The following is a 143,557-nucleotide window of genomic DNA, read 5'->3' on the forward strand; positions in this document are numbered from 1 at the left end:
CTCACACAAAGCACCCCACTAGCACAGATCTACTTAAATACTTTAAGAATTTGAGTTTCTTTCCTCGCTGGAAGGTGAGGAACCATCAGGCAGAAGGGTGTTGTCAAAAATGCTCACCAGAATGGAAAAGAGAGACAAGAAGCACAGTATTGCTGTGTCCCAAAAATATTTTATCCCTAAAGAAAAAATATTCTGCTGATCTTTTATGAAGACCACTGAAGATACTAGGGGTGATACCCACTCAGAGTACTATCAGAGGAAGCCATGTGCTTCCCACGAACAATGCTGAAAATTTGTTTCAGACATTTACTATAATCTGGCTGAAGGGACACAGTTCTTATTAGTGTGGGAAGATAGGATCTTGCCCAAGATAAGGTTCTCAGGTGATTGCCTACAAGATTTGAAATCTCAGACTGATCCAGGCTAATCAGCACATCGCATTACAACCCTCTCAAGGAAATACTAGAGGAGCCCTAGCCAACTAGGTGAACAAGATCTTCTAAGGACATCGTGGGTTGTCTTTGCAAGTCTTACATCACAGCTTTTGTTCAGTGGAATTGCACCACAATAAAAGTTTTAAGAAAAGTCAGTAATAGCTGGGAGTTACTCCTTTATGGCTCTTTAAACCTCCTCTTCTGCAACAACCTGTGAGAGCAGCTGATCCAAGAGCAGTGCTGAGAATTTGATCTCTCTTGACACACAAACATACATCTCTGTGTTTCTTGCACCAAGGAGCAGAACTTGGTGCAGTCTGAGAACGTGCCCTAAAGTAAGACCAGCTCTGGCATTATAAGATGTCACAGGTATAGAGGCACCTCACGAACAGCTACCGTAGGCTGTGTGTACAGGAGGGGAGAGGTTTATTTTATCAGTGTACTGCACAGTTCCATTGACATGTGCAATGTCAATTAACCCTGATTAAATTATTGACTTCAGTGGAATTGTTCCACCATATCCGTGGAGGAAGGTCCTCTATTAGGGTATTTCCCTGGGTCTCACAGGACCCCAAAGTAGGGGGCCCTAAATGATTCTGCCTCTTGCTTCATGTTCCTAACTCGGTGGGCAGCTTCTGCCTTCAGTAGCATTCCATGCCGTTAAACAGGGACAGTACTGCTGAGTGGGTGCCAACTGGGGTGCCAGCTCCCCCTGTGTGCCCCACCAGGAGGGGACACGCAGGAGAGCCACCAGGCAGCCAGCCTGGACCTCACAGCAGACCCTGCTGACTTGCACTGACGTTGCAGTGTAATTACTGGCTTCCAGGTGCTGTCTGGCAAAACACAGTAGCAGAGAGGAAAAAATCAAAGGCAGGAATATTAAAGTCTCAGACAGACAAGATGGGGGGGGAAGCTTAAAAGCTCCTGGGAAGGGCCATGGTAAAGGATTCTGCTGAACCTGGTGCAAAGCAGAGCCTGAAGCACTATCTCAGGCAGCTCACTTTGGTCCTGTTTCCTTTTGATGATGGGAAGGAAGACGGATGTACCTCGAACATGTCATTACTCCTGTGATGTTCCCCCAAATGCAGGCTGGCTGTGCAGGAAAATGAAATGGCATCTTTGGTGTGAATGTCAGGGAAGTCATGAACTCACCTTTTCTCACTGGACATTTATTCCGGGGAGTGGCAAGATCTGATCTGGGTTCATTCAGTAATGTATTTGCATCCTCTTTTCCATGCCAGCTGCACAATAAAGGACTTTTCACCTGCTAACACATAGAGCAGGTCAAGGCAGCGCAATCATGAAGCACCTACAAGACACACCCAGGGCCGCGCAGCAGAAGGTTAGCTATCAACTAGGGCGATTGGCTGGGGCAGGACAGGAGGTAACGTGAGAGAGAAGCTGTTTGTAAGCACAGTACCAGGTATGAGGCAGGCTTCTTTTCATATCACACCTCATGCTGATTTGCAAAGCACTAAAAGCAAAATGAAGTGTGACTGACTCCTGAAGAAATCCGTATAAAGAAGGACATTTAGAGTTGATGGTTGGGGAGGGCTTGAGCATGTGCAGCTCTGGAAGTCACAGTTTTATGGTTAGTTGACTATAAATACCACCTTCTTTCTCTGCTTGGAACAGCAGAGGCTCAGCTTCCTTTCCAAGACCCACAGAGGTGTCACATTTTACAGATGGTAAGAAACAGAGGCTGCCAAAGTAGCATTTACAGCAAGGCCCTATACATTTGCTTTATAAGAAAGGGGATGACACCTTGTTTTAAAACATGTAAGATGTGGACTTGTAACAAATTCTGCTTAAAGTCAACACTGCATGAGTAGCAGCAGACTTCGGGTTTCTTCTCAAATGGTCAATGGTGTTGCATATAGCATGCATCTCTCTTCTTACAGGAAAGGACTTAACTTTAATTTCCTCATTTCTGGAAGGTGCAATGAGCAGTTTAGAAGTTTCATGATAAAACAGATGAGGGAGTGGGCTGGGAATTTGCAGCCCCAGTTTTTACACACAGCTCTGCTTGTGGGCATATATCAGCTATGTGGCTTTGTAGGCAAGGAGTGGAAGGCAAGATTCCCCCGGCTGGAGGAACAGAGGTGGCAGTTCCTAGAAAGCCAGCGCAGGGAGATTGGGAGCACACTGCATTTGGCCTGAAGCTGCACTGTAAAGTCATTCTGTTCGCTGTGGGGTGAGGTGGGGTCCACCCAGTGCATCAAGGTTCTGTGAAAGGAGAAAATGGTGTACGTATGACTCCTCCAGGACGCCACGTGTAATACCATCTTCCCCTGTTACATGAGTGCTCCTACATTTCATACTGAGAGTGATGAGCAGGACAAGAATCTAGACATGCTGAGAACTGCCTAGATCACCCCAAAGTGATCCTGGAGCTGCTCCAGTGGTGAGCAGCTGAACTCTGAATGCACTGGGCATCTCCCTCTCACCTGCTAGATAATTCCACAAACATGCTCTCAAGTGCCTACAGAGGTTTATGGAAGCCGTGGCAGGTGTAACACATCCCAGCTTGTGATGGTTTAGCTGCAGAAGGAGCTTAGAGTGATGGACAAACAGCCACAGACAAACAGCACATGGCACTTGGGCCTTCTGGAGCTAAGACCCAAACTATCCTACTTCAGCCCCTGATACAATTGCCACAGCTTATCCTCTCCCCCTGCCAACTCAGCCACCCCACAAACCCCTCCTAGTTTTCATGGGCTGAAGCCATTCAGGATTTCAGTGCAAAATGGGCACGCAGAATTCACAGTAGTTGCAGGAATCCAAACACTGGGTCCTGCTTTGTTTGAATGAACGTGGAGTTTTCACCAGCCCTTGGCCACGCAGAGCTGGTGGCACCCAGCAGAGTGGTTCTGCGCTGCCTTCGCAGGTGTCAGCACAGCACATGCTGTCCACCGCAGTATTTTTTCTTTGTAGAATGACTCCAATATTAACTTCTTCCTGATTTCCCCCAGAACAGTTGGATTCTGCTTTCTGTTTCCGTAAAATAATTGTTAGCACAGTAAGTAATTAAGTGGTTTAACCATCCTTTTCATTTCCCAGCCGGAGCTGCAGGGGTCTTTCGTTGCATTATTTAGAGTATTAAAAAGATATGGAAAGATAATGTATTCAGGACCTTTGAAAGCTTGCCAATTATAGCATCCAGTGACCCAAGCAATAATAGACAATGCCAGAGGATGTTGCAGGATTATGTAGTGTGTTGTAAACATATCCGAAGCATTGAATACAACATGTAAAAACCACCTTAAAGTCCAATCACCCTCAAATGCAAAAATGCCAGTGAGGCAATGGATTTTGCTGATGACGCTTGAAGACCACACCAAACCAAACAGAAACAGCAGGTCACAGGGGACCTCAGGTGCAGCCTGAACTAATGCGCACAAATACCCCAGCTAAACCACTTCATGGCATTGCCATCTAGTGACAAGCACCCAGCCTGCACCCGAGTGAACCTCAGAGCACCGCAGCACAAGCCACGTAAGATGGCACAAGGCCTGCTTGATTATCCTCCTCCCACGCTGGGCCAAGCAGAGGTTAAACACCCCGTTCGAGCTCACAGGTTGTGGATGTATCACAGCTGCTGTGTGTGAGTGCACAGCCCGTACAGGACTGGCACAGATTGGCATGCAAGGGAGAACTGTGTGCTGGGCTGCATGTTTTACGTGTGCTTAAAAGGAGACACAAGCATGTGCAGGGACAAACAAGCCTCTCGGGTGCTGCCACAGCCTCTGAGATGCTGGAGAGCTCTAGGACTGTCCCTGGATGGGCTGTTGTCTCCCAGGTCTTTGCAGAAGCCCAGGCCGCGCTGCTGCGGAGGGGAGATGCCCGCCGATGTGCGCAGCAGCCTGGCTTGGAGCAGCTCCCGCAAGCACAGAGCAATGTGCGTCTCAGCTGCGTGGCTCCGCTGGCTGGCACGGTGCTCCTGAATCGGGGAGAAATCCTTCCTCTCCTCCTACCACAGGATGAGATTTTTTAATAAATTCAGTGGCTGAAAATCCCCGCAGAAGTAGAAACCCTGTTCGTTTGGGTGTTTGGTTTTCTTTTTTCCCGGTACCGCGCTGTTTCTGCCACACCGAGCGAGGACACAGAGCGCTTCACGGGCGGGCAGAACTGCACCGCAGGGTCCTTCTTCCCGTTTCCCCGGCAGCCGGAGTGCCGCTCCCCGCTAGCCCGGCGGCAGCTCGCCCCGACCCGCTCCTCGCCCGAGCCCACTAGATGGTAGCAAAACGCTGCGCACCGGGCGGCACCGGCACCGCGGGCTGCCCACGCCCCGGGGGCTGCTGGCCCTTGCCCACCTCTGGGCAATTCAGTTCAGGCCTGCGTCCCTCCAAAACTGTACCGGCCTTAAGCCTTTAACCTGCGGGATCCTGGCCCCCTAGTAGGTGATCACAGCTGGTCCTTTACGCAGTGCTGGTGGCAATAGAGGGAGCTAGGCACGTTTCTTTAAACTGCTTTTTCCTGCCTTATTTGGGGGGGAGGATTCTGGTACCGGTCACACCCAAGACTTGTCGGCGTGTCTCAGTTTGTATCTCTAGGACACCTGAAAAACAGAAGGCGCAAATAGGCCTTTCATATTTCTCATTACTTGCAGGGTTTTGCAGAGCTCCAGCCGAGGGATGTGCTGTACACACACCTTTTCCAATGGGACACTGCTCTCCAGAAGCAGGACAGTTAGCCAAGTTCACCTAACTGTCCCAGCTAAGCCAGAAACAAATTAAATCTGAAGTGCTACTTCCCTAGATGCAATTACCATTACATAGAAAACAACCTAGTTTCATGTGGCATTCAAATTACCTACCAAACAGAATAACAAAGTGCCATGCCCAAGCTCTGGCAAGTTGAGAGCAAGGAGCCAGCCTAAAAACCACAAGCAAAACTCAGCAAAAGAGCTTCATACTGGAACACTCACAAAACAAAGCAAAAAACCAAGCCCCCTCCCAAATCCCCCTGAAACCCAGCACTGGAAACAGAGGGATTTGCCATCCCCTATAAGGAATTACCACAGGGCTAAACTCACCTGGGTGCAGAGCGGTGTGAAGTGCTTGAACCTGTGAACTCCTGTTTTCTTGGCCCAGCCCGGCTTACCTTAACGCCATGCGGACCCTCCAGCCTCGGCGGGGTGGGAAGGCACGCCAGTGGTTCCAGCCTGGTGGGGTTGGCCCCGCAGCCTGGACAACGCAGATGCGTTACAGAGCTCACCTCTAGAGTCCTGCTCTGCGTGGATTTGCGTGGGATTTTGCACAGATCCACATTTTCTCTCTGTTTAAGGGCTAACTTCCTTCCTGCTGTTTTCTACTCGGAGATGAATATGAGAGGGCCTTTATCAAAACACCCTCTAGACAACAGAACCACTCTGGCTGTCAGTTGAGGGTCCCTCCTGCTGCAGGGCGATCATCGAGTCGTTCAAGGCAAAGCGAGAAACAGGGCTGCAGAGTGCCTCAGTGCCCGGTTCCTCCCTCTAGTGGCTGCTCCCCACAGGAGAGGAGACTTCACGTCAGGAGCTGAAGAACTCATTCCCTGAAGACCCCTGAAGAGTTTAGGTTCAGAGTTTTCTGGTGGTACCTAAGCAGCACCTGGAGTGTGAGCCCCCGCTGCCCTGCAACACGCAGCCCACAGCTCCCAGGGTGGTACCATCCCCGCCAATTCCTGCTTTGCAAAGAGCTAAATGACTGCAGAAGTGATGGAGAAGAGGCTGCTGTACTTCAGGCTGGAAATCCTAACGCTGTGAATGCGTGGAAAAGCCCAGCATCTTCCTCTTCACAGCAATGTGTTTTCCTGGACAGACCAAATCTGCCCCTTCTCCTGACTCCTTTCTCCCCTTTGGCTGCAGCTCTCTCCATCGCAGTCCCGGCAGCCTTCACATCATTCAGCAGCTTGCCAAGCTGTCCTTTGCCAGCGTAGTGCGATTGCAGAAGCACCACTGATGGTCCCGTTGGTAAACAGCACACCCTGGGCGATGCGATGGGCCAGACTCGCTTGCGGTGTCAAACCGAATTGCTTCACAAAGGACCGACATGTCGCAATCTTTCTTTCAACTTCCCATCCGCTGCTGCTACATAATACCCACTCCAACTGTTCGTAATTAAAACATGACCAAAGATTTGACCGCTCTGAATGATAATCATCAGCAGCAACAACAAAAAAGGGAAGTGCACAGTTGTTTTCTTTTCAAAAGCTTTTAATAGGACACATTTGTTTTTGTCATTTGTAAAGATTTACACTCATTTTTTGTCTTTTTTCTTTTTTTAAAAAGGAACATTTTAACCCAATTTTCCCCATGAACACCACCTTTTGTTGCCCTGACTAAAAGACCTCATTTTGGCCTATATACCTGATACAGTATAACAATATATTAACTATTAAATACAAAGTTCTATAATATATACTAGGTTGTTACGGACATTGCAATGGTACTGTGCCTACTCTAGTCACCTTGTGTAATAGTGTACATGGGTTATTATAGCCAAAGGGGCAGAAAAGGGGAGACTGGGGCATAGCCTAATTTACAATGGTAACGCTTTTGTTTTCTTTTTGCTTTTTTTTTTCTCCTTGAACACACCTTGTGCTGAGTGCAATCCACAGAAGTCAAAAACAGTGTTTTCTTTGCCCTCCTCCAAAATATCTACAGTATAAATGGCCTGTAACCGAGCTACGAAAAATCAGTTCTATGTGCGAGGGGCTGCAAGAATGGAATTTACATTTTTCCAGACACGTCTGCAATCTCTTTCCCCGTGTGTCAGACTGGCAATAGCAGAATATCCTCCTCCCACCTGTATACAGTAAATCCACAGTAGTAAAGTGCTGGTGTGCTTGAATGAAGTGGATAGCCATGCGACCGTTTTACCATCGATAGGGGCTGAGTTTTGGGGGTAGGTGTTCTATATGGGTACAGTTCTCGAACAGTAATAGCACTGCAATATCGTAGAACTTGAGCTTAGCTGCTTACTTCTAAACGCGACCTGGATGCAGGCTCTGCAACTAGGCTCTACATGTTGTAATACAGTAGGTCTGGCTCCAGGTTTATGAAAAGAAACTTGTAGATAAGAGCTGCTTCTGTTCCCAAGATGCTACGCTGACTTTTAACAATTTCTCTATAGATTTCTACAAAAATATAAAAAATTCTATCAACATAACCATTCTACAGAATTCCTGTGGATTTTGTACATTTTGTTTAAAAAAAGTCAAATTCTATAAAACCCCCCCAAACGGTATTTAAAATTATCTTAAGATTATTGCACACACTGCAGTACATTTGTATTTGTTTTTCAAAAGGGCATCTAGAAAAAACTTATCCGCTTTAGAAAACAAACTATTTTACATGGATTTCTTTTCCTGAATGCATCATCATACAGTATTTTTTTATTGGCTAGTCTTTACTGAATATTCACGTATGATGTAAACTTTTTGTTACTTCCACAAACCTTGTCAGCGGGCAAAACCCCAAGTATTGAAAACAGAAGAGCCTTTAGGCTTTCTGTTACATTTGGAGTTGAGCGTTGGATTAACATCACATCACCATTTTGTGCCATGATTTCAAGCTAAAATGTTGCATGGTTTTTTTGTAAGGAAGGAACTGTATGAGTAGTATCATTCCAGCTATACAAACACGCTCCTAATCATTAAGGAACCAGGGCTGGCAATTTTAGCAGCCTAGCTATTTTCCCAAATTATTTAGTACATGTGAAAGGCAAAGCTGAGGCTCATTACGAGTGTAAAACCGAAAAGGGATTAAGAATGTTTCTCAGGCTTAATACACTGTAATTTTATTATTTCCTTAAATATGATCTGGGGGAAGAACTGATGAAAGGTTTGTTTGAAATCATTGCTTTAAACGGGGTTAACTCTGGATTTGGACTGGCATATCAAAGAGAGCGGTCTCCGTATAGGCCTGTGTTGGAGAGGGGAAAAATGTCCCAGGCAAGAATTAATCTAACTGCAGTAAATAGTACAGAATGTTAATCCTCCCACTTCAAATACACTGATTGGCTGACTTCCCACTGAAAGCCCTTACATTTCTATAGGACATGTAAATCAATAGGGATTGTTTATGGAGTAAATGTCCTCAAGTGAAAATAAAGGAGCTTAAGACCTCACATGGGCTGTTAGGTATGAACAGCATCTTCTTCTTGTATGTATACTTGAAGCTAATGCAGATATATGTAGTCATAATAGTCTAATCTCTGAATGGATAAAAGGCTGTACATCGACATGTTGTAATGATTTGAAAAGATCAGTAGTTCTCAAAAAGTTTCAAACTCCTGACTGACAGAATTAGCACAAATCCTTCTCTTGCTTGCGCTGGTTTAAAGACACGATCTAGCAAAGCCTTATCCATGTACACAGTTTTAAAACGGTGACTATTCACACACTTCAGACCATGCCTGCAGAGTCTTATTTAGCCTACATCTTAATGTGATTTCATGGAAATTGAGTGAAGTTAATGTCTGGTTTCCATCAGTCTTGTGAAGAGTGGGAGGTGTCAAACCGGGCCAGCCTCTCTTGATTTTCAGGCTGTGCTGTCCAGTTTTACAGATTGCTTTTTGCAGAGGCCGTTAGCACAGAAGTAAACAGTTAATTTCTGAGATGACTGACATTAAGGACATGTTATAAAGTAAGGACATGAATTCCATTTTTATCTACTTTTATCACGATGTTGCTGCTTAAGGCTTTCGATAGATTGGAAATAAAATTACAGTCAGGGTCATGTAAATTAACTCTAGCAGTGATAGCAAAAACCCTGACTTTCTAAACTGAAAATCAACAGTCATTTCAGTACCTACAGACTTTCTTACATGTTACAGACTTTCTTACATGTGTTCTGTAAAATAACTTGCCGTAGGCCTTGATTCTGTCGAACACATAAGCATACGATTTTAATTTTCAAGAATTACTTAAATACGATCAACCTCAAGGCAGTTTAAGCAAGAGCTTAACTTTAAACATGTGCTTAAGCCCACTGCTGTGTCATGCCTGCACTGAATTCACCCACTGCAAATCTTAAACATGGCCTTGCTCTCCTTTTTGCACGGGTGCAAGAAGGAGGAGCTCCACTGCAAACAGTGGGCTTCCAGAGGTGTAAAACTCAGCAAAAGAAACAGTCCGTCTCGGAGTCACTGGAAAAACATCTCAGAAGTGACCACAGGCTCTTCTTGCCTCAGTTTCCTAGGCACGTATGAAAATTATCCATTGACATGATTTCGTGAGTCACCAGTGGATGATCTACAATATCCTTTCATAATTCAGTATTGTGTACAGTTAAATGGCTCTACATTCACCAGCTTCAGACATCTATCAGCATGTTGTACCTTCCTGGGTTTGTGCACCTGCTTTTACTCTGGATGTCCATTTCATGCAAGATTGCAATATTATTTTGTTAAAAAACTGCCACTGTATTTCTATACTACCCAAACAATCTTTTTCCCAGAATATCATTGAGGTCCAAGGGGAAAAATAAATTACATTAAATAATCCTTATTTACTGCTGACTGTGGGATACATTTCCTCTGTAATGCACTAATTGGCTACATTTTGTGCTTTGCAAAACAAAATGAAATCCAAACAAAATAAAACAAAAAAAGAGAAGGGATTAAATATATATTTTTAGGTTAAAATATTCATAAAAACCAACTTTATCTCAGAAATATTCTGAGATACATAAAATAGAAGAAAATTAAACGAGTCTTTAGTCACAAAATGTACTACATCCCGCAATACTAGATTCAATTAATTTAATAAAATATAATATACATATAGATTCTGCACATTGTATTGCTTTTACCTAAGCAGAACATATGCTTAAGTAAGCGTGATATAGGTTAACCACTCTTTTAACCAGCTGGTTCTTTAATCTTTCTTTGGAAATTTTTAACCCAGTGCCGTTTTGGAATACAGAGTTTTTAATTTTTTTTTTTTTTTCTCTTACATGAAATGAAGAAAACATTTGGCACCAACAGAAAAGTAACTCAGGGGTCCATTTCTGTTTGATCAAAGGAAAAGCTAGGAAGTGTCAACAAGTCTTTCTTTGGGGTAGGAGATGTTGACATACTGTCTGGAAGCAATGAATCCCCTATATCCATCGAATCCTTGGACTCACAAGATGGAGCACGCCGTCTCAAGCAAATGTCTCCACTGGCAGGTGAGATGCTGTGAGGTCCTCTAGGTAGTAAACTCTGTCCATCGGGTGGATCTATAGATATACATGGAGGGCTCAGTTTTTTCTTCTGCCGTGTTCCTTGCAAGCCTTCTATTTCACTTACCACCTGACTTATGAAGCCAGAAGAGCTAGATGTGGAATGGTGCTGAGGGCTGTTTTCCATTGAACAGATTTCTATTGAATGTCTCCTTTGATCATCTAACCAAGAGGGCGGTTTTTTTAGAAGACCCTGGGTGTCTACACTGTGGTATTTCTTCAGGTCCTTCAATGTAACGTTGCCAGTATTGCCTATGTTCCTCTTAGGAGTGAGAGGCTGAGCCTCTGAACAGGCACTCGAGGCTGTACAAGTTTCTGAAGTGAAAGGCTCTGAGGAGCTGTTTATTTCAGATACTTCTTGGACCATTGAATCTCCAGGTGTCTCCTGATAGGAGTCTGCACAAGCACACGATGCTGGTGCCTGCTTTGAAATATTATACTGATTGTGGGAAAGCTGCTGCGTATGAACGCTTGCCCGGCTCCATGCAGCCAACTCTTGTGCTTCTGAGGGCGTCAGAGCCACTGGTGACTCCTCCTTGGGCACAGTGGGGACATTTGGGTCAGAGAGTTCACTCACCTCGGTGTGGAGATTCTCCTTGCTATCCAAAGAGTCGTTCCTTATAGCCATCTGTATCAGAGCGCAAAGGGATCGGGGAGGAGGGGAGTTGCCAGATGAGAGAGACAGACCAAACAAAGGTTAGTACAAGCAAGGCACAGCATTTACAGGGCACTCAACTCTGCTGAGATACCTCAGCACACACCCACTGACTCCTATAACAACCTGTGTTGTGGATGCTAGCAGTTCTCATGCTTCAGAGATCTGAGGGTTTGTCCCTGTGTGAGTGACAGCAGAATTTGGCCCTTCACTCTTCGTAAATGGTTGACCTTTAGCTTTCTCCTCTAAGGATGGAGAGCTGCAAAAACAGAATGCCCCCACCTAAACTTAGACATATTCTTCTTATGCAAAGGATGAGGGTCTACAGCAAAGCCCTTTATAATTTTAGCAGCACAGGTACAAGCGGGAGAGGGAAGATGTGCAAGTGAGCCTGTGTATCCCCTTCTCTAGCTCAGGTGATGCTGAGGGCATGGAGCAGGATCCCCAGAGCCAGCGACGCCAGAGCAACCACGCTCTGCGCCAGCATCAGGGTAACAGCCTGTCCCTGGCTTGGTCCCCAGGCTGGAGCCACAACTCTGCACCATCTTATGGCAGGGGAGCTGGAAAAGCTGGAGTCCAAAGATGGACTAATAATAATAATAACAATAATAATATGTAATTATTTCAGCTTATTCTGATACTTGAGTTCAGGCTTCCTAAGGCACATTTTGCCTTGGCTGTCTTGAGCCGTATGCAGCATTAGTGCCTGCTGGCAGAGAGAACCTATGGCATGTTTCGAAGGCTTTGTCTTTTCACTGCACTGCATCCCCTTGTCAAAAGGGTTTATAAATCAGCCACATTAACTGGCCCTTAAAGGCAGAGTCTCAGTTTGAGAAGACTCTTAAATGATCTTAAAGATTAAAAACTTCACAGAGAAATTTGGAGGAAATGCGTACAGCTGGTCTCAGTCCTTTAGAGAAGTGTAAGGAGATGAAATTCCTCATACTAAGGAATGCTTTTGTGACGAATCGCCCCAAAATGATCTTAGAATTTATATAAAAATTGTCCCACAAGGATCGTTTGAGCCAAATGATCTCTATTCAGGCAAAGCTGTCATCAGCTGCAGTATGCACATGTGTGCGTGCAGAAACACAAGAGTCTATTGCTACACCTGCACATTGGGCTCCCTTTGTCATCTGTGAGAGCTGAGAGAATATTTAATATGGCAAATGATTTTGTCCAATGCTGGTGAATCCTTTCTAGTTAAAAATTTACAGCATAATACTGGCAACTAACCAGTCAAGAGTGGAGCTAATTCTGGTCTCCTTAATGCCAACAGTTTTAGTGAGTGTTTGGGAGAAGAAACCATGTTCATATCCTGAGAAGAGCCACAGACCACAAAAAAGTAGAACACAGAAGCAAAAAGTAATTATTGTCATTACTTTTGCTTGTACACCAACCTGTGTTGCATACAACGACAGTATTAGTCACCACCAGCTCTTTCTTTCCTTATGATACAGGCATCTTTGGTAGTTGTTAGTAGTAACTGTTTGTACAAATGTTTTACTGGTTTGTTTCAAATTAAAAGGACCCTCTGCCATCCCATTGGGGTGTACAGCTGTAGTAGCCACACCTTGGATACACAGTACTGGAACCAGAAAATCAATATAGTTTTGATTTCAGGTAGAATTCCCCTGGGGAAAAGCTTTTGTGCAATGCACTGCCAAGGAGTGTATTCCTCAGCAGGGAATGTTCTCTCAAAGCATCCGATCCACTCTTCTTCATCTGTGAGTGCATTGCTAATTGTCAAACTTTCCGGAGTCTAAACCGCACGTTACTGTGGGGACTGTGTTCACTCTCCAGCACTCTGGAGGGAAAGGGAGCTTAAACACACAGGTTTTAATGATGGAGGAAAGTGCACGGACCAGGTATGTGGTGGACAAGATTTATCTATACACAAATTTAGGAAAGGAGAGGGGAGAAGGGGGAAGGGAAAGGAAAGAAAGAAAAGAAAGAAAAGAACACAAATCAGAATTACATGCAATATATGCAACAATAAGGAAAAATGGGTACTGCAAACCAAAATGCTTTGCTAGTTCGGGCTATTGTGATGCGCTAGTAACAAATTAGCGGTGGCAATAAAAGGACCCAAGCAGAGAGCACCTGAGCAAGCAGAAGTGCCGGGGATGTAAAGGGAATTTTGCCTCTTTAGGGACTAAGTTTCACAGTGTCTGGCCATCTAGATTGCAATTAACAGTAACAGCAATACTGCCCTGTTGCCAGGAACAACCTTACTGCTCCCATTAGCCACACTGGGAGCTCCTTCCTACTCAGGAGCATGGCCGAGGCAACACCTCACTAACCTTCGGAGGGATCTGTCCAGCCCGTGGACTGTATCTGCTCACTGTCCCAAAGCTTTTTTCTTCCTGAAATGTCACTCCAAGAGCATGCTCATGCCACTGCATGAGCAGAGAGGGGAGGGAGGGGAATAAATTAACTTAAACATATGAAAAGGCTTAGAAAAAGAAGCCTTCAAAGATAGGAACAAAATTAGGCTGAGGAAGATGGCTAACATGGTAATTTATTCTAGATAGATCAGTTCAAAAGGATGGGTCTGTTATTCATTAGAAAGCAAGAGAGAATGGTTATGAACTGGAATCATGACATCAATTAGTTTCCCCATTAGCAGTGATTGGGGTAGCTGGCCAGCCCTGTGCAAACGAATACATGCTAGGAATTTCTTATGTCAATTTAGTATTACAGACTAATGTAATTGTTAACCTTGGTACTTCACATTCATTTTTAGAGCTTAATGAATCAACTGTCTAATTTGTCAATGTTGATTAAAAGATGAAAGAAATTGGAATATTTTCATGCAGGAAAGAAATTGCTTTTGAAAAAATAGAACTGATTTATTTTGCGTATATAAAATCAGGCATGAAACTACTGAAGAAAGCAGAGTTTGGGAATCAGACATGCCTCTGGTCCTGGCCCAGCTGCACAATGAAATATGGTTTAAAATGTGAGAGTGAAGCACAAGTTTAAGTATTTTACCAAAAAAGATACATTTAAACTTATGCTTCCAATCAACCAGACTGGAGTAATTGATTAGATCCCTTAGATCTTCGGTTGAATCAGGATTTAAATCAATGCCAGGCAAAAACCAGAGATAAAACCAGTTGCAAAATAAAATGTGTTCTGTTTTGCATATACTCAAACTTTTCAAAAGCACACAGGAGATGCAAAAGGATCTTAATTTTCAATTCTCACTGTAAAAACAGTATGCTTTCCATGATGGCTTTGCATACGAGATATCCAGCTTCCTTTAAAGTAGGAAAGTTTTCCCCTTTCGAGAAACCAGAGGAGCCAGAGGAAGGGTGGCCTGGGATGGATTCTGCAGTCCCTGTGTCCTTTCAAGCACTGAGAAAATCACAGCAGTTAAGAATTAGTTCCTTAACCCCAACGAGCCCCTGGGGAGCATTTGGCTGCATTTATGAAGAAGACTGAAAAAAATAAAGTGCTAACAATGTGGAGAACATTTAGGCATGTTGCCAAAGGAGATGATACTCATCACGCACATTCTTTGGAGACTCCTGGATGGCTTTCAGATCAAAATCCATCAACCTTTTTGTTATTTCTGTAGGAGAATTACAGTTCTCCGGAGGTTTCTCTGTGAATCCCTCCTTGAATTTAAAGCATGGTTAACCTGGAAACACGACAATATATAACCTCAGCAGGTTCATGATCATAAGTCTGCTTACCTGTCTGCGGAGCAGCCTTTCAGCAGAAGGAGAGTGTACCTGCTGGGAAACCTGGGGTTTGCTCTCCCTCACCAAATGGTCGTGAGCTCTTATGTGGTGAAAATGGTCTTTTGGAATTTGTAGGAGAGAGCTGGTGTCTGCCGGCTGCGACTGCACCGATGCCTTTGAACCTTGCAAGAGGGAGAGGAGACAGAAATGTGACATGTTCATCTGGGGATTGTGTCCCAATCTCAATGACCTTTCAGAGAAAACTGATCTGTTGCACCTTGGACCAGACAGGCATGGCAAAACCACTGAATTCAACAACTGGCTCCATAATTGGGAAAAAACTCCCACCTACTAATAAATTATTCCAAAATTGTCTATTATTTCATTTTTCTTGGCATTTTCCCTGATACAACTGGGACTAGCTCCTGTTTAGAACAGAAGAATATGAACCAGAAGTTCATCTGGACTGGCAATTTCTACATCCCTGCTTTAGGGCCAATAACTTTGCAGGCAACCACACATCTTAGCACCGCAAGGATCTGACTTTGAAAGACTCTAGAAACGGATGTCTCCATACCTGAGCGTATGCGGAGACCGACTGCTGGGATCTCAAAACCAGCATGCACACTGGAAATGAAGCAAAAGGGAATGGCACCTGGCAGCTTTCAAGGCTAGTTTTACAAAGCATTCCAGGAGAAGGAAATACATACTCTCCAGCCTCTTTTTGACCCTTTGTGGTTGCTGGCTACTTCTTCTAAAAGGTTTGAAACTCTGCATGCTCCCCCCTCCCCAGGCTCAACATTTTTCAAAACAATTCATTTAACCTGGACTGCATCCCAGAGAATCTCATTTGTCCTGGAATCTTTCCCAGAACAACAGCCCCATTACGAAGGAGTATTCAAACAAATACCTCCTGCAAGTGCCAGTGCTTCTGACAACAAAACCTTTCTCAGCTTGAAATATTATGGCTTAGTTGTGGTGATTTATTAGAGGCGCCTGGCACCTTTTGCTATCTTCACAGCACTTTATAATATTACAAACTGTAAACAGGTAGGGGTGACTTCCCCCACCCTGAAAAGCAGTGACATTGTAGGTGGAACAGGACAATGATGCATATGCCAAGATTTGGGCACCTTACCCACCTCTGAGCACGTTGGCCCACTTAAGAGGATTGGAATTTCACCAGCAGGAGAAAAAACACAAAGGGTTTAATTGCTTAATGTGGTTATGAATAAGACATCAGGTTTATCTTTCCAAAATACTTCTCCTACATCTCGGTGGAACAGTTTTTCCTGGGGATTTACAAGGGTGCAATGCCTGTCCCCGCCCAAGCCAGGGCTGTCAGATGGGGCTATTCAGTTTTCCAAGCTGGAAGTGCAGTCTTGAAGAAAGAAGGAACTCAGAAATTACCCACTTTTTGGTCAAGTTGACGTAGTTTTTGTTCAAGACAGGACAAACGGATCCGAATTAAGGGTCAAAAATGCAGCACTGGAAACTCCCTCTGTAGCAAATGGGATTCTTTCGTATGGTCAGGAATTATAGCTCCAAGGAATTTCTTGGCTGTTAGAGCGAGCCATAAATTATGGCTCCACTGAAAGTAATGAGAGTTTTCCTATTGACTTCAGTAGGATTTGACCAGGATTTTAGCTGTGCCTTTTGCCTTATGCACAAAGAGGTTCTTCAAAGGATAGCTCTTGACCTTGAAAATTTTGTATTATGGCAGTGATTTCTCACAACTCCAGATTCATCTTCCTCCGTTGTGTCCGCATTTTTTTTCTGCTGTTCAACAGTCACTATTCATCCAAATTCTTATTACTATGCAAATTTCAACATCTTATTTCTAATCTGTTCAAATCTCCTACCATTCTGAACAGTGCTGAAATTATGTTCTGCTTAGAGGCTTTCAAATGACAATGCTTGTAGAAACTTCTCTGTCTTATCTGTGACAAATATCTAAAATGATGGCATGTACAGAAGAATTAAAGACAGCTACATTCACTTACCAGCAGAAGGTAACCCCTAGCAGACAGAGTAAATGAAAGCACATTGATAAGCACTGGGAGGTAGCTGCAAGTACAGGTACAGATGTGCAGGTAGAGAGCGAGCCCTTGGTATCTGCAATATGCTGTATCTAAGAATATCTCTGAATTTAGTTCTAAGGTGTATATCCCAACCCCGCGCACTGGGAAGGACAATTCTACACTCTCTTATTTTTCCATTCATCTCACACTGAGATCTCTCTCAATTCAGCACACTTATGTTCATTTTACAGGCATTTAGAGACACCATTTTCCCATCTTTCACAGATGTTCCCATATAGAGCTTCCAAAACCTGCTAGAATAGGTACTGCTGCAAAAAAACAGACATGAGGAAATACTTTTCTGCTGGCATTTTTGCTCTGGGGCCATAGCTAGCTCAGGTGAGATGGATGGAGCCCAGGCTGTACAGACTGTAACCTTCAGGGAACCAGGCAGGGGGACAATCAGCGTTGAGCCAGGCCAACTGCTCACTGTCACACTGCCAAAAAGTTCAGAGGAAAGGAGTTATCTTTAACAGCCTGGACTTTGTAAGTTGTGGAGGGTCTTTGCAAGTTGTGGAGGGTCTTTGCAAAGTCATTCCACAGGTCTGGACACCATCACCTCGCTGGAAACCAATGGCAATTTGTTGCCTCCTACAGAACAGCTTGGAAAATCCCAGCTATTGCCATATTGGAAAATCCTGCTCTTGTCCCAGCTGACAGATGTGTACCTGACTGGGACTTGTGATGTGCTGGATTCCTCTCGCCCAGGGAGGCAGGGCAGGGGCTGGAGTACGGTGGCTGGAACATGTAGCTGTCATTTGGCAAAGAGTGGGTGCGCCCCACCGAAGGCTTTCTCACGCTCAGCAAGTCCTTGCTGGGAGACAGGGTCAGCGTGTTGTCTTTGGAGCGGAGATCAGCCTACAGGGAAAAAAGCAGTGAGGAAGGAAGACATCACAGGGTGGGAAGAGGAGAAGTGCCCAGAAACGCTAGCGACAGCCATTGCAATCAGTATGGCACGATGGGCATGCACATCGTCAGTATGTACAAGTTGCACGAATGGATCTACCAGGAAGCTATACCCCTCATTTTGTATTGTCAATAAGTTGTCACACAGAATGAACCACAGAAACAGAGGAAGCAACACTGTAGTAATAAACCATGACTATTTCAGGGATAGGCAAAGAAGGCATCATGCCTCAAGGCCAGCAAAGGTCACATGCTTTGCATAACTTTGACCCTCTGCAATTAACAGTAAAGCTCTCTGTATGTGCCCTCATCAGCAAGTCACACTTCTGCAAAGGTGAGTAGTTTCCTCTTCTAACAATAAAAAAAAAAAACAACAACAAAAACAAATACAAAAACTAGTTTACAGAAAATATTCTGTATGCTGGCTCCCAGCACAATTTTATTGGTTTTTCTTCTCACATAATGAATAACTAAACCCATTTTATTGAAAGGGATATCTAAACCTACTGCCTTCAGGGTTAAAGCCATTCTCTAATTAGAAGGGATCTAATGCAAGTGAGGGTTATTGTATATATGTTGACTGTGGAGTTTTTACAGCCAAAGAGTCTCTTGGAATGGGCAGCACCAGAGGCAATACCAAATGAGGTGGATTCAGGTCTGATTTCATAAGGAAATATCTCCATCCCAGAAACGTTCTTGGGTTTTATTATGTTGGACAGTATTAGCAAAAATGGAAGCAAAGTCAACTTCCCTGGATATTTCTAATGAAATAATTATTTCATCTTTAAAAGGTGTCCATTTAAAAACACAGAAAAATAAGACGTGACACTGTAGTCTGATACAGTATATTGCTGATCATTTTTTGAAAACTTTAAGTCTTATTTTCCGACAAATCTTCCCTTGACTCACTGCATTACAGGTTTTCTGAAATCAACGCTGAGATTTTTTTCCCAATTTTATCCCTCAGTCATAAAACCAAAATTTCACTATGGCATTTCGTTTGCACAAGAAACATGATGAGGTTAAAAGGAATTTACAAAAAGGAAAAAAAAAAGGAGGAAAAAAGAAGAAAAGGGAAAAAAAGGAAGACCACTGTTGTAAATGTAATGAAGGAACCAGATCTGCACTGTCATGCAGCATTAGTTTCAGTCCTCAGGAACCTGCCGATTTGGATATAGCCTAGATAAGAGAGACTGCAGTCTCCTGATATAGCTCAGGGAAGGAGAGCAAAACCTGTGCTGGTAAAGCTGAGACTTTGGGGTTTGGGAACCTCTCTGTTCCTCCCCTCCCTGCCTCCCTCTTCCGAGCAGTTGTTTATGCTATTTAGCTTTCATATTATTTAGCTTAAAGCAAAAAAGATGGCCTGAAACCTGAGATTTCAAATTCAAAACCATTTGGATCTGAACACGAGAATTTGGATTTGACATCCTACCCAAACCCAACCTTTAATGAACCTTTAGGTTCATTGACAGGATCCAATACCACAGCGGGCTCGTTTCCACTTTCCAATCATCTCGGGGGAAATCTCGTGAGTGAACTTCATGAAAACCATTTAGAATGGCTGCAAAATGATCTTCTGAGTCCAGCTCACAAACAGAGCAGTGGGAGCACATGACTTTTTGGTTCACTGGTAGTTTTGAAAAACATGTTGTTTTGGCTTGACTGAAAATCAAATCTGAGTTTTCTGTGAACCAAAAAAAAATCCCAACCCAAATCTATTTTAAGTCAAACAAAACATTCTGAGATAGTTTTCAACTAAAGCTGTGTCTAAATGAAGTATAAAAATATTGCATTTAGAAAAGATTTCAGTGAAAGCTTGCAGTTTTTCAGGAGTCTGGGAAATTGTTTTGACCAAAACACTTTGTTGGTATCGACACAAATTCACAAAAGGCTTTGTTCAACCTGGTTTTGCCTTTTTTTTTTTTTTTTTAATTTGAGAAAAAACATCTCTCTTGGCTATACCCTTGAGACTTTGCTATGCTGTCAAACAGGTTTGTCTAATCTGATTCAAAACTAGAAGGGCTCACTCCTCAGTCCAGCTCTCCAGACTAATTTTGAAACAAAATGTCCCATACAAAATGTTAAACGTAGTTTACAAAATCTTTTGCGCGTGATGCCATGAAGCATGATGGGAAATATTGTCACGGTTTTTGTCACAGATGTTTCCCAAATAAATGCTAATTAGGATGACAATCAACTAGAATGGCAGAAAATTTATCAACAACACAAACATCCAAAGGCAGGTACATGAACAACAACAAAGAAAACAAGAATGACCCAAAAATGTTGGAAGAAGAGTTATGTCTGTTGTACAGCAGAAAAAAAGCACTTGACTGCTACACAGCTAAAAATGTCTAATGTTTCAAAGAGGAGATGGTTAAGGCAGGGTTCAAAATACTGGTTATTTCATTCAAAAAGACACAAAACAGTCCAAACTTTTTTTTTTTTTTCCCCAGCGGGATGACTGCTAGTAAGAATTCACAAAACAAGCAGCATCTCGGAGAGATCCCCATCTGATAGTTGTAAAATAAACAGTCTGGCACCAATCATGCAAAAAGCCTTGTGGTGCCTGTGTTCATAAAGACAAAAATCCATTACAAACCAAAGGGTTGCAGATGACCCCTCAGCAGAGGACACATGAGTCATTAGCTCATGGATGTCTCTTCCACGCAGCATCACTGATTTGTTTCAGATGGGGAGGAAATTTCAACCTTGACACTTTCCAAAGTGCTTTTTTACTCTTTATTTTACTTGTAGAAAACACATTGTTTTTACATAAGACGCCAAGGGAAAAATAGAAACAAATACTTGTTCCTCGCAAGGAGCCAAGTTCGTGGACAAGAGTGATAACAACCCAGGACCTAATGGCATTAAGGACGACGTCCTGTTCAGGGGAACGGTTGGTGCTATTTGGAAATGGGCTTGAACTGAAAATGCCATTAGGCAGGTGTAGAGAGGGGGAAGCAGTATTTCGAACCCTGTAAACATCAGACTATACAGCGACCAGTGTATGTACATTGCTTTCCAGAGCATTAAGTAAGTGTGTGTTAGTATCATCAGGAAAAGGGTCATCCGTCAGAGCTAAGGACCAGGACTTTTCAGAGAGAATATCTGACGCCAGAGACAGAGCCTCCATCTCAGCTAGAGGGATCTAAAGGGAGAGATGATTAAGCATAAGAAACCAGGACACAAATCTTTAAGAAAAGAAAAAAAAATTATCATAATCTAAATACTTCTAGACACTAAAGCAATATCCCTGCAGTGGGAGATGCTACATCATGCACATTGTTACTGGGGACAGAATGTTAAAGAAACGAAATATAACAAAGAAATGAAAAAAAAAGAGCGGGACATTCATACTTAAATGCTTACCAGTGAGCTGGGAGGGAGTTTAAAACATACACTAATGCTAGCATTGTATTTTGTTGTTCTCCTGTCTAGATGAAGAAGCAAAAGTAACATTACTGTCATACTAAAGATATTTATCCTCTTGGCTATGATCAAATACAAGAGGCTTCAAGATCTTCCGACTTCTCTGAAGTTGTTCCTACTCAATAACTATGCCGTTTTCTTGGCCTCTAAGCTAATCTGGCTGAGTCTGCAAAGATTCCCCAACACCAAAATCATTTTGCAGGTGGGGTATGGAACATGCCTTTCCCTGCGCTCCGGGGAGGGTACGGGGACCTCCCCCTCTCCAAGGGGGACTATAATGAACTTCCTAATGGCTAAACGGGGACAGGGAGAAACTTAAGGCTTGATTCAAAGTCTGGAAAGGTCAGCAAGTGCCTTCCTGGTGACTTCAGTGGGTTTTGGCCTGCTAAAGAGCCTCCAGTGCCTGGGTAAGCACCAATAACTGTCCTACTTAAAGAACTGCCTGTGTCTTCCAGCTCCCAAATGCCACCCCAGCCCTGGCCCCCAGCAGCCTCCTCCAGCTCTGAGCAAACCCGAGCTGGGAATAGGTGCTGCACTGCTGCACTGACGCTGTACGAACACATCCCCGCTGAAGGCATTCAAGTAATTGATAAAAATCTTTATCAAAATATCGATGAAGCTCGCTCCCTAGACACAAAGCTCTTTTTATAAGAAATGTGAAACGTCACTTCAGGTTTTGGAGAGAAAGGGGGAAAAGGGGACTGCAGTGTCTCCCCAGAGCAGCATCCCTGCTGCCAGGCTTGCCCTGAAGTGCAGGCTCAGCCCTCCCCAAATCCCCACCTCGGGTACGTGTCTGAGGCTGGTGCCCGTGGCAGTGGGAGAGTGGCACTGGGGACAGCATTTCATCGGGTAACCTACAGACCTGGCTCACGCTTGCAGGGGCCTCCTGGACTGGACAAGTCCCAGGTGCGTCCTTTTCGTTTCTCACTGTGCATTTTTTTTCCCTATCCTCTATGCTTGAAAAGTCTTTCAACAGCAATATATCTTCCAAGAGAAACCACAGAGGCCCAGATCTGTTGCACTTAAGTTGTCAGAGGGCTGGATTTTCTCACTCTTAGAAATGGCATCAGCGGGGTGAAATAAACCCAGTGATGAGTGAACCTTGAGAGGCTCAAAACTTCAGCTGAGATAAGGAAGAGGGTCGGGCTCCTCTCATCTAACCTTGGATTTGATAGCTCCTCTAACACAGTCATCCACTGGCAACGGATGAAAGACACGCTTTGGAGGAGCTCCTGATTTCATACGAGACTCCCCAGAAAAGCATCGCTGCAAAGGTTGCCAACACAAGGACAGTAACCCCTAATGAGACAGAGTCAAGCCACCGACTGGAGCCCGAGCACATGGGGAAAGGCTGTGCTAGAGCATGGTGGACACCAGCAGCTCCTGCCTGATGGAGTGGCTCTGCTGGGAGCTGCTATTAATCAGGTTGCTTTCAGCAAGTCCCAGCGCTGCTCTAAATTCCTGACTTGCCTGAGAACATGACAAATGGTGTGAACAGAAAAGCCAAAATGTAAACAAAACATCACCCCTCCCTTCAGCCTCCCCTCTCCAAAAATTGAGTTTGAAGCCGTCAAAACATTTTGTTGGAAACATTCAACTGATTCATACGGGTTTTAATTACAGGTGGAAAAAAATAAAATAGCTTAAATTTTAAAAGAAAAAACCATTGCAAACTGGAATGCTATATTTTTTCATTACAAAAATGTCAAAACAAAACCATTTTTTTGCTGCAGCAGCAGTTTCTGGTGAAAAATGTTGTGACAAAAAATTTCCAACCAGCTCTCGCTGAGTTTCATACTGACCCTCTGCCTTCCCCGCCAAAGCTACTGTCTCTGTTCCTCTGGTAATTCTTAGAGGCAACCACTTCCTACAGCTTAATAGACCTCAGTCTGGAAAGTGATACGCAGCAATCAGAGGGAGACATGTTATCCCGCTATATAAAGATCTGCAGTAGGATTTCATTTTACCTAAGCTTGTTCCTTTCCTCTAATGAACCACTGAGTAGGATAATTTAGAGTGTCAGTGAGCTCATAAATAAGCACACTGATTTAACAAGAAAACTTCTGCTATTTTTAGCCAGAAAGGGGAAAAAAAATAGATCAAGAAATATGGAATTTGCTCAATTCCAACTGCAGGAAAAAATAGGTATGCTTGAATTATTATTATGGTCACTGCTGCAATTTAGGGAAAATATTTGCTCTAAAGAATAACATGCTTGAGAAAGTAGGTATTTTATTCTAAGAAGTAAATGAACTAATTTTAAACAAGTATTACAGCCCTTCTTTGAGAAAGCACTGGAGCACACGATTACTTAAGTACACCATTAAGGGCTGCCTCACCTTCTAAATTCAGTTTAGATCAGAGAGGAGGATCTAGTTTACAATGACCCACTTGCAAGAAGCCTCTTTAGGAAAACCATTCGAAACTGGATTTTCATGCAGCGTAAGTAGGCACAAAATGTAGAGAGCATTTGATGATCCCCAGCAGCTCAGGCTCTGCTCTGGGAAAACCTCACACCATACTCCAGGCTCTGCAGACGTGTCCTGACATTGCTATGGGGCCCTGGTTAGGAGCAAGAAGCCAAATACAAGAACCCCACTGGAAGGTGGAGATAGGACTTTGTACGTTTTTCCCTACAACACTGGTGAACAGTAAATCCCAATGAAAACTTCTTACTGTGTTGAAGAGGGAAACTCAGAGCCTGTACTTTTCCTCTTGCATTGATACACAACATCATAAACCAAGGTATCAACTCCCACAGAAAAAGCCAAAATGACTTACGCTTCAAAATCCCTGTGACTACGTTACATAAAGTAAAGAACTTTAACTCTCTAGTAAAGGTCTCAGTCAAATCGAGTTTGGATGGAGACTTTGCAGGAAATTAGGAATATTAACCTGGTTCTCAGAGTTGTAATGTTCGGGAGCTGGGAGGGCATAATGATGGCACACAGAGCCTGACAGGTTGTCCATCAGCTTCAGCTCTCCTTCCAGAGATTCCTGGATCAGCAGTGATATGGTATCAAACAAGTGCCTTTCCTAGGAGGGGCGGTGTATAGCATGCAGAAAGGGAGAGCAAGCCAAAAGAGAAAGGAAAAAAGTGAGGGACAGAGACAGAGAGAAAAGAGGACAGTGTATAAAACCCAACAAACAAAAGGGGAAAAAAAACCAGAATAGAAGGGGGGATAAAAAAAGACAGAAACGTTCAGGGAGAATAGCAGTAACAGAAACAACGGGACAGGAGAGGTGAGGCAAGAGAGGAGAGAGAACAGTGCAGTAATATCACGGTGAGCAGTGACAGCTTTCTCAGACATTACTAGAGACGGGGCCGACGCCGGCTGCCTTGGGATCGTGGCTGCTCCCGCTCGGGGCCCTCCTCGGGGACAATTCTTGCTCTCAGCAAACACGACCGGTTACTCCTGGGATCAGAGCTGTATAATGGGGCCGGTCTAGCAGCATCTTGATACTTGGTGCTGTGAACTTCCACAGGACACTACTGCTGTAAGATTTCTATACACACTGTCCACATTTTTGAGCAAGGCCTAATATTTGACACCTAAATCCATATCCAGGGGTCACAAATTAAAATAACCTGACTTGAAGAGAAGCTGAGCATCCTGTCCATAAAAGCTGCAGACGCCCAGGATGGACACACGTCAGGTCACTAATTCACGTGCCGGACATGGGTTGAGGTGCCTCAGTTGTTCTGGTCGACTTCAAACCAGCTGGCCACGGCACAGACAACGGGAGGTTATACAGAGCAGGGTCTGGCTTTCACAGGCAGCATGGGAGCAATTTAAGGGTTGCACCTTTCACATAGGGAATGCCTACTACATACAATGAAATGAGGACCGTCGTTACAGTCAAACAGCACACAGTGCAAAAATCCTGGGGAATAGGCAAGCAAAAGAGCATGCTGACCACGTGTCCTTGCAGGGTCATGTCCTGGGAATTGTATTCCTCTGCTATCGTGCTCAAGCATCAGATTTTTCCTGAAGATTTTGGCTGGGAGAATAACTAGTCGGAATAAAATCTCCCGGAGGTTTTTGAGGCTTCTGTTTGAGTCAAAGAGCAAGAAGCACACACTGGAGATTATGACTAGAATAAGCCCTTTCCAAAGCCACCTTCAGAGAGGGCAGGTTTAAGAGACTGAAGAGCTGGGAGTATCCTTCCCACCGATTTGTCTTGCAATTTCTCTCTTTGCCAGTGTGAGGACTGATGCAGGACAACAGTGCTGAGGACAGTTTGCCAGTACTCTGCTTAACATGTACAACAACAGTTGGGACATGTTTCTTCCTAGAGGATGTAATGAGTCTGGATTTCCCCATATTGCCCTGAACTCCTTTCTCCTGTGCCAAAGAGCAGCTTTGGACTCCCTCTCAGACATCAGTGACTCCTAATGGCACCAGAAGTTTCCAGTAGCTTAAGAATTGAAGCAAAGCTTAAGCAGGGATTTACTTGTTTTCACCCTTGGACTAAAGATCATAAATGAGTTTTTCATGCATTAGAATACTCATTAGTCCACCCCAGGCAGAAGCCAAGATATGTTGTTGTGAAATCATGATGTAATAAAAGCTAGTGAGGTCTGTGTAGAGTTTAACCCAATTTGCAATCAGCTAAGACTAAAAAAAGGCTGGACCGTTTTCCTTGTATAATTCCAGTTCAGTTCCCCCCCAAAGGACCTGTCTGGATCTTGACCTCACCTCTCTCATTCCTCAAACTGAGTCTTCATCCAAAAACTGTGCTTTAGAGAGACTTGTTGCAGCTTGTAGCAGCTACCACATTACAGCCCTGCTCCGGCACTGCTCCTGCTGGTGGGAGTTTTGTCACCAGTTCTGGTGAGCTCAGGTTTGAGTCCCCTCCGGATTATTCTATTGTTAAAATAATTTTTTCTTACAAGCTTGATTGTGGGGATGGATTTTAAATTGAGGTTACATAAAACAAATTTAATACTTAAGCAAAGATTACCCAAGTTTTATTCCTCTTTTATGTTGTGGTTCATGGTCTGCATTAGAAAAACAAACACATTATGCTCATGATTTTGCTATCACAAAGGACATAGCCCAAACTCTGGATTAGAGCAAATTTGGAGCTAAGTCTGAAATGGGTGGCTTGGGCACATCTCCAGAACAAATTGCAAAGCTCTCTACCTCCGAACAGATGCGTCAAGGTGGTCTGGAGACCTGCCTAGGGTCCCTTCCCTGGAGCATCGGTTCCCACACCACGCAACAGCCAGCAGACAGAGAGGAATACAAGCCCTGGACGTACGGTGCACCCACTCCTTCAATACTGACTCGTGCATGTCTTCCCCTAGCAAATATGCAGGTCAAGCCCTCTTCACCCTCCAACTGAGATTCTCACCATAGGGTAAACTAATGAGAGCTGAGAATCCACCTTGATTTGCATGGGATTGGTACATCCTCTGGGGCTCTCGGGTCTCTCTCCACCGGCGCTGCCTGTCCACACAAAGATGTCCGAGGGGCTGTGTTGGCCGGGGGTGATTGTCTTCATTTCCATCTCCAGTTCTGCTTCGAGCTCTGCCTCCTCCTTAGCCTCCTTGTTGCTCTCCTCCAAGTGCTTCATGAGCACAGCGATCACCACGTTCACAAGGACAAACTGGGCCGTCAGCACGAAGGAGACGAAGTAGATGGGTGAAATGACGGTGTTGTAACAGGTGGACTCCTGGTCACAGTCTCGCAGCGTGTCCTGGAAACAGGAGGGAAATGATGGAGGGATGTGAAGAGATTCCAGCATGGACCTCGGTCTGCCATCTGGTCATCTGGCTGCAATGGGTTCTCCTTTCATGAAGAAAACTGAGAAGACTGGGCAGATTGGGCAAATTTCATGTATAGAATGGCAAAATACTTGCCAGTAAAACCTTACGTTTCTGTGTTAGTCACCACAAGCAGGGTCAGAGGAAATTGTCCTTGGGGTGTGCAACAACAGACACCGATACCCTGCTGCTCCTAAAGGAAAGGCTGTTTTACCAGGTTAGACACCAAATACACAAGAGTGTGGCAGATGGATCCAGGGCAAAGCAGGGTGCAGCTACAACCCATCAGCTATCCCACAGCAGCTGGGCTTGCCGACACTCTTTCCTCAAGTTCACACCCTGTCATTAAGACTTTGGCCACCTAACACTCACCATGGGCTACAAATGGACAGAGAAGCAATTCCTTTGGACTAGCTAGCACCCTGTGTATTCATAGATCAGATTTCTTCACAATAGCATGTCTTTATGGCTGTCCCCTAAGAGAGTCTCTCTCTCAGAACCCTGGGTTTTCCCAGAAAAAAACCCACAAAGTAACACCACCACCACCAATAATAGTAACTGGAGACTTTTATGGAAAAAAATAAAACTAATACATGTTACTGAGCTGAACTCATGTTTTACTTGAGAGATGAGTCCCTTTATTTTTTCCCCTTCTTTTTCAGTTGCTCTCTTAGGTTAAAGAAAGGGAATATATGGAGTATGCCAGGAGCCTGCAACCATAGGCACCACATTGTTGGGAGGAAGGAACACAATTAGAGACTTTGCCCAGTGCAGGAATGAAGAGCCCAGCTCACTGCAGGATGCAAGTGTCCTGGCTGAGCATCATTACCAGTCTAGAGCAGAGTGGATGGCTTCTAATTAAGCAATTATAGGCAATACCCATTTTCCATGGGTCTCTTACCTTCATTATCCCATTCCAGTTGTCTCCCGTGGATACTCGGAAGAGAGTCAGAAAGGCCATCCCAAAGTTTCTGAAGGTGGCGTGCCGTCCCAGCCCCTCGCAAGGGTGCGTGTCGTCGCACTCTGTGGGACAAAGCACAGCCGTGAGACCCCTGCTCGCGCACCGCTCCCACCCCTTCCACCGGCACGGGAAGACTCACCAAGGTCTCCAAACAGCTCCACTCCAAGAGCTGCAAATATGAAAAACAACAACATGAAGAGAAGACCCAGATTCCCCACCTGGAAAGAGAAAAAGAAATGGGGGGAAAAAAAACAAAAAAAGAACATTCATTGATTTTTTTGTTCCAGACCTGTTTCTTGCTGTATTCTTTAATCCAAAACTTAAATTGCTTCGGGGGAAAAATGACCTCAATGTGAGGACTGTATCTCAGACTGTGCTTCAGAAGGGAAATGTGATTCTCTAATGACAGTAAAGATAAAATGATTAGCATTCCTCTGCAATAGGAAATTAGCTCTGGGCCAGAGGAGATCTGGTTTGATATGGCAGCAGGTTACCTGCGGCAGCGCTTGCATCACGGTGTCCAACAGGGCTCTCATCCCTACAGCCATCTTCAGCAACTTCAACACTGCGGAAAACACGTTCAATATATGGTAACGGCAGCATTAGCATGGAGGCACAAAGTCAGTCCCTCTCCCAGGAGCCACAGATTATAGCAAGAGAAATATGAAATCATCTCAAGTGTTCTCCATTAGCTGCTATAGTCCCTGGCCTTTTTACGTTGCTGCTGGTTGCTTGATGCTATTAAAATCCCGTGAATAGCAGCATCACCTATCCTGAGACTTGAAGAAAGCGTTATCTTTCTGCCTGGCTTTTCCTTTCCCCACCTTATCTGTGTTGGACCCGTCTCCTTCTTCCTCTGGTTATCGTGAGCAGTTACTTTCCCGGCCCTGGGGCTACTTTCCCACTTCCGTAGGCTACCCACTTTCATACATGATTCACTGAGGAGCTGATTTACACATCTCTTCCAGAAGGTTGCATTTCCAATTGGAAACCACATGTATTTTTAATTCTGAAAGGGATCCAATGCACAGGAAAAACACTTTATTTTTTTCCCCCTTGAGGCACAGCAGCATTTCATTTCTCCTCCAGTTCCTTCTTTGCTTAGATGAGGGCTGCAATCAGAGCAATTATGCCTCAGAGCATAACATTGCCCTTCAGGAGGGCCTGGGAGTACTTTATTAAGGGCCTGAGAACGCACATTTTACATCATCATTTGGCCCTGAGACCTCCCTGTTCTGAAAAATCAGGCCCTGAAGAAGCTGCCTTCCCAACTCAGGTATGTGTCATTACGAGTCTGAGGGGACAGATGGATGCAGAGTGACGAGGCATGCTTTGTCACCAAGTGGTGAGATGTAAAGTCCCATGGGAAATTAAATTTATTGGATGCTTGTCTTTTAAAGCTAACGTACTCAAGCTTGTGTTCTCTAATCCCTGTCAGAGACGACTTTGATTTGACTGGGATATTTTTTCCAGGTACATCTCTGGGAGTTACAGCCACAGCTATTTCAGCTTTATTTCTAAGCTCTCGGCCTTCAAGTCCTCTTAAGATAGAAACACATGGTCAACTGACGCAGCTTTTTGGCTTCTCGCAAGTGTTTTCCCCCATTGTTCTTTTATTTGTTTACAGCCTGTTGATGCCAGAACTATGCACATTGTGATGGGGATGTGCCCCAGAACCGTTTCCCAATGCTTAAGTCTCTCCTGGAGGGGACCCTGGACCTCAAACACAAGCCAATTCTGCTTTATTCATCTCACCTCGAGCAATCCTGAGAACCCTCATGATTCGGATAATAGTGGGGTTAATTGGTAGCGAAGCGTTCACCTCGATCTCTTCCAAAGTGATGCCCATGATAGACAGCAGCACGATTGCCAGATCTAATTGGTTCCATCTGGAGACAACACAAAATGAAGTTTAACATCTACTAAGAAGCTGGCAAGGGGAGGTAGCTTGTTTCACACGAATTCCAGTCATTTCAATGGTTCTAGCACTCAAATGAATATGCAGCATTTTTCTGAGGGTATTATACAAAAGCAGTTATGTTATGAAATCATTATAACTAATGCATCTCATTAGAAAATCAGCCAATTCCAAAGATATTCTTGACTGAGGGGAAACAGAAACAAAAGCTGGGCAGTTTTCTACCCAGAGGCTGCAGACCTCAGGGGAGACGCTGCGGTATCTGTCTGGCCACTTCTAGACACGACACTCATGGACCTCAGCATGAGATCTGCCCTAGAAAGAACCGGACCCCATGTCCAGTCCTTGCAACAAAAAATCACAGTGGGCGAAGGAAAGACCCCAGGGATTCATGCCAGGTTGGAGAGAGGCATAATCCCAGCACGGAAACCCGAAATGTGGGGAGAGAGGTGGAACTATCCCCCGGCCACTGAAGGGCTCGTGTCAAGTCCTGCTCAGTGCCAGTGCTCTTGCTATTAACATTGAAGGAGGCAAAAATGGATGGAGAAAGATTCACCAAGGACATAAAATCTGTATTTGTGACATTAGAGAGCGAAAATCTAGAAAAAGAAGCAATTTAATCTGCTGCTCAGCATCTCTTTAAAAAGAGGTCCCTTTTCTCTTTCATTTCCACTCAGGACCAGATTCTCTCTCTTGGCATAAACTTTGTCACTTCACCAAGTCCTCTTGATTATATATGGACATGCAACTGGTGTGAGAAGAGAACCAGGCGCTCTGTGTGAGACTTGCTCCTATTTTGTCCACCCCCAAGGGCCAAAGTGGTGCAATCACACTCCTTGGCACGCACGATCCTTTCTCCAACTCACATCCCAAGCGTCCACCTACCTTGGTTTCAATCAGTCACACCAAAAAGCATTCACGCGTGTCAGACTGACATCACTGGGAAGAGCACCAGCGTCCAGGACACTGAATTTGGGCAGCTGTCTCCAGAAACCTGCTGCTGCCCCCGCGGTCAAGATGGAGCTTTTGTTACCTGTCTTGGAAGAAGCGACGAAACCCAAAGGCAATAAGCTTGAAAACAGACTCCAGGACAAAGATAACGGTGAAGATGTAATTGCAAATCTTCAGGGCTTCATCAAGAACCTGGGATGTGGACACAGGACCGGGGTTAGATGCTAGCTCTGCTGAGGGGCTTTGCTGCCTGCAAACCTGCCCTCCTCTTCTTTCGCCAGTTACTCATTTCCAAACTACAGACAAAAGGCTCCAACAGTAGGCTCTCTCCGATGACAAATGTCCCAGGGAAAAGTCCCAGTACTTCAGGGAGCGCGCAGACTGCATTTCTGCCTGGCCCCAACCCAGCTGATATAATTCACAGGAGGGGCTGATACAAACCCAAGGCACAACTTAAGCCCCACGGCAGGGAATACAGCCCCAGCTGGGATCGCTGGGGTGAGTGGTAAGAGCTGCTGCATTTGCAGGTGTCAGCAGCACAAAAACCGTCGTGCTCTCAGAAAGCAGAAAGCTGAATTTCATCCCACTTGCTCATTTGTGCAGTGCTGCAAGAGCCATGGGCTGGCCAGGACCGTGCAAGCGCCGGCCAAATGGCTTCTTTGTGACAGCCTGTCATTTACTCCTCACCTTGAGCTTTTGGCAAGGAGCAGGAGAGAGGGATGGCATGCCAGCAGGAGTGAGTGCCTCAGGTTCTCCTCTGCCCACCCTTCCCTCTGCAGGTGTCACAGCCTGGCCATTAACTACAGGTGCCTCCTGGCTGGGACAACTCCTGCACAGTCAGGCATTAAGCCATGTCAGAGATTATTTCCTCCCAAAAGTCCTGCTCGTGAAGGAGCGCTGTGGTAGCAGCATCCTGCATGGTCTCTTAAGTAATGTCCATCAAATGGGATGGTAATAACTGTGTCCAGAGCGCTCTTAGGGAACGTGGGAGATGGCAACAGAGTACTCTCAGACCAAAAATAAGACTTGCTGATCCCCAGGTGGGAGAAATCATAGTAGAGGGAATTTCAGCCACACACTTGGCCTTCATGCTACAGTTAGCTTCAAGCATCCATGGTCAAAAACCACCTCACCTGCCCAAGAAGTACAAGCCCAGCCACCAAAGGAAGCTGTGGCTCTGAACGAGCCTCCCTGTCATACTGCAGGGGACCTGGGCTCTGCCAGCAAACGAGCATATTTATTTGGCAAACGCAGATTTTGCGCAGTAGCTCTTTGCTTGAACCACCTCTACACACACCACAGCCCCTCCTCTCTGTGGGCAGCCGCAGCATCTCCGGCTGGGATCACATCCACAGGGCATCCCAGGGTATCCCACCACCAACCCCTTTCAGGACCAACATGCCAAGCAATCCAAGTTAGGTTGGATATGCTCTCTGGTACATTTAGCCTTTTAAATATCTGCAGGATCCCAGCCATCAGTTACCCAGACCAGAGTGATTTTGGGGCCCTGATTCAACAGCGCTCTCAAGCACGTGCATGGCTCTAACAGTGCTGTCATCTCAGCACAGCCCAAGCTTGGAGTTATTACCCAGATGCTGCATACCAGAGGCTTAGAGACAAAATGTTATTTTCCTAAAGAAAATTAAAAACAAAAACCTGCCCAATATTTTTATAATACAAGAGAAAACGTAGCTGCAAAACGACTGCGGTAAGACACACGCCCTAGGGCAATTCCAATACAGCCTCCTTAGCCAACAACTTTTTTCATCACCAAATGACTGAATCATGCAATGAGCCTTCCAGGGTATTTAAAGGTGACCTGAACAGAAAAAATAAATTGGGCTTATGCCCTTTCACTTTTTGGCTTCTTTACAATAGGCTGGAGGATATTTTTCCCCTTGCTTGCATGTCTTAGTTGTTTGGGGTTTTTTACATTAAGTATTCAAGTCCTGTCTAGTCTTAAAGAATATTTCCTCCTATTGTACGTTATATTTATTCATTCTGAAAGTGGCTAATAAAAATAAGTACAAGTTATATGGCAAAGGCAGCTATTTCCATTTCATTCTTACGCACAAGACATCCCAGGACAGGCTGTTTTTATTTTCAGAATATGACAAAGACCCAGGAACTTAGCACACTAATATATTAAAATGTATTTTAAGGACCAGCACAGAATCCAGCGTCTGTGAAAATTGGGCCCTATGGGACATTGGGGATTTAGGAGAAACTTTGCAAAAAGAGACATTTCACAAATTCTTCTATTCTTTTTCCTTTTCCTCCTTTTTTTTTGGTGGAAATCCTAAGTCAAATGGAAGATTTCAATGACAATCTCATCCAGAAAACCAAACAAACCTGCTCCCATCCTTCTTTTCAAAGCAGTCCATTTGCACTTAACTAGAAGGGAGAGGTGCAACGGGATCCAGGTACCAAAAGCCATGGTTTGAGCTGGAAGCCAGATGAAGGATGGGTACACTCCGCAGGGCAAAGGGCCAGGTCGGGCATGGTGAATGGGGGCCCCAAGGTCTAACAGAAAAACTGGCCTTAACTCTGCCCATCAGCACATCCCACCATGGCTAAGCACGTCCCCCTCTGCTTTTCCCCCTCTCTGTCCCAGTACCTTTGGCTGCTGGTAGTGCTCCATGGCCATGGTGATCACGTTGAGGCCGATCACTCCGGTGATGAACAAATCCAGGTAGTGGCTGGTGCACATCTGGTGGATCAGGAGGCGGAAGCGGGAGTAATCTGAATAGTAGGGCTTACACTGTGCTTCTGCAGCGGGGAGGAGGAGAGTGGAGAGGCACGTCAAGTCATTTCTCTGCGTCTCTCTGAAGTCAATGCACCCTCATTTTCCAACTCCAAAGATGATAAATTCTAGACCAATTACAGCAACATGCTGTCTTTTTTTTTTTCCTTTTTTCGTGCTGACATGTTACCATTTTTAATACACAGCGGGGCTCCCGTCATCTTACATCCATTAAACATCTTCAGTGGGACATGCGCTATACTCAGCCTTATGGCATCAGGGATGAGGTGAGCTGGGACTATGGTGCTGCTAAAGACCGTTTGCCCTGTAGGGAAATTTAAACTAAATTTAAATTAAAAGAACAATTTTTGTTTCTGCTGATCTTAAAAGATCTTAAAAATCCCCAAAGTATCCAAAATCCCACGTAATGGTCAGATGTTGGGGACAGATTTTACTAACAATGGCTTAAAAATACAGGCCATTGAGTTAGCTGTGGTCTCTGAAAGAGAAGTAATTCAGTCATATTATGTTCTTTGCAGCAAAATGTAGAGAGAACAAAATTCAACACTTCAGCTGCCAGAGCCCTGAAAAATGGTCCATAAAAACACCACGGAAAACTGATCAGTCAGCCTTAGCGATTAGAAAGTAACGATCCTCCATTTAGACAAGATTATCAAAGTACAGATTTCACTATTCAACTCATTCCCATGTTTGGCTGCCTCAGGGATGACGCATGCTCTTTAGACCCCGAATGTTCCTAGAGATAAACTCATTTACTCACCTAATCTCTAATGAGGAAATGCCAAGGCTGAGTATATAATTCAGTACAATTTTCAAGGAGGCATTATAATGCAGATTGAAGTGGAAAGGACTGTCTTGAATATGTCAGGGTATAATATTACTCTCATAATTAGATGATCAACTGGTTATGAAAATTATTGAGCTGTAAGAATTACATGGCTTGATATTTAGTGCTGCTGAGCAAATGTACAGTTTGATACATTATTCTGAGCAAAAAGTTTGGCAGAATGAAGCCACAAAGCACAGGTTTGGGTTGCCCTCGGGGAAAACTAATTTTAGAAGATTAAATTTTGCCTGGAAATAGAATTCACTTTGTCAATAGCCAATGACATTGCAATCAAACCCATAGATTTAATGGTTTCATGTGCTCCCTGCTTCATAACAGGATCCTGAAAAATCAGAGAAGTTTTGTTTTTTCCATAGAGACAGACCTTTCCCTTACAGCCCAGGGACCAGAGAGACAAATCACTCAGCAGTTTTATTCTGTAGGGGTTTGGAACGCCCAAAATTCTGCTTCAGTGTCATCAAATGAAAGGCAGTATTAATATTCACTTTCTGATCTGCAGTGTGCTTTAGGTGATCTGTACCTGAGTGCTAAAACACGATATTGATGAAAAGGTCTATAAAATGAATTTTCATGCTGAATCTATTGAGTGCTTACAAAAGAGCAGACGGGTAGCTGCTGACTCACTCATAAGACTTTGTCAGATATCTCAGAATCTGCATAAATCTCCATAAAGTCAAGATATCTCGATCACATTATGCTAAATTATGAGTAGCAAATTAACTAAAATGTTTGAATACAATTAGGTTAGGAATAGGACCTATTTTTATGAACCAACTTACCATCTCAGAAAGAAACACCATTGTAATGGGATCACTTACTTCTTCTACATTTACGTATAATTCACATTCAAAAAGAAAAATGTCAATGTTTCTGCCTTTTCTTGCAGTGGATTTACTTATGAATAATTACACTGGAATTCAAATTTTTCTTAGCTTTGATTGACGGGTAATTCCAAATCCTACAGAATAGCACCGACGCCATTAGAACAGAGAGAGGATTTAGAGAGAGGTTGTAAAATGTCTCCTGTGCGGGGCTCCTGCACCTGGATTAGCCAGTGCATGACCTTATAAGCAGGGTTGCTAATTGTTCATATATCCGCCAAGGCTCTCCCCCTCCGCATCCCCCTCTCCCAAATGCCAAAGCTCCTTTTCACCTTTCCCAGCACACGCCCCCCGGTTTCCACAGCCAAACGTCTCTGGATGCTGCTGTTGCAGATGCGCTTGCAGCCTTAGAAAATTACCATTAGTAAATGTTTCATCCTTCCCCGTTAACTTTGTTAAGAGGGGATTTGTCAACCCTGTTCATGAATCATGCCACCACTTGCCTCACCGGTCGCCACATGCCAGCCATGCCTATTAGTGCAATACCGATATTACCGTGAGATGAACCACACACAAGCTGGCATGCTGTCCGAGGACTATAGATAAATAGCTACTGTGTGTAGGTGGGCAGGGAACTTTCTGAACAGATAAACCATTTTCTTGCTATTGTATAAATACCATTTATTTAACCCAGCCTGTGCAGTTCTGCAGAGAAGTTGGGTGTTGCTCATGTATAATCATTCAAGTGCAAAGCCCGTGCCCCCTATCACACAGTATCATTCCTAATTATTGCAGTAAAGATCTAAACAATACCAACATCTTGGGAAATACAGACATCTGTTAAACTCCAGGTGGTGAACTTCACAACTAACACAACACCACATTACTGTACTGTTACAATACACTGTGTCAAGAACAACAAGAGCTCTGGGTTAGTCTCGGTTATTACTGGAAAGGTTAACTTGGCTTCCCGGCACACATGGCGTTAAAGAAAAGAGGAGGAGAGCAAACGAACAAAAGAAGAATTGGCAGAGCGAGAATGTGAGAAGATGGGGAAATACAGCAAAAGCCCGCTACGAGACATCAGGCTGGTAAACAGGGTGTAAATCAAGCTGCTCCACCATGGCTGGAGGCCAGGAGTGGGGGAGAGGGAGAAGTGGCTCAAATTTAGATATCGTTACACTGGAGAAAATCAGCTCAGACAGTGGAGCCTGAGCAATCTCCTCCTAACCCAGGTAGGAAGGAGATTTTGCAGCTGGTTGAGAGCTGGCTTGGGAGAGTCCCTCCTGCCCATTCATCCTGGGCAATGGTGGTCTAAGGGGACCGTGCCGGCAATGGGAGCGGGTGCCTGGCATGGGGGGCACTCAGTTTTAATTTATCATTTTTACGTCAACTCAAGTTGTTTCCCAAGCAGACATTCTGTACTCCTCTTGGCATCATCCCACGGGATTATAATTGATCCCCTTGACAAGGGCTGGGAGGCAGAGCAGGGCAGCCCCAGCCCATGTCCTGGGGTAGCCAAACTCATCGCCATCCTCTCCTGCGCGTTTGGAAAGGCAATGACCATTGCTGTTGCAGGATAAACATTTCCCATTCCTAAGCTTGCTCCAACTGCTCCCTTTGGCTTTGGCAATCACAGCCCAGGTTGGGGCATTAAGCACAGTGCCACTGTTCGTCTGACAGCTCTAGGACGTGACCTGCGAAATGGCACCAGTGACCAGCAAAGCAGCGCAGGAGGCACCCTTGTTTTTGCCAGGCAGTGCCACTGCCAGCTCCCAGAGGGTCCCAGGGCTCGGCCGGTCTCTGCCAGCGCCGCAGGAGATGGGACCAGGGACACTCTCTTCCTATTAACTGCATTTTCTTGGGGGGAATCGGGCTGGGCACGCGGCTCTGAAGTATCTCTGAATAGCGGCTGCCTCCGAATATAGCCCTGTCAAGAGAGAAATTGCCACTTTCCCCGAGGTGGCTTTTGAGCCGGAGGTGCGTGGGCATGGGAAATTGGAATTCACAAGAGTGGGACAATTCCATTACTGTCTCCTCCAGCTTCTTCCTTCTCCTATAATAAGGGAATTAACTACTTTGCAGGTCTGAGTATATCTGGAGGACAGCAGCAAACCAGTGAGCAATGAGCCTGTGACGCAGCTGGATTTACAAACTGTATCAAGAATATTATTAGGTTAAAAAGTAGTTTGCACTGAAGGAACTTTTTTTGTTTAAACACAGCATTTTACTTGGCTTTTATTGTACTGAATGGATTTATTAAAAAAAAAAAAAAAGCAAAATGGAAAATGAGAAATTATTTCCACTGAGAAGATTCTAGTTGTGATAGAATGTAGACTCGGGGAAAAAAAAAAAAAGAAAAAATAAAATTATAATATCTCACTAAACACCAGGCAGCAGCACACACACACAATAATCCACCTTATCTTCACAGAAAGAGAAAAGAAGTCCTCTGTAAGTGCAGAGATGTGTGGAAGCTTTGGGGTCACAACTCCAGATTTCTCATTGAACCACAGGAGGTTCATCTACAGCACCCAGGACTGATTCCCTAATATCCCCAACAGTCAGGTTCAGAAATAAAACCTTTCTATTCCCTCACGCCGGTGCCTGAAGAGCAGCATGGCACATTCACTACCACTGGATCCAAAGAAAAGACAACAAAAGGAAACACAAAGCACAGACCTGACAATTGCACATGTTTTAAAGGCAAACTCTAAGAGTCTTTCTGAGCCTGCGCGGGATAACGGAGGGGTTTGGAACAAGTTCAATGCCTTAAAAATAAAATAAAATAAGACAGCCTTGATGTAGCTCTGTAGGACCAGGAGAGGAGTCACAACCAAATAAAAAGAAGAAAAAATAAACAGACCCCCAAACCCAGTGACAACATCCCCCCTCGTGCTGCCCCTGTTTCGCAGGAGAGGACAGGAGGCCTACCAAGAAGAGCAAGAATGAGGGCAAAGAAATAAAAATACCAGGAATGGCAATGGGAAGGAGATTCAGGATTTATTAAAGCATGTTGTGATAACTTCCAACAAGGCCTTAGAAATATAAGGTAGGAACCTTGGTCTCCCTGAGTTATCCTCTGCAGTGAAAGCCTATAGTCCTCAACTTGCAATTTTTATTTAATCAAAACTCCCTGCAATATATGAGAGATGGATGGAGCCCTTCTCCCATTTCAAGCAGTGGAGCTTGTTCACAGGTGAGAGTTTTAATGGCACAATTTTCCTAAATATTATTTTTGTCAAAAATTACAGCTATATTTGTTTCTATGTTGGCATCTCTTTAATTATTCAGGCTAATATTCTTAAGTTATGAATTAAACAAAATGCTTGCCAGATCAAAGCTTCTCCTAAAAATAAAAAGAGCAAGGGACAGATTTGCAGCCCTGAGCACCATCCTGGCGAGGGGTACAGGAAAGGGAGACGTGAGTGAGCCCTGGTCGGGGTGGCCAGGTCAAATCCCCAGCGGTGTTCAGCCCAGCTGGTCCATCCCCACCAGGACCTGGAAAGGCTTTGAGGTGGCATCTTTATTTCTTTTAATTCACAAGATGCCTCATGGATCGAGCAACCCTCAGTCAATATGAAGAATTTACAAGCTGGGCAGCACAACGGCCAAACCCCACATCCATGTTGAGGGTTGGTGTGGGGTTGATCTCTCCATTAAAGCAGTGAGGCTCTGCACTATACTGAATTTTACCCTGCTGAAAAAATACTGTGCCTCCCTGAAGCACAGCATTTGTGGAGCAATGAGCAAGGACTGGAGAAATAATGAAATAACCTCCCTAAGCGAGACTGCCTGCCTTCCAGAGACACTCCTGCAAATTATTCAGAGACTCCTAAGCTGGTGGTTAGAAAGCTGGAGTAAACAATAAAGGTCCCATTTCACAGTCCAGTCATTATTCTCTAAGGAAAAAAAAAAAAAAAGGAGAAAAAAAAAGCCATGAAAAGTCTGACAGTGTCTTAATGAAAACCAGAAAAAAAAATACTGAAGAACATAACATGATCAAGGGGTAAATTAAGGGTTTGCAAGTGTCAGTCCTGAGCCAGGTCTGCAGACCTGCAGTTCAGAATGATATGCGTGTGCCATGAAGTAAGCAAACGAGCTTTGCACCACACACACGGTTTAGTGGGATGCCTCACAGCAGCGGTGGCCAGCCGTTAGTGACACAGCACTGCCATTCAAGTGGGATGAGACGTGCCGACTTCCCAGTACCTTGCACTGCACTGGCTGAGCTCTCCATTAATACATCATCCAGCATTAGATCTAAAAGAACGAAATGGCATTAATCACCCGGCAGGACACACGGCAAGACTTCCCTTCCCCTTCAGAGGTCCCTACGGCTCTCAGGCTCTCCATTGCCTCTACCGGGAATGCTTCCTTGCGGGATCCTCTCCTTGTGCCTCATGGAGGGTGGGGTCAGGTACGCGGGCTCATCGTGAAAAAGGAAGGGCTCTTGTGCTTCTCCCACATACACGGGTGGAAGCACAAGAGATCCCTGAGAACCCCCTTGCTTGATGATGACAGTGTAGAAGACACTTCTGAAGGACGGACTTTGTACGTGTCCTGCTGGGCCAGCGCACCTTACAGTGACCACTCCTGCATCTGCCTACATCTCACCGAGCTGGGATCTCGCTTTTCTGGTTTTCGGATGTCCAATTGGATAAATGCATTTGAAGAGTCTATGATCAAAAACGACTGTGCAACCAGTTAGATGTCTATGTCTGTCTATGTCTGACATCCATAGTTTGGTTTGGGCATCTGGGGACACTCAGGAAGCCCAGCTGAAAGGAACCCCCATGCAGTTTCTGGCATTATCAAAGCCCTAGTCATGGCATCATCTACAAGTTCCCACCATGCAGAATGAAACTAAGCAATGACATCTGTTGCCTTCGAGGGCAAAGCTGGACACAGTCAATTAAAACCAACGTTTCACTGAACGCGAATTGGGAAAACTGTTCTGAAGCGATTTGGAGGGCTTCATACTTTGCTCTTGAAAGGTTTTTATGGCGATTGAATACTCAGCAATATTTGATCCTCAGTAAAATAGCTGTTTATTGCTTCTTTAATTGGGCATTTCATAGGACTGAATGAATAACTACATCTCCAAGGATGGTTTGTGATTCTTTCCCGCTGGGAAATTGCCCAGACTTACGTCTTTTCTTCATCTAGTTCCTCTAGCATTATAAATAAGGTCATTAATAATAACTAAACATCTATTTTTCTTCTACAGAAATGTCTGCTTTCCAAAACTGCAACTTTAAATAGGGATCTTTCTATCCAGCCTTTAAAAACATTTTCTAACTCATGAGCCTGAAACTGTGTTTGTGAACTTGGACTGACCGAAAGAGCTTTCTAGGCATTTCCTTGATGTGAAAAACAACAACAAAAAAATTCTTTCCATCTGTATCCCACTTAACTGAGAACAGTCTAATGTGTCCTCCACCGCTCTTGAAGGAAGCCTCCATCTTTCCACTGACCATCGAGGAAGCCAGGCTCTCGGCATAAACCAAAGTTTGATGTCCAGAGGCTGGTGTGATACATCCTATTGGTTACAAAACCTGTGAAGCTCATGGGACTTAAAGATGTGACCAAAGGAGAGTGCTGGGTAAGTGCTGAACTGAGAGAGGTTGAGACACCGTTGTGGTACGTGGTTGCATGATTAAGCCTGTCACAGCTATTAAACACCTCTTAGACTATTAAAAAAAATAAAACAGACTTAATATTACCAGCTTTTGGAACAAGCGCCTTATCAGACAGCCTCTTAAACAGTACTGAAGTCTGTCAAAGACAGAGAAGAGATGTGAAAAGGGACACGGAGAGAGCAGCAGGTGGACTGACCAGGGAGGGAAAGCGTGAGGCCATGGACACGAAGGGCAACAGAGAAAGTTCAGTCAGAAGAGAGAGCATGCAAGAAGAGTACCTCCGACCTGTGGCCTCTGGCTGACTTATTTCTTACTTATTCAACCAAATTAAAAGAAAAAAAAGACTAAAAGACAAATGTCAGGTTGGAGACTTTTGGCAGAGTGGAGGTCTAGCCTCCTTTCACCTGTAAAGCCTTCTCTAGGCAGGGCTGCAAGCTTGCATATCCAGTTTGGAGTTTGGGTCAATTTGCATCAGTGCTATTTTATCTAGTTAGTTACTCTCCTCAACTGCTTTTTTTTTTTCTAATCTGTATTTCTCAAGCAAATGCATTGATATGTTTCTCTAAGGAGTTTTTAAGCATTACTAGAATGAGATGGCTCCATTATTTTATTACACTCTTGAATAGCAGTGGTGCTACTGTGCCAATAAATAAACCTGCTTGATAAATGGGACAGGTAACATCACTGTGGCATTACAAGGCTGTAATAAACCAAATAGTGAATCCAGTTATCAGCAACAGTGCTCATGACTCAGAAGATTTATGGTGCCATCCGGCACTGCTGATCTTTGCAGTTGTCACTATTTGTGTAACACTGAGCTCTGCTATCCAAGAAGCTCCAAGTCTGATTATTATTATATTTTAATTTAAATAATCTCCAATGGAAAAGTCATTGCAAATCATGCAGCCATTAAAAAGGCTTCCATGGCTCCTTGCTTAGCCTAAAACGACACTATTTCCTTCATGCAAATTTTATAGCTGGACATGCTTTTGGGAGAAGAATGATCACCAGGCGCGAGGCAGGGAGGGAAGGGAGGAGGGGATCATGTGGAAGGTCAAGCAGGACTCAGAAAGATGTGGAAAGACTACCGACCAGCCATCTGTTTCTCCTTACTCCTTCTCTTTTTCTCCAGCCGGCGAAGCCTCTTCTCCTCCCGCCTCTTGGCTTCTTCCTCCTCCTGGTGCTGCCGACACTTGTGGAAATTCTCCACCACCACCCCCACGAACATGTTGAGGACGAAGAAGGCCACAATCAGCAGGAAGGAGATGAAGTAGAGGAGCATCCACGGGTTGTAGTTCATGACTGGCTGCAAAGTGGAGGAAAGCAAATGTCAACTGAATCTCAAAAAAAAAAAGTGAGCAAATTGATACAGCTGCCCCCTCCACAAAACCCGTGGGTGCCTCTTTGAGGCATCTCAGCGTGCTCTGCTCTTCCTGAAAATTAGAGCACTCTAAGACATTTTCACTGAATGCGCCCAAAACACAAAGCACGTTGAGGACAGAAGAACCACCTCTGTTCTGCCAACAGCAGGACAGTAGCATCCTTTGCAGCTATTGTAAGTCCCCCACTGAAAACCTGTACCTACAGAAAGCACTTCTTTTCTCCTGAAATGTCCAAATTGCTTAAAAAGTCAAAACATTCTTCGATAGGTGCGGTTCTCCTAATGCTAGTTACACCAGTCATGTTGCAAAATCTGCAGGGAAAAGGCTAGGTCCAAATCCAGACTTTTCACTTGACTCCTTGTCACACCCCAGGACTTGGGTTAAACATCTCCCCCGATCCCAACCCCATAACCCCATTTGACTGTGGAAGCCAACAGTATTTTGCAAAACAAGAGCCAAGACGTGTGACCTTTGATAACTCATTTCTTACAGCTCTGCTAGAGCACGTACCTGCTGGTCAACTCCCACAGCATCTAAGCCATCGTACATGATATCCACCCACCCGTCCTTGGAGGCCAGAACAAAGAGAGACATCAGGGCCTAGAAATACATGGAAAAAAAGTTAGACATAGTTGCACTAAAGCTCTTTTACCTGTAACATGTTACTCCTTTTTGCCCTTTCCTGTCTGGGCATTATCATTACCTGTCTGATACTGGGACAGTTTGATGCCCAAGGTTTTTCCTGGCAGCAAAAACCAATCAATGTCAGTGCCCGGTTCAGCAATGAGCGCTAATTTGGAAACCACAAAGCCGAAGACAAAAGCAGCTTCATTTCCACCCTCCAGGTCTCTACTGCTCCTGACTAATTAGTCCTTACCATGCTGCTAAAATAAGGCTGTGTTGCAGAGATGGCTGAAAGTGTCCGGCTCTATTAGACAAGCCCTTCTGCAAGATATATTTGGTTTGTTATGTAGCAGTGAAGCAATTAAGTACTCCACGAAGCCACATGTGCTTGTTCTGTTCTGAAAAGAAGTGTATGCCTGCTTGGAAACACTACCTTTGGGATTTACAGAGACAGAATGCTGTGTATGTGAACTGAATATTTACTGTGACTGGTAGTGCCCTGTAAGAAAATCCCATGGGATAATAATGCACAGGTTTTAAGTCAAGGAAGTAAAGGAGCAAAGAAGCAGATTACCATTCCATTAATACCTGGCCGAGATTATCAAAATTATACTTGTGCCGGACCCATTTGTAGCTTGCTTCTGTACAATCCGATTTATTTGTGATGTTTCTGGTGTCCTCCCCCTGGCAGACAAAAAACTTGCCTTTGAAAAGCTGCAAAACACACAAAGAAGAGAGGAAAGCTAAGGGTTTGGTCCACAGGATTTCTCTGCAGGTGATGGGCATTTCTCCTGGGGTATTCTGCACAGCCCACGCTGACCAGAGAAGTTAAGGTAAATGGCCTCATTCATGCTGGTTATTAAGTGCGAGCAGCCTGTATAATATGCACCTAATGAGCCAATGCATGATTTCACATCATTTAGGACACCCACCTCGTGCATTAGATTGTCTGGTTCAGTGATCTGAGACTGGCCTAAAGGCCTTTGCTTCTGGGTCGCCAGCTCAAGTGTAACCCTGGCTAATAGCCTAGACCAGCTAATGGCTTCTTGCCACACGTGGAATGACTCCGGCAACTCCAGCCCAATTAACGATGCTGGTTTCAAGAGTCACCGACAAATTAAATGTAGCGGGGGCCCTCTGTCAGCAGAGGAAAGGTGGCACTAAGAAGGCACAGCGATGGACTAAGCTCTGCTCTTACTGGTCACAAGGGGACGTGTCAGAGAGGAGCCGAGCTGCTGTGAGTGATGTTGGGCTCTCGCTGAATCGAGACTGCTGTCAGTCCAGCTCCGGTCTCTGATCCGGGATGCTGTTCTCCAGCTGCCATTAGGCTCTGCAGTCCGTGCAGGGGTCTCTGAAATTATTCCTTGAGCAGAGCTTAAGGAGTCAAGCCCAACTGGTGCTGGGTACCTGATACCGAGCTTATTTCCTTTGGTGTAAGGCAGGAGAGACGCAGCTCCTGGGGAGTCAGCTCCTGATTTACACCTGCATGAGGAACATGAGCCTCCATGTGTTTAATTCTAGACCTGGTGCTTCCCGCACACAGAACAGAGAGTGGCAGGGGATGATTACTGCTTCAGACAGGATGATTGATGCTAGAAGGATGGATGGTATCAAAGCCCAGGAGACATCCAACAAACCTGGTTTTATTTGCTGACAGAAACTACTGACATTACTGTTTTGGGAGGAAATGGCAGCCTGCTCTCCAGGCTCCTTAAAACACCACCTGGGTATACAAAGAAAATCGCTGATGGGTTTTGATCTGTTGTTCTAGACAAATATCAGTAGAAATAATAGTGAACAAGATAAACCCACGCATTGCTCTATGGGTTTCCTTCAGAAGTCAACAGCAGAAAGATGTTCTCCAGGCATGCAAAATTAATCACCACTCAACGCAGTCATAAAACTTCTGGATGCAAGAAGAGAAGTATTCCCTGATCTTTCCACAGAGAAACACTATCCATGGGTAAGGGAGACTGGGGAGATATAGCCTTCACAGAGAAAAGTTTTAATTAAGCAGGAAGGTAAACAACTGTTTTTAATATATTGTCTATAAATATAACTTCTCCGGGAGCTGGACTGTAATGCCACTCAGATGGGAGCAGTAACACAGCTACTAACAGGGTTTGGAAATACAAAGCCCCATTTGCAAAAATGCTGATCCCTGCCAGTGCTTCAGATTTTAGCACTTCCAAAAGTAAAAGACCCGGTGATTCCTACTGTACTGGTTTTATCAATCCATTTCTTGTGCCTTATTAATGACTATTCACGTGTGGACAAGCTCTACAATAAAACCAGTCTCGCTAAGAGGAGACACTGTTGGAAACCTGGATGTCTGGATTTTATTAGCATTAAAAACCTCTAGTTTGGTCCCCAGTTTATATTTACACAGGAAAACCAACTGTAACTTTGAGAGATCATCTTTTTATAGAAAATAGCTATGGCCCTCATCTTACACCTAATTACCCATAAATATTAACTGAAAATTTTGCATCCTGAATACAGGATCAGTCTTGCTTGTATCTACCACTTAAGCACATCAATAGTCATGACAATTTAACGTAAGACTGCAAGTCACTAGGGAAAGCAATCACAATTAGCAGGGAGGAAATTCAAAGAGCATACTGCAAGTTTCGTTGTTTGGCATAAATTTTCCTGTGCCTTGAGTTTTATATTGTTTTACGGGATATGCTTAGTTTTATGAATCTGTTTAGTATAATGGATGAATGTTGTTGTACTGTAATGCTAAACCAATCTAGTTGCTGAGATGGTTATGGATGGCACGATTTTCTTCTCTGTTTATTTTCAATACTGTATTTATTATTTAAACAGTGTATTAGTATAAAATATTATATAAGACACCTTTCCAAAACAAAGCCAAACAGACCTGCTTTCCAAAGCTAGCTGTGACAGATCAGATAAACTTCAGAAAGAAATAAGTGTTATGTCAGAATATTTATATGAAACAATCTCTTCTTCTCAGGTAATGAGAAACCAATTGCATTGGAAACTCTGCCACTTTTCCCCCAGGTTCCTGCCTTCCTGGGACTGAGGATATTGCCAGCAGAGCTGGCAGGAAGCAGACTCAGAAATCTCTATTTCTGCAAGCTTTCAGTTATACAAACTGTCAGAATCTGAATGAATCTCCAGGTCAAGGTCTCTCTGGAGTTTACAAACCAACAATTTCAGCTTTGAGAGTTTCTATTTCCCCGTTGGTTTATATCTAGAAGAAAGGTGGAGGAGAGATGTCCCCATGTTATCTCCCAGACGGAACAGGAATGGGATTTAACAGTTTCCCTGAGCAGAGTTTTTATGGTGGTACATGTCATGCCTCAGGCCTGACCCTTCTGTGGTGTGGCTGGGGGAAGAAAGCGGAGAAATAGCTTGATTCATGTCCCGCTGCAGGCAGAGCAGAAGTCCTTGTGGTGGGGAAGGGATGAAGAAAGCCCATTCTGTGCCTTTGAGGGGGTCATCATGTTGGCTTTTGTATCACTGCATGCAACAGGGAAGCTTCAAGAAAGTTCAACACATCAAGTGACACATAGCCAAGACTGGGCAGTCAGGAATAAATGTGTCTTGAGAGCACTAGAAAGGCCATGCTGTGCTGCTGGGGTGGTGACCGAGAGCCGCATAAGCCCTTGGGTCTGAGTCATGTCAGGCTGTTAACTATGGTAGTTATGGATTCAAAACGAACACGTTTCCAGAGCTGGGCAGAAAACCTTGAGGGAGCCAGAGAGAGGCAAAACCAACCCCACTAAGTGACTCCAACCATTGCTCCTTCAGCTATGGCTAGGGATGCGTGCAGCTAGGCCACTGATTTAGGTTATAATTGTTAGTGAGTTTTTAATGGCTGACCAATAATGGGAAATCTGCTTCCTCCTTGCTAGGAGCAAGGAGCATTCCTCAAGAAGGCCAAACAGCCCATTGGTTTGGTTTCAGAAAGGCTTATAGCATGCCCATTGGTACAGATACCCAGACGTGGGGCCATCTGGGGCTTGTTATGCTTTTGGGCTAGGTGCTGAGGCTTACAGGGGACTCACCTGAACTCCCAGGATCCCAAAGATTATGAAAAAAGCACAGCAGATGACCACGATGTTCCCAATGGGCTTCAGGGATGACATGAGAGTCTCCACCACCAACTTCAGTCCTTGGGCTCGACTAATGACTCTGTGGGGGCAAGTAAGCACAAAAGCTATGTTAGTCCTGTTCTTGCCCAGTTCTGCCTCCTGACAAAATAGAAGATGTGGAGGAAACAGCATTAGAAAATTTTTTAGAATGGCAAATAACTCAAAAAGCATGATGGAAGAAGCAGTTCTGGAAGATTGACCTGTGACATCATGGAGGCGTTTGAGGGAAAGGGGTCTCTGCCTACACATATAGCTTTGCATAAAAGAAGAGGAGGAGGAGGAGACCACATATGAGGAGCCAGGCCAGAAAAGTCACTGGAGAAGGACCTAGGAAAGGAAGGTATATAGGCTAGCCCCATATTTTTCAAACTGGGAACGATAGTTTTAATCTAACCCACCACCTATTCTTGATCCGTTTGCTGATCAGCATCTTCTAGTTACCATTCACTAGAATATATTCAAGCCTTGGCATTTTCCTTTTCCTATCATTCGGTCCAAAGAGCTCTCTAGGTTTCCAGCCTTGATCACACCTTCCCTGGGATCCAGCCTCTTGTTTTGGGCCATCCACAAAAGCACACCTTTATGCCTGTAGCCTGTCCAGCACTGCAAAGAGAGGGCCTCCCAGTGTCCATTCCTGGGTAGTTTTAGGCAAGGCTCTTGATTTCCCTGTCTCAGTCTGTGAAACAGAGCAGCCACTCTTACACAGCTGCCTGCAGATCTGTGGCGATCATAGAATGGTTTGGGTTGGAAGGGACCTTTAAAGGTCATCTAGTTCAACCCCCCTGCAATGAGCAGGGACATGTTCAACTAGATCAGGTTACTCAAAGCCACATCCAGCCTGACCTTGAACATTTCCAGGGATGGGGCATCTACAACCTCCCTGGGCAACCTGTGTCAGTGTTTCACCACCCTCATCATAAAAAAAATCTGTACGTGTCCTTATAGTGCTGCCCCTCAGTACTATCACAGTCTCTGCTTTATACCCACTGTACAACCTCAGTGGTGTCATCCAGGTGAAACATCACCAGCAGGACCACAGGCATCTAACCTTATTTCTGTAGCTCCTCTCTGTCTGGTACCACACAGAATTTCATAACAGAGGATTACATCATACAGGCAAGATGAATGAGGTATTCAGGCTCACAGACCTGAAGGTGGAGAGCTGAGGGACTGAGAAAGGCATCTGAAGAGGTTGCATGCCTCCCTCCTCCTGATGCCAACTGGAATTAAGCATTTCACTAGCTCTGTAAATCAATTTGTACTGATGCCATAGAAACTGTGCTTTCCCAAGGCAGAAACAGCTGTCTGCTGCGTAAGTCGGAGGGAAGGAAGCGTCCATGTGCTGCTGGGTACCGGCGGGTGACTCTTTTGAACACTTGCCATTCAAAAGTGCCACAAACTTCCCCACCTTCTTGTTTCTGCCTGGTTCGCTCCTTTGCCATGGGAGTCCTCTCACCGCCTCTCCTGTTTCACCCCAAGTCTGGCTGCACCACCTGAAGCCAGCTGGAGCTTTGTTGCCTGGAGAGGATCCAAGTTCTCCTCCTCTCTCCCCCTCCCAGGATATGGTGCTCCCAGCAGAGGTCCCCATGCCCGACATGCATCGCCTTAGCTGGGACCCCAGCCAAGCCTGCACCAGCCCTCTCCTGCCTCAGAGCCAACAGGTTTAGCAAACTGCAGAGCTCAGTGCACAGGCACCAGGTCTTTCAAAAACTGTTGGCTTTAAACAGTATCCTGAAAAGCTAAAAATTATTTCTCTTTTTTCTGGTTAAATATTTACTTGAAATGTCAAGGGTAACTCATCAATTATAATTTAAAAAAAGAAACAGATGGTGGTATTTTTATCCACTCCCTTACCAGTGAAACACAAAAGGCAGATGCTGCTATTCCTCACACTGGGTGTCTCTTCCAGGTAGCTGCTGTGGCTCCCTATTTCAGACACCTTGGCTTTCCTGATGCTCAGATCTGGGTTATTTTAGGGAATGAGCTGGGGGGTGAGATGGCTCAGGGAGCAGAAGGTTACTCAAGGCTGAGATGCTCCAGGGGATGGTGTGGACCCCATGCAGCCGTGGCAGTGTGGAGACTGGTTGGTGTGGGCTGCCAAAACTTCACACGTGAATTAGCCCAGGCTGATGTCCTCACTGGGTCAGCTACACTGACCCAGTGTAGTACAAAATCATGTTGTACCTGCACCGATGCTGAGAGCCGAGCCAAGGCCAGCTAGCAGAGGAGGCTGGATGGCAGGTTAGTGTGCTCAACTCCATGAGCTGGTTACTCCAGCCTAACAGGCAGTGTCTGCAGGGCAAGGGCTCTTCCCACTCCATCTCAGTGCACAAAGCAAGCATTGGGCCGGACAGTCTAAGGCTGAATTGCTCTTCTAGATCCTCAGATGTCCTAAAGACCTCACCATACCTCACCTATTACCCTCACACAGTCCTGGGTGAAATACTACAACTGTCAAACTACAGATGGGGAACTGAAGCATGGGAGGACCGCAAGCCATGTTCTTAGAGGTATACAGGCACCTCATTTCCAATTATTTTGATGGAAATTAGGTACTTTGGTGCCTTTAGGGATCTTGAGTTAGGTATTCTGCCCACTGTCACACAGGATGGAACCGAAGTCAGGTCTTCTAAATTGAAGGCCTGTGGTCTACACTATGGGAGCATCCTTAAATTTTGGGGAACAAGGAAGAAATTTAGTCTCCAGAGTCTAAAGTTGATAATTTTCTCCAATGCTTATTAAGAAAGCCTATTCTAGAAATAATAAAGTGATTTCCCTTGTGAGATACTATTTGGTATCCAGCAGAGAGAGAAAATAGGAGGTTACTCGTCTGACTTCGCAAAGTCATGTGTGTTGAGAAAAAAAGGGCTGAAAAAGTGCAGCATTTGGCTGCTTTCAGAGTTTTGATCAGCCAGGGAATTCCTCAAATGTGAATGCATGAGGGTAAAAGCTGCCACCAGTTTAGCTCCATGCCAGTGCTGTTTCCAGCCCTACAGGGAGAGAAGACTTCGAAAAGATTTTGCAAAATAATAGTTCTTACTAATGAAAACCTTCAGACCTTGGAGCTGCCTCAAACTAAGGGCCTGATCCAATGCCAAGGCAAGTCTGTGCAAAGACTCCTGCTGCTCTCCTGAGAGTCTGATAACTCCCTAAGAAGTGCCGATGAAATCCTCAGCATTTCCAGATTATTAGTGTCAGCTCCAATATGTCAACATACAGCACCCCACGCCTCATCAATATTGCCCAAGGTCCTGCTGATACCAGGCTTGTAAACTCATATTATCTGACCCACCGCTCCTGCAATTTATTGCTGAAGGCTGCAGCTGATTTGGAGCCCTCCGGGCGTGCCAGAGCCATAGACTCACCGAGGTTGCACTCAGGACAATTCCAGTCTGCATTAGGCATATGACAAATGGGGAAATTGAAATGAGACTGTTTTTTTTTTTTCAGTGTGAAGAAACTAAATCCCTCGAGTTCCTCCTGGTTCTGCTGGTCTCAGCGTTCCCAATGCTGTTAAACCCCTGGTGTGAGACGCTCCAAACCCACTGCCAGCCTCACCCCAGCTGGATCACATTTACTAACGTTAAGCCTGCTGGTCTGATGAGAGCTCTCAGAAGAAGTAGCAGCACTTAGATGAAGTAGCAGATCAACATTAATGAAGACCTTCCTCCACAGATTAAAAAAAAATTAGCAAAGGTGATAATATGATAGATAGAAGAAAGTCTATGAATGACTATTTCATACTGCAATGGTATGAAAAGTGAATAATTTATCCATCTGCTTTGGAAGTCAAAGCCCAGGCTCTGTAGGGAGTAAAACAGCACTGAAGTCCATCCACATTAATTCTGAATACATTTTCAATTTTGATTTCTCTTATATCTTAAGCTACAACACTTGATCCCAACAACAGCAGGTTGAATGCATTAGGAAGGAATGTTATTGTATAAGCAATCCCTCTACTGGCTGAAACATCAGAGGGTCATGGAAACATCTTTAAACGTCACTCCTTTGTGAATATATTTTTGGAATTCTGGTCATAAAGCTGGGCTTGAATCCTCATGGATTCAATTTGGAGGCTGATAATCAATCATGCAATCAAAAGCCCGTGATTGGCACACAGGCCAGTTTGTTTAATGCCTGTGCAAAAGGCACAAGCGTGCGTGGTTTTGTGCACTGTGTAAAGCAATGGGGTTGTTTGCACAGGAGAAAATAAGAGACAGAATGAGGGAGGTCTTTTGCAAGAAGAACGCCTTCAGCCCATTAACCAGGAAAGCCAATGCAGAGATTACGAGGGCTGTCCCTGCCCTCGAGTTGAGTATGACACACAGAGCTGTGGCTTGGCTTCTCGCTGAAGGTGTCCTCCTTGCAGCCCTCCCTCCAAGTGGCCAGAGAAAGGGAGGACAGAAGGAGCCGGGTTAGCTCCTCTGTGGTGGGAATGGAGCATTCACTTTGGTCTCTGCCCTACGCCTTGCTGGAAAGGAAAAACATCAGCTTGGTGTCCACAGGGGACTTCACCGTGACACAGGGACTGGAGCCACGGTGTGCAAAGACCTCAGGTTGCCTGTCCCAGCTGTCATTCCGTGTTGATCCAGCTGAACGTCCCAGGCAGATCCCTGAGCCACGCGCACAGCCTGTGGCAAAGGCAGAGCGGGCAGCTGTGGGCAGAGGCGTGCTCAGGGCAGCCCAGATGTGCATCACAGAGGCAGATGGGTTTCCACATGTGGAGATTTATGACTTACTGAAAGCCCCCAGTTTGATGGCTGCTTTTTCATTTCCTACAAATCTAATTACAGGGGAATAGAACTGATTGTGAACATATTTAGAGAATGGGCTCGTTGCTGTCTTTTTATATTTTCTTTGTAGTAGAAAGCAGTATGTTGGCTGAAAACATTCACACACTCTCTTGAGAAAACATATCAAATGCCAACAGGAATGGAATAGCAATGGAAGAGTCTAATCCTGCACATGTTCCAGATGGCAGGTCTTCCTCCAGCCTGCAGCTACTCAGTGGATTGTTCCCCATAACTGCAGACTACTCATGCACATAGGTGACTGCAGAGAAAGGCTCTAGTAAACAAAGACCCAGGTCCTGGCCAGGCAGACCTATAGATCTACAAAGAAGCATACAAGGCTTTTACTAAGTCAGACATGTGACTCTAGCAAGGCTCAGCACAAGCCAAGCCAGTTGATTCTAGCAGGGCTCAGCACAACCCAAACCTCCTCCTCTAGATCTGCTTTAACCACACCACCTCAAAAGTGAAACTTGCGTTCCACAGTTCAGAGATGGGAAATTGATCCTTCTTTTACCCATAGGTATCCAGATTATTTTGTGTATCTTCTTAACATGGATCAAAAATCAGCCAAAACAGAAGAGCAGAGCTGATCTACTGAACCAGAAATCTGGCAGAAACTGCCCCTAGAAATTACAGTTGACATGGAGATGCTGGGAGACACACAAAGAGAAAAAAGTCTGAATTGGAGTCACGTAGGAAGACAGTCTAGTCATATGGCCAGGGAGCTGAACCACACCAATGGCGTTATCTGTCCAGGTAAAAATGATTAAAGCAGCTCATGTCCTAAAACTCACCAGGCACAACATACACATAGCCCAATGTAATAGAATGTCTTTCATAGCTGTTGAGAATATTTGAAAAATATACATATAGGCATGGCCATTGTTATTTAGACTTATTATTCACACAGGGGTAGTAAAACAACATCTTACATCAGAAGCAGGGTCCTATTTTTCTGTTCTGAAAGAGAAAATCCTGACTCAAAGCAAACCTTTTATGAAGGAAGCAGCAGTAAGATAGAAGACACACAAAGATGCTTTGAGCAGGAAGGTTTATTAGCGGCTGCATAACAAGAGCAGCAACAATGGTATTAAGGAGGGACTGCATTTAGCATGGAGAGAAACTTTCATGCCTTGGGGTACAGGACAAAAGAGATGCCTGTTTGGAAGAGGCTGGTCCTTGGGCAGGTTCTTGTCAGAGGGGTGCCTGCCCCTGGAGCATGGGATACTGCCCGCTGTCAGAGATGGGGGACCAAGTTAGCAGGACAATTGCTTTCATCTTGTCTGGACAATTTTCAAAATAAATGTCTCTGTAAAATTAATGGGGAACTGAGGAAAAAAAAGCTTCTTCTCATTCTAGGTTAAGCAACAGTTTAGTCTCTGCTTCCTTAAAAATGATCTGCCACCTGCTACTAATTTCCTTCTTTGTTACGAAAGCCATTGACTGCCTGAAGGAAAGGGGGAGAAGAAGCTGTTAAGCTGCACTTTACACAGAGCAAATGAGAACACAAATAGCAGGGGATGTGTGTTTTAATGAGCAAAAGAGGCATTGATCAGTTTACTACCGCACTCGGGGCTGGTCCCAAAACACAGCGAGTGCCCGGAGCTCCTTGCAGCTCTGCAGGACCTGCGGACGCTCATTGTCTGCGGAGCAGCAGGAGGCTGGGCACAACGCTGGCGACAGATGCCGTGCCCTTGTCTCGCCTGCCCCTTCCCTTGCGTGAATGCTGCCGCTTGCAGGAGAGGCTCAGCTCCCCCTTTGGCCCCACGCTACGTTCTTTTAGGTCTTCCTCATCCTCTGCTTACCTTAAGGGCCGCAAAGTCCTCAGCAGTCTCAAAACCCGTAGCATCCCCAGGATTTTCGTGCCGCTGTCTGACACCATCGAGACCAGGATGTCGATGACAGAGATGAGAACCAGCACCCCATCCAGCACGTTCCAGCTGCTTTTCAAGTAGGCTTTCTCCCCAAAACACAAGCCTAGTGCCACCACCTGCCCAGACACCAAGTTGCAACAAATTATGACTATCACATCCAATATGTTTCTTCCAGTTAGCAACCTGCTGAGAACGCATTATTTACAGATACAAGTCTGTGAGTCCATTTGCTTCCCAGTATAGAAGCCTAATTATACAAATCAGCAAAGTGTAATATTGCAAGAATTGTAAAAATACCTCTGCAGAAACATCCCAGATTGTCTCTTACAGCTGATATATTTTTAATGCAGCTAAACCTAGCTGCACAAAACTGTTCCTAACATGTTTAGCTCTGGCATAAAAAGTTTGATCGTATTTTATTCCTACAGACTGCTGGAGTAAAGGTTCAGAGTGGCTGACCCAAAGCAATCATTTACAAGCTTTGCAAATAAAGAAACCAGAGAAACTTTCCAAAGAAAAAGCAATTGTTCTGCGAGATGATTACGAATTACACAAGAGATTTACAGCAATGGGTTTCTGAGCCTCCTGCCTCAAATCCAGCAAAATGTTTCAACGTGCTTAAGTCTCTCCCTCCTCAGGAAAGCACATAGCTGCTTAGGCTGTTGAGGAGAATTGGTTGTTGAAGACAATGGGCCTTACATGCATGGTTGAAGTTAAGCATGTGTTCAAGAGCTTTGCTGAATAGGGAAGGATTGCTAAATTGAAGCATCCCATTGCTCATATAATGGTGTAAATCAAGAGCAACTTCAGTGAAATTGTTCTGATGTAAAACGTGCTCAGAATAAGGCATGTGGTGGGTATTTGAATATGATCCAGAAGAGGAAAACATACACCTCGCTTGTAGCTGGTAGACCTAGGGATTTTGCGAGTCCACCGTAATAAAATATCACTAATATAATGCAGGCACACTTATCCTCCAGCTACATTTACCTTAACTGTCATCTCAGTCAGGAAGATTACTGTAAAGATGTAGTTGGAGAGCGTTAGGAAAATCCGTTCCTATAAAAAAGAAAATGAGAGACAATGTTTTATAGCTTGCTCTCTGCAGCTGTACATCTCCCTGTGCATATTTGGGCAGTTGCTAACTGTTCTCCAGCTTCTGTGCTGAAACAAGTCTCAGACTGTTTGCTCGCAAAGAGGGGAAAATCCAAATATTTAGACAATAACGCGCCACGCGGTTCAGCACGGCCCGTGCCCGGGTCTGTGTCAGCACCATGGACAGGGGCAGCCGCCGGCACCTGCCCCCAAATCCCCCCATTTGCCCCCAAATCCCCCCCCCAGCAGAAACAGGGACATCTCCCCCCCTTGGAGCAGGCTGGCAAACCTCTACCTGCCCCTCATCTGCGGACGTCACCGCACAGTGCAAATATCACTGAGCTCCCAATTCTCCTAGAACTTAAGTCAATATTAGAGTGGCTGTGCTGCAAGGCTAGCAGGACCCACGGGACGCCGAAGCGCAGCTGGCATGAGTTGTCACAGCTCCACCGAAGCCAGCAGAGCTCTGGGGTTTACGCCAGCTGAGACCTGCCCCCAAAAGGTTGATTCACTTGCCCAAAGCCACAGGCTAGACCTGGGCATGAAGCCCAATAGCCCCATCTCCCAGTCCCCTGTGCTATCCACCAGACCATGCAGTCCTCACTGCCACCACTCTGCAATAGCTGCTAGTGATTACAGATGAGACCATGGACTGGTTCCCTATCTGTAGTTAGCAGAAACCTTTCTTTTTAATGATGATCATTAAATAAATTACACTTTTCCCTAATCCCTGAACAATCTCTGATTGCCTGTACTGAGAAATGGACAGCAGAAGGTGGAGGCTGGAGGAAAGATGATGCGTATGCATGTATGCATGTGCGCATACAATTGAACCAGCCCCAGTTCTGCTAATAACAATTTTGGATTTATTTCTGCCTCTCCCTACAGAGCAGTCCTGTAAGAGATGGCAGATCTCTCGCTCAAAATGAGATGCAATTTAAACAAGACAAAACACCTTGGCAACTCTCTCGCTTGCCAGATCATGATTTACTGAAAGTGACTCAGGAACCACAGAATAGCTTGTTTCCATACTGGGTCCATAATTAATTAGGTCCTAGACCTGCACTGTGATTGCCTGAGCTGTGATAGGAAACATCTCTGGCCGTTAGCTGACTGCCACACAAAAGACTGCTGTAGAGGGGTAGGCAGTATGCAGGAGAAAGAGAGTAGGGACCTGCTTGTGGAGCCAGAGATAAAACAGCAATAGCATGGCGGAGAGACTGAGGGTATTACATTCCTCTCTGACAAGCGTGTGGCTATTTTGAAGGATAATCTCCCCAGCCCATGTTGCGCACTCTGCGATGGGGGAGCGTGTGTTGGCTAGCAACAGCATCCCCTGTTCCGATAAGCCAGCTGAAACTGGGACAGGGAAAGAGAACTCGCTTGAAGCAGCTAGAAAATCCACAGCTTGGGGAAGCAAAGTACAATTATTTTAAACAACTCAAGCTAAACTAACTCTCTCGGTTTCCAGATGAGAGCTCCATCAGCATAGGCACAGCCTGCGCACTCCTCCTGGCTCCCCTGCTCCCTGCCCCACCGCTCAGCATCCCCCTTCTCCTCCCTGCTGCCCCCAGACCATGGTCAAGCTCAGCTCCAGCCCTGGATGACCCATTTTGCTTCCCTTGGTTATAACCTGATGCTGATGAACATCACACCAGTCCCTGTCCCCGTCTCCTTTCCTCTCTGTGCTCTTCCAATGCCCAGGGACACCACAGCACATCCTCCTCCTCCTCCTCCCATATACAAAGTACTGGTTTTTCATGCTACAGCTCTTTGCTGTGGACTCCTCTGACTCATGCACATCACCCCATTCCCTTCATCTGTGTAACTACTGTTCCTTTTGGAGCCAGCCTTGGTGAATGGTGACTCTCAGAGGAAATAGCAAGGGACTCCAAAGAAGCACTTGGGATTTCAAGGGACATTCTCAGGGTGCCCCATTTGGGGAGCAGCAGGGCGATTTCCACCTGCTAGATCGGCTGGCAGGGAGTCCTGCTCTCTTCTTGCAGCTGCGAGTTGGTGCATCATGACTGCATGATAACCAAAAGATAAAAGATGGATTTAGGGGAGGGACCGCTGGGCAAACTATTACAGTAAGGAGGACTACTAGGGAAAGCTTAAAATAGACACAGAGCAGCCAAGACTCCAGTTTTAAGGTCTTACATTGAAGATCCACAAAAATGAACAGCCTGACACGCCTACATCAACAAAACAGGATTCTATGCGGTTGCGATATGAGCAGTCTTTTGCAATACATCAGCAAGAGCCCAGCGTATCTCTCAGCCACAATCTATGCTAAAATAAAAGAGCAATAGGATGATTCTGCCCCTCTGATTGATGAATGTTGGTGCTGTGACGGTCTGGTTTGAGAAATCCTTACGTAGTCTATTAAAACAAAATGGTTCAGGGAAATGGCATTACTGTGCGTGTATCAGTTCAGTTTTTCTTGTGTCACAACAAAGCTGATACACAAAGGGGAGAGAAGAGTATGAAATGAACAGTTTCCCCATTCCCTTCGCACCACACATACGTGCCCGTGAAGAACAGATGGAAGAAACGAACATTGTGTTGAGAGAGGAGAAGTGTTTGAAGGTTTATCAGAGAAGGAAACTGAGACAGATGTCATGCTTATGTCATGTGTTAAAACCTTGATTGTACTTGCAGAAATGGGATATTCAATACATTGCAGGCCATGAGCTCTGCTTTTGTGTTTTGAAAGGACGCTGGGTAGGGACCAGGAGAGTTGCTGTACCTAATTCAAAGGATACGCAGGGTGTGTTGGCAGATTCCCATTTAAAAAAGAGAAAGAAATTGAGACCAAGTGCACAGCAGTGGGGTCCAAGCCACGGGTGTTGGCTCCACGAGGAGCACAGGAAAACGTTAACCTTGGAAACTCACAGCACTGTGAGGCTCGATTTTGGGTCGTTCCATGGCAATGGTAATGCAGTTCAGGAAAATGATCACCAAGACAATATGATCAAACATCTTGTGCGTGATGATTTTATTGCACATCAGACGGAATCTGCCGAAAGAGAAGGAAAAAAAAAAAAAAGGAGACACAGAGTAGCTATTAATGCTCGACTGGTTGGGGAGAAACGCAGCAGCTCGACACATGGCAGGGGAATCGAGCACTCCGTTTGCAAAGCAGATGAGCTGCAATCTCCCAATCCCGTCCCTGGCAGAGCCGCACGCTGCAGGCAGATCGGGGTATGAATAGAAAAGAATCCGAGCTACAGAACTGGGCCACAAATTTCAAGCCCTGGTAATGTTCATAGGGGCCTTTGTGGGTCACTTGAAACAGAGCAGCTGCTTCCCCAACTCGGACGTGCGGCTAGGTTTGGATCTGACCCCCTACCTGGTCCGTACTGCTCAGGTTTAGCTTAAATAAAGGAAGAAATACTCCCAGCAACCCCGTAAGGGTTGAGCGCACATGGAACAAAGGGACGGAAGCTATTTATTGTGACAGATGGCTGTACACTGACCCAGGATTTATAATACCGTATTACATTTCCTAAAGTCTGTTTCTGAAAATCTCTCTAATCTTTGTATGAATGAACTCGAATGCTGTCCAGGGCCCACCAGCTCAAACACAGGAAACCCTCGTGAAGCGTGCGTTAATGTCCAGAGGAACAGGTAGGAGATCACAGAGCCCAGATGGCTCAGGCATGGCTGAGCTTTGGGAAGGGCAGAGCTGGGGTCCTGCAGGTGAGGAGAGGGTGTTTTCTGGGGGTTGTTGGGAGAGGGAGGAGGGGAAGGGGGAGGACAGAGAAGTCCAGGTTGAGAGGCAGGTTTAGGAGGTCAGGGAGTGCCCTTTGCTGTCTTGTAAGTGTGCACTGGGGGCAAATTCAGATTTCTCTGCTTAATGCAGCACCTTTCCCCCTGCTTCATACTACCCATGCTCCGTCGAGTGAAAAACTTGCAGAGCACTGGCATCACTGACGAAGTAAACAATGAACTTGATAAAGCTGTAGCCATGCCCTGGGCTATAGGTCTCTACTGGACGCTCCTACGCCAGGGCCATGCCCGCCCCGGAGCGGCTCTGCAGCCGGTGGCCATTTGCTGCATGACCCTGACGTAGTGCTGGAGCAAGGACTGTAAGTTTTGTGGACTGACACAGAGAGGCCCATCTGGGACAGATGGGCAGATCAAGCCATCGTAACGAGGGCATCCATGCCCAGCACGCCGCTGCTGCTCGAGCACAGGTGCCTTACCTTGAGTGAGGGGCAAAGATGTAGATGGACCAGGAGTCTCTCTCTTTGCAGCAGGTGGGGAGACGTGCCCGTACCCACGCCTTCATGCGGTCCCTTTTGCTCTAGGAGGAAAATGTACAGCAGACCGGGAGGAAAACACAGAGAGAATTGTTAAAACAGTAAACCCCCAAAACTTCCAAGCGAAGGACTCGGGGCGATTTTTCACTGAACACATATCTCCAAGTACTCAGTAAAGCTGAAATCAAATGGTCTCCCAGAAAATACCCTGCTGGGTAGGGGAAGGAGCGCTGGCAGCCGGGCGAGTGCTGTGCTGGCCCTGCACCCTCGCAGGCTTTGGTCTTGCTTCTTCCTCTGCACGGTAACTGCATCTGATGCACAGTTAGCCAAGAGGACAAACATGGTAAATAAAGCCCTTGCCGAGAGGGCTGATAACCCACTCTGATCAGCCTCAGTCCCTTCAGATACTCATCAGATGCTTGCCTGAATCTTCTAAGGTTTTTTGAGTATTTTTGTTGGGCTTTTGTTGTTTGGGGTGTTTTTAAGAACATATAATGCATACGTCAGAGGTTATAAAGAGAGCAGAGGGAGGGATTCCTGCTGTTTGCTGGGCCAAGCCCTATGTCTGTGCACCACTGGAAAGCTAAAGAAATCATTTGGGATCTGAGTTTTGGTCCAGGAATGCAATGGCGAGCATCTGCCTCTCATTCAGCATGAACAGATTAGATGGGAGATTATAAAGCCAGAAGGTAACATCATGGCCAGCCTGACCTTCTCCATGAACATGGGCCACCCGACTCCCGCAAATTAATTCCTACTTGAAACCACAGCGCATCCTCAGCCATGCATACTTACGTTTTAGACCATCTGCAAGGTCGTTTAAGGCCAGGATGGCAGACTGTAAAAGCCTTGGCCAACAGGCCAACTAAAGACATGAAAAATTGGATGCAGAGGGGAAGCCTCATCCCAGCTGCAACAGCCTCTGGATTAGGTCTTGTCGCCTTCTCATCCATAGGTCTCCGAGAGGAGGTCAGGATCTTTAATCCAATTGACATTGCAGTGCTAGCATCTTGTGCACAGACAACCAGCAGAAACCAGGCAGACATCTCACTCACCATGCCAGGGCTTTCACAGCCCTTCCCAATCGAAGCACCGGAAGATAAATCCACAGACTGGTGTGTGCAATGTCAGCACGGTGCTTTGCATTTACAGATAAATAAAAAAGAATCCTTGCGCTTTCATTACCCTTATTTCTCTGCTACCACCGGGGCTTGGATGGGCACACACATGGGAATGTGGCTGCACGGGCTCTTTGAAGCTTTCTTCTGCAGATGTTCAGAGCCGTGAGCATGCAGAGGGGTGCAAAGCACAGTGCAGGAATCGCCATTCGCACCCCAGGAGCGCCTGGACCCCGGGGCTGGGGCACTTTTATTTATTTCGCCCTATAAACAGGGAGGGGGAATTTGTTTGGAGCCAAACTGTTAGCAATTGGAGGTACTCTGGACTGTAAAAATGGGATTTGTTAGGGTAATTGAGTGGAATGGAGGAAGTGCTTTCTGTTCCTATACGTACTCAGCCAGGGGTCTCATTAGCGATGGGTAATAGCTAGCGTAGTGTCGGTTTTAATGAAAGCACTTGGTGACAACCTGAACCCTTCAGAAAATTAAAACCACCTTGTGAAAATAACAAGAAAAGTTTGAATAACAAAAAAAAGCTAGATCTTTTTACCCCTCTCCCTTCAGCCATCCATCCTTCCCTCCCCTTCTACGCAAACACAGACCACGCCATGGCATACCAGTAGGTTTTGGCTGTTTTCACATCCCTTTTCCAACTCCAGACAAGGAGTCAGAACTGCTCCCTTCTCTCTAAACTGCATTTAATAGAGCATGCATCCTTGGAGTTGTGTTATCCCTTCGAGCAGCCTAGTTAGTTTAATTATCCATAGATTTAACAAAGGTAAATAAATGGATAAAAATCAGGTGTCTGCTCAAAGTTGCAGTGAGAACAGTGATTGGTACTCCAGCCTCTGGACATGGAGTAATAGCTGCAACTCAGTCCAGTTCATTTTGCAAGCTGGAAGGTTTCCAGAAGTATCTATTATTCAAAGCAGTTCTGGTATTTATCATGGGGATTTGTAGTGAATGGTAATGCGTCAGCAGCACAGAATGCTTCTTTATATTCCTTTTGTCCAATTTTAATGCCAAAGATATTTTGGGGTTTGGCTAATTGTTGCAGCTTGCAGTTCATGGGCTAAATCAGATAACAAAGGCAAAAAGTGATCTTCCATCATGTCTCTCTATTCAGCGTATTAGAGTAAGGGCGAGCACCAGGGCTCGGCCAGGCCGGCTCAGGCAGGGCTGCAGCCTGGCTGCTCTGTACAGGGCCAAGTACATCTGCAGAAATCTAAAGTCAAAGAAATTACTCCAGATATCCACCAGTGGAACAGTGCAGTTCAGTTAATTTGAGCCAAATGCAAGAAATTTGTGAAATAAACCCCAAGCATTTCCAGCCTAAGTCCCATCAAATGCTTTCTCTGCGAGGTCCAGACACGCATCAACTGCTTACAATCAGGCTGATTGCTGCTTAAGCCTGCATTATGTTCAAAGCGATATATCAATTATGTGGTTTAAATCATATCTATTTGTTCATCAAACACACCTGGACAGGATGAATAAAGATGCAGGGGGAGAAGAAAACTACTCTTTAATTCAGTTGCCAGTGACTTAGACAAAATCTCCCTGGCTAAGACCACCCAAACTCCCCCCACCGGGACGCAGGCAGGGGCCAGGACGTGGTGTCATGCCGCTCACTAAGAGGCAGCGGTGCTGCCTTCACCCAGCAGTGTGCTAACAGGGCCCTCCGATCCCATAGCTGCTGATAAATAGCTGCTTTTATTTTTTTTTAGGACTTTCAGATATTAATGTAGTTCTCAGGGCAGGATGAGTGGCAGTTGGCTTTAAAAGATGACTGATCCACTCCTTGGAGTCAGGGTAAGGCTTAGATTTATAAAAGCTTTATTATAAGGATTGGGGGGGAACAGCTGAAAAATGCTCTACGAGAGGCAACGGACCTCCAAGCAAGCTGGAAACTGCATGGAGCTGCTCAGGACCTGATTATTTAATTTAAATATGCAGCAGGGGCAGGCTGAGAGGGTTCGGGGAGCAGCTGGACTGCACGCCACAGCAAAAAAGTGCAATAGGCAACGGGGAAAGGAGCTGCAATTGCAACGTGCAACGAGGATTTGGGGAGGAGGGGACACATTTGGTTGCAGATTCAATATTTCCCTCACTTTCTGCTCTGAGCACTCAGAAATTTGGTGAAAAGCATCCAAAACCATCCAAAATCCAGCAGATGTGAACAACAAAGACCTCGCAGCAGATCCCTGATCTCAGTCACAGCCACATGAACCCAACCAGGCAGCAGATCGCTCTCTCTGTGAAGTTTCTCCTTGTCTGCATTCATGCCATGAAGAACAGATTTCAGCCCCCTGGTTTTATACTTCTGGGGAGAAGAGCTATCAGAGGCCTGATTCTGGCCCCTTGGAGGGATGTAAATTCAGAATAAACTCATTGAAGGCAGTGGAGCGGCACTAATATAATGGGAGCCTGGGAGATCCAAACGAAGCCTTTGCACTTCCTTTTATTTCTGCACAGAGGCAATCAAAACCAGCCAGCAAGGAGAGATGTAAGGCTTTGTTGCAGAAGGGCATATTTAGGATTACTTTGATCTGAATAACAGTTGAGTTCTTTTCTTCTTTTGTTGGTGGGGGAGTTTTGAATTTTATTTTTTCCATTTAAAAAATAATTACTTTTTTTCTGACTTTGTCAAGGCTAATTCAGGGGCAAAACATCCCCCCAAACTCAGGAGGGAATCGCAAAGGGAAGCTCCGCAACCTGGGGGCTCATTTCGCTAATCTAAGCAATATTTTCCTATCCGTCTGGTTTAGTGATTTGCAGCGCAGACATATTTCGGAGTGTGGGGAAAGGCACCAGCCAGCTGCGGATGTCCCAGTTGTGGCTATACCATGGGCTGGGGTACAAATTTACCCTATTTTGCCTATTCTTTCCCTAGGCATCTGCTTCTGACCACTCCAGGGAAGAGGACTGAGGAACCTTTGGTCTAACCCTACGTGGCCAGACCTCGGCACACAGAAGAGAAAGTTTGATTTATGCTAAAAGCGGCTGCTGTAATAAAGATTAAAAACATGCATCTTATTCAACAGCCTATCATCAGCACTGGCTGGGGCTGCAGGGCTGGGTGGGACAGGAGAGGATGGACATGTCCCATCACACGATGTCCAGCGCAAGGGGGGCTGCTGGCTTCTGATCTTGTGGGGGGAAAGGAAAGGACCTGCGGGATGTTCAGACCAGGTGAGCTGGAAAAAGCAGCAGATGTTGGAGCATGAAAAAAAATCCCTAGCTAGCAATAAAGAGCATGGTCTCTTGATCACTTTTAATAGTGCTTTTTTCCAAAAATAATTACTGCTCCTTTTCTTAAAAATTCAATTTATTTTATGGAGGTTAAAAAACAGGTTAAGACAATCAGTAAAAATCCCAGGCTGAGGATCCATGCTGGAGATGTAATGGGATAATGGCTTTTTTTAAAGGCGATTCATGGCTGAGTGACTCCATTCTGCCAGCACTAACTCTCTTTCTCCTCCTGTTCCTTCTCCGGACTCACCGCTGCCTTTCGCATCCCTTCACATGCTCCAAATTCCATTTTCATTCAACAAACTCAGTGAAATACAGTAAAATCATGTCCACAAGCTGCAGCTTTCATGTTCTCAGTACCGCTCCGATTACCATCACGTGCCTCTACTCAAAACCTATCTGCTTCACCAACAGAAACAGTTACCCCCTGGGGATGACACATCAGACCATCACATTTTTAAGCCTGAGAACAAGGTAAAGTGAAACAAAGAGGTAACCTCGGAAGAACAGAAAACACCCCAAAACTGTCCTGGGAACATCCCGACAGGACAGTCCCTGCAGGTGTCCTGCCGCCAGCTCAAGCCCCTCTCTGCCAGCCATGCAAAAGACCTTGGAAAAGCAGCCAAATTCCTTTTATTCCCTTAAGATACAAACAACCATGTGGAAAAAGAGCCCGGGACCCTCATCCCTTCCCTGCGCTTGCAGCCCTTTTAGCGAACATTTCCTAAATGGCACTGTTCAGGCCCATGAAAGAGAGACACTTATTGGACTAATGTCTCTTCATATTGAAATTAATGCTAAGCCTTTGAAATTACCACCGTCTCTACAGGACTAACGCTGCCATGGGAATGGGGGGCCAAACCCCACCCTTTCCTTGCCTGTTGATGTCAACAGAAATTGTCTGCTGCTGTGCGTGGGGGCAGAAAGCTGAATAATGGTTGGAGAGTGGGGAAGTTATCTTTTCTTTTTTTTTTTTAAAAAAAAGTAAAACCAGAAAAGCATATATTTCCAAGAGATAGCCTTCGCTCTGCACCTTTTAGTGGAACCTGGGGAGTTTTGCCCTGATCTCTCCATCATGAACCATCTGATACTGCACTGAAATACTTAATATGATGCCAACCCCATTTACGGTGGCATCCACAGCCCAGAGACCTTCTGGTGCTCTTCTGGCGAGACCCAGCCCCTGCCGCGGGCCATTGCTTCACACTCACCCGTCGCTCCTGAGAGAGGTACATGCATCACTTTGACAAGGAAAAAAGCCCAAAATGAGTGTTTGGCATTTCCTTACCATGTTACCTTCATCATCGCAGTCATCGCAGTCCTGTCGGGGGTCATCCAGGTGGAGCTGGTGCAGCAGCAGACCCGGAGAGGTCTTCCCGTTGCAGTCCTGGTGCTCAGAGGCAGAGGTCCGGCTGCTATGCATGCTGCTGGTCCGGTACAGGGAAGGCACCTGCAAGGTATCCTGGAGGTCGAAGGAGCCTTTTGTTTCCAGTGACTCCATGCGATGAGGCAAAGAGCCGTTGAAGCTGCCAGCCCGGCTGGAGCGCTCCTCATCCGAGCTCTCCCCTTCCTCCGAGCTCTCCTTCCCCTCTCCGGAGAGGAGGGATCTGCGCTCGCTGCTCTGACCCCGACGCTTGAGGCTGGGGGCCCGGCCAATGCTGTTCCAGCTGGAGCGGCGGCTGTTCCAGCTGCTGCTGGCGCTCCAGGGGCTGTGCGGGGAGCTGCGGGTGCTGGGCTGAGGGAAGGACAGGGAGAGCATCAGCCCCATGCCACCCGCCCCACGCCGGGCTGCTGCTGCACCAGCTGAGGCGGATGGATGGACGGACAGCCCCACAAGCCCAACGGACAGCCGCTGAGCATCGGCAGGAGGAGGTGACGTAAGTACCGGGGACTTGAGCTCGTAGGCAGTGGGGTCCATGGAGACACCGCTGGCCCGGCGGGACTCGTAGCCCTGCGCTGCGTCTCCAAACATGGCACTCTTGGGCATGGGCATCGGCGTGGCAGCGGTGTGTATGATGAGCGGTGGGGTCAGGCTCTTCTTCAGCTCCGGGTGGTCACTCAGGGCCATCACTGGAAGACACAAGTGGGTTTTAGGTGTCACACCTCAGGGTGTGACAACCTGTTCCCGGGCAGGCAAAGCAGCTGCGCAGGGACGGCTCTCCTCCACGCATCAGGCGGATGGGGGCAAAAAAGCCCTTCTGGAAAGCTGAGCGCCCATCCTTCAGCCTAGCAGGGGGATGTAAATCAGGAATGGGATCAGGTGCTAATGGGAGAGGAGAGCAGATGCAGACTGCCATTTGCTGCCCCTCAACCCTCCAACCAACACCCACCAGCTCCAACCCTGGGAACCTCCTGCCCATGCCGAGCTCCCTCCGTCCTCCTTCCCTGCGGCTCCTCCACTTGTGCACCTGCAGAGAGACCCTGAAAGCCCAAACCGGGGGCTCAGCGGGGAGATTATGGCCCAAATGACATCATGTCTCTGTCTGCATCCCACGATCCAACCCCACGCCACAAGCCTGCTTGCCTTGGTCAAGCGTGCCACAACTTAGGCTGTGCTGCTCTTTCTAGGAGAGCTCTTCCCTTCAGGACACATTGTTTTCACAAAAAAGCAAGGTTGCTGAGGAAAAGCCCATCCTCCCGGGGTTGTTACTCACAGGCTGGATTCGACAAGTTTTTCTTAAGTCCTCCCTCCTCTTCCAGGCTGCGGGGGAAGAGATCCCCCTCGGAATCAGACTTGGAAGCATCACCCTGGAGCAAAACAGAGGGCTTCAGCAAGGAGGGCAAAAGGCCGCAGTGCACGGACACCCCTCTGAAAAAACGGATTCCCGTCTCCAACACCACACCTATGGATCCACTGAATTTCGTACCACGATGCAACATCACCTTTCACAAAATGACGCATGCACATATTTATACCACAGACTAATTAACCTCCTACCAGGAAGACAGACTGTCTCTGGCTCCAAACGTGGTCCCAGAAAGGGATCAGAAAAAAACCAAACCATTGCTTAATTTTTGCTGCTGGAATTGCATACTGGGCAGATATTAGGGAAGGACAGGTATCTGATAAGCAATTTTGGGACAAAAATTGACCCTACTCATCTCTCAATTTATGTACTATGGCTTAAAGCTCCCTGTGTGTGGCTCTTTCTAGTGATGCTTCGATGAAGCAATCCAGGATTCAGAAGGGGCACAAGGGACCCTGGCTTTCCAACACGGCCAATGGGCACATGCCGACGGACGCCCCACCGGCGCAGAGAGGATCAGGCGGCAGAACCTGATAATGACTGCCCTGGGTGGCTGTTCCCCTCCCAGCTGCAACACACAACAGAAGCAGAAGTTTTGGGGATTTACGCTGTATCATTTTGGGGATTTAAATTCCGCTGTATCATTTCGAACGCCAGGGGTTGAGCGAGAGCTGCCCGCTCTGACATAGGCCCACCCTTGGGAGGAGAGAGAAGAGGTTTACCATTGCTCGCAGTGTGGTGCCCAGGCTTTCGCTCAGTCACGTGGCACAGACCCGATTAGGGACGTCCCTGCGCACCCCACTGATTCTGTCCATTGGCACTGCAGAAAGGCGCTTAGGGTGTGGTATAGTCAGGATACACCCGACAGGCAATGGTGCTCGCCAGAATGATGCCCATCCAAAAGAGGAGGATTCACGGCTGAAACCACTGCTCTGGCAAAGGGCACCAAGCCCCATCGTGATGTACATTGGGAGGGAGGAGAGGTTGGAAGGGAGGGAGGATGCTGGGATGAAAGAAGCCAAGCAGACCCTCACTTCAGCTAGGAGAGACCAGAAGCCCCAGAAAACCCCACCAAGGCTAAGCTGCGTCCCCAGGAGCCCTGGCCAGCACTGCGGAGGTTTGGTGCTCGGGTACCTGTTGGTTGTAAAAACCCAGAGGGGCTCCAGCATAGGACGGGAGGAAGAAATGGCATCTGACAAGGTCCAGTGCCCTGCGCCTCGTTGTTAAGCAAAACCCCAGAGGGATGAGCCCTAATACTCCCCCATGGCGTCACTAAACAGTTAAGGGGATTTTTGCCAGGCAGACTGGACACCCTCAGACACATGTTTTTAAGGTAAAAGAGCATGTGGTGTGAAGTGTTGGCTCAAAACTTCTGCTCCTGAGGATCCAGGACTTCTGTGTTATTCAGGGAAGCTCATCCTGTAGGACGCAGACTGCAAAGGTCAGGAATGCACCTTGCAAGGGGGAGCAGTAAAGTCAGGCTGGTCTGAACTTCGCTAGAGTCAAAACCATGTCTCCATATGAACAGAGGCTCCAGCTGGCTCCAGGTACACTCCCCACGGAGGCTCCCAGCTCAGCCCATCAGTGGGCCTGCCAGGAATTACTCATTCTCCCTAATGGGTTATAAAAAAAGGAATAAATAATGGGAATAATTTTATATGCTTTGTATTCCTGGAGTGCTCTTTAACAGCCCAAATAAAAGTTTTAGGGTGCACGATAAGATGTGTGCCAAGATGGAAAAGCAGAGCTACATGGGGACTTCCCACCCCCCTCCCCAGCACCAAACCCCACGTCTGGAAGGCAGAAAGCATCCCCTCTGAAACCCCACGTGCCAGACTCAGTACAGTGCAGGCAAGCATCTCGCAGCCGGGGCTGCTGCCCGTTACCTGTTCTTGCACTCCCAGTTTGCCTTTCTGGATAGAAAAGGGGTTATGAGAGAACAGGGAGTTAAAATCCTTTTGGGAAACAAGGGTATGTCAAGATGGACCAGACTATACAATGGCTAAACCAGCCTGTACTGACACACTGGGATACGATGGGAAAGGGCTTTTGTGCTGAAGGAAAAGCCAGACTTCTCAGAAAGGACAGAAAGGGAAGGGAGTGGTAAAGAGAAAGATGAGGTTGGCAGAAGAGTAAGGTTTGGAGTGTGCTGCACTTTGGAGATCCACGGCTTCCTCAGACCTGAATGGGACCATTTCACATCCTGACCCGCACTGTAACGTGGCATCTCACCTGAGATCCCAGCATCCCGGCCAGCCTTTCCGAGACACACCACAGCACAGCTGCCACCATCCTACCCCATCCTGCTGAGCACGGGGCTCCCACACACGTGTCCAGAAACAGGCTTGATTCCAGGTCCCTTCACTCCCCAGGCACCCTCCTTCGCCCGCGTGACTGAGGAAGCGCTTGGCAGGCATGCCCAGCAATCAGCACCACCATCTGCATCCCTGGGGAGGTCCCTGGGATGTGACCACACTGTGGAGGGGCTGTGACAGCCCCGCGGGGAGCCTTCGCCAGGGCAGGCATCCAGAAAGGGGTCGGCAAGAGCCAGGGCTGGAGCTGCATCAGCCGCCCCAAAGCACCCACCTTAATTTACCTGGCTCCCCCAGAGAAGGAAGGGACTTAAAAAAATCAAGGCTGACTCGACAATGAGGACGACAAAAAAAGACAGTAAAAAAACCAAACCAACCCCAAAACACCCAAACAAATCCCAAAAGAATGACAGCTACTACAATGAGAACAGCACCACGGCGTGTGACCAGGCACCACGAGAGAGACAACCACAGCGGGCGGTGGGATGTGCTGTGTACGTACCCCCGACGAGTCGACAGGCAGCTGAATACAGCTTAACTGCCCACTCGCGTCTTCTCGCTTGGAGATCTCCTGAAGGAGAAACGGGGGGAGGGAGAGGGGAGGAAGGGGAAGGGGGGGTTCAATTTTCACAGTTTCAACAGCAGGACTGAGAGGGGAATCAAAAAACACAGGAGAAAAGGCAGGGAAGGAGAGGGGAAGGGGGAGAAGGGCAGTGTGTGGCCGTGATGGAGAGCTGGGCTGGGGCACCCACTCCACTCGGCACAGGGAAGGGGTGGAAGATCTCAGATGGAGCGAAGCCCTTCGAAGGGACTGGCCTTACCTTTAAATTAAGTGTTTCGAACAGAGCTTGCTTCAGCTCCTAAGTGATAATTGTGCTAATGAAACACCAGCTAATTATTGAAAACTTGATTATTATTTTTTTTGCAGCTGCATAATAGGATCTTTATTTATTATGCCTTCATTAAGCAGCAATGGAGGCTTTTAATGAATGTTTGATTAACACAATATCAGTCTTCTTACAGCCACGTGAAATACCTACTTTAAGGAAAGCCACCAGAACCTGCCGTGAGTTCAGATCCCGCCTCACCCCCGTTAGCGGAGACACCCGTTTAAATCAGCGGGGTGCCCAAACGCAGCAGGGCTCTGCGGGCAGCGGGGCACAGCCCCGTCGTGGGGGGGCTTTGCCATACAAATGGCCCCAAGCATCTCTTCACAGTACCAGAAGTTGGTCTTTCCCTACCCACTTGGAAAGCACACGTCATTTTTCACCTCATTGTGTTTCCCCTTCCTCAGGGGTGGCTCTTCCAACGCTCCTCGGCACGTTTCGGCAGCGTGGCTGTGCCTGGTCCTGTCCCGCGGGCCTGCGGGAGGTTACGCACTGCGGCATAGGTTGTCCCATCAGCTTAATTTCTTGCCTACAGGGCAATGGATCTTTCCTCCAGTTGCTACATGGGATGCAAAACTCATCCCACTCTAGGCTGGGATCAAGAGTTTAAGACTGATCAGCTTTGGGATCTGGATGAGCCAACAGTGTCTTGCTAGGCATGTAATGGACACTTAAAGTCTTGGGTTGTAATAGAGAGAGACATGGAAAAGCCATTGAAAGAAAACACAAACACTTTTCCTTCACAAGGAAAATCCCACTGAAACCAACAGGAACGCAAAAGGTAAGGGATGCAAGAAAAACACGATCCAGAAGCCCTACTGCGGGAGAAGGGACTGTTCCCTCTGAAGCCCAGAAGTCAAAGTCCATATTTCTCCAAGGATGTTACATCCAGAGAGCTGGTAAAGTTCTCCTGCAGAGGAAAGGATGGAGGTGCTGGAGGAGGGTTCTGGGAAGGAAGGGGGGCACAAAGGAGGGGAAGGAACAAACCCACGAGCGAGGACAGACGGGGACAAGGGGACATGAAACCGTGAGGATTACCAATGGAAGAATACCCTTTGGAGATAATATTATTAGGAAGTCCCTCGGGAGAGGAGCTTTATGCCTGACAAAGAGGAGTCATTGCTTGCTTCAGAGAGAAGTCCCCAGGGTAGAGACCTGAGAGGTCAGGCAGCAATTTCAAATTAGCAGCTCGATCAAACGGGGTCCCCTGCTCACCTTCCCCGCACCAACGCCAGGCTTGAGTTAAATCAGAGAACGTGCAGTCAAAAATAACCACGTTGCATAAAGTCCTGAGTGCGTCTCTTGCAAGAGAGAAGCAGGTTACCAAATAAAAAGAAGGGGGGGGGGGAGAAACTCGATCCTGCAAAATATATTGCTCCGTATTTAAAGTTTGGAACAGGTCCTTTTTGTTTCTGAACTGCTTATATACATCTGCTGCCTAGCAACTGGGGCTGCAAAGCCATGCACTAAAATTAACGAGGTGCTTGCAGATTGAGGAAAGGCACTCAAGGACCAGGGAGATAAAGGCAGCAGCCCCAGGATTGTGTTTCAGCCCAGAAATCTGAAGGAGAATGGAAAAACAAAACAAAAAAAACCCCAAACCCACCCAAAAAATCAAACCAACTCAGAAGAAGGGCCAAGTGCAATCACAGGAGGGGGACGCTGGGGTTTGTTTACAGCAAGAGACGATCTCTCTATTAATTCTGCTTAGGAGAGGATCCTTTGTGTGCTGGCTAGCAAAAACCAGAATGAGATCTGTTTGCAAAGCTACACGCCAGCAAAGTTGAATAAACATAAACCATCAAGGCCAGACCTGGCTCCCAGCCTCCAGCAGACATTTGCTCCCTGTCTGCTGCAGGAAACCTGGGTTGAGCTGAGAGATCTCTTGATCCCATTGCAATTTACTGGAGGAGCATAGAGAACTCAGAATAACAAGGGCATGGAAGGAAGATTATTATTAAAATACCATCAAAGCCAGAGATATAAAATAGCACTGTAATCAGAGTCACAAATTATACAGATCTGGTGCGAGTTCACTGAAATTGCTGTAGTTGGGCAGAGCTGGCCAGAGAGGGTTTGATCTTTGGAGGCTGCACTGGATCCAGGTCCTTGCACTCGCCTCGCAATACTGGCACGAGCATCACTGGCTTCAGGCTGTCTCAGTGCTTTCCTGAACCAGAAGTTACTCCCTGATTTACACTGCAGTTAAAGCACATTTGCAGCTTACATGGAAATCCTGGAGCTGGCTTGGACCAGCCCGGTGCTGCTCTGGCACAGGAGAAGCAGGGGCAGGTGATGGGGCAGCCCTGCTGCAAAAGCCAGACAAAAGCAAATTTAGGGGGTGCTGCAGGCAGTTCCCCTGACTCCAGGGAAGATGTACCCTCAAGGACATGGTTATTGGAATAAAATCACAGCGCATTACGCCAGGGCATGAATTTACAGGGAGTTGCGCCATGGTACCAGCTGGCCACAAAGCAAGCACAGGATAAATTGCTGCCCAGGGAAACAGGCGCACAGCGGCTGGGTGTGCGGGAGCGGGAGCATGCTGGCGGGTGAGCACGAGGATGCTCTAGCATGAAAAACCAGGCTGAGCCAAGGACCAGAGGTGTCAGCCTCCCTCAAAGACCAGGGGTTGGAAAAGGGGCTGCTGCATTTAAAGGCTACGTCCTTTTCTCTAAGAAGTGGGTGCAGCAGGTGATCTCCCACCTCAGCGACCTTCGGAGAATCAATTTGCCAGACTGAACAGACAAAGGCTTGGTTTTGAAGCCATCATCACAAGCAGACAAGGGGCTTTTTACCTCTTCTCACTTGGGCAAGGGAACATCGTGCTATTCGGGAGAACCTGGCAGTGACCTTCCCTTTGGCTGAATGGCGGGGGAGGATTTACAGACAGAAACAACTACAACAATAACAATTAAAAAAAGAAAAGCACCAACATGGAGAGAGACAATACACAAAATAAAATAAAAAAAATTATTCTTGCTATCTCCTGGTATGATTCCATTAATTTAACTCTAAACTGTGCTCCAAAAATAATAATAAAAATGACTCTGTGCATAGCTATTCATAGGGTGGTAGGATATTATGATACACAAGCAACATCTTAAATACTATTTAATCACCCCAGAATGCTTATAAAAATCAGAGATAGCGTGTAAAAGCACAGCCTATACAAACAGATCCCAGTGAGCAGTTTTAGGTTATATTTACCTCTCCAACCCCCTGGGCAGGGTGTAAAGGTCCCTCCCCTTACTGATGTTCTTGGACAGTCGGACAATTTTTGCAGAGAGCGGGTGGGCATCGCAGGTCCCCCACTCTGGGGACTAGGTGACATGCTCACTCGCTCCGAGCTGGACAGTTAGAAAAGCAGTAGGATGAAAAAAAGGTTGAGTTCAAACCTAAGTGCCCCCCTGCCCTTCCATGAAAGCCTCCAGCAATCCGGGATGTCTCGTGGAGGTTCCCAGCCCGAGGAAGCAGCTGGCAGAGACCAGAAATCATGTACTTTAAAATGTGCAGAGCATTGCAGGGCTGGATGCAGGAAGAGCTCCATAAATGCATACCATCAAAAAAAGATAATCATGTCACTAATCTCTTACCAGCCTGAGTAAGTTTTCAGGAGGGGCTTTTAATCTGGCTGACAAACACGGTGAGAACTGTTTCAAAGACACTGTCATAGCAGCGATCCCATCTGCAGTGCCTGACTCACCGCTGAATTCCCACTCCTGCATTAATGCTAACAATGCTTTTCATTTAAGCCCTTCGTTTAGAGGGCTTGCTGTATTAAATCGCACCTTGGCTAAGAAAAAGAAAGGAAAAAAAAAAGGAAGAAAGAAGACCTAATATTTTCCACCACTTTTTTAATGTGCCACTCTTGTAAACGTATTGCTGTCCGTCTCAGAAATCAAATTCCAGGATCTGGAGGCCCTGAAACTTTAGAAGAAAGCAAAGGCACAAGTGTGAGGACATTACCTCCGTCTGGAAACCCTCTACCAGGATGGCCACCAGCAGGTTAAAGAGAACATAATTCCCAAACGTCATGAGAGCGATGAAGTAGAGAGCAGCCCAGGAGGAGGTCGATGCCATGCCATTGTAGAGAACCTTGTTCCAGTCTTCCTGGGTCAAAATCTGCAGAAGAAGGGTATCAGGAAAATGGAGATACTGGAGGATTGTGTGCGTTTTGCCTGAGCCTGGCTGGGTATCTGTGCTCTGGATGGGCCAAATGAGCATCCCACTTTTGGGGTATCCATCGTAACTATAACCACAGGAGGACAAATCTGGCCCAAGCCATCTTCTGAGCCAGAGAAGAGACAGGACCAAAGCGACCATGACTCCCACGCTACCGGTAAGGACCCTGCCCAAACTGCCCTGACTCCCACCCACCACCAAGGGATGCGTTCAGCCATAAGGGAGTGCAACATCACAAGGGTCGGACCTTTCCTTTGGTCGGCCAGAACAGCTAAAAGTCCTTCACAGATCCAGCAGTTACAGAGCTGCTAGAACAAAAACCTGCACATATCAATTACGGGCTTAAAACAGATTCTGTTCTTTGTCGAGATATCACTGCAAATGGTCCTGATCACCTCCTCTCCATCTCCACCCTCTACACTTACTTTCAGCCACCCAGCCCATACCCTGCAAATGCAAGAGCCTCCTACCTTGGCAGCCCCTCCTCATTAGCTTTCTGATGTATTTTGGAAAACTGTGTGAAACCCCCTGTGTTCCTGCACTTGTGGTTTTGGGTCCTCTCCCTTCCATGGCAAAGGATCAAGATGCTTTGGAAAACAACCCCAGCCCCTGCAGCCCCAAAAAGCACTTGAGTTGTGGCATTTTCCATTTTGTACCTGGAAAACAGTGACGATGGCCCAGAGCAAGGAGTCAAAGTTCTTCCTGTCGGGCAGCGTGTCGCCATCTCGCTCCGAAGCAAACTTACAGCCAAAGAGATGCATCCCCAGGATGCTGCACGGGAGGGAAAGCAGGGGCTCAACAGGAGATGACATCGGTCTCCTAGTAAAAACTAATAATCATACAGCAGGGCTGACTGTGTCTCCTGATTTCACCTGGGCAATTTTTTTTTTTTTTAAAAAGATGAATCATTCGTTCACTGAAAAACACACCTTGAGATCATGCAAACCAGTTGTGAATCTGGGTCAAATCTGTCAAACAGTTTCAACCAAAAAGTATGCCCGCTCCTTCTTTTTCTTCTGCTTTGTTTTTTTTAAGTCAAAACATTTTGTTTTAACATTTTCTAAACAAAATGTTTTGACTTTCCGTTTTGCAATGACACATTTTTTAGCAAAATATGCTTAAATTGAATTAGGAAGACAGAAAGGGTTTCTGTGAAATGCCTGAATGAGACATATCAGGGGACCCAAAACAGCTTTTTCAATTTTGACAGAAAACAGAATACCTTTCATTTAAGATTGATACTAAAGAATAATTTGTTTTCCCCTGCTCTCGGACAGTAACCTGAATAATCAAATTATTTACAGCTCTACTGAGCACCACATTTGCAAATGGTGGCTTTGAAGTGAAACATCTCACTGGGAGAAAGGACATTATTCCGTGGAAGAGACTGGCTTTCTTCAGCTTTCTCAGTGCCTGGATTGCTACAACACCAGCGTTGGCTGTTACAAGGAGACAGGCTCTTCTCAAAATCTAGACCAAAATCCAAAAATTCGGGTCTATGCCAAGCCTATTTCTAATGTTTCCACTGCAGAACCTCAATTCTCAGAAGAAGAGGCCATGCAAGAGCACAAGCACCACCACAGCTGACTTTATTTTAGGAACATCACCCTCTCCCTGGCAATATTTTTAGCACCAGGCTTTCTGCTAGTCGGTAATAGGACCGCTGTCTTGGGGTGATGTCAAGGAATCATCCAGCTGAAAGATTTTCCTTGTAAATCATCTTGCAAAGACAGATGTCTTGCTTGGCTAGAGTTAAGAGAATTTAGTCAGGGCAGCAAGCCATCGCCAGCACTGGCCAACGATGCTGCTTCTGGGACTGTTCAGCTCAGCCATGCCCTGGTATGGACTCTTACATCTCCTCACCTCGCCATGGGATCCCACCTAAAAAACCCAGAGCAACCTCAGGACTGGGAATTGGAAGCGCTCACCTAAAGATGAAGATGAAGAGCATCAGCAACATGCAGAATGTGGCCACGTTGTCCATGGTCTTCATGAGGACTACGAGCTGGCGCTGGAGGGCTGGCATGAAGCGGACCAGCTTCAAAACTCGCATGAGCCGAAAAGTCCGCAGGACCGAGAGCCCCCCGCCTTGCTGGCCCACTATCTCCCACACGCTGAGGGAGAAAAAAGGTCATTGCAGGACGAGAAGACAAAGCCTAACGCCAAGGCATGGAGCAGAGGAAGCAAAGGGAGGGTGAAATTCGGAGAGAAGAGGGATGGAAAGCAGACAGAGACGCACTGCCAATGCCCCCGGTGAGCTGGACTCCATCCAGGCTTGTAAAGAGCAGAGCCCCACTAGAGTGTCAAAAACACGCCTGCAAATCAGTGGCTGCAGCTGCAGGGGCAATTACAGCCTTTGCACATGCCAAAACACCAGACAGCTACTTAATCGGGCACTGGTCGTACCATTTGGATCCTAGACTTTCCCAGGACATTGGGACAGACAACTTTCTGCTTTGGCCTCTCTCTAAAATGACCATAAAATAACCCCAAGATGTGTGTTAGCAATCATGTTTAACTGCATTAATTTACAGCAGAGAAGTATAAAGTGTCATAGGAAGGTATTTATGCCCACTCTCCATTACTTTCTGTTTAATTAAACAGCCAAATGAGGGGAAACACGCATAAAGAAAGCTCTAGGTTTGTACCTAATCACCACAATAATCCCATCAAAGATGTTGTATGGATTCTTAATGTAGCCAAAAGGACCATAAACGAGGACTTTCAGCAGCATCTCCAGGGCAAAGAGGCTTGTGAAGACTATGTTGCTGATCTCCAGGGCATTAGTAAGCTCCTCCGGCTGGGGAAAGAAGAGGAGGAAAGGGACACAGTAAACAGCACAGCTCCATTTGTTAGGCATATCCAAAATTACACCTGGAAATACAAGCCCCAATACTGCAAGTATAGGCATACCGATGCTAATGGTGTAGCGAGAAAATGGTAATAGCTCACTCAAAGCCCAGAAGAGAGAAGAAAAATACTATGAGAGTATTTAAGGTTTATACACCCATTGTAAATTGAGCAGGTAAATCCAGACATGGACTTCACATTAATCACAGCTTTAGTACCACCTCAGGAGATTTATGTAGAAGTGGCGTGTACCGAGCCTTAACGCTTTCACATCCTCCAAACCAATTCTCCTTATGCAGAAGGGAAGTCGGACTGTTTTCTCACATAAATATCCTTTTAGGGCCTGTCTTTTTATTTAGTACCTCATCAAAAGATTTAAGCTAAGATTTTCAAATGCAGAGATTTGAGGTGCTATAACTAGAATGGCTCAAAAAACTCATTATCAGGAAGTGCCAAATACTGCAACTGAGAAAGGGCCCAATCCTGGCCATTCAGACTGGCAATCTAAAAATACAGATACAAAAAAACGCCTAACAAACAGACTTCCCATAATCTTAGACCTAAATTAATACCTTTCATGTTTTTCTAGCATATTTCACAGAGGGTTCCCAACAATGCCTGCAGACACGCAGCGCTGCACTTTCCCCAGCAGGTGGGCAGGCATTATGGGAAAACGTATGGCAGAAGAAAAAAAACGGTGGTGTAGTCTGTTTAGGATCAGTCAGTGGCAAAGACAGGAGCAGAATCTGCAGTACCAGATCCCTTCTCCCCATTTAATCCCAACACACAGCCGCAACTGCATGTTTCTACTTAAAGGCTTCATTAAAATCAAGAGACAGCATCCTGCTGGCAGATGGCCATGGGGTTGTGTCGGCAATGCCGAGGTGCCCCGCGGGGCAGTGGGCTGGCACAGTTCACAAAACACCTTACACGCACTGGGTGCTGGATTCCTCTTAGGGGTAGTTTGGCACTTAACTCACTCGGATGCTTTTCTAAATCCCCACGTGTAACCACCCATGGCTTTAGATGCCTGAACACCATGGTGGGTTACGGCCAGATGTGCAGGATCATGGCAGCTACACCACGAGAAGAAGCCGATGTCCAACGCGTGTCGTTGACTGCTCCCACCACTTACATGAAACACCTTCATGGCTGGCCAAAAATTTCCTACAACAGGCCAGGAGCTGCCATGCTACAGCATATGCTGCGGCACAAGCTGTAGGGTTTGACATCAGGTAACCCAAGCCCAGCCCAACACCATGGGAGCCAGGAGAGGGGATGGCTCAAAGGCAGGGTCAACACTTGATCAGCTGTGTTTCAGAGCCCCAAGAAACTACAGCAACCACAGACTTCACAGGTACACTCTGGCAAATAAACAGATAAATCCATATGGGCATTCGACTCTTTCTTTCTCAGGGTTGAAGTCTCCAAGCACAGCCGGCCAAGCCCTTGCAGCTCAAGTTCCTCCAATGCAGTGTGATGGTAGATGGGGACCCAAATTGGTCTGATGTTATCTCAGCGTGGTAGTGTAACCCCTGGGGACTTGCACTGATACCGGTGGGAGCTTGTGATGACACAGCAATGATCACAGGATAGCAAAGGGGGAAACAGCAGCATTGAAAAGAAAAAGTAATAAAAAAGAAAAAAAAGAGTGTTGAACATTTCCTATACCTCAAACATCCTCACTGAGGAACGGATCCCTTGGCTAGAGTTTGCTGAACACACCAGACATAAAGCCCAAATCACCTCCTCGCTGATCTAGAGCTAAAATACAAATGCTCCCGCTCCCGATATTAAACGCAGCCCTGGTTTAAAATCATATACCTATGGGAACACTCAGACACAAAGTAATAAATAGGCTGATAACTTATATGTCAGGCTGCACCTCAGGACAATTTCAAATAGCTGAAATTCTACCTTAGTCACAAAAAAAATGCCAAATCATTCGTGAGAGCCCCAGCACCGATGCCGGCTGTGCTGTTATCATTACCGCAGCGATACTGCTGGAAAGGAAACATGTTCCTGGAAGCTTTCCTCCTCATCCATCAGCACCACTAACCCGGGCCCCAAAGGCTGATTTCCACCCTCTGTTCCCCCTCTGTGACCGCGCTGCCAAATCTAACCTGCCCCGCAGGCGCAACCCAGTTAAGTCCCTCTGCGCGTGAGCAGCGCCCAGCATCTCCCACAGCCGCGGCATCCCTTCCCCATGGGGGCTGACATGGAAAACCCAGCCAGCCCCGGCAGGGATGTCACGTTAATAGTGTGGATTAATGAAACTTTGCACTTCGTGAGCACCTTCCGGTTGGAGGTGTTACTGGGATGTAGAAATCTGGACAGGAGGCGCTGGCAGGGCACAGCTGGGTGACATGGGGAGCCATGGGGGGAGTAGCGCTTACGCCGCAACTCTCCCAGGACCCCCGGCACCCCCTGGAAGGGCCATGACCCCCCCAGCCCATGAAACATCTCTCCCAGCTCACGAGAGCCCCAGATACCCCTGGCACCGGTGCGGGACGGCTATGGGTCAGCCCATGCAGCGTGGTGATGCTCAGCACCCGCAGCAGCACCACATCCATCCACCTCCCCTGCTTCACCCCAAAAAAGCCGCCTGGCCCTCCACTCCTCCTCTGCACGCTCTTTTCCACTTCCCTCACAGGAAACAGTTTTTAATATCTGAGACATTGGGTGCCCATAATAAAAATGAAGAGTGGGATCTCCTGAACCAGAGGTGAGAATTAATATCCAAAAATCTAAGATTAACGGCCAAAATGGGTTGAAAGAGGAAGGGAAAACTTTCCTTTCACCCAGCCAGGAGAAGAGGAGGGTCTCCAGGGCAGCCTGGAGCTCTGCCAGGGGAGGGCAAGGCGAGCATCTGCTGGAAGCACACCGCAACCAGACCCAGCTGAAATAGAGGAGTTATTTTGCTTTGGGAAACAAGACATCCCTAAAGAGTTGTGATGGGGTGATGCAAATTACTCGGAGGATTTTTGCAGCCAGCTGTGGAGTGCTCTCCTCCAAGCCCCTCGCTCATGCTCAGGGGGTCCCCAGGGCAGCTCATAAGCCGCTGCAACAGCTCCGTGTCCCTTTCAAGGGACACGTCGCTGCAGCCAGTCCATGGGGCACTCGCCTGGATCCCTGCCACGAGCACCGCTGGGAATTATTTATAAAAATAGAGGTGGGCTGAGAGCGTGATCCTGCCCATCACAGCCAGGCAGTGGGGATTCAAACACTTCTGAGAATGCCAGCTACGGGATTTCCATGCAGCCATAGATGCATATAGATAATAAAACTGTTTATAAGATGCTTTTGCTCTAGAGAAATCACAAACTTGTCTGAGACATCTTTCCTTAGACATCATTACAATACAGCAAGAAAGTGGCTTTTCTCTCCCACGGGAATTGAAATTGTCATCCCATCCCAAACAGGAATGCAGAGTTTCAGAATTGGCGAACTGAAACACTTTGTGCACAAAATTTTGAAAGCTCTCCCCTCCATTTCAGTCCCTATTCCCTTATCCATTTGCTCTGTACCATAAAACAACTGAAATTAAAAAACATAAATAAAAGCCAGCTTGAAAAAGAACATGGAACTTTTTGTTCCCCAAATGTTCAAATGGATATTTCAAGTATCTCAGACAATGTATTTCAATAATTTTTTTTAAGCCAGTTCCCTGAAACTGGTCTCCTCCCATGAACAGCTTCAAGTTTGATAAACTGCCATTTTCTGACAATAACTGTCTAATCAAAACAATATTGACCAGCTCTAGACATAATGTACCTGGGATAGTCACCGACTCCCGGCACACAACCAGCTCCACAGGTCCTCGCCAGGCGTGGAGGAAAAGAGCCAGTAAAATCAAGCAGCTTTTCCCCTCTGAGGGCCATAACATGGCAGTGGGGGGAGGTAGCATCCTTCCTTTGACTAAATGATATATTTGGAAAACAAACCCTTCCAGGAACCCCCCTGGAAAGGACATTTTGCAGGGAAGCAGAGCCCAAGGTGCAAACCCTGGGGTTTCTTTGCAGCACAAAGCCTCTTGCCCATAACCCCTATTACAGCGCATCTGCCACAGCCTCAGCTTCTCCATTAAGAGAAGAGTCTGCTAATTCTCTCATCAGCAGCAGCAGTGACTAATTAAAAGGAAAGCATCCTACGATTAAATGAGCAACACCCAGAAAGAGCGAGATACAAGCGCGATTCAGCTGTGGCACAAAACACCAGCTTTTCCGATGAGCCTTTGGTAAATACTGAATTTTGTTTCCAGGACACCTCACCTTGCTGGACACACAGACATGGTGTCCTGGATAAATCATTCCCTGTTAGCTTTCTGTTTGCGTAGTGTCGATTTGTTGATGTACCAAACCACACATTGACAAGCTCTGGCAGCACATAAAATAGGAGCAGACAGCACAGTATCTTTCATAAACACCACGCGGCAAACGAAGGCGGCGGGGAGGAGGCAAGCCATGGGCGCCCGCCCAGACGTAACCCTGCCTGGCAGGGTGCAAACCGTGGCGGCGAGGAGGGGAAGCTCTCTGCACCCTGCCTGGAGGTTTCAGGCAGGGCTGCCTGGCACCGAGCAGGGCACTGCTGTGGGGGACAGGAGGAGGCAAGGGAAGATGTCCCCAGGTACTAAAGGTTGCCTCGAGGGGTATCTCAGAGCTGGACCAGTGCCTTGCCCTTTTTCAGCATTCAGAAATAGGCTGTAATGCATTTCTTTCTTTTTTTTTTTTTCTTTTTTTAAACTGAGTAGAAGCTCACGAGCGAGGTTTCCGATGGCAGAAGGGACGTGCTCCATTTCCATCTGGGCACGAGACGGCGGCACACGCTACTCCTTCCTGTGCACAGGGCTCCAAGGTGTCTGCTGAGCAAGCGAGGCTGCAGGCAACAAGTGGGGAAAAAGGTGAGGACAGGGGCTGGGGTCATTAAAAGCACAAGCCCCGGGGGCTGTGTTCCCCAATTCCTGAAAACAAGCCCTGCTGCATGACGAAGTGCAACCAAGTGCCCTGGCAGATGGTGCACAGAGCTTACAAGGCTTCCACTCCTGCCTTCCTCCAGCCATGACCCATATAAGGCACAGGCATGGCACAGGCTCTTCATCATCATCAGACCTGCACCCAGCGCCGTGGGCATGTCTGGCATGGATCCATCCATCCCCATTTCCCCCTTGCCCAGGCAGTGAGCTCCAGGCTGCAGCCAAGCCTGGTCTTGCCCAGCCCCTGCCCCTGGGGATGTCAGCACGAAAGAGCAGAAGCACCCCAGGGTCCTTCCTCTCTATCTTGCTAACGATAAAATAAAATAGAAAAAACACTCTGTCTCACCACAGCACAGAGGGAGGGATGGGGTGACCGGCCAGGAGGCAGATCCCTCCTGATCCCGAGGGCTCTGCTTCTGTGAGCGGATCCAGAAGACCATGAAAACTTCTAACCCATTCAAACGGCTGCAGAATAAAACCCTTCTGAAATCATTACCATGGCAACTAAGGAAAAATAACACAGAAAGAAAATACCGACCTCAGCTATTTCACAGGAAACACCAACAACATTTTACTGACTCATCACTTGCCGATTTTTAATATATATACATAAGAAAAAAATCAAACGGGTCACACAAAGACGTGATTTTCAACCTGACACCTCTCCATTAAGATCCTCTCCACCCTCTGCGTGGGTGCAGACACGCAACCAGGTCCACCTCGAAACAGGAGCCAGACCACGAGTCCTGGGGCAAAACGCAAGAAATTCTGATGAACAGAAGCAGCTATTAATTAACAAAATGATGTGACCTTTTTTTGCCTTCTCCCATGCCTGATTCCCCATCATTTATAGCTCATGGCCATGTCCTCAGTCAACCAACGAGCCTTCTCTATGCCCTGTCTTCATCACACCCACACTATTCCCCCTGCCTTGGTGCACCCGCAGAGCCGCGGCCATCCAAAAAACCACTTTGGTTCCCTTTGGTAAATACAGCTCCTCTTAGCTCCAGAGCCGCTTGCTACTTTATAAATAGAAACTCAATCCACGCATATTTTCAGCGATGACATTCGTTGTCTTTGGGGCTCCTTAAAAGGCATCGGGCTTTAGCTATTGTCCTGGGTCCAGCAGCGCGAACCTGAGCCGTGCTTAATTGGAGCCTGATAGACCGACAGGCTTTCTCTACTCATCCTTTGCCAAATTGGTTAAAGAAAACAATTCAGAAAGTAGCAGGATTGCAGCAGTTTTTGCTCTGCTCTTCCTGGGGCTGGAGACACAGAAAGTGCAGTGTGCTCGCCGCTCGGTGGGCTGGAGGAGGACTGCTGGGAAGTTCAGGATTTATAGGCATTTATTAAAAGGAAATGACTTTGACAGACAAGCGAACAAGTCCAGTTTCATCCCATCACTACATGGGAAAGGAGGATTTTGTTACGGACTGAAGGGAGGCTGAATATTTCATGCCACGGCAAGTAATGCTGTAAGAAAGGGAGGAAAGCAGCTTTCATTTCAGAGAAATCGGAGCTGTCTGCACAGGAGGGACTCCCCTTCCACCACCGCTGCTAAGCTCCTCACCTTCCACCTGTTCTTCCCCATTCCAATTAACAAATGTCCCTTTCCACCACACACCTGCAGAAGGAAGGAGCTGAGTCCCATGGACACAGCACCTTCTGGTGCAAGACCTTCTTCTCCACCACATGCTTGTTGAGCAACCGTGGCCAGCAACCAAATTCCCCAGCCCCAACTGCCCATGGGGCCATGTCCCCATGCACCTCTGCCTCCTGTCCACTCCAAACCCGGGGTACAAATGAGGGGATGAGCCCTGAGCACGATGGAGAACCTCATCAACCAACCCTGAAGGGACTTACCATGAACTATCCCTGCCCAGGACCATAAACAGGACCTGCAGACCATGCTCTCCTCCCCCAAGCCCTGGGGCTGGGCTCTCTTTACCACTCTCAGGAAGCACACCAGATACTCTTGCCTGAACTCCTTATCTCTCTCAGCTTCAGATTTCTGGATGAATATTATCCCATAAAGTGAAAAAAACCCATGAACTGGCTCATCCCTCTACCCAGGTTTCGAAGGAGCTTAAGCTGAACAAAAGCTGCATTTCCACTTGGTCACACCTTGTAAGTACTTGAGATTTAAAGCCCTCTAGTTAATCTAAACCAAGTTTGAAACTTATCTCCCCGTTAGTACTTGAGAAGGTACCAGGGGGAGGGAGGAAATAAAAAAGAGAAAGAAAAAGGCTGTCTCTGTACGGCTGCTGCACAGTTCTGCTGAACCCGGGTTTCTGATGCTGGTAACGCTATCTCTAATGCTGACAGACGTCCACGGGGGAAAAGCTGGTCGTTTCCTAACATCAGCAAAAAACCAATTTTAACAAAGAGCTGAAATCCAGCAGAGAAGAGGGGAAAAAACACTCGGCTCCTGTCCCCACTCCTGCTGGGGGCTGAGCGAGGTGGGAAGGGGCTCTGCAAGGACACGGGTGGCAGCGTTGGGACCAACGTTGGGACCAGCGTTGGGACCAACCTCTACCAGGAGAACTGGGGAAAAAAATGGACTGATCCCTGGGAAATCACCAACAATCAGCAATCAGGAGCACTTACAGATGAAAGCGTTTGCTGGTGCAAGCTGAGGGTGCTCCAGAAGCTCTAGCTGAGTTTGCTGGCTCCCACCCAAGGGGAACAACCACACAATAATCAAAGAAGGAGCAGAGAGAAATGCCCGGCTATCTGCAGAGAGCAGCGATTTTTCATCCACGCAGAGATGAAACAAGTTTCGAGAGCACACATCATTTTCCCATTTCACCGAGCCAGAGTCTCTTCCCAGTGCTGCCTGAGCAGAGATAACAGGAGGGTACGGATGGCAGCTGAAACAACAGCTGTAATGATAGGATCTAAGGTAGCCCGAGTATTTCCAGTCTCTGAACCAAATTAACAGGAAAGGATTGACACTTACAGCTCCCCATCCAGGGAGCTGAACAAAACTTTAGAAGATGTCAAGGAATCCACCCAGGCTCATCCCTAAAGCATGCAGAAGACTGAATTATCTGATAAAAAACCCATACACTTTCCAGTTGCATGAAATCTCATTTAATTTTCAAATCATTCGGTCTCCAGAACCAGGATAAAGTCTGCTTTATAGGCACAGCACATTTTTTCAATGACTATGAGGGCTGTGGCACCCCTGTATTTTGCATGACACTCTGCAAGAGCTTCATGAGCAAGTCAATTAAAACACACAAGTTCCTACAAGACCTCATAAACCCTTCAAATCACTGAGGAGTGGAAGAACCCCCGAGGTCCATAAAAAGAATTACCCCCAATAACAAACAGAGAGCTGGTTTTGAAGTCAGTGATCCTAGTGATTAACAGCTCTGATGACTTCCATTAGCATTGACTTGCTCCTCCAGCATCCAACAACAAACTGTTAATAAGAGTAATTTCTGCTTAAGCAGGAGCTAATTGAATACTGCACGTGCAAATCTATAGGGCACCTCATTTTCCTACCGTGGGAGTGCCCTATGCAGCTGTAGTGCTGAGAAATTAAGTTGACGCTAGCTACAAGGCCTGCGTTGGGCAAAGCCAGCAGACACTGAGGGAGGGAAAGCCTCGCTGTGCTGCCAAAGCTTTGATCGCTTGGCTAAGAGTAGCTGGCACAGGGCTGGAGAGATGTGTAATGGAGTTAAATAGAGACATGGGATATGCACCAAAGTGGAAGTGGAGATATCTCTAGGAAGAGAAGATGGTGCATAAACACAGGACCTTGCGAGCTCCCGGGAAGAGCCCAGGGCAGATGGAGGTTGTCTGGGGAAAGGCTCTCTCATTGATTTAAGGGTTGCACACACATGCATAAGTTCCCTCCTGAATCAAAGCCTAATGAATCAGATTTATATGGGGAAGCATCAAATTAGAAACTTCACCACAGAGAAAAGTCGGGCTGTACTATTAAGGCCACGGTTGGAGTAAAGCAGCCGGGGTGCAGGTTTAAGGGGGTACAGCACTGGTTTGCATCAGTGTGTGATGCAGAGAGCCCCTGGTGTAGCACGAGCTGCTGCCTGGATGTGGGACGGGTCGTTGAGTCCCTGCACTCGCAGGAAACAATTCAAGAGATATCAAAAATATTTTACAAAAAAGGATTCCCTTCCTTCCTGACCTGGAGGCCTGACACAAATCCACGCACGTGAAAGAAGCCAAACTTTAGATGTCCTGGACTGATCTGACATGGAGCTGCAGAGGTTGCTCCATGGGGTGCAACCGTGGGGACACAGTGTTGTCCATGACCACCCTATGCAGCCAGACAAGGGTGAGCTGGGCAGCACACACCCTGTGAGCTGCCGCTCATCTCCGGATCCTCCAAAGCCTCCTCGAGAGGTGAATGAGCACTTGGCAAGATCTCATTTTGGCACATAGGGATGTCAAAGGCGCAGCCTCCATACGCCCGACAAATCTGCAGCTGCCCTCCGCCACCCCTATGGCCAGCAGCAAAACGTTCAACTTGGCTTGAAACTGGTGGAGATTAGGATGCTTTTGACCACCAAGTCCTGGGAGTAAAGTGCTTCTTATCCCCAAAACACCTTTATTTCTTGTGGCAGTGCTCACAAATGGACCCAGACCTGCTGCCGCCCAGCCTGCCCAGGACTTTGGACAGTAGCACAGACTCAAGCACCCCAAGACCTGGGGCACCAACCTGCCAAATCCCCACTGTCCGGCTCTGTTACCCCACTTCTCCATGGAGCAATCAAATTTTCCTCCCACATGGAGAAATCAACCAGTGGGTGTCACGACAGCTAATAATTTTCAGTTACCCTCTTCCCTGCACGCTGAATTCAGGCAGAAGCAGAATTACATAAATACCATTTGGGTGACTATTATTAATGCTTGAACCTGGAGCCTAATGGTTCCTCCATGCCAGCAGGTTTTCTAATGCTGCTGCAGTTACTGACCCTTCACCTCCCCTCTCGATCATCCTGGATACCTGAAAATTTCACGTCCTCTGATGCTGATTAGGAAGACTCCCATGTTCTCCAGCCTCGACTGTTTACATAAATAGACACTTTAATGCATTTTGCCAGCAAGCTTTCCTTTGACGCTTTGGCACAGATGGTTGATATTTCCATGCCGCAGTGGCTATTAGATCGTAATGTTACCAGTGACAACTTTACATCATCTGTACCGTGTACACTCTGGGCCCCTGCAGCGGGATGCACTAGGAATTCAGCTTGAGATACCACCATGGGCTGAGGCTGCTCCTGCCTTCTGCAGATGGAGTTCGCACAACTTGGTTTGGGGCACTGCTGCTTTGTGGATTCCTACAACACCTTGCTGTAGCTGGGGGTACTCCACCAGTTATCCTGCTGGGGGGATGTCAGGCATCGCCTCTTCCCACTCCTTGAAGAATTTCCTCCCATGGATGATGAGCTTTTCTCCTTGGGTGCCATCCCTAAGAGTCATTAACCCCTGTCATCTCTCCAATTTGCTTTTAAGAATTAACAAAAGGTTCTTTACAGGTCTGAACCAATTTCCTCTTCCTTCCTTCAGAGACACCAGAGTTTTGGACCACTCTAGATCCAAGTCCCCACAAGCTCCAGCCATGGATTTGAACCAACTGCAGCTTTGGGGAGGCCAGTGCAGGACTTTCCAGTCTCTTGTTATGTTAACAATGGCAAAACACCGCAGAGACGGCGGCTGAAATTCAAGCGCTATTTAAACAAATGAATATATAGGGTATAGTTCATACAATGAGAGTTCAGACAAGGAAAATCGGAACAGCCAGGCAGCTCAATGCGAACCAGATTTTAAAAACAAAAACAAAATCCCAAAGCCCTTCCTCAAGGAAGCCCTTGCTGAATTCTTTCCCCTGCTGAGGAGTCCAACATCACGCCTTGTACTAAAGCCTTTGCATTTCACTCCAAGGAAGGATTTGGAAGAAAAAAAAAAAAAAAAAAAGCAGCACATTATGGAACACAGTCTGGCTTACAGCCAGGGCTGGGGGGAAAGCAGCACAGAAACCCTCTGGTTTAGCAGCACATTTTACTCCTGCTCTATGGCAGAACAAGCTTTTGCAAAGCCCTAGCTGTTTGAACCCGCAGCGCTGCAGAGTCTCAGCGTCCCTAAGGCGAATCAGTCAATTGGTTCAACAGTGTATTTAAAATCCCCCAGAGTCTACCTTTAAATCACCTTTATATTCCTCTACCCAAAGCTAATAGTTTCTACCTGCATTTTGCTTCATCTCCGTAGAAAAACAAGCTATTTATCAGTCACATTAATAATCCGCAGCAATCTGGTTGTCATTTCCCTGATGGAAAATTTCACAGTGCTGCCCAGCAGCAGCAGCGACATGGTGAGTGCTACGTGCACCTCAAACTACTCTGCTTTCCTCCCCCTAAACCCAGCAGTCGTGAGAAAGGCAAGAGTCAGAGCTGGATGGGTGGGAGGATGGGCAGAAAACGCAGAGTTAAGCCCGGTCAGGTGTACCTACAGCGGGCTCATGCACGTGCAGGAACCACGTGGAAGCAACCTGATGCTGAGTGAGAAAGTCGGCAAGCTCATGTCAGAAGGAGCTTAGAGGAAACCCAGCTCCTGAACCCCTAGCCATATGATGGTGAAATATTTGTTGACAATGACTTTACCGTGGAAGGTGGTCTGTGGAGAGGAGCTTTGGGATGGAAGGTCCTAAGGTAAGAGATGAGCTCCTGGGGACACGAACTACCTTTGCTCTGTGCATCCAGCACCCCTGGCCATGGGTGCTCAGTCTGGCCAGGTTGATTGATGGGTGAATGCAAATAAAGAGCAAGAGGTGGGGGCCAGCGTTTTCAACACACTCCAAATTTCCACCCATTTTGATGTGCCTTCAAACCACCACTTTCATCCTAAATATCCCAACCTAGCCTTCTCTGGTTGATGAGTCTGTTAAGCAAATGTCTGTAAAGACTGTTTCAGTCTTCTAGGCATCTTCCATGGAGAAAAGCAGGTCTTTCCAGGATCCCTGTCCCAAGGTGAGATGCAAAGTCTCCAGAGAAGCATACTTCTCTCCCCCGGCTATAACGAGGACCTCTGGTGACCAGCTCATGTATTGGAGTCCAGGATGCTCTGGTGGTCCCACAGCTGCTGAATCCCCCTCAGCACTGCTGGGGACAGATGGGAGGGCAGAAGCCTTTCTCCTCCCAGAGTAAACACCAGCCCATCCATCCTCTCACCCAGTAGCTGCTAGTGTGTCCTCTCCCCTCCGGCAAGGTGCTGGTAAACAACACAAGGCTTTTGACATGCCACCATAAAACATGTCCTGAAAGTATTTATCCTAATATAGCCTGGTGTGCCCAGGGTGGCCTCATGTGAAAAGCCCAAGAGGTAAACATTCATTAAATAAGCAGAGAGCTTAATATAGAAAGTCATGGAGTCAAGTACTCTTCAAGCCCCCTCATGTCTTTGCAAACATCAGCCAATGAAGATAAATTTGGCACGGTTGATCACTTGCACTTTTAGGAAAGGCTCTCCGAAAAGAAAAAAAATCACATGTTTCAGTGTTTATAATCTCTGCAGAAAGGCCTGGTCCAGCATTTCTCCCCTCTAATTCCTGCTCTCATAACTGTCAGTTTATGAAACTGCAGACTATAAGCTTCCAGAGTTTACAGAAAAACACCTCTCTGCTCTCTGCCGCCACTTTGAGCAGAAAAACTAATAAAACCAAGCTCCTCTATTCACTCCAAATGCCTGGGAGAAAGGAATCTGGAACAGTAGTAGCTTCAAAATACCGTCAAAGAAAGCAACCACCCACAGTGTCTGGAGTCCCCCCCACGCTTATCAGCTCCCTTCACCTTGTTACCCGAAAACCACCACAAAAATCTGCCTCTTCCCATCCAGCTGCCTGCTGGGACACACCGCTGGCCGGGGCAGAGGCCAGCACCCCACTGCCCTATTTCCCCCAAGCCAAAGAATTAAGGAGCTGTGTTGCCTTTAGGGTGTTTGATGATGGGAGCTTGCTCAGCCACCCTGGTACGCGCACAGGAGCCTACACCAGCATCTCCCAAAGATGCTCCTGAGGAAGGGCAACAAGCTTTGACAATCCGCCCCTTGGACAGTGGCAGCAAAGACACAGCGGATCTGCTTTCACCTCTCAGCCAAAGGAGGAATATAACTGTTTATCAGTTTCCTGAGCCACCTCCCCCCAGGTTCTTAGGAGATGATCTTCCCAATATTATTAAATAAAGGTGGAAGCACTCGAGCTTCCCTGCAGAGCTCCCACCAAGGGCAGCACATGAAGGTGAAACCTGCAGGACTTCAGAGCGCATCGCTCTTTAATGTGTACTGAAAACAATGGTTAACCAGCCAGACTGTATTAGGACATCAGGGAGAAGGCGCTAGCTGGAAGGGACACATTTAGCACAGCCACGTCTCCCTGGCGTTCAGTCATTGAGGCATTAATGCCACAGGAGGACATGGGAATTTGGAGCCGGTCTGCAGCCACCACCGCTGCCACCGGGAGCTGTGGGAGAAACGCCTCTGCATGCAACTGCGAGTGACTCTGCAAATACTAAAACGTGCCAGGAGGGGAGAAAAGTAAACAGCCACGACTTGAGACGCAAGAGAGTTCCCAGCAAAGGCTGGTGCTGGGACAGGGGTGGCCGTGTCTGTCTGCAAGGGGAGAGGTCTGCATCCCGGGAGAAGCACCACGCTGGGCTGGCCGCTGGGACCTCCCAAGCATTGGAGGGGTATACAACAAGGTTTTGCAGCATCTCAGCATCCCCGCTAATAAACTCTTCCGCGCAAATCCAAATGAAGCGTGCACCTGCAGCACCAAGCCATCCCATGCCTGCGGCAGGACCAAGGGCACCGTGCCAGGCGTGCCGCCAGCAGCAGCCACAAAACCTACATGAGACCAGACCGTGCAAAAGCCTCTCTAAAAGCAGAGCTCTTGTCATCCTTATGGAGACATTTCAAAAGGAACATGGCAACTCCTTTTCTTAATGACTATATATAGGGAAAAGCTCTGCTAGGTGACAAGTGTGAGAGGCTGGAGCAGAGGCAGCCTCTTGCCTGCAAGGACTCAGATAATCGAGCGGAGGAATAGCCAGCGATGAGTCTATTTTGGACTCAGTGTGCTGTTGCTGGAGCGTTCACTGGGGAGGCAAAGGCATTTGTTACCTCCCCTCCAGGGACTGCAAATTCAATAGACTTCCCTGCCTGCAGCTGCACTGACCCTGGAGCCCGCAGCCACCGGCAGCGCTGCTAGGACTGCTGGGCTGGCACAAACCTCGCGACAAACGGCTGCTCCCTCTCCTTGGCCCCTGCGCCACGGAAACCAGCAATGCATGGTGCTGCCCACGTGACGGTGATCTCGGCACGGCGCTGAGCATCCCTGGCGGGGCCAGGATGCGGGAGCTCACGCAGACAGGTACCGGCCACGGTGATCGCTGCCTGCCTCTGCCTGCAAGCTGGACGCAGGCTGAGGAGAAAAATCAGCGCTGCTCCTGGGACCCTTCCTGGGGTCCTGGGACCCTTCCTACAGCACCCCAATGCCTCTTGCCCCAAACCATCCCGCCAGCAGCTGTATTCAGACCCATAACACCGCCCGCATCCCCACTGCACCAGGAGCTGCCAGGACAGCGCTCACCTGCTCGTGGTACTCGATTCCCATGCTGAGCGTGTTGATGAGAATGGCCACCATGATCCCACGGCCAAAATATTTGCTGTCCACAATCTTCCGGAAGGTCTCACACACCACATGCCAGAAGGCCAGTACCCGGCTCGTTCTTCTGGCCCGGGCTCTGCCCCGCTGTGGGTCCCGCTGGTCACTGTAGTGGGCATCCTGCGTGAACTCGTAGACCCCCTCGCTGTCCGAGTCGGCTGTCTCGTTGTCCGTCAGCTCGGCCTCGCTCGCCAGCACCTTGAGGCAGTAAGGGCAGCTCTCGGGGTTGCAGGAGCCACCGTCCAGCTTGGTGCAGGGGCTGGAGATCTTGCAGGAGCTTTGGCAGGGACCTGAAATGCCAGCAGGGAAGGGGCAGGGCAGCCCGTCAGCTGGGACGAGGGGGCTGCGGGCGGCCACGGGAACAACCCCCAGTCCCCGTTAGCACCAAGCTGTTGCCCTCAACAGGACAGGCATTTCCTAAGGGGAAAAGGGCTCCTGCTGGGTTAAAGAGCCCTAGGCAAAATCTGGGCTCCCCGAGTGCCTTCTCCCCAGTTACAAAGCCCTCTTTGCTGTCCCAAGGCAGACACTGCCTCCAGCCCAGGACCCCTCGCCCACCTCATTATACCTCTGGCCATTATGGCTAGGAGAAAGCAATCAGCTCCCCTGGCCCTGGCAGGCTCCAGGCTGTAATTAGCGGGAGCACTGCTGCCAGCAGCCTCCTCTCCTGCTCCCGTTGTTTGCTGATGCTCCGAAATCATCAGCTTCCCACTCCACGCACTGCCCTCAACGGCAGCTCCCAGCTGCCAGGTGGCTCCTGGGTAACAATACCAGAGGGATATTCCCCCAAAATCCCACCAGCTGGCTGCCAGGGGAGAGGCTATCTGCAAAGCACGCTCCTGACTCACGCACAGCCGCATGCAGCAGTGTGAATAAAAACCCAGCACTAAGCCCAGCTCTGTGTATTTAGTCTCTGGGCAGCTCTGGGAGAGGGGCAGGACTTCGTCTCTTCCCTGCACAGCTCCTGGCTGGAAAGGTCAATGCCACCGTGGAGGGGTGGAAAAGGCACTGACTGCCTGTGAAAGCTTGGCCAGAAACACTTGGAGGCTGAGAGGGTTTGGACTAGACTGGCCTGAGCTTCCAAACCTCAGGATGTGGAGGAGGAAAGAGCATCTTGCAGCGGAGGTATGAAACCCCCAATCCAGGAAAGCTGCATTTGGTGTCTGGCTCTATTACAGGCTTCCTGAGCAAATCGCTCCGGGCAGATTTTTAATACTCGGCATCTGCGATTGCCATTGAGCACTTGTGCAAGGCAGACACTCAATCTCCCCAAGCCTCGGGTCCCGCGGGGAGCAGAGCTACACAGTAGCACTCAGCAATGTGCTGGGACTTAGATCTGGAAGGTGTCCATCCCCAAGCTCTGCAGCAAGCAGTGCGCAATGCAGCCACCTCCAACCCCCTTGTTTTAGCGAGGAAGGGACATGGCCATTTGGAAGCGCCCAGGCTGGGCTCCAGCTCTTGCTTGGTGTCACCAAACCCGGTTCTAGCTGATTTGGGGAGTGCAGGGATTTGGGGAGTGTTCCCTGTAATAGCAGAATAAATTCATTTGACTGGAAGGAGATGGGGATGGGAAAGAATATGGGTTCATTAAAACATTAATTTCCCTTGGATTTTTGCAAGTATGAAGTCTGGGAGGTTGAAATCTCTCTCCTGGTTTTGGCTATCAGATGCCTTAGGTGCATCAGAAGATTCATGTTGGCCTCACCTGGAAAGCCATCGCCTTTCTCTGTAACGTGGACGGAAAAGAAACCTGCAAAGATTCAGAAAGAGAAAGAAATTAGGTCGTAGCTTGTATTTCTGCAAGACAACCCCAGACCAACGTCCAGCCCCGGGCTCACCCGTGCTCTGTGTCTCCAGCAGCTTGTGCATGGTGCTGTACGGCCCGGGCGGGATGTTGAGGCTTGTCAAGGTGCTGCTCCCGGCACCAACTGCCGCCTCCCCCAGGCTCTTCTCTTTCAGCATCTCGTGGGAGGTACTGGGGTGCACCGTGGGGTACACCTTGCTGCCCACGATGTTCTTGGGGATCCCCTCAGGGCTTGGCAAGTCGAGGCCCGGCTGTGGGAGGGATGACCGGCAGCGCACCGGCTCAAAGTGGCAGTCGGCGTGGTAGATGCTGTGGACGGACTCGGTGTTGCTGGGAGCGGTGCTGGGGGTCCCATGGGGGTTTGGTGCCGAAGGGGGGAGCATCAGCCGGTTGGTCCCGTTCTGCAGCGAGCTGGTCTCCACATCACTGATCTCTGGGCTGGCGCGGGGTGCCCGCAGGTTCCCATTGCCCAGGTGATAGTGGTGGTGGTGGTGATGGTGGTGGTGGATGAGGTGGTGCACAGAGGACCTCTTCCTGCTCCGGCGCTTCCTGGCATGCCGGTCAGCCCCCGCCTTGCTCGTGGGGCTGGTGAGGAAGCCCATCCTCACACCCGCCACCCGGTAGACCTCCACGAGCTGCTTGCTGCCTTTACGGGCAATGTAAACCAGGTACTTGAGGAGTTCGTCATAGCAGCTGCCTGGCTCCGAAAAGCTGGCAAGGGTGCTGGCGTTGGACAGGTAGCGCACGCGCTGCTCCTTCATCAGCTGGCTCTCGCGCTGCTTTGTCTCAGAGAACTGTGTTGCTATCACCACCAGGCAGAGGTTGATCATGAAGAAGGAGCCCACCTAAGGGGACAGGAGCCATCAGCCACCTCGGGGTGGCCATGCCCACCCCATAGCCCTGCCTCACCCCACACCCCGGCACAAGGATCGGGGCACAAACCCCAGCCAGCCCCATCTCCTGCGTCACCCAGCAGGGACCACCGGCCAGGACCGCAGAGGGCTGACTCACCCCCTGAGCCCCTGCCCCAGGGACTCCCACGCCAGTGCTCCACAGAGGACGTCAGAGATCAAAAACGAGAGAAGATTATTTTGACAAAAAGCTTTTGCTCTTTTAACGTGGTGTTTTTCTCTCTCCGCAGACAGCGGTTCTAATTATCACAATTAGTGGCATTACGATGAATGCACTGAGCCTTCCTGATAGGAGCGTTTTTTCTGGCAGTGTGTGGGCAGCTTGCAAGCAGATCCCTTTCCCCTGCTAACGGGATTTGCGGGTGACTGTTACACAAGGGCATCAGCAGCCTGTACCCACAGCTTGGAGATTTTATTTCCAACCAGGGTTTCATGAGGTTCTGCCTTCTGCAGAGCCCAGCCTAGATCACAGAGAATTACTGACGTGCTAACGGGCCATCACGCGCCACTAACGTTACTCGCACAGCATCTGGAAAAGTACTGCTTGCCCTTCCTCTCCATTGTTTTGGGGATGCTAAGAGCAAGGGATTGTTTCTTTTTTGAGGAAGCTAATAGATGAACCAGAAAAAGCATCATGGACTAAACGACCTCCTACCTTCTCATCAGGGTTTGAGTCCTGGTTTGATGAGGAGCAGAAATCCCCACAATGGCCTAATGGACGACGTGCAGCTATTTTGCTGGACTTAGTCCAATTAGACAGCAAGAAAGGGACTCATCTCACTTATCTCAGCTACATCTGAGTGAGGCACCTAATGATCCTTTAGAGTCAAGAGAGAAATAGGCACATCAAGTCTGCGATGCATCTAATTTATTTTGGATGTCTACCTTCGGTGGAGATGAATCACCCCCTTAAAGCACCTATTTTTCTCTCCTGACGATAAAGGGAGTCTAGACAATGAGCTCAGCCAGTCACGGTAGACAATTCTGCTTGCATAGATGAAGCCCATCATGGAGCCCACCCCACAGAAACTCTTTGTTAGGTCCTTTGTGAGTGGTCTCAGATGATGCTGTGAAGCGTGGGTGCGCTGTGGGCAGTAATCTCTTCCCTCCTTTCTTAATATGCTCTCTGAAGTCTGGGACTGTTTTCCTGAAATGTTCCCCCTGCACCAAGGACCCAGCCAGCTGGGTTCTTCAATACTGGGAAATTTCTGGGCAGCCTCCTCCCCTTCCAGAGCTCAAAACCTGACCAGGGGAAATTTGCCTACTTTTAAACTTAAATTCAAGATGGCAACGAAGGGAGGGGACCTTGGAGCACAAGGAGAGAAGTGGTAGAAACAGCAGCAACAGAAATCTATCTGCCATAGCTTAAGCACATCTTCCTTTCCTTCCTTCATGCTTGCAGCAAAATGCAGCTTCAGTGCAACGCCATATTGAAGCTGCATGTCTTCCAGCAGGCTGGTTTCTACCCCTCCTACGTGGCACCAGCTTTTATATTCACTGTATTATCTGCCCTGTTCCTCTGAGTCACTCCACTCTGCCCTCCCCAAATGCCAGGAGGACCCGCATGTTCCCCGAAGACCACTCACAATGATCAGGAGGATGAAGTAGATGAAGTTGTAGAAGGAGTGTGCATCCATGACAAAGTACATGATGTCCACCCAGCCTTCCAGTGTGATGACCTGGTGGAGATAGGAAGGGAAAATGAACCCGTCAAGGCTCAGTTATAACACCAAGTGCACAAGCAACGTTTCTCCTGGCTGGGTCATTTCTGACACCCCGTAGCTGGTCTTGGTGCAGTACAAGACACTGAGGAGCCAAATCCTGCTCCCACCAATGCCAATAGTCACATTGCCGGCTGCCCAGGCTGAATCCAGCCCTTCTTTTCCAGCTAGACCTAAGACCCACTACTGTATTTTGCAGAGGGAAGAGCAGGCTCTAGGCTCTGCTCCACATCAGGATGGTCTTCTTGCACACACAAAGGGTTTGGAGACTGGGGTTTTGTCCATGCATGTGAGATGGAAGCACCTTCAAAGAAGGCATCCAATTGTATCCTTGACATTTTGAGCACCCAGGCACTACTATATAGGTGCTTGCCTGGTGCAAAATAGCCCCCAGGAGTGTGATTACGCAGCCCCTGGGAACATGTTGGGGGCATGATCAGCTGTTCCCCACCTTGTGACAGTTTGCACACAGGGCTCACCTGAAATATTGCGATCCAGGCATAGCCAATGTTATCAAAGTTGATGGCTCCCTTGAAAGGGTTGTGCTCCCCAGCAGAGCAGTTGGTGTAATACTGGTTCCAGTTGACACAGGATGTGTTGGTGGTGTCGTTGTAGGAATAATAATCCAGGGTGCACTCAAGACCCTCTTCCCTCCGCGTTGGGATACTCCGGCAGTAGCGCATCCCGTTCTCCCGGGGCTGGGAGCAGATGAAGGGGTTCTCATCTTCGTTCTCTGTCTGGTAGTATCGCTCCAAATCCACCGTGTAGGGGCTGAAAGAGTCCAGACAGGGCTGGGGTTTGCACACCGATTGCAGGCAATCTGGCAAGGTAACAACTGTAATAGCAAAGTCTGACTTCTGTTATTCTGGATCTTAAAGCTTTTTTTCAAAAGGGAACCCCTTGGACTTTCTGCAGCCCCAGTGGGTGAGATGATGTCCCTAACTGGGTTTTGGGAAACTGAGGCAGTGCACTTGGCCGCTCAGCAACCCCTTTGACGACATTACTAAGAGTCACTCCATCTGGAAGTGCTCTGGCTTTGACTTTGGGGGACCAAGAGCAGGATTCAGCCCAGCAGGGCTTCTCTGAAACGTCTTTGCTGCAGTAAGATGGAAATCAGTCAGTTTAAGCTCCCGTTTCTCCTGTCCTCCTGGAGATGCTGAGAATGGCTTGGGAAGACTCTATGTACAAGGACCTCCCAAGCTTCCTAAAAAACAGAGACAGGGCCTTCATCTGCATTTCACAGTGCCTGTTCAGCCCTAGATAAGCTCTAAATTCTCTCTGAGGGTGGCCTTACCACAGCAAACCAGCAAAAATACTCTTCAGGGAGATGAAACAACCCATGGCCAGCCAGAAACTGGCTTCTTGCTCTGCACACAGCTATCTCCTAATGCTGCCAGGACTCCCACTAAAGCTTGCAAAGATATTTTAAAGCCTAGTTCAGCCCGGTTAATTCCTGCAGAATTGCCTTTAATACCCTTCAAAGCTTATCTAAACCCCTGGAATTCTGGCTCAATTAAACAGCACCCAAACCTGTGGCTCTATCGGATTTACTCACTGGTGAAGGGTGAAGCATTTACTTCCATTTGCTTGCCATTTACTTAACAGGGACGTGCCCTGGTAATGACTCTCCCAACTGCCCTTTGAGGGCACAGCCTACTAGAAGGATTGCAGTTGATTAGGGGATGTGTGGGAGAGGATAAAAGGTGCATCATGCCAGCTCCAGACCCAAGAGCCAGCCTAGCCACAGCAGCAGCATCATGGTCCTGCTGTGTGCAAGAGAGAGGCTTTGGGCTTGCAGGACTTCTCCATCCAGATGTGGATCTAGCAGGATCAGCTCCGGGGAGTCAACATTTGAAAGCGATCCACTGAAAGGTGATAGGGGTGCTGGAGCTTGGCAGAGCAACCAAGGGCTTGCAGTCACCTGCCCCTCTCCTAGCATTCAAAGGGCAGGAGGTCATGGAAAAAAGCGGGTAGGTACGAGAACAGATATGGAAATCCTGGTCTGAAGGAGGCTGACAGCTACCAGGAGAGAGGGATATTTCAACCACTGTTCAAACATTCCTACATCTGGCAAACTGGCTGGCCAGGAAACTGGGTGCTACAAAACCCCATTTGATCACAATAGTCCTCTTGGCCTTAAAATCCAGGGATCTATGAAAAATAACACTTTGAAACAAGGACTATATCTTGCTCTGAGACTGGAAAGGATCTAGCATCCTGAAATGTATGGTAGCTCCGTCAGCCTCCCCTGGGGTTTAGTTGGGACTACAAATGCCATACCAATAAACACCACCAGCTGCTGAACGGGATTCAGATCTCAACATCTCGAAAAAAGCAGAAAAGGTCATGAGTTAATGATATGCTGAATTTAGAAAGCCTGAACTCTTATTTTCAGGGTTTTTTTGAGGCTCTTATCAATCAGAGAGGTGCCTAAGTGCCGGCTGAGGGTTAAGGACAGCCCTGCAGGACTTGAATGGCAAATTGTCACAGCTCGCTCTGTTCCGGCTGTGCGTGCCTGGGCAGGAGGTGTGGTGGCATTTAGGAGCAGGGAGCATTTACAGAAGACCAGGGCTTTTTAATGGAGGATATCCTTGTCCCCTGGAGGGATAGACTCGCCCAAGCTGGAGAGACACTTCTGCTGCCCACGCAGACTCACATGCTGAAGTTCTCGGGGAGGAAGCAGCGGTTCCTGAGCAAACCTGCCCACAGCTGGACTCCCACGATGCCGAAGATGAAGAAGACAAAGAAGCAGAGGAGGAGGACATTCCCCAGCATGGGCAGCGTGTCCAAAAGAAGTGTCACCAGGATGCGCATACCTGAGGCGAAGAGGAAGCGGTCAGGGAAGAGGAAAGCTCCACGTTGAATTTTCTTATTCCAGCTATGTCCTCCTGAGCTTTTCCTTTCCGTCCATACTTTTCCTTCCACTGACAGCCACTGCCTTCCCAACCACTGTCCTTGTAACCCACACATGGCCTGCAAACCCCTGCAGCTCCCCAGTCCCCTCTGGTTTCCCCCCCAAAGCCCCTGGGACACCTCCTTCATCCGTGCCCTGCTCCTGGGCACATGACCTACCTTCCCTGCTTCTCTCCCTTCACTCCCCATCTCAAGTCCTCCTCTCCTCCGAAAGTTTTCTCACAATTACATGTCTCCTGTCTTTCCTGAGACCAAACTCTGATGTTCTCCCTTGCTCAGTCGTATTTCTTTATATAGTAAAATTCCCTTCCCTCCCTAATTCCCCTCATCTACCCTAAATCCCCTCTCTTCCTTAAAATACAGGACTCTCTCTGGCAGTTAATTCTCACAAGTTCAGGAACAGCCAGTTCTGTAACAAAGACAAATTGATGGTGACTTCAACTTGACATTTACACACAAAAAAATTGATTTCATCTGACGTCTCTGTAATATTCTGCTCATCTCTCACTCTCCTTCTTTCCCCATCTTCTGCATTCTCTCACTCGCTTATATTGATTTTCATTTAAAGAAAGCTTTACTGTTGCACCCTTTGCTTTGATACTTCAGGAAGACTTTTTTCTCTCTTCCTGATGCTGTCACCTCCTCTATCAGGGTTTTTCTTCTACTCCTCTACTGGGGAACAGCCACCTTGCATCAACTCCTAATTAACTGAAATGACTTTCTGTGGTTACTGCATTTATCACCATACAAAACTCTCTTTTTTCTTTTCCCACCTTACATTTCTATCCCATTGTAACTACGTTGCAGAGAAGCCAAGATAAATTACCCAGGATTTCAAAATACATTAAGTGAATTACATCCCCAGTTAGACAGTGGCGGATAAATTCAGCCATCCATCAGTTCAACAGTGGGGATAAAAAAAACCATTGCAAACAGCATTCTGAAGCTACCATAATGATTGAAACAGCAGCAGCAGCAAAGCCAGATTAAGTTCAAGAGTCAGGACCAGAAAAATAAATAGAGCCCGGGCACCTCCAGCATCAGCAGACAGACCTGAAGCTGATTAGTTCTTGTCAAGGCATTGGGCTAGTTCAGATAGGGAAGTTCGGACTTGGATTTAATTTGGCTAAAACAATGCTGGATTCAATACCCAGGATTCTAGGCCCAGGAAAACCATGTTTCTAATAGGGTTGTACTTACGCCTATCGCACCTGACCCGTATAGTGTCCGAGAGGGACGGAGCTCAGTGCCTCCCGCGGCGCTCTGGGCTTTGCCCAGCACGGCACAGCAGGAGCGGCTCCCTGGGCAGTTTGGTTGGGTTTGCGATGGCCAATGCCTCTCCGAGCACAGGGCTGGGTTGCCGTCGCCTGCTGCCGTGCAGTAGCAGGCAATGCCACCCGTTGCTGTTCGGGGGCGGGTCTGAGATCCTCATGCATGACCTGACATCCAGTGCTGGTTAGCACTGAATAGCCACCTCCCATCCCATCCAGGCTTTCTTTGGCGGTGTTGGGGTTTTTGGCTGTATGGACCAGCTCTGGGGAGCAGAGCAAGAGATACTGCAAGCAGAGGCTCCTCAGTGCCTTCCAGGGGGCTGTCTCCAGGCACGACAAGATTTTCTCACCCCAGTTTCTCCAGAAAAGGATGGGGTAGCACAGAGAGGGTGGGAGCAGCGTGGCTCAGACCCCTCTGCCCATGCTTCCTGGCAAAGGCTGTTAGCTCAGTCAATCCCTATCACCTGCATCCCTTCACCTTAGCAGCCTCCTAAGACCCTCTTCAGATGAGAAAGAAAGGCGTCTGAAGACAGTCCTGGATATCTTATGGACTGGTGGCACATCTCTGATGCCACAGGTGTCAAAAGGAATATTATTTAAAGTAGGAGAGTGCCAGGCACTGGAAACCAGAGAGTGGTGGTAGGACCTCGCACCACCAGGGCCTAGGTGAACGTTTGAGCTGCAATGGAAGATGGGAAGCATCTGCGTTTGCTCTTCCGTCTTTGGGGCACAGATATAAAGGACTTGCATCAACTGGGAGGAATAAGGAGCCAACTTACTGGGGACCCTGTTAATGGCCCTGAGCGGCCGCAGGACACGGACGGTGCGGACCGCTGAGAAGCTGACGTTCTGCAGGTCCAGGGAGTACTCCAGCATCCTGCGAAAGACACGAACGTGGAGTAGCGTCAAGGATCTTCTGGAGAAATGTCAGATTATCAAACATTATAAATCAAACATTATATGCCAGCTGCTCAGAGGGACTTGTTACTGCATCTCTCCCATCAGGAAAGTTTGCCAGAGGAATTAATTAAGGGTTGTTTGCGTATCAGAATAAAGACAATGAGCGAGAACATGATACACCAGCTCACACAGCCACAGATCTCTCTCTCTCATCTGCTTTGGCTACTGTTTTTGCAGAGGTCCAGGGCAGAAGCTTCTGAAAGCCCCTGCACACCCCAGGAGGGCAATGTCCAGACACAGCCCTGTTTTTAACAATTGCACAGATACTCTAATGAAACTGGGTTCGCTGTGCTGAGCACCACCACAACCCTGAAAAGCAGAGGAGCATCCCCTGGTGCAGACCCTTTCCACAGGGCACAGAGGCAAGCAGTGCAGGACGCTGAACTATTCTAACTCTACCCAGCAGAGATCATTACCAGGTGGGACTCAGGTGGACAGGCAAGCACACAAATCAAAACTGGTGACACTTGCAGATAACAAATGGGGCAAACGTGGACCAAGGAACCTCCCAGTGCTCCTACACTGTACCTGATGGGGTTATTTCACAGCTCAGGACACTGAGGTGCAACCTTGACATGACTTAGTCTGAGGGTGCACTTGGACTGCTGCAAGTCCCCCAGTACCATCTTGCTCTGCTCGTGGCACCTTTGCTGAAGCACTGCGGGGCCATCAGTCACATCACCACCAGGACTTTGCTCTCCAGCCATGGGAAAACACAAGATCTCTGCCCAAAAGTATTCCTGAAGAGGCAGAGCCAGGCAAAGGCAAGGAAGAGGACCACGAGGCTCCCCGCACAGCTGGGCTCCCGCTGCCACAGGCAACCACATCTCTTCCGAAAATTATCAAGTTCCATCTTAAAGCTGGTTGGGTGGTTGGAAGCCTAATTTCCAGCCTGAATTTATTCAGGACAAGCTCATATCCATTCATTCTTATGCCAGCGCTGTCTTTTAAGTAGCTTCTATAGCTCTTTGTCCTTGGTGTTTACTCACCCAAGGTATTTACAGAGGACAAATCACATCTCCTCTCAGCCTTGATTTTGCAAAGCCAAACAAACCAAGCTCTTCCAACCCCATCTCGTAGACAGGCTCTCTGCTTCCCGATCACAACCTTTCTCCACACCTGCCCTGGCCTGAATTAATCGTACCTGATTAGACATCAAACTTCTGGAGGAGGCTTTGCCGGTGCCTTGCACAAAGGCATGACTGCTGCCCCCTCCCTCCCTGCTGGAAATCCCGCAGGATCCATCGGTGCCATGTTAGCCCTGACACAGCTGCAGCACGCTGGAGGTTTCTGCTCTTGCTGTGATCAGCCACTCTCCTCCCTCCCGTCCATTGGCAGGTGAGGAGCACCTGGGGTGGAGAAGACTTTCTCTTTCTAGCCCCCAAACACACGACTCCACACTTGATGCAATGACACTTCATCCCATTTCTCTTGATAGGCTCTAATGAGGATGATGATGATCAAACCATAACTAAGATCAAAATAACCTCAACATATTCCTCCGTATTTAGCTGACACCCACAGCTGAGGGACAGTCCCAGAATACAAACGTTGGACAGACACGCGTGGATGCTAGGAGTTTGTTCTCATCCTCTGACCAGAGAGGAAGGCAGTGTGTCCACAAAAGCCCACCTGGCCCCCGTGACAAAACCAGCCCCTTCCTCGGTGTGCAGCACTCACTGCATTGGTGAGCTTTAGCTGCAGTAAGGAGCGGGGCAACAATTTTCCTGGACTTTAATGGTTCTCAAGTTTCACTCACTGTTTGAAAATAAGATATTTGTATGGTTTGCAGGATTCAGGTAACAAGCCCATGTCAAACATACAGCTTTTCTTTCATCCTTTATTAAAACAGAGGCTACCAGCAAAATTCAGAGCAGCATATGGTTATTTGCACCAAGACAAATCATTTTGTAATTAATGACAGCTCTAGACTCACTTCCAGAGCTGCGTGTGCTTGTAATCTGCAAAGGCCATGTTGTAAAATGCATTTTGATTTAATATATTAAAGAACAATTATAATACCACATTAAAAAAAAAAAAAAAACAAAAAAAAAAACAACAACCCACTAGCTTCAGCAAACACTTTAACACCAAGACTAAAAGCAGGTAGGTGCTCTCCTACCTCTGCTGCCAGACACTGCTACCAGCGCCAGCATCACAGCACCGCAAGCTCAGCCCCAGACCTAGCCTAGAAGATCCACATGTTGCTCTGATAACTAACAGCTCAAGAGCCTTGAGAGAACCCAGTACTGGGGGGAAAAAAATGTGGGTAAAAATCAGTGGGTAAAAATCAGAGCAAGTTCAACGAGAATCCCACCACTTCCCAGCTCAAAGGTCACTTCCAAGGCAAGGGGATGCACGGGAGGAATCAATCCACGTCCCTGGCAGGGGAAGATACCCAGGGAGAGCGAATGTCAGGATGTCACCAACCGGCAAGGTGACAGGTGCATTTACCAGCATATATAACATTTATGCATCGAAAATCTGCAGTGTAAAAAGCCCCCGATGAAGCTTCAACTCAAATGTCATTTCTGTTCAAATGGGAAAGCACGATGCCTGTCAGTGCCTCCTGCCACAGACCCAGGTGCCCAGCCATGTTAAAGGCTCAGAAAAATACTCGGCATTAAATAGGATGGATTCACAGCAAATGCTGAGACTCTCCAGAGTGATCAGCAACCCCCGATCGCTGGAGTTATTCAGAAGGAAAGCGGAAATAGTTAGGACTTTCTAAGAATAAAAGCAGAGCATCTGCAAAGCCAGACGTACAACGGGCTGGTGGTGGGATGCAGAGAGGGAGCTGATGCAAACCTTTGGCAAACACTCCTCTGAGAAGGAAAACTCCCGGGACTCAGCAGACAGACACAAGGGATGGCTCAGGATGGACAGGGCAGCTGAAATTCATTCCTCTTCTGCCTGGAGATAGCGAGACTCAGAGCATGCTGGGGTTTCTTTCATATAAACCCCAAAGCATTGGGAAGGATCTCGTAAGCGCGGTGTCAGGCAGGAACCCTGCCTGTGGTGAAGGGCTCGCAGAAGTGATGCTCAGGAGCATCACAGGAGGGGTTGAAGGGGCTCTTCTCACTTAGCGAGCCTCTAACAGAGCACAGAAATGCTGGCAAAGCCCTTCCCACACCTACCCAGCATCACCTCTCTGACCCACCCTGCTCTCAGACCTGGCTCTGCTCCCATCCCCAGGACCACTCCTGCTCAGGAAGCAGAAAATGGTGTGAAGACCCATCGGAGTTGTGGAGTTTGTGCTGAGGGCACTTTCTGAGGAAAACTTGAACTCTTCCCTTTCACAGCTGGGTGCTGGGGATGCTTTACAGCCAAGGGATGTGACCAAGGTCACACAAGGAACCTGTAGCAAAGCAGCAATGCCTGCAGGCAGGGCAGCATCCCCAGGAGCTTCCCACCCCTCTGCCCGCAGAGGCACAGAGCCGCCGCTCGCTGCCGGCAAGAGACAGGCTCAGATTTATTCAGCATTAAAAGGTTTCCAAAACTGGGCATATAGGCAACCTTTATCTACAAAGCACAGTAATCAGTGGATGATATTAAGCCATCGGTGTTGGAAAAGACAAGGGGAAATTACTTAGGCAGCACTGTATTTCAGAAAGCTGGAAAGAAATTTCCTCCCAGCCCTCACCAGCTTTGCTGTGCTCTGCTTTTGCTCAGGAGCTGCTTTTTAAGCCTCACAAGTCTCACTGCATTCGTGGGTGTTGCTTAATTTTAAAAATACTCATTTTAATCAAGCTGAACAGAATAAAAAGAATAGCACTGGAGGGAACGTGAACCCTGCAGCCTGCTGGATCTGGCCGCACCGTGTGTCCCAGCCAGGACACTTGACTAATGAGGCTCTTGAAGCAGCAGCAAGTTCAGCTGAAGAACTGAAAGAAACTAAAGAATTCTCTTTAAAAAAGCCCTAAAACTTCAAAAAAACAAGTGGGTTTGAGTCAGCTCGGCTGCGAGGGAGGCTGCTGAGGGGTTTCTTTTACCCAGCAGGTTCCTGTGAGTCAGGGACACAGCTTGCTTGGGACGCTCTGCTTCAAAGGCTGCAAAGGCTGTGGTAAGGGGGCACGGAGCAGAGAGCATCTGCAGCCAGGGGCTTCGCCGGCCCTGGGTCTCGGCTGCTCTTCATCCTCCCAAAAGTCACTTAAAGCATCAAATTGCAAAGCTTGACTCCAGGTTTTTTAACCCCTGGAGGTTTGTAATCGTGAGTATTGGCTTGATATAGTTCTGCCACTTCTGCTAGGAGCAAAGAGCACCTAATTTGGGATGAGCCAGGACGCAGCGGGGCCACGGGAGGAGGCTCCCAGCTTCCAGGACACTGACACCCACCCCCGAAAGCACCAGAGAGGGGCAGGCTCCTGGGAGAGGGTTTGGTGCAGCTTTCGCTGCAGCTCAAAGGGGCTGTGGCTGTGATTGCACATTGGGTAATTGTGTGTGCAAATCGGCCACTTACACGGGCAATTACCCCATAGCACTAACGGTGCCCAGGCAGCACAGAGGGCACCGCGCATCCACGTCTCCAAGGTGCTGTTCCTCGGTGCAAGAGGGATCAATACAGGCAGGCAGAGGGGATGAAAAAGCAACGTTCATCCCTGCCTCTCTATTATTTTATTATTTTATTTTAAGGGATGAAGGGACTAATACATGGAGAAAGAAAAGGCTTTGCCCGCAGTCGCAGTGGGAGGCTGCAGCAGGGACCCCCGTGGGCAGCCCCACGCCAGTGCTTTCTCCCTCACGTCTGAACTGGGGAGTTGGAACAGCCCCTTGATCAGCCTTGTACAGCCAAAGTGCCCATCAGAAGAGCCCTCCTGCCTGCTTGTGAAGCAAACCGGCACTGTGAGGTGAGGGCCACGTGCTGGAAGATTCACCCAATGCACCCAGCAGGAACCTTGCTCTGGCTGCTGCAGCCACAGGATCCTGCTCCCCGCAGAGACTGATCTGGCAGCATCGCCCTTATCCCAATTTCTGAGCTAAAGAGCTTTTCAGAAACCATCCAGTTTTAGATGGAGCAGGGATAGAGTGGGGGACTGCGGCATCCCTTTCTCTCCCAGGTACCTATGAATACAGCAAGGCTTCCTGCAGCGTATTTCATCCCTGAAATTCAGCACACAAAACCAGGAGGGAGAAAGACATCCTTAAGGGTTGTTTATGAAGGCTTCAGCAGAGCTGAGTCTTTAATACAGCCTTCAACAGAGGGAGAAAAAATGATAACAAACATTAGAAGAAGTGTTCAGGAAGCAAAGAGAAAAAGAAACGGTGTCTCTGTTTCTAAAGCAAGCAGCCTGCCAACCACCTCCAGCGCCGGCTCATCTCAAATTGTAAGCAAAATATTCCAGAAGTGTTTAAGTTTCCTACAAAGTCTTCTAAGAGGCCCGCTACTGTTACAATGAGCAAAGCACAAACAGGACTCCACAGACTTGGCCAAACAACTGACTGAGCCCGGAGTAACAACAGACCCGCACAACTCAAACACGGGATGATGCACAGCCCTGCTCGGAGAGAATGGCTGAAATGCAGGCGTGGACCCAGAGCCCTGCTCGACCCTGTGTCTAGAGAAGGCAGAGAGGAACCCTGTAAGCTCGTACAGCACCAAATTATCCCCTGATTTAAAGCCTGTCTCCTGGGAAAACAATTAACCATGGGGGGTTTTTGTTGTTTTGGTTCTTTTTCTATGAGGATGGTTTAAAGCACAATTCAGTCCACAGGGATGCAGAGGTTCAGGGAAGTCCTTATCTGACCAAAGTCAAAACAAGCTGGTGGGACTGCAATAATGCAGATGGGGATGGGGATGGTTCTGGCTGAGGAGCAGGTAGAGCTCAATCTGTGGCTGTCCTCTTCCCACAGACTGATCAGAGAAGAGTTCCCTGCGCCCTGCCCGGAGGAGGAGGAGGCAGAACGGGTGCTGGGTCCCAGAGCAGCCAGGGAGACGGCAAGTCAGGGTACTTCTCCATCCCACAGCTGCAGTTCACCAGCCAGAGCCTCGGCCAGCGCTAAACTGTAAATAACTCTGCATATTTTTGGATGCAAACAAGCATTCATCCTCGATACATCTGCATCTTACACTGGGAGAGGTCGAAATCATATTGAATCGTCTTTAGAGGGTGAGAGCCGGCTTACAACACCTGTTAACCTTCAAGTGTTCTCTTAAAAGCAAACTCCCCAAATCCTCTCCTTTAAAATAACACAACATAATTATGTCATTCATCACTTTTTTTTTCTCCTTTTCCCCATGCAACTCTGTAACCTACAGCCAAAGCCATGTTTCACTAAGCTGAGTTTTGATAATACAGCGCTATTCTCATCTCCAGCAAGTTTTACTGTAATTACAGAGATGTGTTGCAGACATTACACACTCTACAATTAGCGCTAATTGCATTACATTGTCACAAAGAAGTCATTTACTCTCCATGAGCTCATGAGATTGGTCTGGACAGTTTAACAGAGCTGAGAAGTACTTAATGGCATGCCACGAAAGTGGCCAGCAGCGCGGCGGGAGCGAGCACAGCATCCGAGCAGCTCTCCCAGCCCTCTGCAAGCAGCAGATTTGGGGCAACATGCACAAAAAGGTTTCTCTACGATTTCAACCCCTAGCAGGTCCAGCAACTTCTCAAGGAATGGGGAGGATGAAATGCCACAGGGTTTGCGATTTTTTTTGGAAGCCTCTCCTAGATGAGTGGTGGTTGGGAAGGGTTTCTATGGGAGGCCTGCCCGTGGGAGCGTACAGCCCTGGCGTGCAGCACGTCCCATGTGCCCTTGGCACGACGCTCCTTCCCCACCCGATGCCCCGCAGACACGGTTTGCTGCTTCTCCTCTCCCCCTGCCATCACTTTCTGCAGCCCAGGGGCAGGGAAGCAGCAGGGAAAGCAGGAGAGCAGAAGCCGGGGACCTGCCGGGCACTGGGGAGCCCATGCCGTCCTGCTGCCTCCTCCCCTCCACCTCTTGCACAAAAAGGGGAGGAAAAAAGTGGGAAGACAGAAGCAGAGCTGCTTCATTGTGGTCACCAGGGCCACGTGGAAACGTCAGTTTGTGGGTCCCTTCCCCTGTCATTTCACTGGGGAAGCTGGCTGAAGCCCTTACACGAGACCTACATAAAAATGTGACGCACTTTATCGGGTATCTAGCAAGTACAGCAGGGATGTGAGGATCAGTCCAGCGCACACTCTCCTCCCGGGCCACAGCTCGGCTCTGGCCCCTTTCCCCACATCACGCAGCCGCTCGGGCACAAGATGCCTCTGTGCCGAGCTCAGCTCGTCCCTTGCTCCCATGCTCTGCTGTTAGCACTGTGGTCTGGATGCTCGCTGGGGTAATTTGCCCCATGTGGGAACCGCAGAGCTGCACTCAGGGGCTACCGGAGGAATTTCCCTCTGTCTGGTTGGGATTTGACCCTGGAATGCTTTTTTCTCTTATCCTTAAGGTGTTTTTTACCTGCATCTTTAGTCTAATAATGGGCTCAGGACCCTTCATTTTTCCTCTGCTATGGCAGTGGCCCATTCCTGCAGCCCCTTCAGCTTTCCCCAGCACTTGGTGCTGCCGGCGACGGCTGAGGAACCCTCCAGGACGGCAGCGATGCTCTGAGTGGGATGCAGCACTCCCGGCTGGACGGGCAAGGGCTGGAGGAGAGTGCAAGGGTGTGAAAGGGAGCAGAGAAAGCAGGCACTGGGGGAGGAGAGGCTCCACTTCGTATTTAAAGGCAGTTCAATCCTTTGTCAGTTGAATTGGTTGTGACGGCGCCCAGATGGGAACAGTTCATGCACATGAAGGAAAGACCTATCATTTAGTGAGAGGCAAAGCTGACCTGGCAGGAGTCACGGGAGCGGTCAAGCTGTGAGGCTGCATACCCTCTGCAGCAAATAAATGCCTCTGTGCATCAGGGATGCAGGAAGGCGGCTGCATCAGAGGGGAGGTGGGTGCTGCTGTCCCCACTTTGCCCAGGAAGGAGGTGGCTCTCACACACCCAAACGCCCGTCCAGGTGCAGTAGGTGGGCAGGAGATTGGATGCTTGCTTAAGGAAAGTGCAGCTATATTTTGGCATAGGTATTAGGATAGTCTCTGCTGACGTCCCTCTAGACTGACGTCCCATCACAGCGGGGTCTCCACAGAAGCACATCAAGGGTAGCTACTCTAGCTCCAAAGACTTCACAAGCTCAACAGGCAAGGCCAGGACCAGGCTGGGAGGGGAACGCAGCAGCACCCCAGGGCAGCAGAGCTGGAAGCAGCCCAGCACCCACCACCATTCCTCCCCAAGCCTCCCCAGGTGGGATGCCTGGCCTTGCTTGGGTCTGGTTCTTCATCACACTTAATTCCAGTATAAGAAATAATAAAGAAGAAGAAATAAAGAATACACAGGGTGGCTTTAGCAGGGGTCAGCCCTTGGCTGTGCTGCTGATGTTTACAACCCTACCAGAGCTGGTTGGACCCCGGGTCCCACCTTGTCCAACTTCCCATCGCTGCAGCCCCTAATGTTGCTCAGACGCTTCAGGAGGAAACTTTGAGCCCTCTCCTAACCCGAGGAGCCAGAGGCTGGTGCAGCTGGAAAGCACAAGGTTGTAGCCTCCTGCAGAAGATGGGTTTACGGGGACAGTTACAGCTCTTGGCCTTTCTGCCCTCCATCGCTGTCCCCAGTCTGGGTCTTGAGCCTCCCTACATCTTTTGGCTGCTGCAGCACCCCATGGAAATGAGTTTCCCAGGCCAAGGATGCGCTGGGACACCTGGCACAACCTTACTGGTTTTACTGGGCCACTGTTTTGGTTATCCCAGCTGCCTGGCAGAGGTGTGTGCCATGACCCTATGGGGCTGGCGATGGACCATAAGCAAAGCCCACCAAGGTGTTGCCCCTTCTTGGGGCACACCAAACCCATGCCAGGTAAACAGCCCAGGTGGGAGGGTCCCCTGCTCCTTTCCAGGAAAATCCAGTAAATTTGATCTCCAGCTCTATCAAAAGAGGAAAAAATCACTGTTTTCCCAAAGGTCTTTGGGCTTTTGGAGCGGGGAGGGGAGGGCCGGCGAGCGATTCGTGTGTCAAAGAAACTCAGCTCACTGGCCAGGGGCCAGGGACTTTTCATGTGGATTTCCAGCCTCCGCCAGGAGACTCTCGGGTGCTGGAAGAGCCTTTAATTCAAACCAGGTGCCTCTGAAAGGAAAACACTCAAAAAGGCGAACTTGGTTGCTTTCCCTCAAAAAAAAAAAAAAGTTTAATAATGAGGGCAATCATGCACATTTCAGTGAACTATCCTCCCTGGCACGCCGCTCCATTCTCCCAACCGCCTGCTCTGCCGCCACCTCGCCTGATGGAAACCGAAACCACCAGCGGGGCTGGAGGGAGAAGAGCCGAGCCCAGCACCTGGCAAGGAGCCCCAGGACACGGACTGGCCAAAATCCACCACAAACAGCTTTTGTTGCCCTGCCCTGCTCTCTCCATGGGCTGAGCATCAGCTCTCCCGCGAGCTATGGAGAGGATCAGAGGGACTGCTGCGGTCTGGGCGGTGATCCCAGCTGTGGAGCCAGGATGGACAATGCCGACGGCACCAATGCCCAGCAAGCCCCCAGCCCTCACCACTGCAAACCAGCCACTCCCCCAAATCTGACGCTTGCCAAGTGGTGCCGTGAATGACAACAGAGAGGCGCGGGGAGAGGGGGACCCACTGCACTGGGCTTACCCTGCAATGACGATGAAGAAGTCCAGGCGGTTCCACGTGTCTCCCAGGTAGCATTTCTTCCCAAAAATCCCCAGCGCGATCATCTTGACAATCATTTCCACAGCAAAGAAGGCAAAGATGAAATCATCAAAGCTCTGCAAAAGAAAGGAAGGGAGGAGGGATGCTCCTGCATCGCTGCACGCTTGCACTGGGGGAGGCAATGAGACACCTGAGTCCAACAAGGTCTCCCCTTGCACCACCAAGGGCTAAAATCCCTGGGCAGAGGCAGTGCTGGGAACAGCCCTGTGTCTTCCCCCAACCCAGTCTGGCCAACAGCACCCACAGCACTGGGATAAAGGGACGAGGATATTTTGGGCTCTATTTTCACTATAAACTCAATGGTTAACCCTCCCCAAGCACTCCAAGCAAGGCTTGGCTACTCTGGGGCTGGCACAGCCTGGCTTTGCCTGATGACACCACATGCTTGCATCCGAGCACCAAAATTAGCATTTTTTATGTGCTGGCAGGACAGCCAGCACAGGCAGGACCCAGCCGTCCCAGGGCACCTCCACCATGGCTGGAGCCAGCTCTGCCACAGCTCGGTCCTGCCCACTCCCCATCAACCGGGGCTGCCGTTAAGCTAAAAGCAGCGGCCAAGCCGTACCTGGAGGATCCTGCAGCGCGGTGAGTCACAGGCGATGTCCTCGCAGGGGTGGAACATGCCCAGCGTCACACAGTTGAGCAGGATCACCAGCATGCTCACCCTCTCGAACCACCTGCACAACGCCCCATCAAGGAAGCAACGGACCCAGATGTGCATCCGCGAGCAGCCACCACCGAATCAGAAAGGTTATTCTGGTCTTTAAAGCAAGGCGCATGCCAGCTTCTCTAGGTTAGATTTTATCTGGTTTTGCATGAAGAGCCTGCCTGCTGTTTAGAACCTGCACAGCAAACCCATAGTGGTCTCCCCACGCTGACGTCAGCGTCTACAGCTAATGCGAAAACCGCTATAAAATGAAAGTTGCATGGCAAGAGTGCCGACTGCTGATGTGATGGATGGAAAAATGAAATTAAAAGAACAATATCAACTTTTAGGAAAAAAAACAACCCCACACTGTTAATTTCTTCTCCTCGCATTTTACAGAAAAGCACTTTAACAACATTACAATTTTCTATTAACCATGTCACAGCTTATCCCAGGGGCGCTTCCCTGAAGTCACTGCTTGAACTTTTCATTCCCAGTCCAAATCAAGACTGTCAAAACCATTAAACGACTGCCTAAAAGCCTTAAGACTGCGAGGGCCAGCAGAGTCCATCCCCTGCCCCGACTGCTGCCTCTTGGAGCGATTTTAAAAGAGCTGAGCTGCTGGGACAGACTTTGGATGCTGTTAGTTTTGGGACAGAATAAAGTGTGCTGCTCCAGCAAATCCTCATAGGGATGGTTCAAACCTGGTACCCAATTTCTGCATCCTTCTAGGGGGCATTTCCAGCCAGCTCCCGACTGCTCGGGGCACAGAGGTGTGAAATCCAGGCGCCTGTGCAACACGGTGCCAGGGATATCTTCCAGCCTAGCATGGAAAACACCCCATCGGCTGCCGCAACCCGCAGGCAGTCGGGGCCACGCTCCTGCCTGGGCGCAGGCAGCAGCTTCCCGGCTCTAGGAAAATAAGCATGGCCCTTGCCAGACAAGAGCTTTCGCTGCAACACGGCAGCGGGTGGTGTTTGGGAGCCCATGCTGTAGCGTTATCTGGCTGGGGAAGAAGAAGGTGAGGATGAATCAGCAGGTGCCTCCCCACCGGGCACATGGGGCTGGAGCTGGCAGCTCCTGCCACCCATCCTGGGCGAATTCCTGGGAAATCACATGGGGCTGAGTCACGGCTTGGTCGCCAGCAATCTGGATCTTTTAATTGGAAGAAATGTTTACAAGATATCGAGATAGACATTCCAACTGTCAGGTTGGGGCTATGGGCTGGAATATTTAGCCCAAATATAGTCCTGCGGGGGCAGGCGTGGAGGGCGGGCTGGAGGAGGGGGCAGGAGGCTGCCGGCAGCAGCCGCGGGGGATCCACGGGCGATCCACGGGCGTTCCACGGCGTGGGGGGCTGGAAAGCATCCCTCTGCAGAGCCAGCCGTGTCCACGGCTCTGCCAGCAAGGAACTGCAAAGCCTTTGAGAACACAAAGAATTAAAAAAAGAATGAGCATGTGTCTGCAAGGGCTGTGCGAGATATTCAGCAGGGAAGTGAGGAAGCTGGGGAGTAACCTGCTTGGTTGGGTCAAAACCTGCAGAGACAGATGGATGCTTCCCCAGACAGACAGCGCTTCATGCAAAATCTTTTGTTGCAATGGCAAAGATCCCGTGCTGGGCCTGGCTCTCCTCTGCGGGCTCCATCTCAGCTGGGCACGGGACCTGGGTGATGCTTTTGTCATGGCAGGCAGCTGCTTGGATGCTTGCTGGGGACCATGAGCTCCCCAGAGAGCAGAGATGGGCAAACATTACATGCATCGGCTTGGAGCCACTTCCCGTCTCACTTCCTCCCTCTCCAAGACCTAGAGCAGCCCTAACACCCACCCAGGGCAGCTGAGCAGATCCAAGCTCACCGCAGCCCCACGTCCAGCACAAAGGGCTGAGCAGTGGCTGAAAGGGGAGGAACAGCACGGGACGGCACAGAGGACATCCTCCCCGTCCTCCTCTGGCATGCCACAGATGGCAAAGCCATGGGTGCCCCTCGATGCTTGTTTGCGTGCCGGCACTGGCACCAGTGACTAATGGCAAGCGCAGGGTAGCCAGGAGGGCACAGCCCCCCGCGACACCACAACCTGCTGCGCACGGGGCACGAGGTGCAGCTGGGAGGGAGATGTGGGGACCAGTACCAGGGCTGCACCCACCAAAGGGTCCCCCCGTGGTGCAGGCAGGCAGGCAGCAGCCCTCACCTGCCCAGACACCCCCTGCCCAGAGCCCCAGCACTCCCCATCTTGGTGCGGGTGCTGGCACAGGCACGGCCCCCCCACGCTGCCCCCCTCCAGCAAGGCGGTGGCGAATGCCCCCCGTCCTGTCCCCCCAGCTCTGTCTGTGCCCCCAGCCCAGGCCTTGTCCCTGCCCTCCCACCCCAACTCCCCTTGCAGGAACAAACACCCTGTAGGCAGAAAAACAGCCTGGGGAAGGGGGGGGACCCAGAGAGCGTGAGGGGATTTTATTTTCTGATGGCAGGTTTTTTTCCCCAGCTTTAACCACAGACCCACTTATCAGCATCTCGCTCCCTCAAGCAAATACATTTCAGTCCAATATAACACTTCACCCTGATTAAATATTCCCAGGACAGGGACCCTGGCGGTGCCAAGGGCTATATGTTAATGTGCAGCTAATAGATCAGAAGGTTGGGGGGTTTATTTTTTTTTTTTATTCCTTTTTTTTTTTTTCCAGCTGAATGAAACTTCAAGCTCTTTCTTCTGCTAATGGGATTTTCTGAGGCACACAAAGTGCTGATGGCTACGGCTTTGTACCAGCCCTCTTTTGAGCTGAGAGGCTGACAAAGGGAAACTCTTCAATTAGCAAGAGCAGAAGGTGCTTTATTGAATGCCGCTTGCTGCTGCTGCGAAGGCAGCGAAGGGGCAAAGGGGCACGGGAAGCACCAGGGACCGTGCTGGTCCTTGGCCAGCAGCTAAGGCGAGGAGGAGGAGGCCAACGCTCGGGGCGAGGGCCAGCGGTGGCACTGCGACCGCCTCTCGCCCCGGCGCGGAGCTGAGCCCACAGTCCACGATGCATGAGGAAAATACTCGCCGGGAGTGGAGCTGGCCCTGGGGGTCCTGCCCCCTCCTCGCGCCGAGCAGGTGGGGAGCGCAGGGCTGATGGTTAAAAACAATGAATAATGGTGTTCATGCGCACGCAGCAGGTAATCACCCCGTCTGCCCCATCCCACGGGTGTCAGAGAAAAAGTCCCCACTTTTTAGAGTCACCTGCTCGCCCTAGCTTGTTCTTAAAAATCCACATTTTTACCATCAACTTGGTCAAGACAGACAGCCAAAGTGTCCACTGATTCTTTTCAATTAGAAAAATATATTTCTGCCACACAGAAATATCCGGTAAGACTTCTGTTGTAACCCAACTCTTAAAATTCATAAAATAAAGAGCACCAAAAAAAAGGAAAATAGCCAGAAGTTACTCACTTGTTACGAACAGGAGCCTTTGCACAGTGCAGGAACCCTCAGCCCCCCCTCCCAGCATGAGCGATCCCCATGCTACCTGCCCACGCTCAGCAGAGCCTGACCTTTTGTAATTAAGAGGCAAGAACCCCAGATTTAATTAGCCAGCACTACCCAGCTTAATATAATCAAAAGAGAAAGATATTGCATTATGCTTGCTATGATTTGGTTGCAGAAGTTTGGATCAAATTCACCAGCAAATGAATTAAATGGGAAGCTGTTGCTTGAGGGCAGCGGCAACCAAGAGGACGGCGGGCGCAATGCTTGGTCCATCAGCAGCCCGGGCTCTCTCCACCAAGGCAGAGCACACACCGCTCCCGGCGTGCTCTTTGGCTTGGGGACAGGGAGAGCGGGCACCACCGTGACGCAGCATCACCCGCCCCAGAGATGGTGGTCCCTTCCCCAGGGGGCCGGGCACCGCTGCCGACAGCTGAGCCGGGTATGGAGGGCAGCGTTTGGTGATGCTTTACAGGGACACACACTCCTCCAGGGGATTAATATTTATTTCTGCCCTTGGTGCCCTGCTGCTCCCGCTGTTCCCCCTCTCCTCCTTCCCTGCATCCCCCTCTCTCCTCTCCAGCTCCCTCCCTGACCCCCTCCTCCAGCTCTCCCTAAGCAGTGCCAGTGCTCCAGCAAAGCAGCGGCCCCAGGGCAACGTGCTGCCATCCTGCCATCGCCAGGAGATGGGGTGGGATCCCCAAAAGCACAGCCAGCGTGATGGGGGGCAGGACTCCGCGGGCAAGGTGGGGACCAATGCCCAGGCAGCCCTGCAGCACCAGGGGCTGCAAGCTTGTATCCTGCCATAAAACCCAACCATAGAAATGCATTGAGCTGCCTGAATCCGGCCAGGTGACACCTCGGCTCTGCTCTGCTGCCTGTTTTCTGGGGAAAGGAGAGTTCGTTCAGACCCACGGGCCACGGCCATGGCCACGATCGGGTCCCCCATCACCACCTGCAGCCATTTCTCTTGTGCCAGGCAGAGCTTTCGCTTGCCGGGACAGCGGCTGGTATTTGACAAATGTGCCGAAAGTGGTGGCAAGGCCTGGAAATTTTTGTGCAACTGTGATGTGAAAATTGGGTTGAAATGACAGCCTTCCCCTGCAGTGTCACTGAGTCCCACCAGCTTAGGAGTGACACTGGGATAAGCTGCAGACGTTAATGAGAGCGGAGTTTTAGACTTCATTCATATCATCAATTCCAGAAATAGCCCCTTTGACAGGAGCATAATAGGACTTCCAGGGTCTGGCCTTTGGGGGGGTGGGAGGAGGCAGGGACTAAAATCCTAAAACATTAATTCAGGCTGTTTGCAAGGGAAGTTAAAAGTCATCAGAATTAATCTGCCTCATGGATGGAAATAATAACCCCTTCCCAGATTTGCCTCCAACTGCACCAGGTCAACAAGAAAAGGCTCTTAATGTCATGCCCAGTTGAAAGGTTATAGGATTCCCATCACAATCCTGGACATCTAATTTGATTTTTTTTTCTACCATATTCCTTCAAAAGCAAAACCAGCACCCATCTTCTGTGTTTAGCATTTGCAGGAAGCATTTGCATCCCCTTGGATGCTTCATGCCAGAGGTGCTCTCAGAGCATCTTTACCCGGTGAATCCGCTTGCCTGGCTTGCAGCTGAGCACCGGCAGGGATCTGCCCCGGTGTGATCCTGGCGCGGTCTCTACCCCCCGGGTTTGCCCTCCCAGATGCTTTTCCTGGCGTGGTACCTCCCCTCCCTCCAGGGAAGGCAAGAGTGGGATGAAGCAAGGAAGATGCAGCAGGTTTACAGCCCTTCCCGCAGCATGGCAGCACTGCACCAGCAGCAAAACTGCTTTCTCCTGGCGGGGTGGATAACCCGCTGCGGGCACACAGCCCCAGGCATGCTCACTGCACGCGTGTGATGGAGCGCACGCCTCCTGCCCCGCAGTCCGCAGGGATTCATGCCAGGCGAGTCCGATCACCAGGGCATTCCTGGAAAGCAAAGCCGAGAGGCTCTCCTCCGGTGGGGCTGCAGCAAAGGGGTTTAAAAATTCAAACACTGCTCAGAGAGCATTTCCATGACGAGCCCGACGCCTGCACCCATCCTGGGTCACCACATCTGGCAGCCCAAGGACACGCTGCCGGGAGCCGGCACGACCCCACTGAGCCCGGCACGTCCCCAGCCACAGGCTCTGAGCCGGGAAAAAGCCAGGCAGGGAGCATCCCTGCCTCGTCGCTGCTCTGCAGCTCTTCGAAAACCGCTTCCCTCACAGCGCAGACAGACCCAGGAGGTTATTTTAATTCACGCAGCTTCACAATTAAACCTGGGAATCCAAAACAGGATGATTATTGATGCCAGTATTTTTGGAAATTTCACCTCTAATTTATTTTCTCTTGCAGATGTTCAAGGGGATGCACCGGCAGCTCCGTCCCTCTGCCACGCAACGGCCGCACTCTGCTCCCGTCCTGGCAGGACCGCAGGGCCACGGCCGCATGACGGTCCCCAAAGGCCTTGTAACACACAACAGCAACTGTAAAGCCGAAAAGTAGAGGAAAAAGGGGATTTTGGGGAGTAATCATCTTAATCATCTTATCATTTTTCTCCCAAAGATTTAAAAACCGCACTGTTGGCTGCAGGCAGGAGATGCTCTCCTCTGCCTCGGAAATGCAGCCGCCTCTCAAGGGGGATGTAGGATTTGCTCAGCAGCGTAGAGGAACCCTGCTCAGCCGCTCAGGTGATGAAGCAAAGAATCATGCTGTATTTAGAGGGGATGAAGCTTGATAAAAAAAGATATTTTGTCAAAAAAAAACCCTGATGAAGTTCTTATTTGCTTTACTGTTTCGGAATTGTTTCCCTGTTACCTTTGAGATTTGTACTTTAAGGTTTTTTTCCAGAACCAAAAGGGTTTAAAATCTTATTGCTTAAAGAGGGGGGGGGAAAAAAAAGGAAGATAAAAAAATCCTGCAAGCTGAGTGTCTTGCATAATCTCCAAACTTCAGGAGCTGGAGCTTTTAAGAAAAGCCCTACATATTGCTTGCAATTAACTCCTGAGCTGGGAGCTGGGAGGGCTCGGCTGCTGGCAGCCCGGCCTTGGGACCAGCATCTGGGAGGATGGGTGCTTTAAAAAATAAAATAAAATAAAATAAAATAAAATAAAATAAAATAAAATAAAATAAAATAAAATAAAATAAAATATGTCAAGCAAGAGCACTTTAGGATGAATTTCATCTGGCTTCTCATCCCAGTCCTTCCTTCCTCCTCATGCCTGTCTCGGCACCCCAGAGCAGAGACCACAAAACCAGCCAAAAAATGGCCTCGTGCAAAGGGCAGGGGCCAGGTCAGCGCTTGGCCCCCAGCCCCTGGGCGAGCAGGATGGGTCGGGGTGGAAGCCCCATGGGGCCGGCCATTTCACCAACTGATGCCAAACGCTGGGCCCCCAACCCTCGCTGCCCCGCACCGCCCGAAGGGAAGAGCAGAGGAGAAGCCGCAAAGCCTCGTTCACCCAGACTGAGCGCCAGCTCCCCGCGACCTCCCTCTCCCTCCCCTCCTGTCACCGGTTTAGCACCTTCTGCTGGCATTTGGATGGCTCAGGGATGGGCTCTCCTCCCACTCGCCCCACCAAAGTGGGGCTGCGGAGGTGGGAGCGTGCCCCAGCACACACGTGCCTCTCCCTGTCCTCCTCCCTGCTCCCAGCTCAGCCTCCGCACCAGCCATCGCCTCCCATGATGGAGCCCTGGGGATGTGCTCCCTCCAGGCAGCTCACACGCGGCATTAATGACGGTGTTGTCGTGAGCAGTAAAATCCTTCCTAATGGACTCCTCCTCTGCAGGAGGGACCCGGGGTTACCAGTTAAAACACACTAAATATGCCAAAGCCGTTGCTGGTGCTCGATAACATATTTAAGACCTTTTCTCCCACCATGCCTTATGAAGTGCATAGTGGATAGACACTTAACCCCCAAATACATATATTTTTAAACTCACTCACTGTAACCTGTCTCTTAATAGCACCTGCCCTTAAAGCTCGGCGGAGCAGAAGAGCAGCGGTGCTGGCTGCTCCCCGGGACGCATCCACAACACGCAGCCGTGCCAACCCCTCATGACGCACAGCCCCAGCTGTGGTCCAGGATGGAGGAAAACCGACGGAAACCCAAGTAAATGCTGCAACATGGGCAGATGCATCTTCCCCTCATGCTCATGCAGAAAGACACCCTGTGCAGAGTTGCCAGTCTCTCTCAGTAAGACACTTGGGATATTTGGGATACTATTAAGTTTCTACCATCCCTGATTCAGCTTGCTGCATTACTCAAGACAAAAAACGTTATGCAAGGCTTCCTAAACAAGTTGCAGTGAAATCTTTGTAACATCCTACACCGACACATAGTTGGGATATGTCACATATTTGTCTTATTTTGTTCCTTCTTTGTCCTTTTTTTAGTCTCCTTCTACTTTTTCCCCCTTGGAAGTACGCTGGTTCCCATGGAAACAGTGATGTTATGGGTATGGACAGAGCTTCAGTGACGTCCACAAGTTCAGTATAAAAGCGGATTTATGTAACAGTTGGGGAAATGAAGGAATTGAAGGGGTGGCTCTGCATGGCCACACGTGTGGCATCAGCACTGCCATACCAGGAATGCTGCACCAGTCAGGCAGGTTCAAACCAAAGCGGGAAAGAATGAGAGGGCAAGGCAGAGGAGATCCCAAACACATGGGAAGGTGGATCAGGACAAAACTTGCCCTAAACATACATACATATATTTTAAAAAAATTTAAATATATTTATTTATATTTTTCTATTTATATATTCATATATTCCCATGGAGAGCATCTCTTGCCCTTCGCTGCTGGAGCAGAGGGCAGATGGGGGGCCAGGGTACCGACCCCAGGCACAGAAAACCTCCTCCCGTCACTCGCCCATGAGCTGCAGGAGGGCAGCCAGGTCCTTGCTGCTGCCCCAGCCCCAGAAGCCGGCCAGGACGGAGGCCACGGAGCAGCGAGCCCGCCCCAGCACTGGCAGACAGTGCCTGCCTCCACAGCCAGGGAAGGAGAAGCCCTCCGAGCCAGACCTCCCTGAACGGGAAGGGGAGCATCTCTGGGAGGCTCCTGCAGGCTTCAAAGCCTGCAAAACGGGCGCGTTTCCTCTTTTTCACGAGCCTGTGATTTAAATCCCTTCCAAGGGCAGCGCACAGATGGAGGGGATGTCTCTCCTCCTCCTCCTCCTCCTCCATCAGTCCCCAAGGAAGAAGCCCGAACAGCTTCCAAAATGAGACATTGCCATGCCCAGAGGCACGCCACCTCGAACCCCCCCCTCTCCCCGCAGAGGCTTGGCTGGCAGGCACCGCGCTGCACGGAGCCAAAACCCCCAAAAAATCAATGTATTAATAAAGCCGTGGAAGCGACAGGCTGATTATAGCCCCGCTCCATCCCAGGGACGTGCTGGTGAGAACAAGCCCGTGCTAATTGTCCTGGCAGCTCCTCCACTTCCCTTACGATCCCGCTACGTGCTCCGGGAAGGCGAGATGGCTCTCTGCTCCCACCACCGCTGGCTTAACCCCCCCTTGGCCAGGAAAACCGGTGCACTTCCCCGTGGAGCTGAAATATTCCCTGTAGAGCCAAAATATTCCCTGCGAGTATCAGCACCCTGCCCAGTGCAGGCGATGCGGGCTCTGCCTCCCTCCGCACCTCTCTGCCTTGGGGACCACTCTCTGCCCCCCAGCCACATCCCGCCCGGGGACAGGTTGCAGCCCCCCTAGGCCCCCCGAGCCCCGCCAGCTGCCAGCATGAGCTTGAACCCAATCCCAGCCTATTAAAAATACACGAGGCGAGTGCATGAAAGATTCATCCAGGGCAGGGGATGTCAGCAGCTGCAGCGGGGAGCGCAGGAGACGGGACAGCTCTGCAGGGTCAACAGCAGCCACTGACTCCTTCAGCGCTTCCCTAATCACCCGAACAAACGGGCGGCAGGATGGCACTGAGACGCAGTAACCAAGCGAGGACCACAAAACCAGGCAGAGGCAGCAATTACAGCCCGTCCTCGCGTTTGCCGCAGCAATCCCGGCTGCATCTGGAGCTCGGGCAGAGGAGAGGGAATTCCCTCTGCTGACTGAGGGCCAGGGGAAACCTCGGAAGGAAAAGCTGTTAGTGAGGAGCTGGGATACGAGCAAGCTAAACAAATCGGCTCCATCTCCATCCAAGACGCACGACCGGTTTCTACCCCCACCCCTCCCACGGCCCATTCCCATCCATCCGCAGACACCCGGGCGAGGGATGCTCGCGGGCGGGATTTGAGAGACGGGGAAATTGGGGCGTGGGGCAGGAGGGATGCACCGGAGCAAACCCTCCCGCGGCAGTGGAGCATCCCACGCTGCGGCATGGCACAGCCCTCGCCCAGCAGAATCCTCAGCTGCCAGACCCACAGCGTCATTACCAAGATCTCCAGAAAGGCGAGCAGGCACAGGGGCATTTCAAAACACCTTCCATCTGCCCTCTTCCACCAGGCAAGGAAATGCGTCCACCACACTGAGACAAACACCTTCCAAGGCCTTTAGAGAAGCTTAAAGTCTGGGTTTTGTCCATTTGCACTCTACAAATGGGAAGCTTGGGGCTCAGCAGAGGAAAAGGGGAGAGATGGGGCAGATGCGGCGTGATTCCTGGCTGCACCGGCTCCAGGATGAGCCGAAAGCACCCGCCTCCCAGCCACATCTGCTGCAGCTGGGCCCTTCTCGTTCCCAGCCCAGTATTTTAATTGCAGAAGGGTACGAGCTCAAAGCCCCTGAGGAAACCTGGCCAAGCCTCGACAAAAGCTCAGAGGACAAATCCAAGGACAAACCCAGCATCATTTTAACCCTATAGACCGAGACAGGGCAGAAGGGCTGGAGGAACCACTATTGCTGCTTCAGAAGGATGCAAACAGCTTAACACCAGGTAAAGCAGAGCTGGGGGCCCCCAGACCCCGTGTCCCCACACCTTCTCCCTTCCCCTCCGCTGGCACCAGTGTCCTGCCCCGACCTGGGGACAGCGGCCGGGGGGTTCCCAGGAGCTTCTCGGGTCACTGCCTGAGTTGCTGTAATAGAAAGGACAACCAAGGCGATAGCCTCCTTTGGGGCAAACCCCGCTCCGGGCGCCAGCAGGAGCTGTGCCCAACCACCAGAGCGCCGAGCCCTTTCCACTTAACGGTTTGCATTAGCCAGCGCTGGGTATAACTTTCCATGCAAAGCTTTGCTGAAGAAATACAGCTTTGGGGCAACTCAAACTACCCACAAATTTTTGTGTATGTTTTCTTGCCTGGCTTCAAGTTGGGGAAAAAAAATTAAAGAAATTATGTTTACAAAGTCTGAATATGATGATGATTTTCCAACTGGCCTGCTTCAGTGTTTCACTTAGAAACAGAGACAACATTTCCTTTCTAAAAAAAGGTCAATGTAAAATACAATATTTTGTTGCAGGTTAAGTACTTAATTAGACAGGAACTATCTTACACGCTTCGGATTTTGAAGGCTATGATAAAAAAAAAAAGAAAAATAGTGTTTTTCAGTGTAAGCAACGCAGAGCTTTCACAACGGGGATGAGTGTTAAGAAGGTCATTTTGCAGGTGGGGAAATGGAGGTCAAGGCCACCCCAGTCCCCAACCCACTGCCTCTTCCCCTGTATGGAAGAGGTTGCTCCTGCCCGTGGCACGCAGGGAGGGAGCAGCCAGTTCACGACTGCATCGGGAGACGCTCGAGCCACGAGCTGCGCCCATGCTTGTGCACCCGACTCATTTCTCGAGGACAAGTAACGTTCGTCTGCGTTAACAGAAACATCTTGACGCCACGTCAAAATACCGCAGTGACTAAATGTGACTAAAAGCTGTCACGGGCGCAGGGTTTATGTGGAACGACAGGGTGCAGCAAGCTGCTCTCCCCAGGGCTGAGCCGTCACAGGGAGAGGGAGCTGGAGCAGGCTGGGGGGCTCGGGCAAGGTTTGCTCCCTGGTGCTTGCCCATGCGCTTGGTCTAATTGCTCCCTGGACGCAAATCCATGGCCGGGAACTCATGAATTAGCATCTCGCTGGGAGAGGAGGAGGGGGGATGTGGCAGAGGGAGGAAGAGGCAGGAAGATAGGGTCAGGACGGTGCTCAGCATGCCCTGCTGTGGAGCTGAGCTCTGCTGTGGCACTTGCATGGACACAGTAGGAGATGCCACCCCAAAACACCTCCCAGCCTCACGCATCTGCACAGCTGAGGACCAGCCCAAAACAGGGCAAGACCAGCTTAAAAGCAGGACCCACCCCACACACTCCAGCCCAAACCCTGGGCTGAGCTCAGATGCGATGTCCTACACATGCCACATCCCACTGCCAGCTGCTACTGCCCAAAAAAACAAAGGTAGACATGGAGGGAAGATGTACAGCCCCAAGAAGCAGGAAGGAGCTTCACAGCGGGGTTTGCATGATGGAAGTTAGATGAAATATCTCAAGTCCGAGGAAAGACCACCAAAAAAAGGGCTTTTTTGTAAAGGTTAAGGTGCATTCTATGGAATCTACCTGCAGGGACGGCACAGCCCCCCTGGTTTCCCTTCCCCAGGCGAGTCCAAGAGGAGGTGACAGCGAGGACGGCAGTGCCACTGCAGGAGATGCCAGGGGACCTGCATCTCACAGTGCTGGCCGCTCGGCCAGAGGAGGGCCTGGAGCCATGCAGGTCTGTGCCCGCATCCCCCACCCCTGTAACGCCCTCCACCCCCCCCCGGGCACCCAAGTTGCTGCTGGAGGTAGCCCAGGTTTGTGTTCTGCACGACCCTGGCGTTCCCAGGGGAAACCCGCCAGGACATCGGTCTGGTCTCCCCTCCAGGAGAGGAAAACCAAAGAATAGGGGGAGGCACAACTGGGAAGGAGGCAGCTGCCCGCCTTCCCGACAGGCAGGGCGCAGGCAGCGCTCCCGAGCTTCCCGGGGGGGGTTTCGGGCATCGCACCGTTTTGGTGCTTTCAGCTTCGGTGACAGTGTGTTGACGTCTCCTCGCAGAGATGGGAAGGGAGAGCAGACGGAGGGGTGCGTGGGGCTGGCTGCCAGGTGGTGGCAGGGAAGGGGACTGGATGGGACACGGCATCGCTGCACGGGGTAGTCTTTGGCCAGGGATGCTCACCCAGCTCCAGCATTTGCAGATCCTTCTGGGGATCCCAAAGCGCAGCTAACCCAGCGAGAGGGCTTTTCTTCCCAAGAATCAGTAGACAAGCTTGCCAGAGCACAGGGTGCAGCAGCATGCAAGTGTGCAGAGAGCACCCCCGGGGCTGAGGGGTGCAGAAGACCCACAGGGGGAACCACCCCGGTGCTGACACCCCACAGTGCTGCCAGCGGGGATCCAGCCAGTGGCCTCCACCCAGCATGACTCAAGTGGGAGACTATTAAACACAAAACACCCCATTTAATTAGTATCAGGCTTCAACAGCAGCTGACAAAAGCCAGGAAGCTCAGAAAGCAGATCGCACGTCATCTGTGATGCCTCGGAGAGACTCGGGCACAGCGGCAGGGGCCTGACTCTGACCTGTGCAGCTGCTCCTGTATCAGCAGCACCGACAGCGTGATGCCACCGGCGCCAAACCTCAATGAAGGGAGAGCAGGGACTGAGCTGCTGCCGCCTTCTAGCACCTGTCACCAGTGTCACAACCTGGCATTTGAAATGGATTTATTCCATTCACTCATTCCAGCAGAATAAGCCCCGGAAGGTGCTGGGCCCCCACTGCCCCGGGATCTGCTTGGTGTCGGCAAGAAACTGGGCAGAGAGACCCCGGCAGCCACAGAGGCTCCATATTCCCTGTCCCTTCCAAATCTCAGGCCGTTTGCTGAGATGGCTGGGAACAAGGTCAGTTTGAGCCCATTTTGGTGGAAATCATCGCTTTGAGGGTCTGCGTCCTGCTGTGAGCCCTGCCAAGGGACCAGGCACTTTCGGTGTAGATGACCTGACCCTCGCCATCAGTGACCACCGGGCTGGGACAGAGGTGGGAAATGCTCTGGCACGCAGCCCCGGTAAGCAGCGCCCCGTCCTTTCCTCTCCAAAACCTTTACTAAACCAAATCCAGACCCAGCAGCAAGGTGAGCCCTGCTCCCACGGCCAGATCCGGCCCCTCACACCTCTGTGTCCTGGCACAGCCCCAGGCTGCTCTGGAAAAGCCCCAGCCAGAGCATTTGGCCACTTCAGGAGCCTTAAACCAAATGATTTCTAATGCTTCTGATCTCTCCAAAAACTTCATGCAAAATGCACCGAACCCTCCATGTTCCCAATCTCCTGCATGTCACCCAAGTCTCACTCGCTTTGGCTTTGGAAAAGCAACAAGGACAACCTTTGGCAAGCCAAAATACCCTCGGATTTGTTCCATCCCAGCCCATTCAATCGCCTCCTCTCTGGAAACCCACGGGGATATGGGGAAAACCCCCAAATCCTTGCAGAAAAGTTGCCAGCAGCGCAAGTGACGGCAGGCTGGGGAGAAGCCCAGCAGAAGCCCCGCAGCGGCACTAACCCCAGCACCACTTGCTGCAGAGCTCTTGGTGTGGATGCACCAACCCACAACCAGTTTAAAAGTCACAAAGAGTCCTGATATTCAGCCACCCTCCATCCCAGCATACAATTATGGGTTCAAGGTGCAAAATTCACCCACAAGACTTACCAGGCAGGAGAGAGGACACAGTACAAAGCCAGCCCTTTGGTCTGGCACACCAGAAACACGATGGCCATTCCTAAGATCCAGCTCTGGACTCAAATCTCAGATTTTTTTAAAAGTTTTTTTTCCCCCCCTCTCTGGATGTGACTCATCCTTAGGCGGCATCTCCAGCCAGCGTGCTGCTCCTGATGAGCTGCTATTGATTTACTCCATGTGCGGACAAGCTTATTGGGGAATAAGGGCGCCTTGTTCCTGTTCCAGGATCCGCGTGTCTCCGCACATGGAGTTAATTAAGAATGAGCTCCATGTGTAGACAAGCCCTCATCAAGCCCCAGCACCTAACGAAGGCACGCAGCCCACCGCAGCCCAGCCCCGGCACCTTCCACATCCCCCACCCCAGGGCTTGGGTGATGCTCAGCGGGTGCGACCGGAGCGGTGGGGTTGGGGTGCCGGCTCCAGGGAAGCACCCTGCACCGCTCCCCCAGCCCGGACACAAACATGGGCACCCCAAAGCCTTTCAAAGGGCAGCTCCTCCCAGCCAGCACTGCGCTCCGGCAGGAGGCTGTAATGGGAGCAAAGCACACTTTAAAAATTAATGTGGAACAAAAGAATTTCCACAAAATAAAAATTGCAGTTTCTTTTCCATTAATAACATATTACAAGCCTCGCTAAAGAGGCTGCAGGCTCCAGCTCTTGCCCTTCGCTGTCCTGTCTCCCTCTCCATCACAGCCTCATCGTCCCCTCCTGCTCCCCCTGCACTTTTCACTTCTGTTATCTGCGGCGAAGGCTCTCCGAAAGCTCAAACTTCCCCATCTCAGCCCATCACTGGTAACTCTCTCTGATCCCGTGTGATTTCATCATCTGCCCTCTAATGCAAAATGGATGTTCCAATTCTAACTAATAAAGTGAAAAGCAAGAAAGAAGCTGAAAATAAAGCCATCAGGCACGGGACTGATCTGTGTTTGTCTTCTTCCTAATTCCATTATTGCTTTGAAACGAGCTCTAGATATTACTGCTCCCTCATTAACAGCTGCTCCGGTTTCCCTCCAAACCCTGGAGACTGGGCCCTAATGAATCCCGCAGTCAGAAGAAGGGGTTTTTAACCACAACAGCAGCAACATGGACAGAAACTCAGATTAGAGCATCTCACGGTGCTAATATTTATCTTTTGTCCAAGCCTACAAGGAGACAAGATATTTCAGCCGAGGAGAGGAGGCGCAGAAGCGCGTGCATGCACGGAGCGGACCGGGACATGGATGCTTTCAGGCACTCACAATCCATTTACACCTCATAAAATTCTCATTGCTTTTGCCTGGAACAAGTGCAGTGACCGCACCAACCCTTATTAAAAACGCCAGAATATTCTGCAGCAGCCGGCTGGAGCGTCGCTGCCCCAGCGCAGCACGGGCAGCCGCACATTACGGGTGCGGTTGATGCTCGGGAGGCAAGCGCTTGCTTGCAACCAGGGGTGTCAAATGCCACATTTTATGGTGTAGGAGATTTTGGGGTGATTTTGGTCTCCTCTGCAACACCGCAAGGTGCGACGAAATCGAGTCCCTTGGAGCTCTGTCCTTCCTGATGACCCTGTACAGGGCAGCACTCTCAGATGTCCCCGCTCCTCTTACTGAGTGCAGAGCTAAAGAAAAAGAGCCCTGGGGCCTCGCGGTGAATATTTTCAAGCAGGATGGCTGTCCTGTCTCCCTCTCCATCACAGCCTCATCGAAACCTCAAAAACCACCAAAACCTCCCCAGCACTGAGCCCCCTCCCTCAGCCCAGCGCTACCGGCAGAAACACCGCCTGGGTGCTGCCTGCAGCATGGAGCCCGGGGCATTGTTGCAGGCAGGGGCTGCAAGGTTTCCCTGCCTGCATCTCTGCAGCCAAGGAGGGGAGAGGGAAGAGCTCAGCCCTTCATTTCCCCACGTGCAGCCCGTGCTGAGGGGCTGGGGGCTCCCATCGCCCCCCCAGCCATTCCCAGCCCTGTGCCTGCTCCGACACTCCTGCCTTTGGCTGCGAACACTTGCTCCGACCGCGCTCAAACGCTCCGGGGACGGCAAGCACTGCCAGCAAATACATTAGCGAGAGCAAAGCAGCTGAGGGGAAGGAGATCAGCTTTGTGCATCTTGCCAGGCTGCTTTTCTCCTGCCTTCACTCTTGGCAACTGTAAATAAGGAGGACTGAGCCGGATTAGAGGTTACTGTCCCAATCAAGGGTACTTCTGCGTGTCCTAATTCATTTTCCCCTGATCTGGCTTTTCCCATCCCATCTGTGCTGCGGCCGCAATTCCTGCTACCCTGAGTGCCAGCAGGCCAGGAGGTGCGTTTCAGACATCCTGGGGAGGTGACACCTCTAAATGACAAGAGAGTAAAAGACCCACGAGAGCAGCCACCTGCGAGGGGAACCTCTCCCCGCCGAGCACCGGCAGGGCCAGGCAGCCCGGCCACCCGCCTCCACCAGGACAGCTCTGCTTCCCGGCAATGCCCGCAGTCCTGCGGCGTGATGGATCACATCACAGACTGACCGAAACCAGGAGGGAGCAAAAAACCAGGCACAGGGCCACCGGGCAGCAAGTGGAAAGCAAAATGTAAAAGCCTGGGGTGCCTTTACCCCTCCGGTGCTGCCGGGTGCCCAGCACCCTGCTCCCGCTGCAGGCAAATATTGACCCAGCGCGCTGCCTGCACCTCCACTCCCCAGGACTCTGCCAATGCCAGCATCACGTGATGCCAGTGGAAACCAAAGGAGCTGGACTCGTGCTTCGCCCCTGTCCCATCACCCCGCAAGCTCCATCCCAAAGCGATGCGGATTTGGGATGGAGGAGTCTTGTTGGCACCTTCCAGCCCTGAACACGCTCAGCCTAGCTAGCCCTCTTCAGAGGGAGGTGATTTTGTAGGAGGACAAGCCAGGCACAAAACCAAAATAACGCAAGCTCTGGCATGCGAAGAAGATGCAGGTGCCGTGGCTGGGACCAGCCCTCGGTCCCAGGAAACGTTTATTGCAATTCTCACTCATCCAATTTCGCAGACAGGCCCTGATCACAGAGGAGGGGTTCGTGTTATATCCACATAATTAAAATTATAATCTGTTCTTGCCCGGAGCAGAGGAGCACAAGTGACCTCTGGGCCACACAAGAGGCAAAACACAAATTCATATATTTTGCCCCCTCGTTGCATTGCCACCCTGCCGCGGGCCTGCCAGCACCTCCCCGGGGCTGGGCTGTCACGGCATCTCCCCATGGGTCCCTGCTGTTCCTGCGCCGCAAGCCGTGCGGCTCAGGGAAGCAGCTTCCCAGCCTGGCCAGGCATTGTGGAAATGGCTCCCACCTCCCAGTGTGACCCACTAGCCCCTGCCTGTCCCCAGCTTGTTCAGCTTTAGGATCCCAGCTAACCCACCTAATTCAAAGCTTGACTTCTGCAAGCATTTCACCAGTTATTCCTGGTGAGATTGACCCCAGAGACCCGGCAGACTGCTCGGCTGAGCAAGCGAGATAGCGTTTTCCTTTCAAGGGATTTTGCTTTATATTTGGGCAGCAGCAGGACGGGGAGCAGAGAGCAGCAACTTCAGCCTCACCACCCACTGCAGAGGAAGACGGTCCATGTGCTGCCAAAAGCATCCCGGTGCCGATTCCCCGTCCAAGGAGCTGTACGCAGCTAGGCTGCTCAGGTTACCGCAGGTGCTTCGGTTACCTCTGTTTCCTCTTTCCCTTCACCACTGTTTACTGCTAAATAAATGTCAGAGGTTGGGGTGTGATAACTGGGCTGAAAAGCCTGGATCTGCTTTTGCTTTCCAGACCTGGAGGGATCTGGCCCCCATCCCCCCACGCTACCGAGGGCACTGAACTCACCTGGCTAAAACACGGCTGCCCTGAACAGAAACTCTATTTTTCTCTTAAGTTCAAAGAAATTCAGATAAATTCCCTCTCATTAGCTTCATCATCTGCTCCTAGATCTTAGCAAGCTCACGGTGGCAGTGCCAAATTAAGGGAAAGAGGCTCCCTCTCCAGACCCAGGCCACCTTTGCAGACCTACAGAGCCAGATTTGTTCCAGGTTTTACCCCAGAGACCTGACCAGCAGTCTATTAAAATCAGGTCATTTATTTAGGTGCTTAGATCTGGACTTCAAATGGCTAAAATTAGCAGGGAAAGTTGCACTTTTCTGGCTTTCTCATCCCATGCCTCAGTTTCTAAAACCAGGGAAGAGAAGAACAATTATTTCTCTCCAACTCTTTCGAAAGCATTTGGAGATCTTCAGATGACAGCGCGATTTGGTACAGACGTATTCATTATTCTTCCCCTCCATGGAGCAGTGTTAAATCTTTCTCCATATAAAGTCATTTTCTAAATTAGGTAAAGACGGTGAGTTTTGCACTGAGCACATGTGGATATTTTTATAAAATGTTTAAAACTTCTTGTCTGACTTTTCCTTCCCTTGAAGGACAACGTACCGAATTAAACCCTTCTGTGACCCCGTTTCATTTCACCCTCGAGGACTTCTCAGTAAGACTTTGCCAAAAAGTAACATTACTGAGTTCACTTCATCACAGATAATAAACAGCAAAGTTTAGGTTCACGCACTGCTTGGGCTTAGTGGGAAGAGAGGGGACGGGGATGCTCTGGGACAGCCCCCAAAGGGTTTAGCACATCGATTTTGCTACCCAGAACCAGACAGGCGAGTCCACACGAATCCCGCAGGAACCCCTGTCACAGACGGAGCCTCCAGCTCGTTTCCAGTTTCCATTCCTGCCTCGTTTCACTCAGCTAGAAATGCTGCCAAAGTGGCCGTGCGGCCACCGGTTCCACTCCCCAAGATGTGTACCACAGCGGAGGAACCGGCAGCGGGTCCCAGGCTGCTCCCCAGGCAAGCGGGAGGATGCTCTCCTCCACTCAGGCGGGCAGGGTGCCCCCGCACCTCCCCCGGGTCCAGGGCTGGGGACAGGCACCCTCCCGCAGAGGACACGACTGCAAGGTTAACCCTTGAAGAGCCCTCCCAAAGAGAGGATTTTTCCCTTGGAGAAGGGGGTTATATTGCCGGTAGCTATGTGGAGATGGGATAGATCAGCCCGATCCCTCCAGCCCTCCCCTGGGAAACGTATCCCCTGCAGAGAGCCCGGGCTGGGGACGCACTCCCGTCCTGCCCCAGCTCCAAGGAGCGGGTGCAGGGGGAGCCCAGCCCCTGGCACGCACTCAGCACGGCTCCGCATCAGGGAAACAAGATGCAGTCGGGATCGAGGAGAGGGGCCAAAAGCCAAGAGAACAGAAATGAGAAGGGGGAGTTGGCACCGGACCAGCCGGGTCCCTGGGCAGGGAAGTGTTTCTGCCAGGTGCTCACCATCGCCCGCCGGCTTCATCGGGGGCTGCAGAGCCGCAGCCCAAAGCACGGACGGATCCTGAGCCCAGACAGCAAACATGGGAAAGGTCACCCTGCTCAGGCCCAGCACGCTCGAGCAAAGCTGCCGCTGTGTCAACAGGGAAAAGGTTTGAGCCGAACCAAAATAAGACATCGATGCCAAGAAACGTGCCTGAGCAGGGGTTTGTGAAGGTTTGGCGTCTCATCCGTAGCAGGCTGGAGGAAGAGGTCACAGGGGATGCTGTGTCACCAAACAGCTCCAGGCTTCTGGATGGCAGACCAGCCCCTTTGGCTCTCCTTGCGCAAAGCTGCCGTGCCAGGAACACGCTCGGCAGAGTCCAGCCCAGCTCCCGAGAGCTGGGCACAGAGAGCATCCTCCTCCCATCCTACAACCCGCCTGTCCCAGGGAGCGAGGGGAGCCGGGTGTGCCGCAGAAGTCCCCCCGGGAGGCTTTGAAGGGGCTCCGGGTGCTGGGAGCGGCGCGGCCATCGGCTCCAGATGTGCCCGCTGGCGGCGGAGATGCCGGGAGCAGGGGGTGGGAACCCCTCTGACCCCTGGCAGGGGAACAAACAGCTGCAGCGACCATAAAAGCAACCGGGTGGGATCCACGGGAGCCGCAACCGCACGCTCCTCCCTCCCTGCAGCCGCTGGGACCCCAGAGCAGAGCCCCGCTCTGCCACCCTCCGCTCGCCCCTGCAGCACCCGCTTGGCACCACACAGTTTTCGGGGCTTCCCACGGTGCCCCCGCTCCCTCCAGGAACAGGGACGATCCCCACGGCCACAAAACGGGACGCAACACGCTGGGAGGAACGGACCCACGGAGCCCCAAGGGACACAGCACAGGTACACCAGGGACGGAGGATGGCCAGCACTAGCCCTGGCATCTGAACACCAAAGTAAAAGTTTCTTATCCTCCGAAACAACTTCCTGAGCTTAAATTTCTGTTATTTTTAACCTCGCTGCTGCATTATAAATATCCATCCGGGTCCGGCGTGCGCCTCCCAAGCCAGCCGCTGTGGGTTCGTGCTCCAGCTGGGGCAAACTTTATGGCTTTACTTTTCCAAGAGCCGATCCGAAACCTTGGAGGGGAGCCAGAGAAAGGCCTGACCCGTGGGGAGAGGCCGAGGGAACCAGAGCTGCCCCCTGGGGCTGCAGGGTCGGGAGGCGCCGGGACCGTCCCTAGCCAGAGGGGAAGGGGTTGCTGGGAATTGGCCACGCGTGGGTGGGAGAGTGGGTCCGGTGGGGGGATGTTTCCCGGGAAAGCTGGGCTTCTTCCGTGGAGAGCATCCCAAAAACATCCCGGTGCGCTCATGTGCACATCTTGGCCTTCCTCACCCAAATTTACCACCATTTCAGGTCCCAGGCTGCCGGCACCTGGCCAGCCACCCAGCTCCCCGGGCACAGAGCCGATGCACAGCAGCACGGGTGCAGACGAGGCAGCAGGGCTCCAGACATTTTTGGGGCTCCATGCCACCGTCACAGCCCCGAGCAGAGCTCCTCAGGGTCAGCGTGGCATGGGGGGAAACCCAGGGGCTGGGCACCAGACCGGCAAGCAGGGATGATGGGGTAAGCGTGAGAGATGGTCACGCCTAGGGACAGTCACACCCACGCCAAGGGACATGCCAAGGGACAGCATCTTCTCCAGCACCTACGGCACGTTTGCGGCAGCCCCTGCCAGCGCGCAGGGAGGGACGGGCAAGGAGGGCTGCTCAGCCCTTTGCCACGGCCTCTGCCCCCTCCAGCACCCGCAGCCGGGGGCGAGCAGAGCCCCCCAGGGCAGGGGCAGGCCAGGCAGGCTGCAGCGCAGCGCTGGCTCCCACTGCCATTTTCCTATCCCCTATCTGTGCAGCAAAGGTCGCTCCAGCATCCTGGGCAATTGTTCTTGCAATCTGCAAGAAAGAGATTAAAACCTCCCCGCACTTGGCAGATGTGAGTGGCAGAGGAATGAAAAAAAAAAACCCGGGAAGAGTTCTTATTCCAGCTGCTCCAAGGCGTGAAGCCAGCCCAGCTCTGCAGGGCTAACCCAGCACGGTCCCCACGGTGCTGCGGCCGCATCCCTCCCGGTCCAGGGGGTCCCCACACAGGCAGGCTGGAGGAGAAGCAGACTTTTCGTTAGCAGCTCGGAAACTTTTCCTAGTGGAAGGTTCCCCAAAGCGCTGGGAATTTCGGCCCCGAGCTGTTTACTTTCTGTATTTCTGCAGATTTCACTTGTGGTTCAGAGGAATTCAGGCACAATTAGAGCTGCTGCCACTCACTCGCCGGAGCCCAGCGCGGCGGCACAGGGACCTGCTGCCCGGCCGGCCGGGGAAACCACCTGCCCTAAAACCTGGGCAGAGACAAAGGGCCTTGCACAGAGGTGATGGCCAAGGCCCAGAGCTGCCTGGGAAAGGCTTGAGGGAGACAGGCTCCCACCACCAAGCCAGCAGAGACGTGTCTCCCAGAGCCTTCCTGGCAGAGGGAACAACCTCCGCTCCCTCCAGACCCGTCCTTGCAGTGGGAAGATTTGGCTCAGAAAAAGGTGCTGTTGAACAACCACCCCCTCATCCCATCCTATCCCATCCCATCCCATCCTCCTCCAGCCCTTCCTCCACCAGCACAGACGCCCACAGCCCTTAGACCTGTCACGTCTGAACACCTCTGTCTGATTAATTAGCTATAAAGGATAAGTGGGAACAAACTGGAAGAAGGGAGCGGCCAAATCTTGATATTAATTAGCCAGTCCTGGGACGAGGCTGCACAAAAGGTACGAGTGCCCCATGCCAGGGCTCAGCAAGCAGCTTGGCTGCTTCGCTCCCAGCTTGCATGGGGTTTTCCCCTCCTCTGGCAGCTTTCCCTTCCTTGCTCCCTGGTCCAGGGGATGCCTTTGGAGGGGACAGGACAGCTTGTGCTTCCCACGGGATGGACAAGGCTGCTCTTCTCTACAGAAACCTGTGCTTTCAGCATGTATTTTTAAGGACGGACCCCAGCCTGAGGACTGGGGTGCAGCATCCTCTTGGGTTATTGCTTCTGCTGGACCCCTGGTCAGTCTGCAGCCCCTGCCACGCCCAGACCCGCAACAGGGACTCTGCCCTGCAATGCAGCCCAAAATACCTTAGAGGATGGGTCCAGAACCCCTGCACTGCCCAGACTTTGTACCCAAGCGGGACTGAGTGGGACGGGGCCCCAGCTGGCCTTGGTCTTGCTCCAGGAAGTCTCATGAGCAAATCGATCCCCCAGGCACTGGAAAGGACGGACCTGAACCCAAGTCCTGGAAAAGGCATCGAGCATGGGGAGCCTGGGGCAGTTTGCATCCCAACACGGCAGAGTCGGACTGAGCGGCGGGTTTACAGAGCGCTCGCTCTGCAGAAGAGCGGCTCCGGCCGTGCTGGCCCCATCCCATGGCAGCAGGAATGGGAGAGCAGCAACCGCTACCAAAACCAGCCGGGGAGAGCCGAACATCCCAGCGTGCACCACCCAGTTCACTCCGTCCCCACCGCCCGCTCTCCCCTCGCTTCCCACGGGATCCTCTCGGCTGCGGGAACAGCAGCGGTGAGAAAAAACTGGGGATCGGCTGCGGAAAACAAATTCTGAATTAAAAAAAAAACTACAGCTGCTAGTGGCAAAGCCCTGGTTCTCAGAGCTGCATCTCACCCCGTCGGGGGTCAGCAACCCCCGGAGCGAGCTACGTGTCCAAATCAAAGGCAGGCGCAATCAGAGCGATCCAAATAACACACACAAACGGGCTATTTGCAAATAAACAGAGCAAGCCAGAGCTCACCAGCGGAAACGGCAGGGGTAGGAATGCTCTCCGGTTTAGGAAGGTTGGGATCTGCTGGTGGGCAGTCCGAGGAAGGAATGCAGTGACGTCCGTCCAGCTAATAAATTAGCGAGATGAATTATTCAGGATGAATTATTTTCCCGGCTCTCCATCCCTGTGAGGAGCTGAGCGTGCAGCCCAGCGCGGCAGGGACCCCGGCGGGAGCCAGAAACCCCAGTGAGGCATTTGCTGCCGATGCTTCCAGGAAGGGCTCGGCTCAGTGCAGCAATGATGGGTTTGGGCAGTTTTCACCCTGGCGATGGAGCGAGCAGAGGAACAATGGAGGCTGGGGACGTCGTGCCGGGAGACGTGCTGAGTGCCGGGGGACGTGCTGAGTGCCGGGGGCCACACGCATGTTCTCACGATGGGTGACAGCTGAGGGCACGGCTCGTTTGGGTCACCAGCTGGTTTGGGTCACCGACGGGGCAGTGCCAGAGCGGGGACTGGCCAGGGTGGGCAGAGCACCCTGCCTCTGTGCTGTGACCTCAGTGTGTGTCCCCCAAGGCCGTACCTACTGTCCCACTGCCTGGCTCTGCTCCCCCAAAAATGGGGACATCCCTGCCGGTGACACACAGGCACTTCCACAGGCACTGCGCGTCCTCCCAGGCACCCTGCAGACCCTAAACCCCAGCCTTGCTTGCCCATTTGGGGGAGAGGGGGAGTCGGGGTCTCGTGTAGCCCATCACCCCACAAGCTGTCCTCTCCTATCCACCCCTCCCTCACCCCCACACCTCCCCCAGGATTTCTGCCTGTCCAGCCTCGCTTGCCCTGTGCCAACGAGCCAGCAGGGCCCCCCCAACATCGTCAGCCTAATAACTTCCTAATTAGCAGAGCCACAAGGTGTGAGACGACGGGCCGGCGCGATGCAACCAGGACACGATGGCGCACAGCTCAAACGCAGTTCAGTGCAGGCAGGGGTTGCTGCATCCTGCCCGGGGCACCCGCTCACGCCCCAGCTCATCACTTTTTGGGCTCCCTCAAACCAGACCTGCCCCACGAGGGAGCAAACGATGAAGCACAAGACTCCGTAGCCACACGAGCGGGATTGCTGTGCTCCACGTGCAATGAAGTTCCCCCTGGAAATGCTGTGGTCCCACACCTGAACTGCGGAGGGGAACCTCAAGCACATGCTGAGACATGCAGGGAGCACACGGGGAGTGTGCCTGCTGCCAGCACGCCTTCCCGCGCCCCTGCTCCCAGCCCCGCGCCAACCCGGCCCCGTCGGGTTTCTTTCCCTTTTTAACTAGCTGTCGCTCCCAGGGAGCGGTTTCCTGGGCAGCGACGTGACCCCACTCCCCCGAGAGGCAGGGCCGTCGCCGAGATTCATTCTCAGAGTTATAAAACCCCGCAGTCGCCCCTGGGCTGGGCTTTCCCTCCATGGGGCCACGCTGGGAACCCAGCGGCAAGGGGCGAAGGGCAGGAGCTGCCCCCGCCGGCGTCCAGCAGCATCCTGCCAGCCTTTCACCCCAGCAGTGACGGAGAGGAAGAGGAGGGGGACGGCAACGCCCCATGCCCCCACCACAGCAGCAAAGGGAAAGGTGACCATTGCAGAGGCTGCCCCAGCTCCGTGGGTGCCAGCAGGAGGAGGGTCCCAAAGCCGTGGCAGAAGGCAGAGCGGGGATAAGCTGCAAAGCCCCCGGTGAGGATGCAGAGCCCACGCATGCCTCTGCCCCAGCAGTGGGGCAGGGTGCTGACCCCCACCCCTCACAGCCTCCCCAGCCCCACAGCGTCGAGTTTGGCAGTGCCCTCGGCAGGTCACCCGTGCAGACTGTGAGCGCACCCCCAGTTATTACTAGAAGCCAGCGAGACATTAAAATCCAAAACCAAAGCAGCGGCTCCATGCTCAGGGACACGCTGGGGTGGCTGGCCAAGGGGATGCACCAGGACTGAGCCAGGTCCAGCTCTGCCCTACATCTTCAAACAACTCAGCAACCACAGAGAGCCACCAGCCCCAGCCCTCGGCAAACCCCGAGCGGGGACCTGGGGAAGGCGACCGCAGAGGAGCCCGTCCCGCTGCAGCAGGGTCCAGCCGGGGAGATGCTCGGCAGACGAGAGCTGGGGGCAGGCGGGCACGCTGCCCCGTGGTGCCGTAAACAATGCCCGGGTTTACGAGGCCCCAGGGAGTAGGGAGGCTGTTACGTTACCAAATCCCCAGCCGCCCAGGGAAATAGCAGGTGCTGAGGAACAGCAGCTGCCAAGATACAATATTTATATACATATATATGTATTTTAAGAAGTAAAATACAAAAATTGCCTGCGTGAGCAAGAGGAAGGTCGTGAGCGGTGGGAGAGCAGCCAGAGAGCTGCCAGTTCCTAATATTCATTTCACATTGTCAGTGGGGGATGATGCTCTCCCCTGCAATTCCCGCGTTACTGATGGGGAAAATGAGGCAGGACAGACCTTTGGGATTTCCTGAGCCCTCTGCAACTCCAAACCCCCTGGGAGCTGCCAGTGCAAAGATGGATCCCTTGAGATACCCGCCCCAAATATTGCTCACATGTAGGGAGGCATTCCGGTGGGCCAGCAGAGCCAGCCCTCCCCCCCCCCCCCCCCCAAATCTGCTTTCCTGAGGCTCCCCCAGCTGAGCTGTGGGGACCATGGGGGGGGCTGCAGCAGCAGGATGGGGAACACGGAGCTTCCTAATGCCCACCCCACGGGAGCGGGATCACAGGGCTGGCTCAGCCCCAAGGAGACCACCCCAGGGATGTCCCCCCATCCCTGCCACCACCCCCAGGCAGGAGTAAGCACCCCGTGGGGCTCAGCACTATCCTCCGTGCCCTCCGGGACCCACGTGGAGGCAAAGCGGGACTGTCAGCCTCCCACTTGGGGGTTTCCATCGCACATCTTCCCCTCCCCAGGCGGGAAAGGGGCTTGCGGGACCCATCCTCCCCAAGGCCGGCATCCGGGAGCAGCTTCCAGTGCCAGCTGCTCCCCCAGCGAGGAAGAGGAGGGCTGGGGCCGGGGAAGAAGAAGGGTGTGCATGGAGGGAGCAGCATGAGAAAGCCAACCCGTTGCCAGTTGTGCCAAGTTGTGCAATGCTCGAAATGTCACCGCGGGTTCCTCTTTTGTTCCCCGAGCGGGGAAGCAGGGCCGGACCCCCCCGCCCTCTCCTCATTTCATTTCTAGCAAAGCCAAAGCCTCTCGGGTTTCCCCGCAGCATCCCTGGCTCAGCCGGCTGGTGCCACTGGTGCATGTTAGCAAGAGAGGGCTTGGGCCAAGGGGAACATGCCTGTCCTTCAGGGTCACTGCAGAAAGGAGCCATCCCCTCCAGCAGCTGCTGAGCACCGGCACGCTGCGATCCCTCCCTGCCCTCCCTTCCTGACTCCCTCCTCTCTCCAAGATAAATATTTCGGCTTTTTCCTCCTTCCAGGCAGCAGCGCTCAGCAACTCTGCATATTTTCAGCGGGTGAGCAGCAGCTCAGGCACCCGCAGCCAGTGACACCAGGGCAGCAGCAGCAGCCGCCTCATCCTGCACCCACCCAAGGCAGCAGCAATGCTCATGATGCCCCGGGGCGTTCCCAGCCGCACCAGCATGTGCATAAGGCACTGCCTTGTCCCCATCCCCACCACTGACCCAGCATTAAAGAGACACCCAGAACTGGGGCAGGTGAGGCAGTACACAGCAGCCCCAGCCCCGTCATCTGCGCAGCAGCCCTCCTTGGAAGGCAAACCCAGGGGGAACCACGTGCCAGCTTAATTAGAGGGGAGAGAGGCAAGTGGCTGTAAACCAGAGAGGAGCCTCGTTAGAGATTACGCAACAACTTCTTAATCAACCGAGGCTGCTCCGCAGAGCGGGCCGACGCAGCCGCTCAGGGTTTGGCCAGCACCCACTCTTGGCCACGGCCGCCCAGGCTCCGGTTGCAGGCAGGGTGGGTGCAGGCAGCAATTGCCAGCGCCTGTCTGACGGCAAGCGGGTACGTAATGCAAAGTAACTGTTTACCCTCTGCAAACATGCGTGTGTCGGGTCCCCACAGCCTGGCCGGTGCCGGCCGCCCCAACCCATCCCCGGTGCCCCTCCATCTGCGGAGGATGCTGAGCTGAAAACCTCTCCGGCAGCAAGGGGATGCCGGGGAAGCAGGGCACACGGCACTCTGCTCGGCCGCGGCACTGCGCAAGCGATTCCCCCACCGGGGAACCAGCCTTAGTAATTTTAGAAAATGCCAGTTTGTTAAACCACCCGCCACACCTCCAGCGCCAGCCTGCAAGCTCCGCGTTCTCCCCAGCTTTTATTTGGGCAGGCGTGGGCCAGCCGGGAGGAGCGAGGAGCGCCCGGTGCTGCCAGCTCGCCCAGCCAGCTGCTCCCCCGGCTGTCCCGGCAGCTGGAGTCGTGGGAACACACCAGAAATCGCTAGAAAAGCATGAAAACATAAATCACACTCCCCATCCGCAGCTCAGGATGGGTCTGGAGGCAAGGGGAAGCTGCCATTTGTGCCATTTCTAAACTTGCTGGGTTCACAGTCTCTCTACCAGCCCAAAGGGAAACGACAGCAAAGGACAGGGGCTGAAACACCAAGACCGCGGGGATCTCCCAGAGCTGTGCTTGACTCCCAGGGAGCCAGCTGGAGCACAGCTAAACCAGCACTTGAGCCTTGACATCCCTCCAGCACCAGCAGCCTGCCTGTGCTGCTGCACCCAGAGTGGCACAGGAGGACGCATCCTGCACCCGTCCCACTGCCCTCGTAGCCGACAGCCTCGCAACCTGCAGCATCCTCACCATCATGCTTCGGTTGTGGGACACTGCTGGGAGTGAGGGAGGAGGAGGAAGCTCCCACCAACACTCCTGGCCAGCATATGTGCTTTTTTCCTACTTTTTTTATAAACAAAATAAAATCCACATATTTCACGGTGATGAGGTATTTCAAGCCACGCTCGTCAGCACCTGCTGCGAGCATCTCCGAAAGCAGCGCTCATTCATCTCGTCTGCCCACGCGCCCTCGGCAGCGACAGCGGGAGGGGTGGGGAGGGTCCCCAAGATCTGCATCACCCTGCAGGGAGCTGGCATGGGGACACTGGCACCAACCTCCTGTCCCCTGTGCTGCTCCAGCCAGGAAAGGTGAGATGCGATGGGAAGAACACCTGCCCCCTGCCCCGCCGGGCAGCGTAACCCCTTGCAGAGACCCGACACGCTCATCTCCCCCACTGCCGCCCGAGCAGGATGGGATCAGGCCCTGCGGGAGCTGCCAATGGCATTTTCCCCTTCCCCCTCCTCCAGCCCAGCTGCAGCGCGGGGCCGTGGGAGGTGGGAACGAGGCAGCAAAAGGTATCGAACGTGGCACCAAACCCGGCCATAAATAATCTCCCGTGCACAGTCAGGTTTTGCAGCCTTTCCCCCACCTTCCTCCGGCAAACCTGGGAGCGTCCTGGATTCCTAACCTGGAAATGGAGCGAGACGGTGGAAATAGCAGTGCCTTTCTCCCCTGTTCTGAAAGGATGGGGACGAAAAGCAGCAGCGTTGGGGCGAGCTGCAGCCTCACCCGGCTCCGCAGGCAGCACCAGCCACAGTGCAGGGATGGTGTGACCCATGGGTGCGCAAACCTTAGCCCCTCCACCCCTTTCCCACCCCAGAAAAATTTCATCTCGTGATTAAGACACAGGACTGCCAAAAAGATCCTGCCTCGCATCGCTTTTCCTGTACGCCTGGAGGCAAATCATCTCATCTGCCATATGCATCAGTTCAGCGTATAAAATTCATGGATTTTTTTCCTCCTCCCCGCCATGCTCTCTCGTGTCTGTTGGGAACGTAGACAGAACGTAGACGGCATCAACTGCCTAAGCACACCGCAGTGCCCAGCGCAGCTGCACCCATGGGTGCCACGTTACACAAGCACACGCTGCTGCTTGGGTCAGCTGTCCTTAGAAGATAGTCCAGGCAAAAATAACGTAGCCGGCCCTCCCCACCTATCCCTGCGGTATTTAATACTAACGCGATAATCTCTTCTCCCCAGGCACGCATTTTCTTGGAAGAGCAATAAAGGAGAATAAAAATGTGAGTCTGGGAATGCTGGACGTTTGCTAAGCCACCGCCCCACAAGGCTTGGACAGCCAAAGGCAAGGGGAGGGATGCCCGCGGCTCCGGGACATCCCGGTGGAAACCTGGGGGGAAGCGCAGCCGCTTGGCACCTCGGCCGCACCCCACCTCAGCACCACCGGCACGCCCCGGCCAGGAAACCCACCCCAGTTTAATCCACTTTGGCCTGAAAAATTGGGCAGTGGAAACATAGTGGGTAGGGACCACGGCTTGGGGGGATAAGTGGATTTTTGGCAGATTCCTGCGAGGCTGGAGGCAGAGGGAACTGCCCAGTCTGGGCTCTTCCAGGCATCCCCATGCCAACCAACCCCTGGCTTCAGCCCGGCAGCATCCTTCAGGGCTGCAAACACCAAAATATCTGCCAACGCCAAAATCTCCGCCGTGATAGCGGCTCACCCCAGGCGGGCCCTTGGCAAAAGCACCCCGGGAGCTCCGTGCACACAAATCCTCGGTGGGGATGTATTAGTTCAGTCACGCAGACCTATTGATTCAGGAGCATTAATTGGTCTTCGCTGTTCAAATACTGACCTCAATTAGAGGCACTTTTCCTTTTTTTTCTCTTTATTTCCCCCTTTGCTGGATCCTTACACCCTTGGCTCTGCTAGCTGAAATACCAGAATACCTACAGTGGCCTTGGGGAGACTTGGCGTTAACTGTACATTTGTATCTAATTTATAGTCAGGCTCTTTGCAGCCCTAATGAGCATGCCTCTAAAGAAAAGGGGAAAAAAAAAAAAAAAGAAAAAAGACACCTACTGCAGGGGATGTTTGCTGCCAGGCTTGGAGCCGCTCAGTCATTAAGGGGGATTTGGACACGGTACTGCCAGCTCCAAGCTCCCAGTTTGAACAAATCCCAGATTCGGATGATGCTCAGCTGGAGAGATGGCACAGCCTTTCCCTCGGAGTTATCCCATCTATGCCATGCGTATCCCAGAGGAGGAGCGCAGCTCTGTCCCACTGCAGCCCACCCAGCCTCCAGCCCTCTGCTAGCCAGGAACGCAATAGCCCTTGAAGTTGCTCTAATTCTCATTATTTCCTTCCACTGATTTCCTACCCGTGGCATACCAAGCCAAAGCCCAGGAGAAAACAGCCGGGATTTCAGATTTAATTAAACCTCGCTGAGCTGGCTGCAGCCCTCCTTTGAGGCCGGCGCTGATGCTGTTACCGCTGAGCCTCCCGCACGTGGCAGGACGAGCCCGTGCCGACGCCGGGGAGCCGGAGGGGGCAATTCCCGTCTGATGCTGGCACATGGGTCCCTGCTAAAGTCCATGGCTTGGGGTTAATTCCCATCCCAGAAGCACCACACATTTGTCAGGGTACGAAGCCCAATAGTTGAGGATTATATCCCAATTCCTTTTTTTTTTTTTTTTTTTTTAACCAGCTCGCTACGGGTTGAAAGGAGCCCTGGAATCTTCAGCCCGGTACCAAAACCACGTTGGAAACAGAAAGCTGGTTTCCAGCATTAGGTTGGAGAAGGAGAGGCAGGCTGCACTCCCCAGCTCTGCCCAGGGCCTAAAATAAACCCAAAGAAAGCTTTTCCCAGGTCTCCAATGCTAAAGGAGGGGAGCAGGGTGCTGCAGGCACCCATGGGGACCCCCAGCTCCAGCACCGGCTCCGTGCAGGAGAAATGAGCTCCCCGGCAGAGGCAGGAGCACCCAATACTGCAGGTTAATTTTCTGCCTAGGGACAACCGGTGCTGGGAATGGACAGCGCAGAGGTGGGCTGGGGTTTTCTCTTTGCCTGGGGTGCAGCAAGCTGTCTGCAGAAGGTGTCCAGGGTGCAAAGCCAGCAGGAAGCAGAGACACACAACACTGGGTATTTTGCTCTCCCTCACCAGCCACCCCAACCAGTTCCAGCAGAATCTGGAAGAGGAGTACAAGACACCTCAAGGATAACTGAACTCCCCCAATTTGCACCCAAAATTGCCAGCTAGGTAGAGGAGGAGCAGGAAAAGCATGCCCCATCCCCGGGGAGAGGCAGAGCACTGGCATGCCCCAGGCTCGGTGCCCGGCCCGTCTCGGCACGCTGGCTAACCAGCCGGCACAGCCTCGGTTTTCACATGAAACTGTTTCAAGTCCTGCTTTGAAAGATGAGCTGGAAATCACAGTCTTGAGAGCCACCAGCAGCCCCACTGGCCACGGCTGCTCAGGCCAATGGGGTTATACTGGTGCATTACCTGGATGCCAAATTGCTCCTGCCTTTTGCCATTTATTGTGAATATCTGATTATTTTTTTCTCCTAAACTCTAAACCTTTTAAGCGTCCAACACAAGCAGCAGAGGAGAGGCAGCAAAGCACTCCAGACCAATCGCACTGCCAGCCACCTTTCATGGCACAGGGCGAGATGTGCAGTGAGATTTCGGGGCGAGGGGAAGGATTTCCCATCGGGATGGAGCTGGGGAGGAGGGAAGGCAGCTGCCGGTGCCTCAAGAGCCCCAGCACCTCAACGAGCAGCTGAAAACGGGCACATCACAACAACTGCAGAGGTGGCTGTCTGCTGCCAGCCCCAACGGCCAGAAGAGCTTTGGCACAGAGATTTTCCACAGTTTTAATGTCCATCCATCACTGCACCATTTTCATCCCTGACCAGGACAGACCCACGACCCTAAACTGGCCAGCAGGAGCCACCTCTCCCGCAGCACCAGCCCTGCTCTTGGCCAGCGTTTATCTTCCCACAACAGACAAACCACCGGTAAAACTCTGAAAAGCCTCGACCATTTTGAAGTCCCACCCAACAAGCACTTGAGCAAAGTCAGAGCTTAAGTCCTACAGAAAGCCAGCGGGACTTGGACACTGCTGAACGTGTTACCTAACCACGACTCCCAGCCCCCTGCAGACTGAGCACCAGCCAGAAGGAGAAAAATAAATAAAAGAGAAAAGGTTGGCCTGAAAGTTCACCAAAAAAAATACTAACCAGCTCAGCTCACAGCCATTAAAAAAACCCAAACCTATAACCTTCCTAAAGCAATCACATTTATTTGCAGGAGTATTTACAGAAACCAGAGATACTCCTAAGTGTCTGTGCAATGTGTTTTTAATGGTAGGTCTACAACAACGGGGAAAGAAGGGCTGAAATGCATTTGCAAGAAACGCTTCAACAGCTCCAAATAAATGAATTCCTAAAAT

General features: G+C 49.6%; 1 protein-coding gene across 1 annotated transcript; it reads right to left on the bottom strand.

Annotated features, from left to right (window-relative positions):
• Window positions 1–10,414: 10,414 nt before the first annotated feature.
• Window positions 10,415–111,236, bottom strand: CACNA1G (calcium voltage-gated channel subunit alpha1 G). Its single transcript, XM_072881515.1, has 37 exons — window positions 111,129–111,236; window positions 110,486–110,619; window positions 100,643–100,740; window positions 98,336–98,495; window positions 96,159–96,450; window positions 95,545–95,637; window positions 93,082–93,892; window positions 91,172–91,536; window positions 76,385–76,536; window positions 75,665–75,850; window positions 74,393–74,507; window positions 73,521–73,676; window positions 69,167–69,235; window positions 66,260–66,353; window positions 65,491–65,675; window positions 64,894–65,340; window positions 59,179–59,279; window positions 57,866–57,989; window positions 54,866–54,934; window positions 53,807–53,991; window positions 47,122–47,248; window positions 43,673–43,798; window positions 42,971–43,060; window positions 42,192–42,384; window positions 39,649–39,699; window positions 33,622–33,773; window positions 31,087–31,196; window positions 29,891–30,024; window positions 28,630–28,700; window positions 28,275–28,353; window positions 28,076–28,197; window positions 26,763–27,107; window positions 24,300–24,440; window positions 20,989–21,123; window positions 17,735–17,924; window positions 14,998–15,167; window positions 10,415–11,269 (listed from the first exon to the last, which is right to left on the bottom strand). Exons 1-37 carry the CDS (start codon window positions 111,219–111,221, stop codon window positions 10,415–10,417), a joined length of 7,020 nt encoding a protein of 2,339 aa, XP_072737616.1. The 5' UTR covers window positions 111,222–111,236.
• Window positions 111,237–143,557: the final 32,321 nt, after the last annotated feature.

This window comes from Ciconia boyciana, chromosome 16 (genome assembly GCF_034638445.1).
Source record: "Ciconia boyciana chromosome 16, ASM3463844v1, whole genome shotgun sequence".
Lineage (NCBI taxonomy): Eukaryota > Metazoa > Chordata > Aves > Ciconiiformes > Ciconiidae > Ciconia > Ciconia boyciana.

Coding starts and splice junctions, on each gene's coding strand:
- CACNA1G (XM_072881515.1), bottom strand. CDS start 111,221: ATGCTGGTGATCCTGCTCAACTGTGTGACGCTGGGCATGTTCCACCCC. Junction 73,677..74,392: donor CCATCGTCACTGTTTTCCAG/GTACAAAATGGA, acceptor CTTCTTCTGCAG/ATTTTGACCCAGGAAGACTG. Junction 28,354..28,629: donor TGATGCAAGCGCTGCCGCAG/GTAACCTGCTGC, acceptor TTCTCTTTCCAG/GTGGGGAATCTGGGTCTTCT.